The sequence below is a fragment of the Cryptomeria japonica genome, chromosome 11, assembly GCF_030272615.1.
Source record: "Cryptomeria japonica chromosome 11, Sugi_1.0, whole genome shotgun sequence".
In the NCBI taxonomy this organism is placed as follows: Eukaryota; Viridiplantae; Streptophyta; class Pinopsida; order Cupressales; family Cupressaceae; genus Cryptomeria; species Cryptomeria japonica.
In genome coordinates, this window is record NC_081415.1 from 676216919 (window position 1) to 676361097 (window position 144179).

Genomic DNA, 144179 nt, shown 5'->3' on the forward strand with positions numbered 1-144179 from the left:
TCCGTAACGAACCTTTCAGAAATCTCATCAATCTCATACTGAGCTAATCAGTTAATGTGTGTTTATCATTTTTTGTTGTCTATCTAATGGTGATCTTCTATATGCATCCTGTTAGGTACAAATATTGTATCTCATGGTATAAATCTATCGACCAACCATAGAAGTCTATAATCTCAATCTCTAGATTATGAAACTCTACATCCAAACCTATTTTGACATAAGATTCATATTGAAATTTTAAAAATAGTGCATAACTGTCAAACTTATTCCTTTGATCCTCATTCCACCCTGGGTAACTTTTTTGACCATTCTATCTCTGATCCAATAGCGTGCGCTTAATTATTCTATATGAAGAAGGACATTGACTGGAAGGCATGGATGATATTTTGATAACCATTTGGACACCCATGATGCACGCACATAATCAGACATATTCCTGACATGCATAAACATTTTTATTAGCTTCACAGTATGTTAAAATTGAAAAGTTTAATTATCTTGTAAAAATAATTAGAAAAATACATGTAAATGATAGTAAACATTCAACAAATGCACGTTATCAAAGTAACTCAAAAGGGAGCATTTCAACATATTTTTAGACATTAATTTTATCTTAACTATAAAAAATTATTATAATTTTTAGTTATATAAACTTTATTAGTTTTCACAATACCATTAAAATTGAAATTATTATTTATTTTCTACATCAAATATAAATTCCCATAAATGATAGTAAACATTTTTGAAAAGTGAAAGTTAACAGAGTAACTCAAAATGAAGCATAACAACACTTATCTAGGCATTCAATTGTGTTCAAAGAAACTAAAAAATAAATTTGAAAGGGTTACATCAAGTTTCTTCTAAAACTTTGAGCATGTATTCTTCAGCTCTGCGCTTATCAAGTTGTCTACCATTTTTTATTTTCTCGTAACAGTCATATGTGAATGGGGGCATTATTCTTAGACTCTCTAGAGATTTTACACAAGAAATTGCCACAAATGTCAACCATGTTCTTTCTCTAGGTCCTATATCAATTGTTGCCTTTGGAAGAGTTAATCCTTGATATTTATGTATGGTTTAATGCCCATGCCAATCTCAATGGTAGTTGAAGCGTTATGCCTTTCTGAATAGGTGTTACTGGAATTATACTTGGATGATGATCTTCAAAAGGTAATCCAGAATAGTTATCAAACTCAACCATCACATAAGTGGGTGGTTCAGGTGGAGCACTTCCTGGTTTGTAGACAATCTTTCGAATATATCCTAGTGCTCCATTTACAAGACCAGCTTGAATCCAAAGATTTGAAGTGAGCATTACCCTTGAATTCTTACTGATCAATAATTATAGTTCAAGTTCATCACTTGAACAATCTTCTACTATATTAACACTCCCTTCTTTTGTGGCAACACTACGTGCAATAGGTTGCTTCAACAAATGTAACAATTTTTTATTATGGTTATGAACGTTGTCATTTGTAGAGAACAAATGGACTGTATTATCAAACTCGACATTGTTTGTAGTATCCATGTTGGCAAGGATCCTTGTCATCAACAACTTCCAATCTTCTATTTGTGGGTTCGCATCTCGTAGATTGGTCAACAATTGATGAAATCTCTGTTGTTCGATATTTTCCCCATCTTGTCTAAATATCTTATCTAAAGTTACTACAGTCTTGAATTCCTCCCATAGTAACTTTGCTTGTTTGTTGCTATCATATGCTAGTCTATCATTGACTGGAGGCAATTGGTCCAAATCTCCTACCAAAATAATAGATATACCTGAAAAACAATTAACAACAATTATTTTAATAAACTTACAATAATAATCTTATAATTTAGTATAAATGATTCATGTAGTTGAAACTATTTTTTTGTTAGGAATTCTAATTATTAAAATCTATACCTGCAAAACTTATTTGTGCATTTTGTGGGAATGCTTGTCGGAGTCGTGAATCTATATTTTCCAACATGTTTTGTCCAATGAAACTCATTTCATCAATCAAAATGTATTTGATATGTGTCATCTCCTCTTCAAAGCTTGAGAGTCTTGTTCCTTATAGTTGAGAAAAATCTAGTATCGGAATTCTCAATTTTGAATGTACTGTAGAGGCTCCTATATTGAATTCGGCTACTCCTGTTGGCTCAAGTAATAGAAGGGGAGAAGGGGACGACATTGGTGCATTCTCAAGAGCCTGACTAATGGCACCAATCAAATACAACTTTCCCGTCCCTGCTATTCCTTGAATTATCATGAATAATGGCACTCCAATTTGATTCCTCTGGTAGTGTGTCATAATTATGTCAATTGCTTATTGTTGTTTATTACTCAGGGTTGTGTAATTGATACATTGGGGTATATCATCATATATTAGGCAACCTTTATTTTTCATGTTAATTATAAAATTGGTTGCCCCTGTCGTGTACTCTTCACCTTGGTAATCGACAGACCAATCTGTATGCCTACCAATGTCTCTTCTACCCAACATATCTATTTCTAAAAACTGTATATTTTGTCCTCGATGCAACCTAGCTATAACTTCCCATTCATGCTCTATGGTATTTCCTCAGATAGTCTCGTCATCATCAATTTCAGAATCAATTGTACTTTCAACATTTTCTTTAGTTGTTATTTGTTCCACATGCCAAGGATTATAATTGAATGACTCCCACTTTGCAATTATACCTTCATCATCATTACCGATATCTCTTTCTATTTCACAGAATGGTTTGTAGAGAATTAACTCTAATAAACAAAAGTCAATCCATTTGCTTGATCCATGTTCAAGAACGCAAATAAACCTAAGAAAAACTCTCACAATTGTTGCTCTTTGTCTTCGCTCCCATTTGTTGTCTCTTCTTCTTTTAGGATTATATATCCATGATCTAGCTGCATCAATTAAGGAGACACCTTCCATACACAATGGCCTTGTTCTGTATCTGGCTATGAAAGACTTTGTCTGTTCTTCATTGTTTTCTTCATCGGTTATAGTCACTGGCTTGAACACTTCATGTAGGACATTTAGGTTAATAAATTTTCTACTGCTTTCTACCAATGGAAGTTCTAATAGCATGTGACACGTTTCTTGCGCTCTGCTATCCCTTTCTATCACCGTCTCAGTTAGAAGTCTTCTATATGCTCAGGCAGCTAAATCATCAGGATTTTCCATGTTGGAGAGACGCATCAACATTTGATGGTATGTTTCTGATCTTTTCTCTACTTCTATAGCATACTTTGGAATATATTTGATCACTGCATGTTTTGAGAGAACAAGTTGCCAATCTATGTTTTCTCTCCATAACTGCAATATGTGATAATTATGTGTATTCACTTTGTCATCATTTCTAGCTGGTTTAAATTTTCTTTCACCCGTTTCTATGTCTTCATATAATTTGGATCCTCTCAGACTTAATGGCCAGGGAGCATTATACCTATATTTAACATGAATAAGATATATAATTAGTTTACTTACTGTTATACAAAAAAATAATTTTAATGTTAAAAAAATTCACATTTAAATGATCACCTACAAACCATCGTTCCTCTTTTCTTTCGTAGACATGCACCTTCCTTGCAAACTGTGTGTCGTTCTACACAGTTCAGGATTTCCTCATAGTCCTGGTCAATATCCATCTCTGCAAGTTGTCTCGTGTTTTTGAGACATGGATGTTGTTGAAATTTTATGAATGGCTACAATTGTAAAACATAAAAATTGAGCATTTAAGCTATACAATGATCTTTTAGTAGTTTCAAAAATATAATATTTTGATACAAATGTGCAATACTTTGTTAACATGCCTATATATTTCATTGATGTGGATCTTCTCTAGGATTCCATGCATGAACAATTGAATGAAAAAAGCGTTCAACACTTTTTCGTTCCTCTTCATTTGACCAGTTGATGGTGTCCATATTGGGTACTCCAATTATCCATATGAATCCATGCACATGTGGGGACCCCTGTGTTGCCACTCATATCTGAACCAGTAGTCTTTGACATTCACTCTTTTTTTCTAAAATCTCTTTTCTAAATACAGAATGCCTTAAATGCATGTAATGTGCCACTATATGAGGGTGGTTAGCAACATTTTGTTTTCGCCAATTTTGTGCTTCTCGTGGAGTAGTTGGCATCGTTCCCGGCATCAGTGCATGCAAATCAGACCAATACATATATGTTGCACTCAAAGTAAAAAATATTGTAGGAGAACCAATCTGATGAAGCATATATGTCAATTCTGTACGACATTTAGCCCAATATGACCTTGTACCCCTTAATGATGTTCCAAATCGCATTAATTTATCAGCCAAATTTGAGTGAGGCATGTTTTCCATATGTTGATGCAACTCGTTTATGGTTATTGCATGTCTCTAAAGCTTCTCTTTACAAATACAGAAGATGAACGTTGTGCACAGTGTCTCATTATCATGTTCATCATAAAATACCTAAATCTTGGATGCTGGCCAAAATGATGATCTCTATAGCTTAACAAATGCTTCACAAACTCATGGAGGTGGACATACCTCATTCTTGGTTCTAACCAATCACATCGGCCATTTGGAAACAATGTGGGAAATGCCATATCAAGTAATCTTGATGTGACGTATTCATTTATTGGAGATGAACCAATGCTCGGCCAGTCAATTAATGCAGTAGGATTTGAATCAGGGTTATTAATCCATGCATGGATTAATTCCATTTCTCTCTGGGCATTAGGTCATCTCGAAGCCATTGATGTTGTGTGCTCTATTATATTACCTTCATCTGTCTCCATGATTGGACCCACAAATATGATCTCATTTGTATCTAAATCAAATTCCATATGCACGGTCTTCAATCTATTAAAAATATTCTCATCAGAATTTGTTGATAGATGATTGAGAGCATTTTCATCAATTGTAACATCAGAGTAAAATTTGTCATTCTCTATTTTGTATTTGAGTGCCCTGTATACACGATCCCTATTAACTGTAAAGTTATAGTTTGTTCCATGTTGATCCCTCCTTCGAACAATGATGATTGGTAAGTTTTCTGTCAAATGTGGCAATTTTTTTGACACATGTTCTACATTTTGGGGGAAACTTATCATGTGCCCTTTATATTTATATTGATCACTTGTTGCATGTGTAACTTGTAGTATGGGGTTGACACGTGCAATCAACATTTCTTCTACTTGAGTCAAATTTGCAAGCTCTTCTGGTTGTGGTCCACGGTCCATATTATTTGAAGTTGAAAATCTATGATTTCCTCTTTCTTGTCGACATTTGTTACATACTGGACCTTTTGAGTTGCGTGATACTTTCATTCCTAGATAACATTCTTGACAAATGTAGTACATGTTCAGCACTCTAAAGCTATATAATTGATTTTGAAACTGCAAATGGAATCTTTTGAAATCATTGTGAAGAACAGTATTTATGTTTTGTATATTTTCTGCATTGTCTTGTGTGGTTAAATTGACATCAATCTGACTTGCATGATAAGGTGTTTCGGGCGCATGTGCTACTGTCCTTGAATTTTCATTTAGAAGATTCAATTCCATATTTGTCGTTATTGGTTGACTATACCTCCCATTTGATTCAAAATCAATTTGATTCCTTCCTTCTGTTTCAGAATGAGAGACTTCCTCAAATGTTCTTTGACGGATATTTTTGCTCATATTTCCTTGTTCTCTATTTTCAAATTCCAATTCTCATATTGTCAATTATGACCTTCATCTTGCATATCTGTCTTTGAGCTTCATTGTGTCTTCTTCTCTCCTCTTCTCTTTGAGAATCTGTGATTTGTTCTCGTTGTCGTCTTCGATATTCCCTTTGATATTGTCTTGTTTCCTCTTCCATATCAAAGTTTATTCTTGTTGGATTCATATCTAAAAAAATTTATTTTTTAATGCATGCTCTCTATATAATTGACTAAAAGAAATTATTATTTTAAAAATTATTATAATCTCATATGCGTGTTTATATAGCTATATACTTCTTATAGTACACAGTTCGAATATAGGTTATTCCTCCTTTTTATAGAGGTCTAATGTTCTAAAAGAATATGAAGATGAAGATGAAATCCTAATTTTAAATCAAATAAGCTTTCATTAATTTCTAACACTAACCCTATTGAAACCCTATTGATGTTAGAGATATTCTTTCATCCATGATCCAATGGTTCCATTTCTTAGGCTAAAATTTTAATTTTGAATCCCATCATATCTACGGTTTACGAAAAATGACCCTAATTACATTTTTTTTTGTTGGCACTTCAGAATATTCTAAGAGATGTCAACTATATCGATTATCTTCCAAGTCTCTTAAAAAATATTTGTATGGTCATCCACCATGTATTTTATCCAAGCACCTAATTGAAAAGACTATAACTATACAAAAACCCACCATGTATTTTATCCAAGCACCTAATTGAAAAAGACTATAACTATACGGAAAAATTTATTTCCAATCCCATCATATCTACGGTTTATGGAAAAAGACTCTAACTACATATGTTTTTACGGTTTATGGAAAAAGATTCTAACTACATATGTTTTTGTTAGATGGATCCTTTATTATTCATGTAAATTGAACTTGCTTTATTACTTAGTGGTAAATTGGCAGAGGTTTAATATCGTTAGAGCTACTAAGTGTAGGCTAAAAGAAATAGTAGTAGTAAAATTCTCAACTCTCAATGCCAGCCAACAGAATTTATGCCAGGTTGATAACTTAATAATATTAATTTATAACTTCTGGCTTGCATTGAAGTATGATAATCATATACTTTATTCCTATATTTCTCATTTTAAGAAATTTTCCTTTTTGGTCGTTGGGCTTTTCCGCACGAAGAAGTTGTGAAAAAATCTGGGCAAGTATTGCATTTAACCAATTGTTTTATTAACAATACGGCACCTTTGTTTTCACAAAATAATAAGTTAACAAATGACATAGTTAAAACAATATTTTTTCCGGATGTTAAGGGTGGCAAAAAAGGGTCCCACGCAGCCAACTTCCCTCAGTTATTTCAGCTGATTTTATTTTGCTTTGTGTTGGATTACTTTATTTTCATCTGATGTCAAATTATTCGGTTTCTGCGGGAGCTTTTCAAGAATTTTCAGCAGTATAGTGGCATTTGCATAAAATATTGAATTAATAGTTGGCACGAATGGAATGGATTTGTACTGTGCATTATCTTTAGTGCCGAAATCACAATTAAAGGTTTTGTTGTGGCTGTGGTTGTGAAATTGTTGGGACGAGGGAAGATAATAAAGGAGAGGGTAACAGAAAGAGCGGTGGGAAACTTGGAGAAAAATAGAGGTGATTTGGTTTTTGAAAAAATATAGATACAGTTTACAGATTTTATGATTTTTTGAATTAGGAGATCAGTTTTAGAGTCTATGAACGTAACAAATTTACACTTAAATATAGTAGAAAAATTAATAATATTAATTTATAACCTTTGGTGTAATGCCCCACCAGGAACCCTAAAGGAAAACAACACAAGTAGGCAACTAAAGGGTGAAATATTTTTTTTAAAAGATTAAGTGCATTAATTATAACAATTGCACGTTTAATAACACAATGGACGTTTAATAACACAACGGAAGTCTAACACATGATTTCCTAAGGATTACCAACGAAGATTAATTCGCAAATTATATTAACACCACGGTTAATCCAATTGTTCATTTAATTAGGTAAATTAAATGCTTAAGATTAAAACTACACATACATCTAAAATTCCATAATGAAAGACTTAAAGTATTCCAATGCATTTATTTATCCATAAACCATCTATACAAAAGATCAAAGCAACTGAATTAACATACATTCTACTGAAATAATATTACAATATCCATAAATACATGGCTTCCAATAATACCATGGAATCCAAAGTTACAATATCAAGGTTACATAAAAGTCTGATACAATGACCACAAGGTCTCGACTGAACAATGATCCCAAACATGAGCTGGTACATGAACCACGAACCAAGAAACACCAGCGAAGCCTTTCCTCGCCTGAAGATACAATCCAGAACATCTGATGGGAAGTGTTACTACCACCCGACCATGTGATCCTGAAATGGAACCACCCCACCATGCTAGGAGATAGTAGAAAACCCTCAAGCAAGCAAAGTAAGACAAGTACGGAAGAACTACAAGACTCCACAAACATCCATGTGACTCAACTCACAAAACACTAGTGACTCTAAGGAGAGAGTGTCATTGCATAGCTTAAGATGGATACCATGGTATAGCCTCCATAGGTCCCGACTCACTGTCCTGGTGACCTCTCCCGAACCTCCGGTTCCAACTAAGTCTCATGCGGACCCTACCAATCCTTTCGTGAAGACAAGGTTGTAAGTTTGCCATTCCAGGCCTTCTCGCAACATTATGAGCCCTTACTAGCACTCACCTATGCACGAGGTACATTATCTTAATTAATATTTATTCCACCCACCCCCAAATCAATTATTAGGTTATCACTTTTTAACTGACTTTCGATGGGTTATCCTGTCATCCACTTCAGGAATGGCCCCTGCTCAAAAGCCACTCTCTCATAGGACACTAACAGGAAAGGTCTCTCTATGAGAACTCTATGGCAAAACAGACAACCATAACTAATCCTAACAAACCACAGGTGAAGGATACACAATCACTAGCCCAAGATTGACCATTTGGACAAAACACACAATGGCTCACATCAATAAGGTTTTATACAACAACACCTGACCAAGGAGATATAATGACATATGACATAATGAATATTCAACCATAATTGCAACGGAATTAAGCTTGACTACAAACACCATTTACACAAGATCCTAATACAAGCAATCTTTTCTTACAACAGCCAAAAGCATAAATAATTTGCAAATAAAGATTTTCTAGATAATAAGAAATTACAACTATTTCAATACAAAGAAATCAATCTTGTCATTTGTCCAATAAAGTTAAATAAATTCACATATGAATTAATCTCCTAATGTGTTTCCAAGCATAAATATAAAATCTTAAAATTACAAGTTTTTTTTTCTGAAAACACCCAAACTCTAATATATATATATATATATATATAATTATATTATAAAATATATATATGTCAACTCATAAATTAATTTTCACAGTATTAAAAATAATGCCAAAATAATATAATGCCCATAATAAAAAAACAACTTATATATAAATATATATGTATAAATACATATATATTATGTATAATAAATTAATTAATAAATAATCAAAATACACAACCCCGAGCACGAAACCCGAAAGTGCCATGTCAAAGTACGCACAGGGGAATACGGTAGCACATGCTATGCACAGTAGCCCATGCTACCGCTGGCAGCACTGCTACCGTAGGTAGAAGATGCTACCAGAGGTAGCATACTACCGTCGGTAGTACTGCTACCGTACATTAGTCGTACTACCATCGGTAGTGCTACCAAGGTTTAATTTATTTTTATTTTATTTTTTTATTTTTTTAAATTAATTTCTTTTCAATAAATACAATAACATAAATAAAACAATAAATTTCCAATTCCAATAAAATTCACTTTCACAGAATTTTATCTAATACAATTTTTTTATAATTAAATAAACTATTTTTCTCAAAATTAAATAACCCAATAAATTTAATTAATAATTAAATTTATTTCTAAAGTAAATAAACAATTTCACAGAGATACAAAAAAGACTGCCATAGCCAAATATCAGAACAAAATCAAACAAGAGGGAATGATTTCTCTAATAAACCCCATTCCTCCCAAATCTTGCAATTTCCATGCACAACAAAAATCTTGGCAAAATTTGCCATAATAACTTTTCCCAATTTTTTTCTCAAAATTTAATCTACAAACACCCAGGAAACAACTTCTTTCCATAAACCAGAAATTCACTTCAGAAATGGACTTTAGCCAAGAACAAGAATAATCAGACAGGATATGACAAACATCAAAACACACACATTATTCAGAAGATAGAAGAAAAATAAATATTTTCTTTAAAAAAAACAATCAACAGAAGCCACCCAACCTGGTATAGCTTTCCTGGAAGAAATTTGTAGAAGAGAACCAATCCTTCAACAAGCTTCCAAATAAATTTCTTCACCTAAATTCCTGACCTGTTTCCTGTGTCTCTCTAAAATAAAGACCTATTCCCCTTTTAAACTAAAATTCTAGGTTGAATATCTTTTTCCCCAAAAACCTAAATTTAGTAATAAAAGCAATTTTATTTTATTTTCTAATTTTCTAACAAATGGATAAGTTACCATGCAATAATTAAAAATTATTTTTCTTTCTTTTATTTTCTCATGCAACTCTAATTAATTTTCTAAATAAAGAAATTAAAGCAATGCTATAATTTTAATGAATTCTTTTATTCATTTTTTTATTCTTTTAGTTATTTGAAATACTAGGAACGATAAATGAAATTAATCTAATTTATTTTTCACTAAAATTTAAATAAAATATATTTCTAATATCATGCAGCTTGCAACTTAATTTAATAACTTATTTTAATTACTTAAATTTATAATCTCAATGCATACATAATTCAACTATGAGATAACTCCATAAACTTAATTAATTAATTAAATCCACTAAAACACACCAATTGTACAAATCTCAAGCAAATACTCATAAAAAGATCAAACAACAAAACACGAAGGCCAAACAAACTGACAGGACGACCAACTGACGATACTCACACAAGTGTAACTGAGTAAAATTAGGGTCAACTACTATCTCCTCCACTTCCATCAGCAAATATAAGGCATGCTCAGACCTGTGAAGCTAGGTGGAGATGATACCCCGTACCTACCCGGTACTTGTACCTGCAATATCTTGCATCACCAAACCACACATGCATATATACAATATAGAAAACACGACATGCACACCGATGGAGGAGAATCGCGGCGTTCCCTGTCTCACCGAAATGAGTGAAGGAAAATCGTCCCCTTACATCCAATACACTCACAGACACACAACATATAATTACACATCGCATAGATAAAGTAAAATGTCAGTACATAGCAATAATCCATAAAATGCCATAAATCACAAGTACTGAAATACTGCAAATAAATTATGCATCTCATATCCAGATAAAGCATGAAATAATGTCATATAAGTCTGAATAACACATCATGGTAATGTATCCACTAAAAGTAAACAATAATAAAATATGAGTCTAATGAGCTCAAACGAGTAGGGGTACTACATTTGGCTTGCATTGAAGTATGATAATCATATACTTTATTGCTATATTTCTCACTTCACTGCTTTTCAGATGAATGGCAAGTTCGAAATGGAATACTTTATTTCTCGTTTGGGAGTAGTGTTGAAGCCCTAAAACTATTTCATGAAAATTCAAACGAATGGAATTTTCAAAATGGAATGCTCTATTTCTCGTTTGGGAGCAGTGTTGAAGCCCTAAAACTATTTCATGGCAACTTTGGGAAAATGAATTGCAAACCTCTAGAATTCATCCAAATTTTGAATTATATGCATGTATGTAGAGGCTTATTCTATATATATTATAAAATATGTGTAAACCTTTGGCTTGCATTTAAGTATGATAATCATATACTTTATTGCTATATTTCTCACTTCACTACTTTTCAAACGAATGGCAGGTTCAAAATGGAATACTCTATTTCTCGTTTAGGAGCAGTGTTGAAGCCCTAAAACTATTTCATGGCAACTCTGGGAAAATGAATCGCAAACCTCTAGAATTCATCCAAAATTTGAATTATATGCATGTATGTACAGGCTTATTCTATATATATTATAAAATATATATAAACCTTTGGCTTGCATTGAAGTATGATAAACATATACTTTATTGCTATATTTCTCACTTCACTGCTTTTCAAACGAATGGCAAGTTCAAAATGGAATACTCTATTTCTCGTTTGGGAGCAGTGTTGAAGCCCTAAAACTATTTCATTGCAACTCTGGGAAAATGAATCGCAAACCTCTAGAATTCATCCAAAATCTGAATTATATGCATGTATGTACAAGCTTATTCTATATATATTATAAAATATATATAAACCTTTGGCTTGCATTGAAGTATGATAATCATATACTTTATTGCTATATTTCTCACTTCACTTCTTTTCAGACGAATGGCAAGTTCAAAATGGAATACTCTATTTCTCGTTTGGGAGCAATGTTGAAGCCCTAAAACTATTTTATGGCAACTCTGGGAAAATAAATCACAAACCTCTAGAAGTCATCCAAAATCTGAATTATATGCATGTATGTACATGCAGAGAATCAAATTGTTTGGAGATCATCTGAAATGGTGATTTGATAGAGAGAATGGTCACATGGAAGAATTGAAATTTGTTTATTTAAGATATAGTTTGTATCTCTCTCCTTTTTATTAATTTAAAATTGCAAGACGTTATTTTTGCAGGCAATAATCCACAACTTTTCGATTTTTTTGGAAAAGTAAAAAGAAATATTGGAGACTTTGCATATCAACAAATAGTGAAATGCATCAATGTCTACAGTAAAAAAAATAATCAATTTTGAAAAGCATTTGCAAAATCTGTTATGTTACACAAACATGCATTCTCTTGGTTTTTTCATTAATCCACAACATTTCGATTTTTTTGAAAAAGTAAAAAGAAATATTGGAGACTTTGCATATCAACAAATAGTGAAATGCAATCAATGTCTACAATAAAAAAAATAATCAATTTTGAAAAGCATTTGCAAAATCTATTATGTTACACAGACATGCATTCTCTTGGTTTTTTCATTAATATAGCTTGTATTAACTGCTTTTTGTTATTGATGAAAAATAAGTTTATGGCAATCTGTTTGAAAATTATGTATGGATTTTGCATTCTTAGGAAATGTCCAGAAGTTGTGGACGAGTTCAATGAAATTATTTCTCAAAGTTCAAATGAGATAGCTGGTAAGCATTTCAAATGTTTCAATTTTTTCCTAAGGTCTTCGTACTGTTTTCATATTTAGATTTATTTAAGATTGCAAATATGATTTAATAAGTATATTTAATTGCAGAATCATCCACATATTAATTTTCAACGTTTGGAACATTACCTGGATCAATTCTTCATTGCATGTACACCATCTTTGAAACTTCATTTTGTTTTCTATACGATTGTTTTTTAAAATGTCATTATTGATTTCCTCCTTCCGAAATAGCTTTGTCCAAATCTGTCATTGATTGGTTAAATGTTGTTTGCTCTTTCATTTTAAATAAACTATTTTTAAACTATGAGTAAATTTTAAGAACCAATTAAAACTTATTTGCGTTTAAGTAAGAAACATAACTCTTTCACACTTTAGAAAAAATGATTTCCATTGCACGTAACCCTAACTGAGTTTTCCCTCAAACTCAAATCTAACTTTAATTTCAAACTTGGGAATATATCAATAGCTTCTCAAATATACCACTGCATTTTACATTTCTATCAAATTGGTCCCTACCTCCTATATACCACTAGATTTTACATTACTATATACCAAAGCAATTACAATTTTGTATTATAATAAAATTCCTTAATCTGCATATGTGAAGAATGCCTTGGAAATTTCGTTAGTTATGTAGTTTTATAATAGAATGCCCAAGAAAACTCATGGTATGAACTCAATTATAAATACATAGGTAGCATCAGAGCATTTGTTAAATACTGCATACTTCATGTACAATCTTTTGTGTTGTGGATGGCTTTAACCAATTTCTAAATATATTACTTTCTGCATTGTTTTTCTTAAAAATTAAAGTTTCACTTTTCAAATTTATACAAATCTATTGTTGCCAATTTCGTCAAGTTTTTTGGAATTTCTTTTATTGAGTTCTAGATTAAAGTATTTAGAAAGGATAAAAAAAATGATAGGTATAGCCTGAGGAAAAATCACATACCTCTATCTGAAAAGGATATTGAAGTTGTTTAAGCCACCCAATAGACTCTCTCTATTATTGGAATAGAGTCCAGTAACAATAAAAAAAAAGAGTTAGTTTCTGAGAAAACTAGGAGTCGGAAAACTAAAATCTATTAAAACAAAGACACATACATATTTTTGTTGTGTAATTGATCCCTTCTCTAAAATTCACAAGATTTCAATTTGAAGAGTGGAACAATATGGTTTATGCAATTTTTAATCACTCAATCCCGTGAAACCATCTCAATAACGGTTTCATTATATAGTATATTAATCTTATATTATATAATATATTAATCTTAATCAGTAATAATGTAAACTCCCGAGTGATCGTCAAATTAATTGAAAACCTCCAAATGTTGATGCATAAATTTGCTGCCATTGTAGAAGCCTCTCGGTTTAATAAAATTTAATCTATTAAAATTTTGTTAATATTTTTATTTTATTTAAAATTTGTTATAAACAAAATTAATCTATAACTTGTTATTAAGAAAATTAATCTATAATTTGTTATTAAAAAAATTAATCTATAATTTGTTATTAAAAAAATTAATCTATAATTTGTTATTAACAAAATTAATCTAGAATTTGAGTTTATTTATATTATTAAAATTAATTTCTAAATAAATTTATTTTAAATAGTTGGAATTTATTTATATTTTAAGTTTGATTAAATAATTACAAATAAACATATTTAATGTTTTTTATTAATTATTAAGTAATGAAGGGATTTATGTAATCTTTTTTTTTATTTTCTTGGTGTACAATGAATTTGATTATTTAAATATTTTAAAAAAAAGTTATAATTAATTATTTTAGGGAGAAGTATATTAAGAATAAATTCTTTTCAATAAATCTTATGAAATAGGAATTTAACTTACAAATTTGGACTTTCCCTTCAACAAATATCTTTCCTAAGAGCTCATTATGTCTTCAATGATGGGAAATGAATCCTAATGGTTTAAAATGAGATAAACATTACAAGGGGAAAAATGGCCAATTAGCACTTATGGTTCAAATAGATAAGACAACAATTAATAATTATCTCATTAAGAGATCCATTACCTTGAGTTAATTATTCTTAGGATGTTGATATAATAGTTAAATCTCCTTATAAAATAAATTAGATTGATTTAAGAAAATGAAAGAATGAGAATTTTTTATGTGCATCTATGATATACCTTAGAAAACACATTCTTTTGCACAAGCTAAACTAGTTGAACTTGCACCAAGTATTGGCGCATTTTCAATAAGTAATACTCTAAGACATTCTCACATTTCAATATTTAAGTTCTTTATTCGTTGGACATCAAAATACCATTTAGTATACTTCACCTAGCTCAAGTTTGTTTTTAGCTTCCAAGTAAAAATGTTTAGGTTCATAGTTTCCTTGTTAAAACAATTTGTGCATCTCAAGCAATATGAAACTTATGCTTAGTTAAATCTTCATCAAAGTAAAAGGAAATATTGGAGACTTTGTATATCAACAAATAGTGAAATGCATCAATGTCTACAATACAAAAATAATTAATTCAAACCATTTGCAACATCTGGTATGTTACACAGACATGCATTCTCTTGGTTTTTTCATTAATATAGCTTGTATTAACTGTTTTTGGTTATTGATGAAAAATAAGTTTATGGCAATCCATTTGAAAATTATGTACGGATTTTGCATTCTTAGGAAATGTCCAGAAGTTGTGGACGAGTTCAATGAAATTATTTCTCAAAGTCCAAATGAGATAGCTGGTAAGAATTTCAAATGTTTCAATTTTTTCCCAGGGTCTTCGTATTGTTTTCATATTTAGATTTATTTAAGATTGCAAATATGATTTAATAAGTATATTTAATTGCAGAATCATCCACATATTAATTTTCAACATTTGGAACATTACCTGGATCAATTCTTCATTGCATGCACACCATCTTTGAAACTTCATTTTGTTTTCTATACGATTGTTTTTTAAAATGTCATTATTGATTTCCTCCTTCCAAAATAGCTTTGTCCAAATCTGTTATTGATTGGTTTGTTGTTTGCTCTTTCATTTTAAATGAACTATTTTTAAATTGTCACTAAATTTTAAGAACCAATTAAAACTTATTTACGTTTAAGTAAGAAACATAACTCTTTCACACTTTAGAAAAAAATATTTCCATTACATGCAACCTTAACTGAGATTTCCCTCAAACTCAAATCTAACTTTAATTTCAAACTTGGGAATATATCAATAGCTTCTCAAATATACCACTACATTTTACATTTCTATCAAACTGCTCCCTACCTTCTATATACCTCTGGATTTTACATTACTATATACCAAAGCAATTACAATTTTGTATTATAATAAAATTCCTTAATCTGCATATGCGAAGAATGCCCTAGAAAATTCGTTAGTTATGTAGTTTTATAATAGAATGTCCAAGAAAACTTACTGTATGTACTCAATTATAAATACATAGTTAGCATCAGAGCATTTCTTAAATACTACATACTTCTTGTACAATCTTTTGTGTTGTGGATGGCTTTAACATATTTCTAAATGTATTACTTTCTTCATTGTTTTTCTTAAATTTTGAAGTTTCAATTTTTGAATTTATACAAGTCTGTTGCTACCAATTTCGTCAAGATTTTTGGAATTCTGGTTATTGAGTTCTAGATTAAAGTATTTAGAAAGGATCAAAAAAATGATAGGTATAGCCTGAGGAAAAATCACATACCTCTATCTGAAAATGATATTGAAGTTGTTTAAGCCACCTAATAAACTCTCTCTGTTATTGGAATAGAGTCTAGTAACAATAAAAAAACACTAGTTTTTGAGAAAACTGGGAGTTGGAAAACTGAAATCTATTAAAGCAAAGACGCATACTTGTTTTTGCTGTGTAATTGATCCCTTCTCTGAAATTCACAAGATTTCAATTCGAAGAGTGGAACAATGCGGTTTCTACAATTTTTAATCACTCAATCCCATGAAATCGTCTCAATAACGATTTCATTATATAGTATATTAATCTTATATTATATAATATATTAATCTTAATCAGTAACAATGTAAACTCTCGAGTTTTCAATTAATCTTATATTAATTGAAAAACTCTCGAGTGACCGTCAAATTAATTGAAAACCTCCAAATGTTGATGCATAAATTTGCTGCCATTGTAGAAGCCTCTTGGCTTAATAAAATTTAATCTATTAAAATTTTGTTAATATTTTTATTTTATTTAAAATTTGATATAAACAAAATTAATCTATAACTTGTTATTAAGAAAATTAATCTATAATTTGTTATTAAAAACATTAATCTATAATTTGTTATTAACAAAATTAATCTATAATTTGAGTTTATTAATATTTATTTATATTATTAAAATTAATTTCTACATAAATTTATTTTAAATAGTTGGAATTTATTTATATTTTAAGTTTGATTAAATAATTACAAATAAACATATTTAATATTTTTTTATTAATTATTAAGTAATGAAGGGATTTATATAATCTTTTTTTTTATTTTCTTGGTGTACAATGAATTTGATTATTTAAATATTTAAAAAAAAGTTATAATTAATTATTTTAGGGAGAAGTATATTAAGAATACATTATTTTCAATGGATCTTATGAAATAGGAATTTAACTTACAAATTTGGACTTTCCCTTCAACAAATATTTTTCCTAAGAGCTCATTATGTCTTCAATGATGAGAAATGAATCCTAATGGTTTAAAATGAGATAACCATTACAAGGGGCAAAATGGCCAATTAACACTTATGGTTTAAATAGATAAGACAACAATTAATAATTGTCTCATTAAGAGATCCATTACCTTGAGTTAATTATTCTTAGGATGTTGATATAATAGTTAAATCTCCTTATAAAATAAATTAGATTGATTTAGAAAATTGAAAGAAAGAGAATTTTTTATGTACATCTATGATATACCTTGGAAAACACATTCTTTTGCACAAGCTAAACTTGTTGAACTTGCACCAAGTATTGGCGCATTTTCAATAAGTAATACTCTAAGACATTCTCACATTTCAATATTTAAGTTCTTTATTCGTTGGACATCAAAATACCTTTTAGTATACTTCACCTAGCTCAAGTTTGTTTTTAGCTTCCAAGTAAAAATGTTTAGGTTCATAGTTTCCTTGTTAAAACAATTTATGCATTTCAAGCAATATGAAACTTATGCTTAGTTAAATCTTCATCAATTCAAAAGTTGAATATTTGTTTGTTTATCATGCAAGTTACCCTTCAAGAAGTTAGATTTAAATTGTCTTTCCTTTTCAAGAAATGACAACTTCCAAGTAGTTGATTTGTTTATTTTCATTCTCAACAATTGTTCCTTTCAATTATGTAAAATTTATATCTTAGTTTTAATTTTCAAGCAATAATTCCTTGCATGTAATAATTTCATTGTCATAGTTGTTGTATAATGCTTTACTCAAGCTTTCATAAATTTATGGTAGCATTCCTAGTTTGACAACTAAACAAAAGGAATTGAAACCAAAAACCTTAGAAGTGTTCGGTATCTATGGTGCCTCTGGGTCACGCTTACGAGTAATGTTGTCGTGTTGAACTACTGCACTTAACGCCTAATAAAGCTGCAACAATGACATCTGTGGCATCATCCCTATAAATCGCCAAGGAGAAATAAGGGTCATTTGGAAGTTAAAATCCAAGGGGCGGGTAATCCAGGCCCTTGGATTGATAATCTAAAAAGATAAATTTAAAATGAACCATCATCCATTTAGTTAAAACTTAGAAAACCCCAATAGGATTTGGTTGGGTGTGATGTGTCATGTCCCCTCCTTGATCGTTATATATAACCTAAACGAAGCTATTATTATTAATTAATATAATATCTATTAACAAATGATTATTTGAAAATTATTTATTTATTAAATAATATTATTTATTTATTAAATAATATTATTTAATTAATAATAATAATATTCTTGAAATATTCAAATAAAAATAAATTAATATTATAAACATAATTTACGTATTCTTGATTGTAAATACAATTTATATATTAAAAATACTAAATATATAATTTATATATTTAATATTGCTTTTTCTTTATGTGTTAAACTACTCTATTCTCTCTTTATTCTAATTGCCAAAATTTTGTTTTTAAAATACAATACCAGTTTGTGGTTCCTACAATAGATCACAGGGAATGAAGACTTTTGTTTATCAAACTACTTGAATGTTTAGACATATCGTTCCTCTACCTTTGAGGACAACGATCACAAACTTAGTAAAAATGATTTGTTAATTAATATTAATAAAGAACCACGGGTTGGCATAAGACAAACGATATTGGGTCATCAAGGTTAAGGCAATTAAAAGACAAACGATTAGTTATGAAGGGCAACAGTTAAACAAGGAGGATCGTACCTCCCACAAACAGATTGGAGCCACAATTTCTCATCAGCAAGAGAGAGATACAAATAGCTATTCCAACAATCAAGAAGAGGAGGTCAAGAGAACATAACAGGAACACATGGTTAACTAACAGAGAAGACAATCAGAATATGACAGTCACCTTTCATATATGTTTATTCACACAATCACTGAGATTACATTTTGAAACAGCGGCTGTGTATATATAACCCAGTCACTCTTTCATAAACAAATTATATTTTTGGTCTACTCCATTATAGTTGTACTAAAAGACGATAGGTTCGTAGCAACACCTGGTAGATTTATATCATACCATCAGTATTTATATCAAACTTCTTAATTGTCAAGTTCCTAATAATCTTATAAGGGTTAGAAGGTTTAGAGGTAGTACTCATAAACTTCTTTGCTAAACAATCAAAGAAAGAAAATAATATATATTTTATAGATCAATACATTTTAGATCAGATCATAACCATTATTATTAGGTTATTATTAAGTTACAGGCAGTAACATCTTTGTCCTTAGAGGTAAGCTTAGGGACGTGCTTAGATGGTATGCATGGGATGTCTTTAATAAGAATGCTTATTAAATGAAGGTTGATAATGTTTACATGCAGAATTTAATAGTAATATTAATTTAGACTGCAATATGTATGACAGTCATATTCAATATCTAGTGGCAGACCAATCAGATTTGTTTGTCTTCACAACCACTAATATGTCTATCTTTATAACCACTAATATGTCTGTCTTTACAACCACTAATATACTAAGTACTAACAACCTATGTGTTTAGGTAATGGTGGTATTAGCGATTTATACAAAAAGGTAATTAACAAATGTATTTATAATTAGTAATTCATAGATATGTCACACACACACACACACACACACACACATATGTTTGAGAGAGAGAGAGAGAGAGAGAGAGAGAGAGAGAGAGAGAGAGAGAGAGAGAGAGAGAGAGAGAGAGAGAGAGAGAGAGAGAGAGAGAGAGAGAATGTTTGGATATAATCCTCGCTACCGCTGTCAGTACTCAAGAAGTTGGGAATTAAGATGTTCCAAAGAGGGGTGATCTAAATCCAATTAATAGGATGAGCCCAAGACAAGGTAGGGATCAAAGACCCAAAAACCTAAGGGCATGGTCCCAAGATAGGTAAGGGCTTGAATCTGTAAACTTATTATGGATGTATGATAGATGAACAATTTATTTATTAATAAATTAATTGATTGAACTATGGAATATCAATCGGATTGGATTCATGTCAAGGTGGAAATGTCTCCTAATATATTTAGTTTGAGTCATGAGTATATTGAAATAGATTAATAATGGTTGAAACATGTCTAAACCTAGTAGGGGACATTACAAGTGGTATTAGAGCAACTTTCCTGCCATCCTGTAGGAGTCGTATCAAAATATATATTTGATATTGATAACTAGTAGTTCATATATATATATAAACTTATTAGTCTGCACAGAATATTATCCAGGGAAGTAAAAGGCATCTGTAGTGGGGAGACACTACCCACCCAAGTGAGTCACCTACTGAATGTTAATGAAGCAGTAGGCCAAAAGGGCACGTGACTACTCCGGGGCTTGGGTTTGGCAGAATTCAGCCACCACTACCATCCACTGACTCTCTAGCATAAGGCAATTGTAATTATGAAACAGGTATGAGCTAGGGGACAAGACCCACGCCATAGGGGCCCAGAAGGGCATGTGACTGCTTTTGGTTCAATATGGGAGGGTTGGGAAAACCTGGTCATACTTTGGCTCCCTAACTTAAATGATAAAACCACCTCTATCGTCTATTGGCTCTCTAGCCAAGATAATGATTAACTAAGGACCAAGGTATGAGCTAGGCATTAAGACCCATGCCATAGGGGGCCAAAAGGGCATGTGAACGCTTTTGGGCTCAATATGGGATGGTTGGACAAACTTTATTGTATTCTTGTTTCAAATTCTTATAATAGAATGAATTACCTTTATGATCTTGTAAACAATAATTATTGCATATGTAAATGATTTATGATTACATGTTTACTAATGTTTCCAGATTTGCACTATGCTACATATGTTGTATTCTCTTGCATGAGCTATGTTGTACACACACTAAAATAAAGTGTCACGCCTCTTTGTATACTGTTTTTCGATGACATATTTGATGGTCTCTCTTCTTCTCTCTTATTGGGGGGACTTTTTCCTCACATGAGGTTTTGTTCTTCTCATTCCTATTTGAGAGTTATATTGTATTTTCATCTCTCTTATCCATGGGGGGACTTTTTCCTCACATGAGGTTTTGTTCTTCTCATTCCTCTTTGAGAGTTATATTGTATTTTCATCTCTCTTTTGGGGGGGAGTTTTTTCCCACTGGGTTTTATCCTTTTCTCCATTTGTGAGAGATCGCATCACATTTGTACATGGGTACTTAACATGGCCTAGTTGTCGAGACCCATCTTGCATTGTTAGTTTGAGTTTACATTCCCCTAAGTTGCACTTAAGGGGAGGTGTTGGTGTAATTAATTTATTTTATTTATCTCTAGGATACAATTACACTTTACTTAAGCTTAGTCAGGGAATTGCATAGGATTAGCTAGAGCATTTCCACTTTAGGTGGATTTGTCATTTCCTAGGATGCATTGTTACTTGTGTCAGGTGGTTGAGTTCTAACTAGGTCCTACCCACCCTTGCATCTCATTGGGACACATGTCATTATTGTGTAGTCTCATTCTTGCTTTGCCTATATAAGTAGGCTATGTTGATCCAACTATTTGCATCTTGATTAGAATACAATTTATTCTAGTCACATATTATTCCTCTCTTGTTTTTTTGCTTCCCATTGCCTCTAGATCTTGGGTGGCTACCTTCATAGCCAATTCTTACAAAAGCCAACTATTGTTCATGGGTTATCAAAGAAAAAATTGCTTCCATCCTCTGCACATCACTGCCACCCATCACCTTCCTCTATCATAGTTCACTCAATCTCTTTTTGCAAACTAAAAGATGCTCCATCTTGGCCATAAATAATATTTCTTGGCTATGCACAATTATTACACATAACTTGCCATAATTGTCATCAAATTTTGACAATGTATGATCTCCATCACTCATTGGACCACCCACCTTAACAACCCTTAAAAAATGAGCTTTATTCCTCGAAGATCTTCCCATATCTCCCTTGACTATCCCTCATTAATTGCCACTCACCTTAGACAACCTATTTGCCATGTCATTCCCCCTCTCAATTTTAAAAATTTATCAGATAATTTCTAATATTTTTAATAAAATTATTATTTTTCCATGACTCACTTTTGATAATGTCAGTTACAATTATCTAAGAGTTGCCTTTCAAATGAAAATTTGGAAGTACTAATTTGTTTGCCATTTTAATTGCCAATAGAGCTTCTGCTTCATATAATATTATATTATTATTAATTTATATTATTTTATTAGATTATTATTAATTGATGACTGGGTTGGAGACGTCCTAATGCCAACATGTGGTTTATACAGATTTCCTGCCAAGCGGCACCTTAAACGGATTGCTGTGGAATTATTTAAAATAAAAATAAAATTTTAATATTTATTCCAACTTTTATTTCTATAGTGCTAAATTTGACAGGGAGCCGTCATTGCAAAGTAATCAATTATCCCTTACCACCCAAAGGTAGACGTTTGATGAAGGATACGTACAATACGCTTTAGGGCATCAAGACAACCTTTCTTGGTACAGCGGAGATACCCAAAATATATCTGTCTGCAAGGAAAAGAGTAGATTTACAATCTATATCTGCATCTGTATCTGCAGCAGAAAGATAAGTGTAATTACTGTCAGAGTCGAAAGATTTAAGATTGATGCGTGGCATGGGGAATCTGTACGTGCAGGCGGTGCCACCACCAGATTTGAACAAGAACACATCGTGGTTCATGTATCCGGGCGTGTGGACGACTTACATTCTCATCCTCTTCTTTGCTTGGCTCATCGTCCTTTCTGTATTTGGATGCACTCCTGGGACAGCTTGGACCGTCGTTAATCTGTGCCATTTTGCGGTCAGTAAACTCATTTAAACCCTCCAATATTAATATGATTATTGTGATTAATTTCCTTTTCAAACCCTCCATTATTAATACTATTAATATGATCATTAATGGTCTATTTTTTAAATTAATGTTTGGCTAATTCTCGTTTGAGGGATGGCTTTGGGGATTATGGCCGTCATCGTCCGTTGGGATGGGCTGTACCTTGTGAGTTGGATGTGGTATTTTATTCAATTATGCTTTATTTTTAGGTTTTGAATCTGCTCTGCTATGGGAGCCCTAATGCTTTCCCATGCTCCCCACCTAGTCTAAGTGAATTGATTTTTTTTCATTGCCACGAGACTTGAGCGTTGGTTGCATCAGAGTCAGAAAGGAAATATGTTTCTGTGTAGATGAAATAGTAAAGCTCTGTTGACTCTTGAACATGATTATCATATGGAAATTTAGAGGGTACATAATTTAAACAATATATGCTGAAGGTAAAGTGAGGTTGTCTCTTGTGTTTTCAGAGCATATCATATGAGGCGTAAAGACACACTGGCTTGGCGGCTAGGATCTAAAATATCACCTACACCCTTTTTATATATGTTGAAAGGGAACCTTGTGGTTTTCAACAATATGCAGTCTTTTCCTCTAACTTTGCATTTATCTCTTTCTGTTGTTTGATCCTTGATAATAGTTTTTTTTTTCGGACTAAAACATTATGGAAGGATGTTAAACATCTATGTAAAATCTATTAATTCCAAGGTTTGCTAGAATTGAAAGAGTATTCGAACTGAACAAGTAGTATCATTAGGTACATTGTCCCATAGACAACTGTTGGATGTGGACGAGTTATTATTAAAGAAGATCTAGAGTCCTATTCTGCTACTATCCCCCAAATACATATATATGTTGTTTATAAACTGGACATTGTGTTTTGCATCCAGCTTATCCTTAAGTCTTCATTGCCCCATTTGTTGTAAATTGTAATCATAGTTTTTCTTATTGCTTATGCTTTTCTGTTACAATATATTCATTCAAAGGTAACTGGAAGAACTGTTGAACTTCATTTCCATGATAAGTTCATGATCATATGAGATAGATGGATCCTAAAGATGATTTTAAGATTTTGTCTTATTGGTTTTTCAATTGTTAATTTGGTTACCATTTATAGCAATCAGAGTTTTTCATACTGCTTATGCTGTTTATTCAAAGGTAAGTGGAAGAACTGTTGAACTTCTTTTCCATGATAAGTTAATAAGAATATGAGAGAGATGGATCCCAAAGATGATTTTAATATTATGTTTTTTTGGTTAAATATGGAATGTTAAATATTTAACTGCTCTACAAAGTAAATTTCAAACAGTGAATTATTAACTGGATTAAGTTTTTTAAAATTTTTTGTTTGCCAAGAAATAAAAATGTGTCTGGTATGTTTGCATGGGCATGGGGAATTAGGGTACTGAAATTGTTAAATGTGGTTGTCTATTGAATTGCATGGAAGATTTTTCGGTCAAAGTCAAAGAAAATATCTATATATCTATCTAGGAAGGATCTGGTTGAACTTCCATTGGCTACAGAGGTACTGTAAAACAAACATGCCTGCTGCAATACCTATTAACCGATATTTGTAAATTGAACATTTTTTTAATAGTATAATATATGTTAAAAGACATAAAAGACAGGGTTTAACAAGGTTTCCATAACCATCTAAGTATTCTTATAACTGGTGATAAGCAAGAAAAATATCATAGATATAGTAAGCTATCTGTCCAGGCCTGTTTGCATCCTATAACAATGTTACTGCATTGAATAGCATGTTCCTCTATATTCAATTTATTCAACAGGGAGCTCAACCAGATTGGTGTCCAATATCTTGAGTCTATCATAGACTATCTTCAATCTGCCTTTTGATTGATTGGAATCGCATGGAGAATTATTAGTAGTAAGGTTCCTGTCTATTAGATATCTTGTAATTGATTATTGATATTTAGTATTTACCTGTCTACCTTCCGAGAAATGATAATTTGCTTATGTTACCTTCCCAGTAATGATTAATATGCCATCAGGGCTGCTGAAATATGCAAAATTTTGGTGATTTCACTAATATAATTATATATTAGCTATCAAATGGTAATTCAGTAGTATCATCACTTATATATAACTCCATGCATGGAGGGACTCTCACTTCAAATTAAAATTATGGAACCTCCCGTGATACTATTTCATAATAGCTTTACAAACTCTTGCTTTGGTAAGTTGGAGGCAATTGAGGTCAACAAGATCATTTAAATGAAATGATCCATTAGGGGTAGTAGTTGATGCACTCCTTATGCGTGAACCACCCCTTTTTAATGTTTTTTCTTCAGTGAAGTTTGGGTTCTACTCTGTTAAGAAAAACTTATATGAAAATCCTGAGGGTGCACAAAAGAAGCAAGCAACAACTTACTGCTGCCCAAAAAAAACAAGATAATACCTACACTGCTAGCCATGAAAAACTTAACACAAAAAACCATAGTAAGAGCTCAGATTAGACACTAAATTGGGGTCAAATTTATAACTGGCTTAAAAAAGGAGTAGCATTTATCTCTTAATATGCCATTGATGGACAGAAATGGGTGTCAATGCAGTTGATATTTCCATCCTCCTATCCCATAAAGGAATCCTCAAATCATCAACATTTAAAGTTAAGCCCTAACAAATTAGGGCCATAATTAAATGCTTCTTTACCAACCACTTGGAAAGCCAGCTGAGTTTGGCGATCTCTTCATTGTGTTGCAGGAGGAAGGGGCTATAATCCCCAACAGAAGAGCTATTGGAAAGCCAGCTGAGTTTGTTTTTTAGGGAGCTATTATGATTGGATTGACATTCTGCTTTATTTATCTAGAATCTGTTTTTTTAGTTTAATTTCCTGTTGGAAAATTTCATGTAAGGCAAATTGTCCTAGGATTGTTTTAAACTTTTAATTGTTTTTTTGTCAATTTTTTTTTAGAGATTAAATTCTATATTAGATGCATTGTTTTAGTTTGTTTGTATGAAGTTTTGGAAGGGAAAATCAGATTTTAAATCAAGACTCAAGGAATTCAATTTTCAGATTAAATAATTTTTTTTGGGTGTGTTAATTTTTTAGCAGCTTCTGCCCCATACAAAATTCACCAACAAATGATACATGCCAATTTTTGACATGCTGCGTTGTCCACCACTCTTCCTGCTCATTCATAACATAACTTTCCTTTCTTACCTTTTCCCATGTCTCCACAAGGCAGAGTTACCAGTTAGTTGCAATCAACAAAGGTCTATAATGTATCATGTAATGAGCCTATAGACCCATCAATTTTTTAAAGGTTTTCTTGGATGGCTTCATTGGGATGATTGAGGAGGAGGGTGACACCATCAAGGAAAAGAATGATATTTACATATAGGCTTTTATTTTTGAATCCATATTGTTCTTTTGTTCCAAAGTATTTCTTTATTCTGGCTGATTTAGATCATAAATGCAAACTGTTTTATAGAATGACCAAAGATTTGAAAAGAGTTTGCTATTTTTATAAAGCTTCAATGTATACAAAGTTGCAAACCATTTGACACAATGATCAAAGTTTTTTTATTTTAATATTTTTTGATAGTCTACAAATATATAGCTCAAACATGCATTTGAGCTGACTGATGCAAACACCGTAGCTCCTTATTAGCAATACAATACTTATCTTCTTAAGAGCAATAGCCTATAAACTTCTATTAGAAGCCAAATAGTGGAAGACCAAGAGTCGCCACTTAGAATTCCTCCTTATATGTCACCTTGGGGAATTGAACTTAGGTCTTCACAATGAGAACCCAATGCTTTAACCACTTGATTTCAACCCTTGGACATAGTGACCAAAGTTTTTGGAAAGAGATTTTTTTCTCTATAAATTTAGTAAGTATGCAAAACTTTTTAATAGGATGACCATTGATTTGAAAAATTCTTTGTTGTTTCTTATAAAGATAATGTCTGCAAACCAAGCCTAGGTTTCAGCACTAGGCATATGGTCTTGTTACATTGTAATGGATGATTTCTCTTTATTGTAACTAAGTGGTAACTTAGTCTTGTGCACAATGGGAAGAGATTGGTGAGGTAGGAGAGAAAAGTCAGAGAGTAGAAGACTAACCTTTAAGGACACACCTTAGTCTACCATTACTCTCTAGTCAATCCATGATGAGGATGGAATTTGGCTCTCAAAATGGATACATTAAGTGTAATCTTGACTCGGCTCAAGCCAAGAAAAGCAAACAACTTGAGTTGCCCAAGATGAAGATGGAAAAGCTAAAAGAGATTGAGAAACCACCAATGATTCTAAGACATCTTCTGTGTGTGACTTCCATTCACGCTGTGGGTGATATGCCTTCCCTATTGCTTGGGCAACACTTGAACAAATTTGTAAAACTCTTTCATGCTTTAACATTGTAGGAGGCGAAGATAGAGAGAAACCCATAGAAGAAGAGGATACAAAATGAGGATAATAAATTGAATGAATTGGAGGAGCATTTGTTTCTAATATCTGAGTGAAATTATTTTGCACGATTCTATGCAATGAATGGATAAATGAGAATGATTGATTACATCTCCATAAGCTCTAGTTGTTGAAGATATAGCAGCGATATAGATCATTTATGCAGTGTTCCTGATTTATTTCGTCTAAGTATCGATTCTTTAGCTTTTGTTCTCTTCTTGCCTTGGTTGCTGTCGGTGACCCTTCATGTTGCTACGACTATCGGTGGAGGTGATGTGGCTGTCGGTGAAGGTGATGAGGCTGTTGGTGCAGGTGTAACTGTCTGTGCCTTTCCCTCTCCCTTTGTGTGACTCTTCACTAGGAATTCCGATGTGCTATATTGATTATTCTTCCTTGTCTCGTTTTTCTTTTTCGGCAGTTTCAATATCGGCTTCTCTTTCATTAAAATCGTGTGATTGTGTCTGATAGATCAAAGATTTTTAGGTTTTCCTTCTGCATACAGAGTTTTTCAGATTTATGAAGGTCTTGGATTGTATGCAAGATGTATCATCTAAGTTCATTCTTACTATTGATTTGTAGAGAATCAAACTCATTTTATTGTAATTGATAGTAATCTGAGACTATCATCAGTTGTACTCTTTTCTGAGATATAATAAAGTTCACTTTGAGTGGGCTGGGTTTTTTACCCTCAAGTGGAGGGTTTTCCCAGGATAAGGGCTTGTGTATTTGTGTTTCGTCCTTTATATTCTGTTCTCAGTTTTCTATATTCTGGTTCAAGTTTTAACATGGTATCAGAGCGGGTCTAGAAGATCGATCCAGAACTAGAATTTTTTTAAGTTCTTTATTTCTTTCAGTTGTTTGCCTTAGTCATTCATTATGGTGAACGTATTGAAAGTAGAAGATAGACTAGATGGTTCATCAAATTTCTTTTCTTGGAAATTTAGAATTCTGATCACTCTAGAAGAGAATGATCTCCTTGACTATGTCTCGTAATATGTAGAAGAACCTTCTGCTAATGTAGGCTGATGCAGAGAAAGTTCAATGGAGAAAGAATAAGACCATGGCTAAGAAAATTCTGATTGATTCTGTTAAGGATCATCTGGTGCCTATCATCTTTAAGTTGGATTCAGCTAAGGAAATGTTTCAGACTCTAAAGGATCTTTATGAATTCAACAATACCAGCAGAGCTTTAGCCCTTAGGCATCAACTGCTGCATGTGAAAATGTCTAGAGGAGATTCTGTTACTTCTTATTTCATGAAGATTTCTTAGTTAATAGATCAACTTAGTACAATTGGAGATACTTTTGCTGATAAATACTTGGTTATGTTACTATGAATGGACTTCCCATCTCGTGGGAATCCTTCATTCAAGGCATTAGTGGAAGAGATGATCTTCCTAAATTTGATAGGTTGAGGGTAGATTGCATTTAGGAAGAATGCAGACAAGAAGCAAGAGGTTATGGTCGGAAATCTCATCATGAAGATGATCATGTGCTTGCTGCCCGTGCATCTAAGGGGAAAGGAAAGAAAGGTAACTTCAAAAGAGTCAGAGACAAGAATGATGAGTCAGCCCCTGTTGCCAAGAAAAAGTGGAAGGACCTTTCTAGAATTCAGTGTTTTAGGTGTGACAAATTTGGTCACTTTGCCAAAGATTGTCTTTCAAAATCTAAGCCTCAAGCAGTTGCTGCAAATGTTGAGAATCCTTCTCCTCAAAGAGAGTCAAGTGAAAATTCTGAAGGATTCTTATTTATTTCTGCACTTTCGAGTAATGTTCCTACTAATTGTGATACATGGTTGATAGATAGCGGAGCATCTTGTCATATCATTGGTTTTCGTGAGCACCTTTCAAACTTGAAAGAAAAAACTCCCATCTTCAAGTTATCATTGGTGATGATGCTTGCTATTTTGTGAAGGGTGCTGGTTATACTTCTTTTCAGTGGGACTCTGGTATTCCTCTTCATTTAAGTGATGTCCTATTTGTTCCTGGTATTAAGAGGAATCTGATTTCCATTTCTGCATTAGAAGACAAAGGTTATCATGTTGCTTTTGTTGATAGAAAAGTACTTGCATGGAAGAAGAACTCTAGTATTCAATCATCTCATATTATTGGTTTTCGTCATGATAGTCTTTACAAGCTTTCAACTCATCCTATTCAAGTCTTAGCTCATGAGTCTTCAAGTTCAAGTGAGTTGTGGCATAAAAGATTTGGTCATTTGAATTTTCAAACTGTCTTCAATGGAGAAGGTTGCCATTGGTCTTCCTAAGCTGAATCAAAACCATGAAGGTGTTTGCAAGGGGTGTGCTCTAGGTAAAAACATTAAGAGCACCTTTCATAGTAGTGAAAGTAGGTCAAAAAATGCTCTAGAATTAATTCATTCTGATTTATGTGGACCTATGTCAATTGCTTCTCTTAGTGGTTTTTGGTATTATGTTACCTTTATTGATGATTTTTCTTGTAAGTACTTGGATTTACTTTCTTAAGTCTAAAGAGTCTGATGAATTGCTGTCCAGATTTAAAGAGTTCAAAGCTCTAGTTGAAAATCTATCTAGCAAGAAAATAAAAATTCTTAGATCTGATAATGGAGGAGAATATTTTTTTGGTGTTTTTCATAACTTTTGTGTTGAAGTTGGGATTAAGAGTGAGTTCTGTGTCCCATATAATCCTCAACAAAATGGTGTGGCTGAAAGAAAGAATAGGACAATTGATGAAGCAACAAAGGCTATGATTCATGACCAAAGTCTTCAAACATTTCTTTGGGCCGAGGCTTGCAGGACAAGAGTTCACATTCAGAATCGTAGTCCTCATCAAATTCTAAACAACTTGACTCCAAAAGCTTTTACAGGTGTCAAACCAGATGTAAGTTATTTCAAAATCTTTGGATGCCCTGTTTATATTCATGTTCCTAAAGAGAAAAGATCTAAAGTCGAACCTTCAGGCAAGAAAGGCATCTTTGTTGGTTACAGTGAATCTTCAAAAGCATATAGAATCTACATTCTAGGACAAAAACAGATTGAGATCAGCAGGGATGTTTCTTTTGACGAAAATGTAGCTTGCATGAAATTCAAAGAATCTAGCTTAGAATCCAATAAAGAAGATTTTGACCATTCTCAAGATTTAGATACAGCTGATCCGAATCCATCTTCAGACATTTAGAGGGAGTTTATAGATTTAGAAGATCCTGTTGATTCAGCTGATCCAATTGATCCAGTTGACTCTATAGTTACATCAACAGGTCCCAGTATTAGTTCAACTAACAAGAAAAGACCTTTGTGGGCTAGACATACTATGGAAGATGCTGAAAAATATGCAGCCCCTCGTGGTACTTTCAAAGAAAGAAAAGGACCTCACAAGTTTGTTGGCTATGTATCTTTGATGAGTCATATCTTAGCATCTGAGCCTTAAGATGTTGAAGAGGCTTTAAATCAACAAGTGTGGAAGGATGTCATGATAGAGGAATATCAATCTATTATGAAAAATGATGTATGGGACATTGTTCCAAGGCCTAAAAACAAATCAGTGGTTTCTTCTAAGTGGTTGTTCAAAATCAAACATGCAGTTGATGGGAGTATAGAAAAGTGCAAGGCTAGATTTGTAGCTAGAGGTTTTTCCCAAAAGGAAGGTATAGATTTCGAAGAAGCCTTTGCACCTGTAGCACGTTACACTTCTATCAGGACTATCATAGCTGTTGCAGCTGTTAAGGGTTGGAAACTTCATCAAATGGATGTCAAAACAACTTTCTTGAATGGTAAAATTGAAGAGGAGCTTTACATTGAGCAGCCAAAGGGCTTTATTATTCACAATAGAAACTCTCATGTATGCAGGTTGAAAAACGCCTTATATGGTCTTAAACAAGTCCCTCGTGCTTGGTATGAAAGGATAGACTACTATCTTTTGAGCTTGGGTTTTCTAAAGAATGATGCTGATCTAAACTTATACTTCAAGGTATGTGATGATAAGGTGCTGATTTTAGTACTATATGTTGATGATTTATTTCTCACTGGTAATGATGATCTCGCTGTCAAATGTAAGAAGGATTTAGCTTCAGAATTTGAAATGAAGGATCTTGGTTTGTTACATTATTTCCTTGGACTTGAGGTATGGCAAAGACCAAATGAAATCATATTGAGTCAAGGTAAATATGCAGTTGATATTTTGAAAAGATTTGACATGTTAGAGTGTAAGTCTATGGTGACTCCTATGGAAGTAAATTTGAAGAAATTACATGATGATGCAGCTACTTCAGATTTAGTTGAACCTACTATGTATAGACAATTAATTGGCTCTTTAATGTACTTGGTTAACACAAGGCCTGATATATGCTATGCAGTTAATACCTTGAGTCAGTTCATGTGTGAACCAAAGCATATTCACCAGTGAACCACGGGGACGCGTCCCCCCCCTTTTTGGGCGCGTCCCCCCGTCAGAGACGTCTCGGGGACGGGTGGACGGGGACGTGACGTCCCCCGCCGTCCCGCCACCACCACCCAAACGCCGCCGGGACGTGGAGACATCCCCGCGTCCCCGCGTCTCCCAGGGAGACGTGGAGACGTGGAGACGTCTCCTTGGGAGACGTTTGGGCGTCTCCCAAAGAGACATGGAGACGCCTCCACGTCTCCTTGGGAGACGTTTGGGCGTCTCCCCGTCCTTCAAGAGACGTGCAGACGTCTCTCCAAGGACGGGGAGACGCCCAGACGTCTCTTGTCGCCCCCACTTATATGCAATGTTTAAAATTAAAATTTTTTAAAAAAGTGAGTTTTTAAGTTTTTTGAGGGTTAAGGGGTAACTCTAATTGGACGTTGGCCAATGGAAAAATAACACCCGACGCCTTTAGAAAATAATAAAAGTATTTTTGGCCTCGCGGGGCGCTGCCCCTCGACCCCGCCCTGTATCGCAACAGGGAACGCGCAAAGGGCGCTGCCCCCTTGACCCCAACTTGGGGGCGCTGCCCCCAAACCCCCGTTGAAAAATATAGGGGGAAACCGCGCCGATAGAAGTAGGGAAAATCTAACCTCCGAGTTTGATCAGGCTCCATATAACAACACAACTTAGAAATCTTGGTATTTAGATTTAGTATTTCAAATTTCCTATAGTCTCATTTGAAATGTAATTCTTACACTGTAATACTGTCATACATCTTTTCAAAACTAGTTTTTCAAGTACTATATGTATATGTACAAGTATATGAGCACCACCACCCTGCCACCCCCCGGCCGCCGTCCCCCCGCCGTCCCCAAATTTAGGCCCTTGGTCCCCCCGTCCCGGAAACGCGTCCCCCTCGTCCCCCCGTCCCCCCGTCCCCAACGCCCGTGGAACACTGATATTCACCTTGTGGCAGCCAAACATATATTGAGATATGTACGTGGTACAATTGGACTTGGTTTAAATTTTTTTTCATGTGTAGAGTTGAACTTGTAGGGGTTTTCCGATTCAAACTGGGCAGGTAGTGTGCATGACAGAAAAAGCACTTCAGGTTGTTGTTTTAGTCTAGGTTCAGCTATGATTTCCTGGTGCAGCAGGAAACAATCTTGTGTTGCACAAAGTACAGCTGAAGCAGAATATGTTGTAGCATGTGTGGCTTCAAGAGATGCTGTGTGGCTTCGAAAATTACTTGCAGGCTTGTTTGGACAGCCTTTGGAACTGTTGTGACCATTTCACACATCGCCCCATTGCAAATGGGGACCCCTGCTTTTTTGCTTTCTAGGGTTTGTTTTCTAGGTCTTTTAGGGTTTTGTTAGTTGGCCTTTGAATTTTGAGTGTCGCCAAGGGGATCACCTGGATAGCAGGTTCTGCTTGAGTTAAGTCAAGTTGTTGAGTGATGAAGTTTGTGATGTCCTGATCCTGAAATTTGTCTAAGTCTGGAATGTCCTGAAATTTGGCTAAGTCCTGATCCTGAAAATTGGCTAAGTTTGAAAGTCCTGATCCTGAAATTTGGCTAAGTCTGGAATGTCCTGATCCTGAAATTTGGCTAAGTCTGGAAACTGAAAAAACCTCAAAAAACTAGATTTTGCAATATAACTCCTGGAGGTCTGAAACCACTCTCAAACATCCTGAAAGTATATATGGAATATAACTTAAATGTTATATTCCATAAAATTATCTTGTTGGAGAGTTCAAAAAAGTCGGATTTCGCTCTTGACCCTCTCAGGAGGTCCAAAGCGAATCTCGCCCCTGACCCTTCCAGAGTGTCCAAGGCGAAAATCAACCTAGGACTCATTCCTGGCCTTATTCGACCAAATTTTGATTTGCCAAGCATTTTGTTTGGACTTTGGAATTGATTGAACACCTTGAAGAAAATTATGAATTTTGGCCAAGGAAGGCAATTTCGCTCCTGATCCTTGCTGAGGGTCCAGAGCAAAATTCATTGTAGACATCATATGCAACACGCTTGAATTTGAAACCTTGTTCCTGGCCTTGAAAATGATCTTACCTTGCCCTGTGAAGTGGTTTGAAACTAAAAGATTGAGCAATTTAGCCTAAATTGTAAATTTCGCTCCTGACCCTTGCTGAGGGTCCAAGATGAAAATGTTGTTCAAGTTTATTTCTCGCTAATTTTGGCTAACTTGTTTTGTGCAGGGTTTCCCGGAGAGAAGATTGGACGTTACTGGATGCATTTGAAAGTTTGAAAGTTTGAAAAATGGTGAATTTTGGGCAACAAAGAGAAATTCGCTCCTGACCCTCTCTGAAGGTCCAGAGCGAAATTCTCAAAAGTACATTTTTCCTGCAAAGTCAAAGCAATTTTTATGGTTGGAATGGATGCGTAGAGGTATGTTTTACCCATTGAAGAAAATTTGGAGGGCCAACAAGAGGTAGATAAGCTTGAAATTGAAAAAGCGCTCCTGACCCTCTCTGAGGGTCCAGGGCGAAATTCTCCATGAAGGTCATTTTTAGCATTGTTGTGATCAAGATGAGGTATTAAAGGCAAGATGAGCGGTGAAATGAGCATGATGAAGCCCCCAAACTCGTTTAAAGATCAAGAGATGATGTTTTATACCTTAGAAGCGATTGGGAGTCTAAAGAATAAGGAAATATACCAAGAAGCAAAAAAGCGCTCCTGACCCTCACTGAAGGTCAGGAGCTAGATTCTAAAAGTACAATTTTCTTGCAAGGACAAAACAAGTTTTGTGATTAAAATAAATGGAAGAGGGTGTGTTCTATCAGTTGAAGATAATCTGGAGAAACAACAAGGCATAGACAAGCTTAAATTTGCAAAAGCGCTCCTGACCCTCACTGAAGGCCCAGAGCGATTTTTGCAAAAAAAAAAACAACAACTTTTCTTCAAAATTGTGCTAAGGCAAGGATGAGATAAGGCAAAAGGACCCCAAGAAACTTGATGAATATTATATTGCCTTTGAAAATTGAGGATTTTAGTCACAAAATAAAAAATCGCTCCTGACCCTCTCTGAGGGTCTAGGGCGAAAAAGTCCTATTAGCACTTTCCTCCTAGAGATCAAATGAAATCAAACTCAAAACTTCAGTTAAAAATGCCATTTAAATGCCTAGATGAAGTTGTGGATGGAAAAAAGGAGGTATGCAAGGTCTAGATTGAAAAATCGCTCCTGGCCTTCACCAGGGGTCCAGGGTGAAATTGGTAATATCCTTCATTTTTTGCATTAATTGAACGTTGACATTCCTTGAAATTCACCAAAATTTGCTAACTTTGGGGCATTTGGAAAAATTAAAATTAAATTGGCATTAAATTAAGGCATTTTGAATTTAATAAATTAATTTTTAAGCCTTGAAATTAATAAAAAATTCCCTTGGAGGCATCTAAAATTAATTTTGGAATTAAAAAAAAAATTTAAAGTTGAGCGCACAAGGCATTATTTTGCCTTTATTTGACAAGTCAGCCTACTCCTTTTGAGGTTTTATTTATTATTTCACCTCTTTTTTGCCAAGTCGGCCTAGAGGGAGCAAAGGGGTGAGCGCTCTATATATTGGAAGTGTTTTTTCACATTTCAAATCATTCAATCATTCCTTTAAGTGCGAAATTGGAGAGCAAATTGGAGGTGTGAAATATAGCTTGTTTGGAGCAAATTTCTACTAAGTTTTGAAGACTAAGGAGAGCGAAATTCTTTTGAAGACTAATGGAGGCGTAATTCATCCATTGTTTTCAAGGTTTTGTAGTTAAGCACTCAAAGGAGGAGGTATGAAGAATCATTTTTGAAGTTCTTATTCAAGACTTATTGTGATCCCATTTGCAATTTTGTAAAGTCTAAGTCTTGAAGATCCAAATTCCATTCATTATTAATTTGAAAATGTGTAATTCTTGATTTATCATGACTTTTTTCAAATTAATATCTTAAGTTTTACCTTTGAGAGGTCTTAAATTTCATGCTTTGAGGTTTGATGCTCAAAAGACTAACTTTAATATTTTGTGTAGGCATCAAATGGAGATCCCGGAGTTGGAAAATCAAGCCAGATCAAGGACGGTCTCCTCCAAGAAGATCAAGCAAGGATAAGGGCGACCTCCTCCAGTCAAGCATCGACAAGGACAACCTTCTTCGATCTGGCATCATCATGACTAACTTCTTCCAATCCAGTATTCCAAGGCGAGGTACATCATCATCCTGCAAATCAAGGACACAAGAAGTCAGAGCAAAGGGTTCGTTGAAGAAGTAGATAGTTCCAGAAGAGTTAATTAAAGCTAGCTTCTCAACATCATCGAATTGGATATCAACCAAGTGTCAGACGAGGTGGCATCCCAGTCATCACTCCTCCAATTAGATTGGTCCACCTCAGCGTGTCTAGATTCAATGTACCTAACTCATGGGAGGTGGCACAAACTTCGATGTACCTACCCCAGCTATCCATTGGCCAAATTTTCTAGAGAGGACATGTGTCCAATTAATACAATTTTATCATTGGTCAAGCATTAAATGTTATGTAATGGTTGTAACAAACCCTAATTAGGGTTTTCATTGTTGAATCTTGACCATTGATCTCAAATTGATCTTAGCCATCGAATTGTATTATGGGCACTATATAAGCCCCAACTCTTTATTTTGTAAAGCAGTTGGATATAGTTAGAAAGAAGAGAGATAGAGAGTAGTTAGAAGGTGATTAGCTAGTTGATAGAATAGCGAGTAGAGTAGAGTAGAGAGAGAAGGCAAAGACTGTTGCCAAGATGTTGTTGTAAAAGACTTGTAAAACTTCATTGAAGAAATGGTGAAATTTATGGGTCGATTCGACAATTTACATGGTCTCTATACTTCTCATATTTGATTTCATGTTATTAGATTAGTGGAAGAAATGTGCTTGATTGATGGTGAAATTCGTATATCCATACTACTAGCAGTTTGTTGATTGCAGACTTGCCTTGTGTAGTCAATTGGAATCATTCAGCTTAAGCTTAACTTCAATTGTCGCTTCTTCATTGATATGCATCGGCCTGAATCATCTATGCCTGCAGTGATGATTTGAACATCATAAAGCTTTCCTTCGAAGATCGCACTAACCTTGTGGAGATGGTCCTGGGATGTCAAGACAAGACTTAGTTAGAATCTCATCAAAGATCATTCATTGCTCTTACATTCTTAGTGTTAGGATTAGATCCTTTCCTCGCCCTCATCTTTTTTCCTTTTTTCAAATCTAAGGCAGTAAAATCCAGTTCTCCAGCAATATTCAAAGCAAATCAGACGTTCAGGTTATTGAGTGTAAGTCCCCTTGTGATTCCAGCAAATCACATCATACCACAGAGAGCTTATCCACACGTAGAGATCCTATAGCGAAGAACCTTGAAGTCACCCTGATTGATCCTTTTTGCGATATCTTCAGCATTCAGAGGCTTTACTCAAGAGAGGATAAGGTACCCTTGGGTATTTTATTTTGTGTTTGATTGTGTACAAAATACACGTCAACAGGAACCTATTGTGATTATGTGTGATAATCAAAGCTGTGTGAAACTTTCAATTAATCTAGTATTTCATGATAGAAGCAAACATGTGGAAATTAAATTTCATTACTTGAGAGACATGGTTCAGCGAAAAGCAGTTGAACTCAAGTACATTTCTACAGAGGAGCAGACTGTAGACATTCTCACCAAGCCACTTCCGAGAGTGAAGTTCTGTTACTTCCGAGAAAAGATTGGTATGATGGAGAATGATGCACTTGCTGAGAGAGAGTCTCAGCTTCAGTGATACATTGCCTGTGTTTAATGAGTTCTTCTCTGTGAGAGAAGTTCGAGGTGAAATCCCTTGTTTAATGAGTTCTTCTCTGTGAGAGAAGTTCGAGGTGAAATCCCTTGTTTAATGAGTTCTTCTCTGTGAGAGAAGTTCGAGGTGAAATCCCTTGGTTAATGAGTTCTTCTCTGCGAGGGAAGTTCGAGCTGAAATCCCTTGATTAATGAGTTCTCCTCTGCGAGAGAAGTTCGAGCTGAAATCCCTCGATCCACCCTTTGGGAGTAGCTATGGTGGAAGTCATGTGTATGACTTTATGATTTTTATTTTTTGGTTTTATTCATCCTCTAGGAGTAGCTATGATGAATATTGTTATACTAAGATAACAACTTTATTGAATAAAAACTGTGATGTTTTTTTTTTGTTGACATCTTCTGAGTTGTAGGTATGTGTACTTGTCATATGTTGACATACTAAAGATCTCTCTCTGGCTAAGAGGGAGTGTTGAAGATATAGCAACGATAGAGATCATCTATGCTCGTCTAAGTATCGACTCTTTAGCTTCCGTTCTCTTCTTGCCTTGGTTGTTGTCGGTGACCCTTCATGTTGCTACGACTGTTGGTGGAGGTGATGTGGCTGTCGGTGAAGGTGATGAGGCTGTCGGTGTGTTGTGACCATTTCACACATCGCCCCATTAAAATGGGGACCCCCTCTTTTTTGCTCGGTTTTGCCTGTTTCTCTCTCTGCTTTTAGGGTTTTGGGTTAGTGAGTCAGTTGTCTGGACTGGGGTTAAGACTTAGGGTTTCCGTTTTGATGTTTTCAAGCCGGTGTCTAGTCCAAATTTTGAAGATTGTTGAGCTTCCTCTCGTAGGATGCAATTTTGAAATAGGGTGAATCTGTCAGGAGGTCAAAAGAGTTTGTCTAGGTTCAGTCAGTTTTTTGGATGCAAGTCTAAATTTTGCCTAAGTGTTGATGATGGAATTGTGAATTTTGTCCAGGTGATTTTTTGGCCAAATTTTGGAAATTTTGATAATTGATCCCAGGCATTGGAAATGGCCTAATTTTGCCTTGTGAAGTGACTGAAGTCTTAAAATCTTGGTATTTTGGCCTATGGAAGCAAGTTCGCTCCTGTCCCTCAGCCAGGAACCAGGGCGAAAATGATATTTTATGCATCCTGGTTATTAATTTGTTTCATTTGTCTTGTGCAGGGTCGCCAAGAGATGCGGTCGAACGTAAATTGAAAGCTTTGAGGATTTTGAGATTCGAAAATGGCAAATTTTTGAAGTTTAAAGTTGAATCGCTCCTGTCCCTCAGTCAGGGACCAGGGCGAAATGACTTACCTAGACCATTTTGACCTCATTTTGATCAAATTGAAGCGTCAAGGACGTAGTGGAAGGTGAAATCAACATGATAGAGCGCCAGGATTGAGTCGTTTGCAATAAAAAGTTGAACTTTTGCCCTCAAGGACAAAAATCGCTCCTGTCCCTCACTGAAGGACCGGAGCTTGTTTCTCAAAATTTCACTGTCCTTGCAGGACCAAGACGATTTTTGGATTAGAAGAGATAAAGGAGGACATGTTCTGTCCATTGAATATAATTTGAAGAAATTTGCAAATAAGGAAACATGCTATGAAGACAAATCGCTCCTGTCCCTCACTGAAGGACCGGAGCTTGAAATCCAAAATTGCCTTGTCCTTGAAAGATTTGAATGATTTCGCGATTTGAGAAGAACAAAGGAAGTACATCTTATCAGTTGAATATAACTTGAAAGTACCATAATGAGGAAAATTGGCCCTAGAAGCAAAATCGCTCCTGTCCCTCTACCAGGGACCAGGGCGAATTTTAGTGATAGCTCCCGTCCCTCTCCCAGGGACTAGAGCGATTTTACTTATAAAACAAGTTTTGGGCAAAGATCGAGTGAGTGTTAAGTTTGAGGCAAGCAAAGGTGGCGTAACGAACCCATTGAAGATAATTTGAAGATTGTAAAACGCCAAGTGAAGCCCATATTGTCCTAGGCGCTCCTGTCCCTCTCCAAGGGACCAGAGCGATTTCTTCCTTAGACAAATTTCTTGCCAAGTTGAAACGAATTCCATGTCAAAGGTGAACGAAGGGGAGCATAGCGGATCCATTGAAGATAGTTTTAAACGTTGGCAAAGCACGAATGAGCTTACAAGTGAAAGTTCGCTCCTGTCCTTCAGTCAAGGACCAGGGCGAAATCAAGGCTATTTAATATTCTCCTCCAAGTTTAAACCACTCCAAGCCAAGGTACAAGGTGGCAATAATGTTTGGAACGCCTCGAAGAAGAACAAAGTTGCAAGGGCCATGGAAATTGATGAAATTACCCAAGTTCGCTCCTGTCCCTCACTAAGGGACCAGAGCGAAATAGTCAAATGTGCTTAAATGTTGAATGTCACTCCCATTTCATACGTTCAAGAAGGAATAAAGGACATCATTTTATGCCTTGAAGACAATTTGATATCAATATGATGGAGGATTTGCGCCATAGACTAAAGTTCGCTCCTGTCCTTCAGTCAAGGACCAGGGCGATATTCACTAGATTGGTCATTTCTTTCAAAAACCACGTCAAGGCGAGGTCGCACAAGGTCGAAAATGTTTTTGAGAAGATGATAAGCAAGGAACCAAACATCAAAAGGTGACCAACTTGAGCAAAGAGACAAGTTCGCTCCTGTCCTTCAGTCAAGGACCAGGGCGATATTCATAAAATCAATCATTTTCTTCCAAAGATCACATCAAAGCAAAGTTACACAAGGTTGAAAATGTCATTTGAAAGGTGATGAACAAGGAGTTAAGGTTAAAAGATGACAAATTTGAGCTAGAATGTCAAGTTCGCTCCTGTCCCTCACCAAGGGACCAGGGCGATATTCACTCAAATATCAAATTTGCTTTGTAAAGGACAAGTAAGCATGCGTGGAATGAAAGAATAAAGTTGTTACTTGCCTTGTGATATAAATTAGTGATTAAGGAGGCAAAGACCAAGGAGTAAATGCAAGATCGCTCCTGTCCTTAGTCAGGGACCAAGGCGATAATGATCTTAAGAGGCATTCATCTACAAAATTGAATAGATCAAGCTCGAGATTCCCAATGTAGATGCCAGTTTCAACGTGGAGGAAGTGATTTTGAACGTAAAAGGCGAGAAATTCAAGAGCAAAATGCTAGATCGCTCCTGTCCCTCTCCCAGGGACCAGAGCGATGTGGTTTGTACCCCTTACATCTCCCATGTTTTGGCGCTAACATCATTTTCAAATTATTTCAAATGCTAAATTTCGATAAAATGGGCATTTAATAAGTGCGCACAAGACATTTAATTAATTAATTTTGTCTTTTAAATCGAAACTATTAAATACGAAGGCATTAAATTAATTAATTATTATTTTAAATAAATAAATTGGGGCGCTTGGGTTTTATTTTCCATATTTTAAAAAAGTCGGCCTTGATTTTTATTTAAAATTTGTTTTTATTTTGCCTTATTTCCAAAAGTCGGCCTAGAGGTAATTAAGGAGGTAAGCACTTATATAAAGGGGGTGTGAGATGGCATTTTAAAACATCATTCAATCATCCTTTGCATGCGATTTGGAGAAGACAATTACAAGGTGCGAATTTCATCAAAGAGAGGTGCGAAATTTCCATTCAAAGGGGAGTGCGAACTTGGTTTGTGTTCAAGTGGAGCGAATTTGCCATCAAGACGTTGAAGACCCCACAAGTTGGCGAAGTTAACAAGGAAGGTGCCTTTGCTAGAGGAGGATCGCATTGATACTTCAAATTTCGATTTTTTTTGCCTAGGCGATTTCCTTATTTTGCATTTTTAGAGTTAGCTCTCAAGTGAGGTATGGCGAAGTCTTCCCTTGTCTTGAATTTTGAATATTGATCTAAATTTTGAATTTTGAAATTTTGAATTTCCAGTAGCTCAATCGTATTTAGGAAATGATAACTCAAGGACTTATCATGAAGTTTCCTAAATTCAATCTTTAATCTAATTTATGTTTATACATTGCAAAATCTATTTCTTATTATGAAATGTTGTGTAGGTATGGCGACCCCAAAGGTGGGAGCATCCACCAGTCGTCCAGCTCTCATGAAGGAAGATCAAAGAACTTGAACCTGGATGGGACGCTGCTCTTCTCAAGGCTTTCGATCAGGTCATCCACTTGGAGGAACGAATGAAGAATCTTCCCGAGATTCCAATTGCTGAGATCGAAGGAATCGTGTCTAGATTCATTGCATATGCTAAAAAGGAGCATTGGAAAGGGAATAAGATTCTAGATGAGAGGTTGTTATAGATGATGTGGCACCTTAATTGTCATTGGTCTATGTCTCCTAGATTTTCGTGCCAAATTTAATATTTGGCTATGCATTTAATATTGTTCAGTAAAAAGGGGGCTATTTGTAATAAACCCTAATTAGGGTTTAGGTGTCATAATCTTGGCCATTGATCTTCTTTTTGATCTGGACCGTTCATTGTAATTGAGGATGCTATATATACCCTCATTTCTTTTCATTTTGTAACTAGAAACTAGAGATTAGATATCAGCATTAGTGATTAGAGATTAGCAATTTGATAGAAGCAAGTATTTTGTAGCAAGATTGAGCTTTGAAGAAGGAATTTCAAACAATTGTTGTTCATGATGGCTTTGAGATCAATAAAATATTGAAGTTATGGTGTTTTATTGCAATTCTTGTGGTTATCTTCACGATTGTTCGTTTTCTTGAATCATTCTCAATCAAAATAGTGTTTTAATTTGAAGGACAAAGTGTTGGACTTGATCGTCGGTGAGGTTCACTTTCCAAACCACTAGCTTCTTGCTGATTGTAGGAACGCCTTGCGTGGTCAACTGGATCAACTTGAATCACTTAAACTTTCAATCATTGTTGTATCTTGGACATGTGCCTTTGTGGTAGTGTTTATGATCCTTGATGAATTGAAAAATCATTTGTTACCTTAGAAGATCGCATCAATTTCAATTGAGTTGTTACTTTATGGCAATATTGAAGTTGGTAGAATCTTGCCAAGTCTCGTCCACATTGAGTCATTCTCAGGATTAGATTAGACTTTATCTCTTGCAAGCCCTACTCTTTTGATCTTTTTTGAGAGCTTGTTAGTATTAGGAAACCCTGTTCCTGCAGTTCGGATTTGGCGTAAGACCCCTTGATGAAACAACAATCACAACGACCACTGGTGCTTATCCACACGTAGAGACCCTACTTAAAAGAACATTGAAGTCACCCTAACTGATCCTTCTTGCGATATCTTCAGCAGTTAGAGATTTTATTCAAGAGAGGATAAGGTACCCTTGGGTATTTTATTCTGTGTATGATTGTGTACAAAATACACGTCAACACGGTGTAGTTGTAACTGTCTGTGCCTTTCCCTCTCCCTTCGTGTGACTCTTCACTGGGAATTCCAATGTGCTATATTGATTATTCTTCCTTGTCTCGTTTTTCTTTTTCGGTAGTTTCAATATCGGCTTCTCTCTTTCATTAAAATCGTGTGATTGTGTTTGACAGATCAGAGATTTTTAGGTGTTCCTTCTGCATACAGAGTTTTCAGATTTATGAAGGTTTTGGATTTTATGCAAGTTGTATCATCTAAGTTCATTCTTACGATTGATTTGTAGAGAATCAAACTCATTTTATTGTAATTGATAGTAATCTGAGACTATCATTAGTTGTACTCTTTTCTGAGATATAATAAAGTTCACTTTGAGTGGGCTGGGTTTTTCACCCTCAGGTGGAGGGTTTTCCCAGGATAAGGGCTTGTGTATTTGTGTTTCGTCCTTAATATTTTGTTCTCAGTTTTCTATATTTTGGTTCAAATTTTAACACTAGTAATCTAACTTTTTAACCTATTTCAGGGAATTAACAATGCAACCTAGAAGATAGATTCAAATTAGCCAATTAGGTGAGAATCCTCTAGTTATCATGATTGGAGGAGGACCATCTAACAAGAGTCAATTTAACTCACCATTGAATTAGTGACCAAAAATGCAAGCTGGATGCAATCATGGCCTTGCTTATTGATCAATGTGAAAAGATGAAGATGAACACCGTAGAATAGAACCTTGCTGAAATGCTATTGAACTAGGAGCCTATCCTCGAGGAAAAGGATATGTAGAATGATCCTGAACGTAAGACATTGATAATCTATATATAGAAAACCCTAGCAAGAAGGCAAAGTACAATGATGAAGAGTATGGAACTTTAGCTACTATCTCACAAACCTACAAACATCGCCCTTTTTGAATCAAAAGTATCCTAAAGGGGCACAAGGTAATCACCCTCATGGATAGTGGGTCATCCCACAACTTTATTGATGAGAAAATTGTTGCAAAAAGGAAATTGGAAACCAAGAACTTTTAGGGTTTTACAGTAGCCCTAGCTAATGGAGCTATGGCTCAATGTACCAATATAATTCCCCAACGTGAAATCACCTTGGGAAAGCACACCATCAAGGAGGATTTTATGTGGTAACACTAGATGCTGATGTGATTTTGGGGACTCCTTGGATACACTCCTTGGTATGCGTCATTATGGACCTCACAAAATTGGAAATTTGCTTCCAGCATAATAGACAAGAAGTCACGTTAAGAGGGTTACCCAACGGATCCCGTAGAATGGTGTCATCCAAAAGAATGGAGAGATTCCTTAGACATGGACAAGGAGAGTAGGTTGCACAATGTATTATTCTCAACAAAACTACCCCCCAAGGCAAGGCAATCCACATCGATATCCAACCCATTTTAAATAAAAACAAGTATTTGGTGATGCTTCCCCATGACTACCCCCAAAGGAAGGGTTTGAACATACAATAGAATTGGAACAAGGGTACAAACCTGTGATCACTACCCCCTATCGACACCCTCGGAAGTTTAAAGAGGAGATTGAGAAAACCATCAAAGAACTACTAGAAAAGGGTCACATCTATTAGACAGTTCAAATAACCGGAAGACAACTGAGAGGGGGGGGGGGGGTGAATCAGTTGTCACAATTACCGAAACCTTAAACAATTATAACTTCAATACCTGAACCCAAAACATTAATACCAGAATGCTTAAACCAAATACCGGAATAGCAGTTAAACCAATTAAGCATAAACAATAATCACAATAAATACCATCCACGTGACACCAAGATTTATACGTGGAAAACCCGGTAAAAGGAAAAACCACGGTGGGAAGCCTACCCACAGTCAGATAATACTTCTGCAGTAAGTATGTGAATTACAATTGAGGGGCTTGCACTTGCAGGAAGGCCAACAGCCTAGAGCACACTGCTCATCACAAAAGGAGTCTCACTGACTACATAGGAATCTAGACTACAATCCGGAGAAGTGTTTGAACTGCAAAGATAGCATCTCCTATGCCTGAGTACAGTTTCGGTTAAGCTCATTATCGGAGGACTAAATCCTCTTACATAAACCCAATTCGATCTCCAATGATCGACCAAATCCTCTGCCTGAATGATATTACATTATTCGCACATTACATCCCTTGACCATAACCATGATGATCTACAATGAGATCTTACATCTATATATACAAACCCTCAACCATAAACAATCAGGTAGGCCAACAGATAATAAACCAACTACATATTTACAAAACATGTCGGCCTTAGACCAAACAAATAATATCCAACACATAAGACATCCCGGAAACACATCGAGAGGTCCAATCCACACGTTACATTAAACCGGTCCATAACTTAGATCAACCAGGACCCAATGTAGGTCCACATGCTAAAGCAATGATCTCCATCTGCCAAGTCTTGAACATGATCACCAACAACATCTTGTAACTCCACCAGAAGCTGTACCAACACCACTTATGCATATCATCAAAGATCTTCAACAAAAGCTCTGTCGGTGAAACCCTCGCTGGAACCACAAGCCAAGCTTCCAAGCAAACAGGATAGCATCTGATCACCAGACTAAAACCAATTGACTGAATATGAACATGAGTATTATGAATAAGTCAATTCCATAACCAAACCATACCGGAGCCTACCGGATCATGCCAGATCCAAACCAACTAGAAACTACTCAACCTACCGGGACCAGAAGGGTGTCGGTAAAGCATCCAAACAGCTAGTGTTGACATCAATGACAAAACATCAATGCAACACATAATCAATTCCTCCAAATGGCCAACAATCTCCCCCTTTGGCATTGATGGCAACACTAGATGTGAAAAACATCTAAGTACCAAGAAATGCCAAACGAGTCTCCCCTAATGGAAGACAACCAACAATCTCCTGCTCAAAGATATAGCAATTAAGTTCTGAAACAAAGACCAAACTCCCCCTGTGAATGGTATCTCTGTAAAGCTCTAAATTATACATATAACTCTCCCCCTAATGTATACAACTCTTTAAGTTTTTCTTTTCCACATCAATATCTATCCCCCTTTTACATCAATGCTAGAAATCTAACAAAAATATCAAAGCAAAAACATAAACCACTGAATCACAAAGCTGACTACTCCCCCTGAGCAGTAGCATCCCCACATCAGTGCCAGAAAGAAAAATATCTCTGATAATGCATACTGGACTGATGCCAATCCGCATCAATCAAGTCTCTACTAGAGGGGCAAAAACTCCCAGTCTGTCTCTGAAGTACTCAAATGATTCCTTAGGCAAAGGTTTAGTGAATATATCTGCAATCCGTTCTTTAGTGTTAACATAAACCAGTCTAACTTCATTTGCTTCCACCTTTTCCTTCAAAAAGTTGTACTTGATAGATATGTGCTTTGTCTTAGAATGAAATACCAGATTCTTTGATATGTCAATAGCAGCAGAGTTATCACAGTGAATAACTACCGGTCCATCACAATCCACCTTTATATCCTTCAACATTTGCTTCATCCATAGAACCTGTGTACAGTTAGTAGCAGCAACAACATACTCAGCATCAGCAGTAGATAAAGAAGTACATGATTGTTTCTTGCTGATCCATGAAACAAGTTTCTTTCCAAGAAAGAAAGCTCCACCGGAAGTACTTTTCCGGTCATCAACATCTCCAGCCCAATCTGCATCTGTGTATGCACATAATGTAAAGTCATCTGTATATGCACATATGTAGTAGCAACAACAACATACTCAGCTTCAGCAATAGATAAAGAAGTACATGATTGTTTCTTGTTGATCCATGAAACAAGTTTCTTTCCAAGAAAGAAAGCTCCACCGGAAGTACTTTTCCGGTCATCAACATCTCCAGCCCAATTTGCATTTGTATATGCACATAATGTAAAGTCATCATTTTTAGGGTACCATAAACCATATTCTGATGTACCTTGTAAGTATCTAAAAATCCTTTTTCATCATACTCATGATTCTCTAGGATCACTTTGAAATCTTGATACAATACAAACATCATTCATTATGTCAGGCCTAGTCTGAGTCAAATAAAATAGACCTCCAATCATAGATTTGTATCGTGTAGGATTTACCAGTGCAGAAACATCTTTTCTTGTCAATTTCTCACTTGTAACCATAGGAGTACTTATCGGTTTAGAATCTCCCATACCAAATTTCTTCAACAATTCCTTAGCATATTTAGTTTGACAGATGAAAATACCTTTATCAGTTTGAGTAATTTGCAAATTTAAGAAATTTTTTATTTCACCATTCATAGACATCTCAAATTCATTCTCCATATTCTTAGAAAATACCATGCATAACTTATCTTCACCTCCAAAAATAATGTCATCAACAAATACGTCAATAATCAGTATATCAACATTAGTGATCTTATAATATAAATTACTGTCAGCATTACCCTTAGTCAAACCAAGCTTCAAAACATATTTATCCAACCTTGCATACCAAGCTCTAGGTGCTTGTTTCAATCCATATAAAGCTTTCCTTAACCTGCAAACCATGTTTGTATCATCTGATAGTGAAAAACCATCAGGTTGTGCAATGTAAACTTCCTCATCAAGATCCCCATTCAAAAATGCACACTTAACATCCATCTGATAAACCTTGTAGTTTTTATGGGCAGCATAGGCAAGAAATAATCTTACAGCTTCAATCCTAGCTATAGGTGCAAAAGTCTCTCTATAATCAATTCCTTCCTTCTGAGAATATCGTTTACAAAGCAATCTAGCTTTATTCCTTACAACTTGACCATGCTCATTCAATTTATTCCTATAAACCCATTTAGTTCCAATAACATTCTTATTTTTAGGTCGAGGAACCAAAGTCCATGTATTATTTTTCTCAATCTGGTCTAATTCTTCTTCCATAGCTTTCGACCAATATTCATTTTTACATGCCTCAATTATTGATGCCGGTTCAACTTGTGAAATTAAACATACCTCATTAGTAGTCAGTCATCTTCTTGTCATTACTCCATTGTTCTTATCCCCAATGATTTGATCTTTTGAATGATTCAATCTCACATACCTAGGAGTCTTCTGACTTTCTATTCCTCTTCCCGGTTCTTCAGTTACTGTAGAATTTTTTGATACTGCTGGAGTAACTGGTTCAAAACCCTGTTCCGGTAAAGGTGCTACCGGTTCAGATATAATCATTTCCACTGCCAGTTCCTTCTCATAAACTTTGATTTGACCTCTATTTAGCTCATCCACCTTGACATTAGCACTCTCCACAATTCTCTGCAATCTCTTTGTTACCTTTGTTATGCTGCATTGTCCTTGATGACAAAAAGGTTTTGGTGACTATATAGCTTTATCTCTATGAATAGTGGACAGGTGTAAGCAGATTAATTTTTGGTATTCATTGATAGTGAAACTTTTTGTGGAAGAGAAGAAGGTAGGTTCAGTGACCAGTGGTTCTTCAAATTCGCATTGTGGTATTTTTTGATTTAATAATCTACAGGTATGAATGCTTCAGATGGTAATATTTTATGGCTAATTTTGTGGGGATTTCTCGCAATTGTTTTAGCATCAAATTGTCAAATTGTTATTTTTGCAGTATGTTTTGTGAAACCGTGAGGGGTAAAAAGTAAAAAAGGAAGTGAAAGAAAAAAGAAAGAAAGATAAAAGTGTTTTCTCTTGTCAAACCATGAAGGGTAAAAAGTAAAATGGAAGTGAAAGAAGAAAAAAAATAGAAAGATAAAAGTGTTTACTCTTCTATTTTTAAAAAAAATGAAAAAGATGGTCCCGAGTATTTTTCCAGTTATCAAAAATGCAAAGATTAAAAAAATCTTTCTTGCTACTATATTCTTCCAAAGAAATAATCACAAGTAATTTTTTTTGAAACAAAAATTGGGAAAAGGAAAGAAGTATTTCTAAAGAGATCCTATGTAGTACATTTATTTTGGTGATAAATTTTTATTAACTCCAACCTAAGTTAGGGTTTGGTAACCCTACTCAAGGATGAACACACAAAACAGTTTTATTCCGGTTGTGATTCAGTTCTATAAAACCCGTATTACAGTTTGGGAACCTGATTTTGGAGCGTGGTCAAGGAAGAAGTTTTGTTAGTTGGTTTTGCTTGATGAAGGATAGATCTCTTGAATATAACAGGGTGTAACAAAAAAAATAAAAAAAATAGAGATGGCGGTGATAGACCATCTTTTGTATTAATCTTGTTCAGTGGTTGACAAGTTGAGAGTTGCATAATATGATGCACTTCTGAATTTATCAGTGCTCGTAATTGGAGATATTTTCTTGATATCATTTGTGACATAGGGGTCGGTGCTCCTTGAAGTTTGAGACTTCTAAATAAAGTGTAAGGAGTGGGTGCTTCTTGAGATAATAAAATATTCTTTTATCGAGTGGTTTTTCTACCCCAAGAGGGTTTTCCACTCATGAAAATCTGTGTTGTGTGCTAATCCACTTTATGTGTTCCATTAGATGAATGCTCTGATATATTTATTTATGCTTCATTGTTGTTCTACAAAATTTTAATTCTTTATGTTGGTCACTTTGTTTTTTAATTAATTCTACCTGTCATAATTTGATGCTTTGACAAGTTCAATAAGAAGCATATCAAGATTACTCAATTATATATATTGTTTAATCAGAAATGCATGCTTCGATACAAGTTAGGGTGTCATATGTGTGTTAAAAGAGTTTTCCAAAGTAAGAAAAAATTAAAGAGAGTTAAATTGATTATTGACTCTGATTCACCCCCCCCTCTCAGAGTCAATCCACTTCCAACAAGTGGTATCAGAGCGTAGGGTCCCATCTTTTAGGTCTATCCTAGGGATTGTTCCTGGTCTTTTGGAAGTCTTGTCATGGCTTATTCACAAGAAGGTGCCTCTCTTTCAAGAGCTCCCCTCTTTGATGGCACAGATTATGTGTTTTGGAAGATCAGAATGGAAACGTACTTGATCTCTGTTGATGTAAATGTGTGGAACATTGTTATCACAAAATATGTTGTTCCTAATGCTATTCCTTCAGATCCTGATGCTAAATCTCAGTATGAGTTAAATGCTAGAGCAAAACATGCTCTCTTGTGTGGTCTTACCAAGGATGTGTTTGTTAAAGTTATGCATTGTGCATCTGCTCATGAAATATGGAGCAAGCTTGAAACTATTTATCAAGGTGATGCAAAGGTCAAAGAATCTAAAATTCTCACACTCAAGAATCAGTTTGAGTCATTGAGAATGAAAGAAGATGAGACTATTGCAAATTATTTTCTTAGAATTGATGAAGTTGTGAATTCAAGAAGGGGTCTTGGTGAAAATGTTGATGAAAAAGATGTTGTCAGAAAGGTTATTAGAACTTTACTTCCTAAACTTGAAACTAAGGTGTCAACTTTAGAAGAAAAGAAAAGCTTTTCAACTATGTCTCTTGACAGCCTACAAAGCATACTCACAGCCTATGAAATGAGGATAGGTAGTAATCCTTCTAGTTCTAAAGAAATTGCATTTAAAGTAGAAAAGAAGGAGGAACTAGATAGTGAGTCAGAACTTTCAGATGCTATAGAAGCTTTGCTAGTTAGAAAGTTAAAAAAAAAGTATAAGGGAAAATTACCCTTCAAATGTTTTAATTGCGGCAAAGCTGGGCACTTTGCTGCTCAATGTCCCCTGAGTGATCAAAATAATGAAGAAGAAAAACCAGAAAAAGTATTCAAAATGAAAAAATGGAACTCTAAAAAGAAATTCAATCCTTTTCAGAAAAAGAAGAGTCTTTTTATTAAAGAAGATTCTGAAAATGATTCAGATGACTCACCTTGTGAAGGTGATGAAACCTTGTTTATGGCTGCAATAGAAACTTCCTCAAAGAAAGATTTAAATAACATATCAGTAGATCAATCTGATGATTTAGATCAAGGTGAAATTGATCTTGAAGGAGAGTTACTATGTGCTCTCAAAGAAATCAAAAGGTTTAAGAAACTTGTAGCTTCTCATGAAAGTGAAAAACAGATTTTACAAATTGAATTAAAAGATTCAAAGCAAACAATTGAGGATCTGAAAGTCTTACTTGCTGATAGTGAATTGAAAGTTAACATTTTGGAACAGCAAAGTAGTTCTTTACATAAGCAGATTGAGCAGTATGAAAGTACCTTGCATTTGAATGAAATCTTAAGCAAACAAAAACAATGCAAGAATTTGACAGGTATAGGTTTTGATAGTGCTGAATCATCAAAACAAATTACTAAACTTGCAAACAAAAAACAATTTCAGGCCTACAACAGAATGACTCCTTTTAGGTTTGGGTTCTTTCATGGTTACTGTTTTTACTGTAACAAGTTTGGCCATAAGGTTAACACTTGCAGATTTTTGCAACATAGAACTTCTATGTTTGGACATAATCAAGCCTCTGGTTTTCCAAATACTGTGAAGTGCATTAAGTGTAACTTCTTTGGACATACTTCTTCTCAATGCAAGTCAAAGGAAAAAATTCATAAGGTGTGGAAACCAAAGTTTGTCCCTAGTTCTGAACAGTCTATGATAGTGCAAACTGCATTTCTTTCAAGTAAAAAGTCATTGTGGGTGTTGGACAGTGGCTGTTCACACCATATGACAGGAGACAGAAATAAATTCCTTCATTTTGAAAACTTTGATGGAGGTTTTGTAAGATTTGGTGATAATTCAAGAGCCTTTGTCAGAGGTAAAGGCACATTACTGCTAAATGATGACACTCCTATTCATGATGTTTATTTTGTTGAAGGATTAAAACACAATTTGTTGAGTGTTAGTCAAATTTGTGACAGTGGTTATAATGTATCTTTTAGTTCTCAAGGTTGTGCTATCAAAAATAAATCTGGTAAAATTGTTGCTACTGGTTTGAGGACTATTGGGAATGTTTACAATTTACTTGACTCCACAGATTATGAAAATAATGTAGGTATGTGTCTTATGGGTCAAGTAGAAGAAAACTGGTTATGGCACAAGCGCTTGGGACATGTAAACTTTGATAATCTAGTTCGAATCAGCAAGAACCAGAATGTCAGAGGTTTACCCATCTTGAGCAAACCATTAAATATTGTGTGCAAAGAGTGTTTGAAAGGTAAACAGACAAAAGTATCTTTTAAATCTAAAGAACACTCTTCTACTAGTCCTTTACAACTTGTTCATACAGATTTATGTGGTCCAACAAGGACACAATCCATCAATGGTGAAAAATACTTCATGCTTTTTGTGGATGATTATACAAGAATGGTATGGGTCACTTTTCTAATCTGAAGCATTTGACAGATTTAAATTTTTTAGGAAAATGGTTGAACGTGAAACTAATTTAAAACTTAAATGTTTAAGATCAGACAAGGGTGGTGAATTTACATCACAGGAATTTGTTGATTATTGTGAAAAACATGGCATTAAAAGACAGTATGCTGCTGCTCGAACACCTCAACAAAATGGGGTGGTTGAGAGGAAAAACAGAACAGTCAAAGAGATGGCTCGCACAATGCTTAATGAGGCAAATCTGCCAGACAGATATTGGAAAGAAGTTGTTCACACAGCTGTTTATATTCTGAATCGTGTGCAAATTAGGGTAAAATCTACTTTTACTCCTTATGAACTCTGGTATGGTAAAGCTGCTTCAATTAAGTATTTCAAGATTTTTGGGTGCAAGTGTTATATAAAAAGAGATGAAGAGAATCTAGGAAGCTTTGATGCTAAGACTGATGAGGGTATATTTCTTGGATATTCTACTCATAGCAAAGCTTATAGGTGTTTCAATAATAGATTGAACAAAATTGTTGAAACTATTAATGTAAGATTTGATGAGCAATTCTTTCTAAGTGATGGTATGCAGGATGTTGAAGAGGATATACCAATAAGACTGGAACAAGTTTCTAAATCTGCTGAAGCAGAAATTACAAATGAGAAGAGTCCTCCATCAAGTCCTAAAGCAGAAAATCTTTTACATACACCCTCTAGAATCATTACTAAAAGACATCCTCAAAGTCAAATTATTGGTGAAATAGATGCAGGAATCTTGACTAGGAGAAGAGCAAGAATTGGTGAACAAGCTCAAATGGCTGAGCATTACTGTCTGGTAACTGATTTTGAACCTAAGTCTGTTTCTGAAGCTCTTATTAATGATTGTTGGCTGAATGCAATGCAAGATGAAATCAATCAAATAGAAAAGAATAAAACCTGGGAACTAGTGCCTAGACCAGATGATAAAAATGTTATAGGGGGTAAATGGATTTTCAGAAATAAACTTGATGAATCTGGTAAAGTTGTTAGGAATAAAGCACGCTTTGTGTGTAAAGGCTATGCACAGCAAGAAGGTGTAGATTTTGGTGAAACATTTGCACCTGTTGCTAGGCTAGAGTCAATACGAATATTTCTGGCATACTCCTGTTATAAAATTTTTAAAATTTATCAAATGGATGTTAAAACAGCATTCCTAAATGGTTATCTTGATGAAGAGGTATATATGGAATAGCCAGAAGGGTTTGTCTCTGCAGATAAACCTGATTATGTATACAGGTTGAAAAAGGCTCTATATGGTCTTAAACAAGCTCCAAGAGCTTGGTACTCCAGGTTAGATGCTCACCTTACAGCAAATGGATTTACTAGAGGTGGAGTTGACAGTAACTTATATGTCAAAGTTGAAGGTAATGATATTTTACTTGTTGAGGTCTATGTGGATGATATCATTTTTGGCTGCAATAATGATTCTTTATCCAAAAAATTTTCAAAACTCATGGAATTTGAATTTGAAATGTCCATGTTGGGTGAATTAACCTTCTTTCTTGGTCTTCAAGTAATGCAGCTTGAACAAGGCATTTTTTTTTCACAAACCAAATATGCAAAAGAAATGCTAAAGAAGTTTAATATGATAGATTGCAAACCTGTTAGTACTCCAATGGAGACTAGCTGTAAATTAACCAAGGCAGATGACTCACCTGAAGTCAATCAATCTGAGTACAGATCAATGATAGGCAGCTTACTTTATTTAACTGCATCTAGGCCTGATTTAATGCATGCAGTCTGTTTGGTTTCACGATTTCAATCTGCCCCTAAACAATCTCATTTGATAGCTGTGAAAAGAATTTTAAAGTACATTCAAGGTACTTTAGACTATGGTTTATGGTATCCACGAAATAATGATTTTACTCTTGTTGGTTTTACGGATGCTGACTGGGCTGGCTGTGTAGATGATAGAAAAAACACCAGTGGTGCAGCTTTCTTCCTAGGAGATCGTCTTGTTGCCTGGCATAGCAAAAAGCAAGAATGTGTCACTTTATCAACTGCAGAATCTGAGTATATTGCCGCAACAGCTTGTTGTACCCAATTAATCTGGATGTCTTATCAACTTGCTGATATGGGTATTATAGTAAACAAGCCAATCTCTATTTTTTGTGATAACACTAGTGTCATAAATCTTTCTAAAAATCCTATTATGCACTCACGCACTAAACATGTTGCAATAAAGTTACATTTTCTACGTGAACAGGTGTTAGCTAATGAATTTCAACTTTTATATGTGCCTTCCCAGGCACAAGTGGCTGACATTTTCACAAAGGCTCTATCTAAAGAAGTATTTGAACATTTCAGAGACAGGTTGGGAGTTATCTCTCAATCTATTCTTGCTTAATATCTTGCATTCTATGAGGGGGAGCATCACTCTCCCCAAGTTTTTCCCTTTGTCCTTGAGACAAAAAGGGGGAGAAGACAGTTGTTCTTACAGGTTATTCTAAAGTTTCACAGTTGGAATTACAGATTATTCTGAGTTTCACAGATAGTTGGAATTACAGGTTGTTCTAAGGTTTCACAAATTAATTGGCAGTTTACTCAGGTGGTATTTATGGTATCATGATGTTGTTTCTAGCAGTTAATGATGGTTCAGTTTTATGATGGTTCAGTTTTTGGTATTTATGGTATCATGATGTTGTTTCTAGCAGTTAATGATGGTTCAGTTTTTGCCATCAAGGACAAAGGGGGAGTTTGTTACCTTTGTTATGCTGCATTGTCCTTGATGACAAAAAGGTTTTGGTGACTATATAGCTTTATCTCTATGAATAGTGGACAGGTGTAAGCAGATTAATTTTTGGTATTCATTGATAGTGAAACTTTTTGTGGAAGAGAAGAAGGTAGGTTCAGTGACCAGTGGTTCTTCAAATTCGCATTGTGGTATTTTTTGATTTAATAATCTACAGGTATGAATGCTTCAGATGGTAATATTTTATGGCTAATTTTGTGGGGATTTCTCGCAATTGTTTTAGCATCAAATTGTCAAATTGTTATTTTTGTAGTATGTTTTGTGAAACCGTGAGGGGTAAAAAGTAAAAAAGGAAGTGAAAGAAAAAAGAAAGAAAGATAAAAGTGTTTTCTCTTGTCAAACCATGAAGGGTAAAAAGTAAAATGGAAGTGAAAGAAGAAAAAAAATAGAAAGATAAAAGTGTTTACTCTTCTATTTTTAAAAAAATGAAAAAGATGGTCCCGAGTATTTTTCCAGTTATCAAAAATGCAAAGATTAAAAAAATCTTTCTTGCTACTATATTCTTCCAAAGAAATAATCACAAGTAATTTTTTTTGAAACAAAAATTGGGAAAAGGAAAGAAGTATTTCTAAAGAGATCCTATGCAGTACATTTATTTTGGTGATAAATTTTTATTAACTCCAACCTAAGTTAGGGTTTGGTAACCCTACTCAAGGATGAACACACAAAACAGTTTTATTCCGGTTGTGATTTAGTTCTATAAAACCCGTATTACAGTTTGGGAACCTGATTTTGGAGCGTGGTCAAGGAAGAAGTTTTGTTAGTTGGTTTTGCTTGATGAAGGATAGATCTCTTGAATATAACAGGGTGTAACAAAAAAAAAATAAAAAATAGAGATGGCGGTGATAGACCATCTTTTGTATTAATCTTGTTCAGTGATTGACAAGTTGAGAGTTGCATAATATGATGCACTTCTGAATTTATCAGTGCTCGTAATTGGAGATATTTTCTTGATATCATTTGTGACATAGGGGTCGGTGCTCCTTGAAGTTTGAGACTTCTAAATAAAGTGTAAGGAGTGGGTGCTTCTTGAGATAATAAAATATTCTTTTATCGAGTGGTTTTTCTACCCCAAGAGGGTTTTCCACTCATGAAAATCTGTGTTGTGTGCTAATCCACTTTATGTGTTCCATTAGATGAATGCTCTGATATATTTATTTATGCTTCATTGTTGTTCTACAAAATTTTAATTCTTTATGCTGGTCACTTTGTTTTTTAATTAATTCTACCTGTCATAATTTGATGCTTTGACAAGTTCAATAAGAAGCATATCAAGATTACTCAATTATATATATTGTTTAATCAGAAATGCATGCTTCGATACAAGTTAGGGTGTCATATGTGTGTTAAAAGAGTTTTCCAAAGTAAGAAAAAATTAAAGAGAGTTAAATTGATTATTGACTCTGATTCACCCCCCCCTCTCAGAGTCAATCCACTTCCAACACTCTTGTTATAACATCTATATGCCTTGCTTTCATTAAAATAACCAAGAAATATGCCTTCATCACATCTAGGATCAAATTTGCCAATGATGTCATGATATAACATTTACTACCAAAGATTCTTATAAGGTGCCTTACCGGTTTCTCCTTTGATATGTACTCTGTTGAATGTATAAACCGCTATGCTCATTGCTTCTCTCCAGTAGATATGAGGTAGACTAGCTTCCATCATCATTGTTCTAGCAGCATCCAAGATAGTTATGTTCTTTCTTTCCACAACTCCATTCTGCTGAGGTGTTCGGGGAGTAGAAAATTGTCTTCTTATACCATGCTTCTCACAAAAGTTATTAAACTCACTGGATGTGAATTCTCCACCATGATCTGACCTCAAACATTTAATCTTCAATCCTGTCTCAGTTTGTACTTTAGCCTTAAAGATTTTAAACTTTTCAAATGCTTCAGATTTTTCCTTTAGAAAAGTAACCCACATCATTCTAGAATAATCATCAATGATTAGTATGAAATATCTATCACCGTGAAAACTTTTAACTCTAGCAGGGCCACACAAATCAGTATGAATAAGATCAAGAACATCATTAGATTTATCTTGTATACTCCTAAAAGAGGTTCTGATCTGTTTCCCCATTTGACATTCTTTACATACCGGATTATAGGGCTTCATAATCTTAGGTATATCTGTAACTGCCTTAGTTGAACCGATCTTTACAATGCAATCAAAATTCACATGACATGGCCTTTTATACCATAGCCAACTCTCATCAATCTGTGTACTCAAACATGTCTTCTCACTGGAGTTCAAATGAAATATATTACCTTTTGTCGGTGTACTGATTGCAATCTCCAAAGATTTGTTAATGATTTTGCATTTTCTATCCTTGAACTGTAATTGAAACCCCATATCCACCAATTGTCCTACACTCAAAAGATTATGCCTTAACCTTCAACATAATAAACATTGTCAGTATTGTTCTTACCATTCAATGATATAGTTCCTTTTCCTTTGATCATACATGCTTTGTCATCTCCAAATCTAACTAGACCGCCATCAAATTCTTGCAAAGATAGAAACTTCCCTTTATCTCCAGTCATATGATGTGAACATCCACTGTCAATTACCCATTCATCCTTGTCTTCAATTTTAGCAACAAGTGCCTTCTCATCAGGTACATTCGCTTCCAGTGCCGGAACATCTTCCTTGATAGCCAGAAACACCCATTCCTTCCCATTGCTGGAACCACTAGCAGAGTCTTCTGCCGGTTCATCATCAGAATCAGTAATGCCTTCCTCATCCGCTATGTAGCATGATTTGTCTTTGTTTTTCCTGTACTTATACTAGTTTTGATATCCAGGGTTAGGCTTAAAAGATCTTCTAACTCTTTCTTCAAATCTTGAATTCCTTTTAGGACATCTAGATGCAAAATGACCAATCTTATTACATGCAAAACATTTAAAAGGTGCTTTTCCTTCATACTTACTTCCTACCGGTCCTTTAGGTACTTTTCTAGCAAATAGTGCTTCTAGTTGCTCAAACTCATCATCTTCTCTCTTCATATCATCCAATTCCTTTGCATATAAAGCTTTCCAATCTTGCTTACCGGTTGCTGATGCAGATGCATGAAAAGAAGGTTCAGTCTTCACAGCTCCAGAAGGTCCAAATTCTTCAAGCTCAAAAGCAGATGATTTCCCAACCAAGCTGTCTTTGTTGACAAATGTATTAGCCATTGTTCTCAACTCATTAATAGCAGTAGCCTTCATCTTGTAAGCCGATGGTAGGGCTCTCAAAACTTTAGAAACAATTTCATCTTCACTCAGAGTTCCACCACAACATTGAATTCCTATAACAATCTCATTTACCCTTTCCATGAATGCAATAATCCTTTCATCTTCTTCCATCTTCAGGTTTTCATATCTCACCCTGTAACCATCAAGTTTAGCAATCTTCACTGTAGGGTCACCTTCATTAAGAGTTTCCAACTTATCCCATATAGCCTTTCCAGATGATTTGTTAGTCAATCCCATTATTTGCTGATCAGAAAGTGCACACAAGAGGGCTTCTCTTGCTCTACAATCATTCTCAAGCTCCTTATCCAAGACATCTCAGATGAGTCTCCATCTGTATCTTCCATACTGTGTAATTTGTTCCATCAAGCCTAGGAATATCTCTTCGAAAGATAGCTCCAGATGAACTGGATGAACTTGAACTGTTAGTAGCCATAGGATCTTCCTCAAGCAGTTAAGCTTTCTGCAGAGAGGACCAGAGCTCTGATACCAATTGTTAGACAGTTCAAATAACCGGAAGACAACTGAGAGGGGGGGTGAATCAGTTGTCACAGATTACAGGAACCTTAAACAATTAAAACTTTAATACCTGAACCCAAAACATTAATACCGGAATGCTTAAACCAAATACCTGAATAGCAGTTAAACCAATTTAGCATAAACAATAATCACAGAATAAATACCATCGACATGACACAAAGATTTATACGTGGAAAACCTGGTGAAGGGAAAAACCACGGTGGGAAGCCTACCCACAGTCAGATAATACTTTTGCAGTAAGTATGTGAATTACAATTGAGGGGCCTACACTTGTAGGAAGGACAATAGCCTAGAGCGCATTGCTCATCACAAAAGGAGTTTCACTGACTACATAGAAATCCACATTACAATCCGGAGAAGTGTTTGAACTGCAAAGATAGCATCTCCTATGCTTGAGTACAGTTTCGGTTAAGCTCATTACCGGAGGACTAAATCCTCTTACATAAACCCAATTCGATCTCCAATGATCAACCAAATCCTCTGCCTAAATGATATTACATTTTTCGTACATTACATCCCTTGACCATAACCATGATGATCTACAATGAGATATTACATCTATATATACAAACCCTCGACCATAAACAATCAGGTCGGCCACCAAACAATAAACCAATTACATAATTACAAAACATGTCGGCCTTAGACCAAACAAATAATATCCAACACATAAGACATCCTGGAAACACATCGAGAGGTCCAATCCACACGTTACATTAAACCGGTCCATAACCTAGATCAACTGAGACCCAATGTAGGTCCACACGCTAAAGCAATGATCTCCATCCGTCAAGTCTCGAACATGATCACCAACAACATCCTGAAACTCCGCCAGAAGCTGCACCAACACCAGTTATGCATATCATCAAAGATCTTCAACAAAAGCTGTGCCAGTGAAACCCTTGCCGGAACCACAAGCCAAGCTTCCAAACAAACATGATAGCATTCGATCACCAGACCAAAACCAACTGACTGAATATGAACATGAGTATTTTGAATAAGCTAATTCCATAACCAAACCATACTGGAGCTTACTGGATCATGCTGGATCCAAACCAACCAGGAACTACTAAACCTACCGACACTAGAAGGGTGCCGGTAAAGCATCTAAACAGCTAGTGTTGACATCAATGACAAAACATCAATGCAACACATAATCAATTCCTTCAAATGGCCAACAACATCAACGTAGCTCTAATCCCTTTGCATCCTTCATAGTACTAGTCAAGAAAATGGATGACACTATGAGAATGTGTACATATTATAGGTCTTTGAACAAAAAAAAAAAAATTTTTGTTACCCTATCCCAAGAATTGATGAATTAATTGATGAACTCCATGGAACAAGATGCTTCTCTAAGATTGATCTACGGTTCGACTACCATCAAATAAGAATGAGGAAATAAGATATTCCTAAGATAGCTTTTAGGTGTCACTATGGTCACTTTGAGTTTTTGGTCTTACATTTTGGCTTGACAAATTCTCGTGCAACATTTCAATCATGCACGAACCATATATTCAAAAAATAACTAAGGAGGTTCCTGCTCATATTCTTTGATGATGTCCTTATTTACAACATGACATGGGAAGAACATCTTAAACATATTGAGGAAGTCCTAAACATTTTGGAACAAGAATCGTTATATGCCAAAGCCTCCAAATGTGAATTTAGGGAAGAAGAGATTCTATACCTTGGCTATAAGATCAATGCACAAGGGGCAAGTGTGAAGGAAGAAAAAATTAAAGCCTTTAAGGAATGGCCTCAACCAAGAACTCTGATACAACTAAGGGGCTTTGTGGGTCTATGTAGTTACTACTGACAGTTTGTCAAAGGATTTTCTTAGCTTGCCACCCCACTCACAAACTTACCAAAAAGGGAGTCTTTGCATGGGGTGAAGAAGCTCAACAAGCCTTAGAGAAAATAAAAGAGATAATAAGCTCATGCCCCACCCTAGCCATTCTCGACTTCACATTATCATTCGAATTAGAGTGTGATTCTTCTAGAGAAGGCATTGGAGCAATCCTTATGCAAAACAAACATCCAATAGCATTTGAAAGCTGCAAGCTCAATGAAGCCAAAAGTCATTACTCTATCTATGATAAGGAGATGCTAGCCATCATGCATGCCCTAGCCAAGTTCAAACAATATTCGGTATGTGGAAGAGTCAATGTGAAAACCGATCATAATAGTTTGAGATTCTTTATGAATCAAAAGGATCTAAACGATAGGCAACAAAAATGGGTGAGTAAGATGCAAGCCTACAACTTTGATATTGAATGTATGAAAGGGACAAACAATGTCGTAGCAGATGCCTTGTCGTGACGACCGCACTTGAACTCCATGACTAGCATCACAATAGACTGGAAGCATGGCATTATTGCCTAATACGTCAAGGATCGACAAGCTAATGGAATCCTACAGGGAAACATACCCAATGAAGAATGCAAGGTAGTAGAAGAGCTTATACCCAACTCAAAAATGAAAGTCAAGGTTCTCCATGAATACCATAACAATCCTTTAGCTGATCACTAGGGGTATCAAAACCTATAAACAGATAAGCGAAAGATACTCTTAGAAGGGACTCAAGAAGGATGTCCTTAGACACGTACAAGAATGTATAACTTGTCAAAGAAAAAAAACCGAGCAAAACCACCCAACTGGACTCCTACAACCTTTACCCATTCCAAATCAAAAGTTGGAAAATATTTCTATGACCTAATGACCGGGTTATCTAAAGTTCAAGGAAAGGATTGCATATATGTAATAGCGGATCGCCTCACCAAGTATGCCCATTTCGTGGCAATATCTTCCAACTATCGAGCTCCAGAAGTAGCCGAGGTCCTTCTTCAAGGAAATCTTTAGAGTCCATGGTCTCCTGAGAAACATTTTTAGTAATAGAGATAGGCGGTTCCTTTGCTTATTTTGGCAAGAATTTTTTCGTCTAGCGGGGATTGAACTCACACCTAGTACAAGTTATCATCCACAGACAAATGGACAAAGATCGTAAACAAGTGGGTAGAGGATACTTGAGAAATTATGTTACAAGACAATAGAACACATGGGTAAAATGGTTGCACCTGTGAGTATTGTTATAATATTACCCACCACATGTCAATTGGGATGAGCCCATTCAAGGCTTTATATGGATACAAGGCGACCTCTTTTGGAAGTTTTCTTTTCCAAGAAAGCCGAGTACCAAGGGCCAGGGATTTTGTACAACAAAGAATGGATATCATGAACACACTCAAGGACAATCTCTACCATGCCCAAAATCAGCAAAAGATCTATGCCGATCAAAACTGCATCGAAAAAACATTTGAAGTCGGAGACTTGGTCTTCTTATGGCTACGGCCATACAAGTAGTCTTCAATCAAGGTCAGTGTAATGTCCCCACTTTGAAATAGAATTTAGTAATAAACTATAATAATAAAATTTAAATATTAAAAATTAAATTAAAATATAAAAGTATAACTAATTAAAATTGGATTAAGTTAATGAATGGTCAAAAGACATGGAAGGAAAAGTTGTGACTCCCTCAACAATGAGATATATAAGGGAGAAGAGAACCTCATTTGAGAGGGGGATAATTTCGAAATCAGAAGTGCACATCTGATTTAAATAAGAAGTGTAGATCTGATTAGGAAAGGTGAAAGGGTGTTTCTCTTGCCAAAGGGCATGCATGATGAAGAGGTGTGACCTCTCCTTCACATTGAGAGATATAAAGGGAAGGAATCAAAGCATCTAGTGTCATCACCATGGATTGGATCAGATCAGAACTGTTATTAAGTTACGGGCTATAACATCTTTGTTCTTGGTGGTATGCATGAGAATGTGCTTAATAAGTATACTTAATATATGAAGCCTGATAATGTTCTTATGCAGAATTAATAGTAATATTAATATGGACTGATATCTATGACAATGAAACTTAATTTCATATACATTCATAATACATAAGAAATTAGTATACTTATAGTCTAAATCATGTTATTATTGTCAGTATTTAAGAAGATGGGAATGAGATGTTCCAAAGAGGGGCAGTCTAAATCCAAGCAATAGGTTAAGTCCCAAGATAGGGTGGGGATCAGTGACCCATAAGCCTTAAGGGTATAGACCCAAGATAGGTAAGGGCTTGGATTTGTAATCTTTGAGGGAACCTATTGTATTTGGTCTCTAAGTGCTTTGGTAACATACATAGACCCTTCTCCCTTAAAACTGTGTTAATGTTTGTAGCTTCAGTTGAATGATCATTTAGAATACATATAATATATGTTGATTAATAATAATATATTATTATGTTATATTATTATATTATTATTAATCATATAAAATTTAATATTCAATATTAATCTATTATATTATTCTAAATTAATAATTGATTGATGAAACATTATAATATTGATTAAATTATTATAATTAAAGGAGAGACATGTTCGTTTAAGGACATGCCTCTCCAAAGGAATATATATAGTATAATGTTATTCAATTTGAGAATATATAGAATTCCAAGAATGCAAGTATCAGATTGAATTAGATATATACATTAAAATACATCCAATAAAAACTGGGAAAATCAACATGGTATCAGAGCTCAGGCCTGTGAAGTTTAATTTGGAGGTTGGAGAGGGTTGGAGAATTCAGTTTTTTTAGAATTTTCAGTTTGAAATATGCCATTGTATGGCCCTTGGTTGGCCACAAAATGAGGACTATAATATATGGATGGAAAGATCTGTGTTTCTAGTTTTCAAATATGTTTATCTCATCAAATTTGATTCAGTTTTGTGCAAGATATGACGACTTTGGTGAAGGTCACTTGAAACCCTACCTAGGGTTAGCAGTTTTGGGAAAAATGTCATAACTTTTGTTTTAACCGTTGGATCTTGCTATAACTTGGAAGAAATGTTTGTAATTAGCTTTTCTAACATCTCATCGAAGAGATTGGATAAATGTGGTAAATTGCAAAAGTCATTAACGACTATGTGTGGCAGATCATAATGAAAGTGTTGATCAAAATTATGAAAATGTTCTACATCATTCAAAGGGAATTATGATGAGAGATGATTCATGCGTGATATTTCTTATATGGGCTCACCTTATGAAAGAAAATGTTTTAAACTTAAGGACGAAAGCACAAAAAAGTGAATTAAAGGGAGAAATAAATTGATGCTTATAAACGAATTGATGATTGAGACCAGATGCAGAGGGAGTCTGACATTTCAAAAGAGGACAAGAGGTTGATACAAGAACTTGAGCTTCAGAGGGAGAAGATGGTTCAGTCAACTTGTGACAATTTCGATCATAGTGATTGAGAGGGATTTTCACTATTGAAGGTGAAACACTTATGAGGTAAATAATGCTAAAACACATGTATGCAAGTTAGAGAAAGCACTGTATGGATTAAAACAAGCTCCCAGAGCATGGTACGAAAGAATTGATAGTTACTTATTAGAGATAGGTTTCTCTAAGAACATTGCTGATCCAAATTTGTATTTCAAAATAATCAAAGGTGAAATGTTGATACTCATATTATATGTAGATGACTTATTAATTACAGGCGAAGATCATCTCATTGCAAAATGCAAACAAGAACTAGCTTCAGAGTTTGAGATGAAGGATTTAGGTCTACTCCATTATTTCCTTGGATTAGAAGTATGGCAAAAACCAGATGGTATTTATCTAAATCGAGGTAAATACACCATTGACATTCTGAAGAGATTTGGAATGATGAATTGTAAGCCAATGTCATCTCCTATGGAAACAAACCTACATAAACTAAAAGAAGCTATAGAAGATTCCAAATTTGCAGATCCAACATTATACAGACAGATTATTGGATCATTAATGTACCTAGTCAATACCAGACTTGATATATGTTATGCAGTAAATGCACTCAGCCAACACATGGTTGAACCCAAAGAAATACATTTGGTTGCAGTAAAGCATATATTGAGATATCTTCAAGGTACCTTGGACTATGGACTGCATTATGAACACACTGCATTGAACCTACATGGATACTCTGATTCAGACTGGGTTGGAAGCGTGATAGACAGGAAGAGCACTTCAGGATGCTGTTTCAGCTTGGGATCAGCTATGGTATCTTGGATTTGCAGAAAACAATCATCCGTAGCTCAGAGCTCCACAGAAGCTGAATATATAGCTACATCCATGGTAGCTAAGGAAGTTGTATGGTTGAGGAAATTGATAGTAGGACTGTTTGGTGAAAGTCTGAAGCCTACTATCATTCATTGTGACAATCAAAGCTGCATTAAACTTTCAGTGAATCCAGTTTTCCATGATAGATCCAAGCACATTGAGATCCCATATCACTATGTAAGAGACATGATAGAGAGAAAGGTAATAAGACTAGAATATGTCAATACAGGAGATTAGACAGCTGACATTCTCACCAAACCCCTAGCAAGAGTGAAAATTGATCATTTCAGGAGGTATCTTGGTATTGTTAAAATGTAATTGATGTCTAAAATTATGTAAACTTCTTGGTCATATACTTGAGTATATGAATTATGTAACCTTTCCCTGTGTTCATTCCTAAAGGATGATGATTCTTTAGTTAATGAACACTTGTATTTTAACATTGTAAGGTGACGATCTTATAAATGTTTGGAAGATCATATAAACTGAAAATCAGACAATTTGAATATCAGTAATATGATACGTTATAGTAGACATTATGTAAGTGGATTAATGTCAGTGCACATACTATAACAGGGATATCAAAGTGAGTATATCCTTAGTATCACAGGCTAATACTTAAAACATGGATATCAAAGTGAGTATATCCTTAGAATCACAGGCTGATTCTTCACACCTAGGTGATGTAATTATCATGAGATTAGTGTTGAGCTAAATTAAGTTTTAGGTCTATACTCCTAAGACTAAGAGGGAGTGTTAAATTTAGTCTCAGTCATAATTCTAAAATCGTAATCTGTTTTAGCGCCGAGAAAATTCGATTTTATACTTGCGATTTAATTTAGTATTAAACTAATATACTAGTTTGTTATTGTTATGTTTGGTTTAAGTAATCCCGCCAGTGTAGAAGGATCGTGGCTCCACACAGGGGTCACGACCCTATGTGGAACCACGTGGTTCCACATAGGATCGCGACCCCCTGTGGAGGCACGATCCAATGAAGACAAATGATATATATCCGCCACCCTTGTTGAATAAAATTACATACGATACATGTGGTGAATGTAGAAGATATAATTGCTTGGTTTTCGCATCTGCAGAGGCAAACTGATAAGAGCTTGTGGATAGAATCGCCGACTGAGGCAATCCACGTGAGAGCTCATGGATAGAATCGCCGATTGAGGCAATTCACGTGAGAGCTCATGGATAGAATCACCGAGGCAATCCACACAAGAGCTTATGGATAGAATTGCCGACAGAGGCAATCCACGCAAGATCTTGTGAATAGAATCGCCGACGGAGGCAAATTCACACCTTGAGACTATGGTCCCCTGTGATGAGCATCATATGGTTGATGCAAATACTCCCAATATCATGAGATGATATTTTTGAGTTATGGTGAATATCATGTGCCTTGATATTCTTGTTTATACCATACTTCTTGATATCATAGTGAGATAATATTTTCTCTATTCCATAATTAATCTAGACTTAATGCATTTGCATTGATTTTATCTTCCCTAGCTAAGAGGGAGTGTTAGTTATGTTTTGTGTAGCTATGGTGAGGGCCATAAGTGTTGACATGGGAGATCACTACACATTATGTCTGATCATCCTCCCTAGCTAAGAGGGAGTGTTAATGTTTGTAGCTTCAGTTGAATGATCATTTAGAATACACATAATATATGTTGATTAATAATAATATATTATTATGTTATATTATTATATTATTATTAATCATATAAAATTTAATATTCAATATTAATCTATTATATTATTCTAAATTAATAATTGATTGATGAAACATTATAATATTGATTAAATTATTATAATTAAAGGAGAGACATGTCCGTTCAAGGACATGCCTCTCCAAAGGAATATATATAGTATAATGTTATTCAATTTGAGAATATATAGAATTCCAAGAATGCAAGTATCAGATTGAATCAGATATATACATTAAAATACATCCAATAAAACCTAGGAAAATCAACAAATTGAAGTAGTAGCAGGGTTTGATATCTATATTAAGAACTATGAATAATGAAATTAATCATCTGATGAGGAAAATAAATAAGTACTTATTAATAACCTAATAAATTGAAGAATATCAATGACTGGCTTCACGATTAGTCTCTCAATCAATTTTAGTATATTGAAATAGATTAATCATGTTAATCAGGTAGGGGACATTATAGTCAGCGGAGCAAAAAAGATAAAACCCTGGTTTTATGGGCCATATAAGACCCTAAGAAGGATAGGTGAAGTATCCTACAAATTGGAATTGCCCGAAAATAGCAGAATTCACAATGTCTTTCACGTATCCAGACTCAAAAGAGTGCTAGGGCAACATGTTACCTCTTGTGTGGAATTACCCCCACTTGATGTCGAAGGCAAATTAATCTTGGAACTTGAAATTGTCCTCAATGTGTGGGAGAAGATGTTGAGGAATAAGACTATTTTCAAATTCTTGGGTAAGTGGAAAGGCGTACCCATAGAAGATGCTATGTGGGAAGGAGAAGAAATCTTCAATCATCCCTACTTGAAATTGTTTGAGGACAAGCAATCTCAAGAAGGGTGGACTGTCATGACCCAACCATAGAAGAGTAGACACAGCACAAGGGAAAATTGTCTTGGTCCAAGACTTCTCGATTTTTTGAACAAAAATCTACACCCGCAACCAATAACGGTCTATCATATGACAAGTGAAGGAAGATTTAACCAAATCGATGGAGAATTCGTTAAGGCAAGGATTAACCCCAAGAAGGTACAATTGATGAAGGGTCGAGGGACACAAAGGCAAGGGACAACCCTTATGCAAACCTTTGCCCATAAGAAGAGACAGGCCTCTTCACTCGGTGGGAGGATATAAATAGAAAGATCTATCTCCAAGGAAGGGCATCGAAGAAAACCATTTTACAACCATCAGTCAAGAAGATCACATTCAGATCAGACGTGAGAGTAGCAAAATTTTAACCATTTCAGATCTGTATATGAAACATCTAACATTCCTAATAACTGCTCTTATATATACATGTATGTATGTATATATATGTATATGTATATATGTATATATATGCAAGGGACAACCCTTGTGCAAACCGTTGCCCATAAGAAAAGACACGCCTCTTCACTTGGTGGGAGGATATAAATAGCAAGATCAATCTCCAAGGAAGGGCATTGAAGAAAAACATTTTACAACCATCGGTTAAGAAGATCACATTCAGATCAGATGTGAGAATAGCAAAATTCTAACCATTTCAGATCTGTTATTATATGTAAAAGAGAAGTTAAATATAAAAATGCATGTCTGTTAATAATTTGTTTGTAAAGAAGGAGGTGTAAGGTGGGAAATTATTAGATTGCCATCTAAGTAGGTCACCTCGAGTGGATGTCCATGTTGCTTGACACTAGGCCAAGAGGGCAAAGATCTGCTCTTGGGCCTAGATAGGACGATCAAGATACCCTTATTATGATCTTCTCTCTCCTATCCAATAAAAAGGATGATAAAAAAGTATACAAAATGTCCTCCTAATGTCCTTATTTGCAGGAAGAGCACATGGACTTAGTATCCGCTCTTGGGCTTAGTGTGAGATGGCTTCTTTCTCCAAACCCTAATGTGTTTGAATAGTAGGGAGTAATATAGATATTGCATATATATTGATTTAAAGATTATTGTGTTATTATCTAACCCTAATAGTTGAAAGTATATATATCTATATGTTTCCTTGGTTGTGGTTGCAGGATCTAAATTCTGAAGTTCTGAACTCGTATTGTTTGAGGAGATATTTTACTTGGTAAAGATATAACCCTAACCCTAACTGGTTGCAATTGTGATCCTAGGGCAATTTAATATAATGTTAGCTTGAAATGAATTCAACTATAATGTTTGTGAATTTAAGTCGCTTGTGTAAATTTGTTTGGTCTCATAGGTACTGATGTTTTCACACATTGCTTCATTGCAAATGGGGACCCCCACTCTTTTGCCTGTTAGCATAGCTGTTTTTCTTAGGTTAGTTAGTCATGCATAGTTTGGCAGTAGTTTCGTCCCCTAGCTCTTAAAGAGGGTAATGTCTTGTCAGTTAGGAATTGGTAAATTGAGTCAAGAATTAATTTGTTTCAAGTCTGGAATCCTTGATTGGGTGTTGAAGTTCAACATTGCAAGAGTTGTCAAAATGGTGAAAGTTGTCAAAATTATCAAATGCAACAAATGTTGTCAAGGATGTTGTCAAAGGGAGAATTGAAAATGTAGGGAATGGATTTAAGTCCATGGGATCAAATTACAACAAATTCCCTCTCCATGCTTAGTTTGTGCTCTATTAAGGTGGAAATATGACTAAGTGTTCGTATGAGTGAAATTGCATATCATGCTTGCAATTCCACCCTAAGGAGAAAGAAACTGTTCCTAAGTATTGAAAAGGGGACATTATTCTTTGACGAACTTACAACCCCACCTTTTAACCTTGCAATTTCCAAGTCCACAATGAAATTCAATCAAGGAATGTTCAAGATATGCAAATTTTCAACAAAATTGCATAAGAATATATGGGCACAATTGCACACCCAGCTTGCAATCCCCCCCTCCTAGCATGGGAATTTCCTCCCCATGTAAGAAATGCGCTCAAAGAATTTTACTAAAAATTGTCTAAGTTTTAATCAAAAGGGTTGGGATTCCTTGATTGTTTTGCAGAACCCCAAAAAAAGAAAACCTAAAAAACATCTAAAGTCTGTTCGCTCAGGAGTTGCGCATGTGTTGCAGCCGCGTCTGACTCACTGGGCTGCGGCAGACTTGCTGGTGAATGTTTGTTGACCCTTTATTCGCACATATTAAAAGTCAAACCGCTCTCTGCTCGTGCCTACGACGTCACATCTGCGGACTAATGTCGTATTTCATTGAGCTGTATATAAGAAAACCCTATCGAAAATCCTAGCAAAAAATGCCTAATGAAAATAAAATTAATAAAAATTAACAGGTTTTTTAATGCAAATATGTTTAGCAAATTTTAACGAATTTTTTTCTGATTGCTGAATATTTGATGGATTTCGAACTTCATGTTTGAAGTTCAGTGAATGCTGTGACTTAGGTTACATGCAAGAGCCTTATATCATTGTAAAGGCATTGTGTTGATTTTGAGATATTGAGATGGCAGGTAGGTAGTTTAACTCTCGTAGTAGATCTTGTGGAATAATTTTCTCCTTAGGACCTTAAGGAGTATAGTCTGCTGCAACCCACTTAAGGATATTCTTTCTAGAGTCATTGAGTATATAATTACATAGGTACTTTCTATACATCTTTTGTGTTGTACATTGCTGTTATATTTTGGCATATAAATACCCACTTGGCCAAATTGCCACGTTTGCACTTGTAAAGAGCAAAGATTCAACATATAAAAATGTGTCAAACAATAACAAAAATATGCAACACAATATGCATGTTGTGTATCAGTGTATCCAAAATTACCAAAAGCAAACAATTTGATCACTGGATTTCAAATATTCATTAAACCCTAGAAAATGCCATTGTGTTTATATGAGACCATATACTGTTCCTTGAGGAATGAATTAGTCCAACAAGTCCCTTAATATGACAACTGAGTCAGCTACCCAACCATGATACTCACCATCTCAAAATTCCTTGCTCAACATGATGCCTTTACAATTAAATAAGCCTTCTTATTTATGATCAGTTATCCAATAATATTATAATAGTGGGGGATGGTAAATCCTTAATTCACATTGACATATTACCAAGTATAACAAAATCTACAAGTCACCCATTAGATCTGATGATTCAAACCAGGGGTTTTGTGTGCTGGAAATTGGCTACTTTCTAACCACTAATGCATGATAATATATTAGTTGTTGGTGTTGAACGTTCTCCTCTCCATTACCTTATTACATAAATAATAACAACTTTAGATGTAATGTTTTATGCTTGTGGAACTTATGGATTTCTACATCAATATTGATATTCAAAAGATGTTGTTCAGTTTCTGTAAACAGTTTACATTGACTTTTTTTATTGTTTCTAATAATTTTATCAGTGGTATGGCAACATAGGAGATGGTAAAGACATTGGTGAGAACAGTTGATCTCTAAATTTGGTTGGGGGAATACTGTGGATTTCAGTATCAATTTGAATTTGTTGGCAACATCTCTTGTCATATATAACCCCAAAAGTTTTAGCATTGAAGTTTTATTTATTCAAGATATTGAAGTAGTCATGATTACAGATCCAATAAAATATAAAAATGTTGTTAGGTGTAATAACCTGTATTGTTGCACATATAGGAGAAGCTGTTACATCAGTTTTGGCCTTGTGAGTTGTGGATATGAAAGGTGTACTCGATGTGCAATATGTATATTAGAGAAAATTATTGCGTAGTTTCAAATTTGTGAGTTTGTAATCTGGAGCTGGCGTAATATTTTTTAAAGATTTGTAGTTATCTTACCTTTGACTAGTTTGAAATTTGAGCTGATGCATATATTTTTAGTTCATTGTTCAATAAAATATTTAGATTACAATGTTCAAATTGTTTGACTTTTGGTAATTGGCATATTTCTCTTTTTGCAAATTTGCAGGTCACTTACCATTTCTTTCACTGGAAGAAGGGTACCCCTTTTTCAGAAGATCAGGGAATATATAATAAGCTGACATGGTGGGAACAGATGGACAATGGAAAGCAGCTGACGCGTAACAGAAAGTTTTTGACTGTAGTTCCTGTAGTCCTGTGAGTAGGATCTTCTCCTTGAATATTTTATGCTCTGTATTTCCCAACTTCAAACATACATCAGATTAAAGGTCTTTCTCTGTTCAGAGAGAAGAAATAGGACATAGAGACAATAACATAAGTCATTGCTTAGCCTAGACACCTGTTCAGTAATTATGGTAGTGTTTGTAGTATGTACCTACATTCCTTTGTAAGAACTTTTAATTGAAGAAATTAATATCCAATTGATAGTTCTTAACATTCCCAGTTTGGTACAACAATGTTGAGACCTTTGATAAAATATGAAATTTATATCTAAGAAAATAATGTACATACAACTTTAAACCATACTTACATCTAAAATAAAATTACTACAATTTATGGATGGAATTTGCATTTATTGATAGGGGCTCCATATAGATCAAATGCACGTAAACTAAAATTGTTGCAAGGCGAACATTTGCAGCTGAAGTCATTATGTATGGTCATTGTATGGTAGAAGTGGCTAATACTGCTTGCGGCTAAGGACCTCTAAATACAAGCATCATGATCCTATTTTTTAAGAAAACAAATAGCCAGATTAGTAGCAGTTGGGTTTTGGATTCATTTCCTGCTGATAGTCCTTTTAAGTTCCTGCTTTTACGACTACCTGAATCCTGTATTATGTCATCCACAATTTATCAAAACTCTTCTGTTTTGCGGCTTTGCAAGCTTGGAATGAAAATCTAACTTCAAATCCAAACAATATAATCCAGTGTCTGTAATGTCCCTACTTTGAAATTTAATTTAATAATAAATAATAATAATACTAAAATTAAAATACATAAGAATAAATATAAAAATTAAAACTAAAATATAAAAGAATATAATTAAATATAATTAAAATTTGATTAAAGTTAATGAATGGTCAAAAGGCATGAAATGATAAGTTGTGACTCACTCAAGCGTGAGATGTAAAAGGGAGAAGAGGACCTCATTTGAGGGGGGGAGAATTTGGAAATGAGAAATGCAGATCTGATTTAAATAAGAAGTGCAGATCTGATTGTGGAAGGTTGTGTCCCTTTCAAAGGGCAGAAAGAATGAAGAGTTGCACTCCTTCAACGGGTGCTAATGGTGAAAGGGTGTGTCTCTTGCCAAAGGACATACATGATGAAGAGGTGTGACCTCTCCCTCACATTGAGAGATATAAAGGGTAGGAATCAAAAGCATCTAGTGACATCACCATCGATCGGATCAGATCAGAACTGTTATTAAGTTACAAGCAGTAACATCCTTGTTCTTGGTGGTATGCATGGGGATGTGCTGAATATGTATGCTTAATATATGAAGCCTGATAATGTTGCTATGCAGAATTTAGTAGTAATATTAATATAGACTGCAATATGTATGACAGTCATACTTAATTTCATATATATTCATAATACATGAGAAGTTAGTATACTTATAGTCTGAATCATGTTATTACTGTCAGTATTTAAGAAGATGGGATTGAGTTGTTCCAAAGAGGGGCAGTCTAAATCCAAGCAATAGGTTGAGTCCCAAGATAGGGTGGGGATCAGCGACCCATAAGCCTTGAGGGTATGGACCCAAGATAGGTAAGGGCTTGGATTTGTAAACTTTGAGGGAACCTATTGTGTTTGGTCTCTAAGCGCTTTGGTAACATACATAAACCCTTCTCCCTTAAAACTGAAGTAGTAGCAGGGTTTGATATCTATATTAAGAACTATGAATAATGAAATTAATCATCTAATGAGGAAAATAAATAAGCACTTGTTAATAACTAATTAATTGAAGAATATTAATGACTGGCTTCACGATTAGTCTCTCAATCAATTTTAGTATATTGAAATAGATTAATTATGTTAATCAGGTAGGGGACATTACATTGTCCATCAATGAATCTTGGGGTCACAACTCTTCTGCTTTAGTGAGAATTAAATTTATTCCTCTTGTATAGATGCTACCTGCCTTTGATATTTAAAGGCAAAGCTCCGACTTCACTCTCAGCTTTGCATGCTTCCACAAATTCTTTAGAATAAGATTTTCACGTATTGTTAGGAATTCTCACTTACAATTTTGTTGTTTTCTTTTAGCCTAAGTATCCTATTTGGAAACACAGCCATGCCTAGCATTTCTTTTGATCCTTCTGTGTCACCAAGCTTTGTACTGTTAGAGCTGAATCGCTACCCACAAACATTTCAGCACCACAGGTTGTTATGTAGCAAGGAATAGCACATTCCTGGGTATCAGAATTCTTACCTCTGGGGCTACTTCCATGAAGATATGGATTAATCATTTCATGAGCATAGAATTGAAGCTCAACATATACTAAGTGCTCCCCTTATGACAAATTTAGATTGTCACTTCGTTTATAAATTTTACTTCTCTTTGTGGCTCGCTAACTTCCAAAGCTTTTGGGTGTAATTTATTCTTGTTTCTTGCTTGATCTATAAATGTAATTACTCTTTGTAGCTCACCAACCTCCAAAGCGTTTGGGTGTAATTTACTCTTCTTTCTTGCTTGATCTTCAAATGTAACTATGCTTGGTAGTCACTAACTTTAATTCATTCTAGTATAATTTATTCATAGATTACTAAGATTAGGGATCTCTAAGTTATGTTAGTGCTTATCAGAGCTTCAATGTTGATTATCTAAAAAATGTTTGATTATATATGTTAATAGATTCCTGTTACAGCAAAAAAGGCAGGGAATTATTAACTTTTGAAAGATTTACAGTTTACACCATGATATCATTCTGATCCAGCCTGATGTCTTTACTGGTCATGAAGGCCAATATCGCAAAATATAAAGCTTAAATCCAGAGAGGCTATAAAAGCCCACCCATCAAGGCCACAATAATAATCTATGGATTATATACCAGTTATGCTAAAGCCAGTAGTGACTAGAGTATCTGCAGGGTAATTACATCCACACTCATTAAAATATGATTTAGAATAGCAATACATAAAATAAAAAAGCAAAGTGATTTATTCCTCCTCTGCATGGCACTATTCAAAATGTCCAGCAGCAACATACAAACCACAACCATCCTTTACCCTGTAGGGAAACCAAACATGAATTTATTGGGCAATTTTTGAAGAAGGCAAAATCTCTGTAATATTCATCCTACTTAATTTAGGGGTCTGCCAACTGCAAGAACCATGCAATTGGCAGTTTTAGCCCCGAGCTCCCCAAATTTCACATGGTCAAGGCCATCTGTAACCATCTGCTTGATAACATTAAAGGTGCCAGGGATAGGTGGTTCCAGGTGTTCAGTTACTCCTTTTAAGAAATGCCATATAGTTCTCCAAAACATGGATGCCTTTATCTTTGGCAAGGATATTACTTCCTAACTCCATAATCATTTTCTTTGTGTATCGTCTTAGTTTCAGGGAGGTCCTTATGCATTTGTTGGAAATTATCTCTTTCATGGTTTAGTTTAAACCTTATCCATCAGAACCCAACTGAAGTATCATCTGCTCTCTCAGGATTTTAACTTTTTTGCATGACTTTCAAAGGTCTGCCAAACTTGGCAAATTCTGAAAAACCAGCAACGGCAGCAGTAATTGCATGGGAAGAAGTCACAAAAAAGGCACACCTTTAGAATTAGTACAAATCAATGCCAAATGAACATGGGACTACTGAAATTGCAATCATGATGTCTAATTACCTGATGCTTTGAAAACATTGAAATAATCCGATAAATCATTCAAATTCAAACTGCAGAAATGAACACAAGTATGCAAACAATTTACACTTTGAAATCTGCTTTGCTTTCTTTTGAAAGCTTACAGGGAAACCTCCACAACTGTCAACAGCTGCATGTAACGTTTACACTGTACTCAGGCGTTAAACTTCTATCTTGCATCTATCTTTATAATATTCAGCTAAAAATCTTATCTTCCAAGAAAAGCATTCTTATCTCATGCAGGAGATGACTTGGAAGATAAGTCCAAATCATTAGTGCTTATTTGCATTTCATTAGACTTAATTATCTAAATTAAAAATTCACTTTTTCACCAGTGATTTACAAAATAAAAATAACTCAAACTACTTGCATGTTCATACTGTACCTATACAGAAGTTCCAAATTGAGATATATCTGATACAACTTACAGCTGCACAGAAATCAACTATATCTTACATTCAATTTTCTAGTCCTTCAGAAAACTTAGTCTTTCGTTTCTTTGAAAGATAATCTGAATGAATTGCTTAGAATCTTCTATCTTGCTCCTATCTTTATAATAATTCAGCTAAAAATCCAATTTTTCAAAAATCAGCTTTAATTGCAAAAGCATCCTTAGCACTTATAAGGATGAGATGGAAAATAAGTCTAAATATTTATCTACACTTTATTTAGACTTATTCAGCTAAATAAAAGACTCACTTTAATCACGAAAGTGAAATACAAGATGGACTAACTCGAACCACTTGAACTTTTCCCTGCAAGTTCACACTGAACCTATGTGGAAGTGTTCCTATATGAGTGAAAAATTAACAGGGGCTGATTCTCTCATTTCCTCAAGAATCACCTCAGGAACCATTATGCTGAGAGCGTCAGCCATGTCTTTCTCCCAAACATTCAAGTTGCTCTACAACTCCACGGTTTTTATGGTAATATTGTGGTGGGTTTCAATATTATATCTCAGAAACTTGTTGGTTCCTAAAGAAATAAATTTAGCAGTCTCATTTATAATGGTGGCCCCAGTAAACACATTATCTGGGGCAGTGCCATCATTGGACGAGTCTTTCATTTTCATGCACTTAAATTCAATGTCACTGTTGGCCCCTTCCATAGCTTTACTTTTTTCCTCCAGTTGCTTAAGCAGTTCAAGTTCAGATTTGTCAAATTTGAGCTTGTGCTTGTCCTCCTACTCAGCCATATGCTTATTAGCAGAAGAGCGGGTGCATTATTAACTCTAATATTCCATGCCTTGAGGAAAGTATGGCATAAAATGGGGCAAGGCATGGAAGAAAGCAAAGAAGGGAAGATCCAAAAATGACGGAAGAGATTAGCACAGAAAATACAGAGAGGAAGAAAGAGATTGTGGTAGGAGTAAGTGTGGAGCAATTCAAAATGAATGCATTGAGAAGACAGAGGAGAATTAAGGGACAACTCCACTTGACACATGGGAGGAAGAATGGGAGAGATCTGTCCGTCTCATAAGGTGAAACAAATCCCATCCAAGGGGCTGAAATGATATGCAAAAATTATCAAATGAAGAGGTGTAAATGTTGAACTTTGGCGAAGATGATTGGGGTTAGCATCATGTAAATGGAAATGGATAAAGTCGTTATGTGAGGGGGTGTGAAGAAAAGAAGTGTGTGCAGTAGGCCATCCATTCATAGGATAAATATAGATGATCCCTAATTATCCCCAATAAAAGTATAGGAATATGATTTTGATTACCAAAATGATCTTTACCTTTTTGACTTATAAACATCTTATTAACCACTGATTCTTTCCTTCAGTAGAAGCTCCTTTAAGAGTCATGAAAGCCTGTAGCATTAGGTTGATTATCTTTACTAGTTCTTTCCTTGCTAGTTAGTAAATTTAAGTCTTGCTTTGTGTTGATGTGTTTTTTATGCACATGCGAATGCAGAATAAAATACAAAGGTATCTTATCCTCTCTTGAACAAAGTTTCCTCAAATGTTGAAGATTTCGCCTAAAGATCAATCGAGGCAACTCCAAGGTTCTTGTATGTAGGGTCTCTACGTGTGGATAAGCTCTTGTGGTGTGTTGTGATTTTGCTGGAATCACAAGGGGACTTACATTCGACTACCTGAGCGTTTAATCTGCTAGAACTTGAATCCTATCTACTGGTTGGAAGATAAAGAAGTATCAAAAGATATAGGGTTTGGAGAATCTAATCTAAGGTCTAGAATGCAAGAAGATGGATGAATGACTAGATGGAGTCCTACTGGGCTGGGTCTCACCATTAGATTGAACAATCCAAGACCAACTCAGTGCGATCTTCTAAGGGAATTTTGAAGATGTTCAAATTGTTACACCATCAGACACTGATCACCATTTAAGTTAATGCATGAGCAATAGATGTGTAACGACTCGAGATTAAGCTTATTTTATGCCAGTTGACCACGTAGGGTGCCCTTACAATCAGCAAGAGGCTAGTGGTTTGGACTATGCGGATTCCACGTGAGTGCATTTAGTAACTTCCTTCATTCAATCTAATTAACCATCATCTAAAATGAAGATTCAACAAGAGACCATGCATATTGCAAAGAAACAACACATTTCACCATAACTTCAATGAAAATGGAGTTCATTTACAATCAAGGCAACAATTCCTTGCCTTCTCTTCCTAATCTACTCTAATTGCTATTCTATTTTTACTGACTATTCACTATTGATTAATCTCTAACCATTCACTATTCTCTATTATCTAACTATTAACCTTTACAAATGAAGAGCCAGAGCTTTATATAGGGAGCTCTTTACAATTCAATGCCTCTGATTGATTTATAATCAATGGCTAGGATTACAAGATGAAAAACCCTAATTAGGGTTTGTTACAACAAACTCCTTTAGCCAATGAGAAAATGAATGAAAATGAAATATCAACACTTTGTTATGTCCCCATTTTTCGGTTTTTTTGTAGTGCATTTAGTGTTGGCTTTCTGGGCTGGTATCGACAGGATCGAAGGGGTGTTTTGATGTCATCAATGTGTTCAAACTTCAGACAGATTAATGAAGATGAACGACACTTTGCAGAGTGATTTCAAACGTCTTGTTTGAGACTTGCTATTTTTAGTATGTGTCATTTTGGACACCGATTGGTCAGTTGGGAGTTTTGGCTGACTTACTATTTTTAGCACTTGGTCATGGTCTCAATTTTGCTCTCAGTTCAATACAATGGGTTTCAATTGGACTTGGTGAGTTATATTGCTTTTAGAAGAGATTTATTTTATTCTATTCACTAAGTCTTTATAAAGTGCTTTTTAAAAATATCCCCCCTTGGCCTAGTAACATGAAGAAGTTTCTAAAAGAGGGACCATTTGACATCCAAAATGGATGGCTAATGAAGAGGAGAAATATTTATTTTATTGAGCTTATATTATGCTTCCAATGGGGATGTTGAGGAGGAATAATAAAACAAAGTAAATTTTAAATGTTTTATTTGAGAACTCAAAAAGGTTCAAACTTCTATGAGAATTTTAAGTTGCTTTCAATTTTGGTTTGGAGGGAAAAGGTTTCAAATTGAAGGATGGTTGCCTATTTTCCTTTTTACTCTATATATTCATGTTTTGAGCCCTCATTTGACACGCTTGATTTGACAACTTAGTGAATTGTTGCTGGAATGAGCTCAAGGAGTTCTTCTTTGCTAGTTGAGGACGAAAACCTTTTTCTTATTTGCTGGTTCGGTGGTGAGAGACACATCCTAGCTGGCTGGTGTACTTGTTTTGAGACTTGCAGTGATTTTGGCTTTGTGGGTGATTTTGGATTTGAGGAAGATGAACACATTCTTAGTTTTCTGATGTGGGTTTCTTGGTTTTGATGTGGTGAGTCATTTTGGACTGCTGTTCAAGTTTGGTGGTGATTAGATGCTTTTTCTGAGTGTTGGTGTGCTTTTCCTGAGTAGCTGAGAATCGAAGTTTGGTTCATATTACAGTGATCAGATCTGCTATCATTCCAGGTATTATTTCTAAGTATTCCTCTTTGTTGGGCGATGCATTTTGAGTGATCATTTATCATCTTTGGTGAAGAGTTGAATTAATTATGCCGAATCACCCCTAGAAGTGGGTGACACCTTGCTAGCACGTGGGTTTGTTAATGAAAGGTTAAGGGGAGTTTTCTGAGCATTGGAAAGTGATCTTCAAATGAGTGTAATACTGCTGGTCACAAATAGAGAGTGCTGGAGCAGACTCGGAGCAGCTAGTGACATTCTATTATTCCAAGAAATCGCCTAAGGCCATATTATGCCTTTTTTGGGTGCTGGAAACATTCTGAGCAGTCCTTTTCAGTGTGGGGGTTATATCAGGCTGGCAAATTAAATGTCAAGTCTGATTTTGATAAAACTTGTAATGTTTGATGATGTTCTATGAAGTTTGAAATGAAGTCTAGTTGTAATCAGCACTTGTCATTCTATGTTACATGGATTGAGGACTCTTCCAAAACTTGCCAAAACTTGCCAAAACTTGCCAAACTTGCGAGTCCGAGAGCTCGTCAAGTCCCATAGCCACGGAGTTGCGAGTCGTGTCCTAGCAAGTCCAGGTATGGACTTGGTGAGTCCTAGGGAGGGACTCGTGCGAGTCCCGACTGAGGAATATACATGCCCAACAAACATAAAAATTGTTTTTTTTCACTTCTTTTTGCACTTTCTTGTCAGTTTATTCATGTTTTGGCTCGAACTTGTCTGTTCCTTCACATGTTGGCTCAAATTCGTCTATTTTTAATTATCCAAATTTTTTTAATTTTTTTTCTATCGTTGGGTTTTTATCATATCTAACACTTTGCGCAGCTTATCATTGCTGTCCCTCAAACCCATTAGGGTGTCCACTCCCAAACCCCTAACAGAATTGGATGCAATGGAAGAGGACAAGGAATATTTTGAAGATCAAGAAACAATTCATCATCATTTAGATAGCATAGCAGTAGCACCTTCTAGATTGAGGTCTGAAAAATTGATTTGCATTAGGAGAGGAAAGAGAAAGATGTAGATTTTGTATTTGATTGTTTTTCACATTTTGACATTCATTATATGTAAACATTTATAAAGTTATGATGTTGTTATAATGCTTGAATTATGACAGATTGATAATCAAATTAGGCTCCTATGTTGTCTAAATCATTTAATTTCTTTTTTTTTTTTTTGTAAACCTACGTTTTTCTTCTTTGCCAAGTCCTAGTGGAGTCCCGAGTGCGAGTCCTATTTTTGGCTGCCGAGTCAGCGTCGAGTTTGAGTCCTCAAACTATGTTTTGTTATGTTGCCGAGTTTGATGTTATATGTTTGTTACTCATCTTGATTATAATCTGAAAGTAAACGAACAACAAACTACTTCACTGGAAACAAAATTGCAAACAAACACATTTAAAAAAAACAAAAACATCAGGGGTGGACATTGCATGCTTGGCCAAACGGTCAGTGATGGTCAAATAGCCATTTTGTGGTGGTAAAATTGCTTGACTTACAAAAAGCCCACCAAGGATCAATTCTTGCTGAGGGCAAAGCCATGATACTACAAGGGATGAGGTTCGGTTAGGTCATGGCTGATTTTTGCGGAATCAATGCCTCATTCCTTGGCCTTAAAGCTGAATGAGGTTGATTATTTCTGCACTGGAAATGTGTTTATTCTCCAAAAACAAATAAATGGCTGACAACAATTTTTTGCTTCTGCAGAATGCAGGAAACTTTGAAACTCAAAAGTAATTTTCTAAGGCTGTGTATTTCCTCAACCAATTCTGAAGCTGCTGACTGGGGCCAATTGGGTCTTAGGTTCTCGATAGAATGCAAAGAGCTGGAGTTGGTTTCAAACCTTACCAATTGTAGATTGTAGTGTTTGGTCCAACAGATGGCTTGGGAAATTCCAATAGCTTCAGTGGTATTTTTTGACCATTTAGTTTAGGGTTAAAATGAGGCCCCCACTTGTAAAAATAATTTAATGTTACAAGTAGCCAAAATCTGGGCCCTGATGGTCCTTAAATGATTGAAAAATTCTTGAAAGAAATTTACATTTTCCTAGAGATTGAGAAGGAGAGCTAAGACATTCTTACCAAAAATCTGGTAAAAACTGTTAAATCTTCTATGACTCAAACAAGCAGCTCCTGCAGAAAAACAAAAAACAATAATTTCCATGATCCACTGTGTATCCCCAAGAACATCATCTCACCCAACTGGCTTTGTACCCAACGTATGACTTCTGGAAGAAGCTTTATTAATTCTACTAGCATCCTGAACATGTGACATCCGATCACCTACCATTTTCTGGTTATTCTTTTTTTCTTGCTCCTTGTAGCCACATATTTTCACTCGCAGCTCGAAGAAAGGACACTTGGAGCAGACTAGTTCTTTACAAGGTATGGCTGATAGCATGAAAAGACTACAAAAACCCAAGTTGTCTACATTGTGGATGACCCTAAGACTTTCCACATAAGACCAAGATCCTTGCAGTATGGAATTGACTCTTCTTTTTGCTCTTAGGCAGTCTCGATTTTACTTTGAAGGGTTCGTCAAATCATTAACCAGGCCGTACTCATCTGAATTACCACAAAAGGTATTAGACTAAAAATGTATTACCCTTTAACAAAGCCAAGTTGAGAAGAGGATATAAATTGAGGGAGTACCTTTTTAGTCTAATAGCAAGAATCTCTACAAGAATTTTGTAGGACATATTGAACAAGTTATTGTCCTCTGGTTTTTGATTTATGTGGAATCTCTTTCGTTAGGTCACAACTTGTTTACACTTGTATTGATTTTCTTGCCCAAAGAACCAGAAAAATAGCTTCATTGTACACATGAAGGATTATAGGAGATATCCAATCATTATTGGCTTTGTAGAATTCTTCAGGGAATCCATCCATATGAGGAGCTTTTTCATATTTGAAGGGGAGAATAACTTTTCTAATTTCCTCAACACTAATCTCAAAGTCCAATACAAGAGCCAAGTTGGAGTCAATTTCTTGGGAGCAACTTTAGACACTATATTTCTAGCATCAAGGGTTTGTGCAGTCACTTTATCAGAAGTAAAAAGGTCTTTACATTAAGATTGTAAAACATTTTTAGTCTTCCATCCTTTATTAACTGAAACATTGCTGATCTCAATAGCCCCAATTTTATTTCCAGAGTGTTTGACTTTCAGAAAGCTGAAAAAGAATCTTGAACTTTCATTCTTGACCTAAGCTTGGCTCCCCTATCTAAGTAATTTTGTACACATCTGACTGTATGTTTCTGGGTCATGGCCTTTTTTTGAAAAGCAGGGTCATTGGGAAGCTCAAAAGCTTCTCCTGATTCCTTTCATAAGATTCCATTCTTTGCTTGGCTTTATTCCTACCATAAAGCCTCATGAACTTTTGGTTGGCTTCAATGGCACAGTTTCCATAAAGAAACCGGCCCATCAAAACAAACTTGATACTTGAGGTGAGAGGCACTATGTTTATGTACTCTTTTGAATTCGGGAGGGTTGAAAGAGTAAGAATTTATATGGAACTTCGTCTCAACAGGGTAATGATCAGGGAGAGTAACAGGAATAATTTTGGCCATTTTTGAATTAATACTTGGATAAAACTCAAAAAATGCTGTCTAGGTGGAATCTGTCAAGGTTTGAGTAGACTCTTTTGTTGCCTCCCTGAAAGTTGCTCCAAGTGAACCAATGTCTTTGTTGTCAGATTTACCTTTTGACAAGGGATCCGCAATGTTTCTTTTCCTTTTAAACTTAACATCAAATTGAAAATTTCATTTCTTTTCCAAACAAATCTGTTTCCACCCAGTTTATCTTCTCTGTTGTCAACTATATTAACTTATCCCCTAGTAATCCAAGGTATATTTTTAAAGTTCCCAACTAACCAATTCGAAAGATCCACCCTTTCTCAATAATCATTTGGGGTGTAAACAGAACAAAGGCCAAATTTCTTGCCATCAAGGGTCAATAGGTTCTGAATGGCTCTATTATATGGAGAATATCCTATTTCAGAAATAGAAGAAGACCTCTTTGAATTGATGAGGATGGAAGCACCCCCTGTACCTTTAGAATGGTTAGTGGAGAAGCAAGAATCACCAGGCCAGATTGTGTGCAAAGCACGTTCAAGCCCCAACCAACTGCTTTTACCTTTTGAAGAAAACAGAAGTCCTGTTCTTTCCTAGACAGTAGACTAATATAAAGACCTAACAATGAATCTTCTATCAGGGCTTCGACTCCCTTCACATTCTAGTTGATAATCTTCATAACTACTAGCCTGGAGAAGATTTAAGAGGAGCTGGGTTCTACTTTTCCCACCTTTGCACAACTTTGCAAAGCAAGGTGGCATTTTTTAGTTGGATTGCTATTGACAGTATCGTCACAATCTTTAAGAGACTTATCTTTTAACTCTTCCAATTTGACTAGCTCCTTGGGAAGCCTGGAGACTGGGAGTCCAAAATCGAATCCCAAGGACAGGCTATTCGGGAGGAATCAAACCATTATCAAATACCCTTCAATTCAGCACCAAAAGTACTAGCATCAATCGAGCTAGGGCTTACCTCTTGGGGGCTCAAGACAGGCAGAATTATACAATTCATATGGTCATTTCGTGCATAGACCACTTCAAAATCCTTTGTTCAAAAAGGGCCAATAGTTTCCTTTTCTTACCCATTTCCACATTTCTTGAAGTCAAATTTTTGGTGTCAGATTTCTTTTCAGGTATATCGACTAGAGTTATCAGGATTATTGAGAGACCTATTCTTATTATCCAACAATGGGCAATCCTTTTGGACATGTCAATTCTTATTCGAAAGAAACATGAATTTAATCCACTAGGTCCATGATAACATTATAACCATGAAGATGAAAACAGTTCATCCATGCCAGTTCCAGATTGAGTGGCAATGATAGATTGCGGAAGAGGTAGGAGTTTCATTAGTAGCGGAGACTCTGTTCCAGGATTCATCGGGAAGAGCAGAGCCTTTTCCGGATGGGGAATCGGTATCGCAGCAGCTAGGGTAGAGAGATATCACTGTTAAGATTAGAACCATGAAGAGGAAAACAGAGTCTTTCAGGAAAACAAGATGCAGGTTTTAATGAGATTAAAGCTTTGGTTTTCATGTAAGGAGGAAAAGATCTGGTCTCTTCCACCATTATTACTTCTCTGAAAGGCTTAAGAACATGAGGGAGAAGAAACCAAGTTTGTGGGGGCACTACACAGATTTCTAACCCTTGAGGTGCAGCATGGAGAATGATATGATCAGAATTAGATGAAGGATCCCATGGAAAAGCATGAAATATAGACCTTTCAACATTCCAAAACCTTTTAGTAACAACCCTTTTTAGCATATTATTTGATTTAGAAAGCAGAAAAAACAAACCCTTATGCTTCATACAGCAAGAAGAAACATATAATCTTAATTCCTTCTTCCAAACAACAGCAATCCAATTATCAGAAACCTTCCTCGAAGGCAATGCTTCTTGATTTGGACAAAAAAAATTACTCCCAAATTTTTCAGTCTATTCTCTTCCTTTTCCAAAACATAATTCATAGCATCGTTGGGGCAAAGGCAAAGAACATAAGGGACCTCACCCTGTTCAGCTCCTCCTTTGCCTGTCTCTCACGAGGGTTCTCCATGGCTTCCTGCAACCAAAAACCCAGCTTTGCAGAAACTTGTATAGCTTGTACTGGTAAGGACTTGTTATAATGATTTATTTCTACCTTCAAAAAATATACTTGTTTTTGGCTCAGCATAATTTTTTCCATCTTTTCTGTTATTTGCTTCTTTCCACCTTGCCTGGACATTTCCAACCAGTTAGCATCTGAAAACAGCACAGTAAAAGTGGGTTCTGTTTCACTGTCCTAGACTAAAAGACAGGCAAACAAAATTCGATCAATAAAATAAAAGAACACAATTATTATATTATGATATATAATATTAAATTATTATTGAGATGTGATTATATTATTTTGTTTTAATATATTATTATTGTTATTATATTTTTATTCTATATTCCTTCTTATTTGGATACTTGGAACAAAGTAAACAAGGAAGGAGTGAGTTCCAATGGAGAATGACTTTTCATCTTTCCCTTTCAGAGCTCCTCCTTCATTCAACCACAAAAATATTTGCAAAAATCAATTGAAGAAGAAGCTTAAATACAAACATTTGTCAAAGATAATTAGGCATAACATGATGTGAGTGGAAGGGTATAAAGTGATCATTTGAAGGGATGGGAAGAAGAGAAGCACAATCAGTTGGCCACCCGTTCATAAGATGTATATTGGTGATCCCTTATGACAGCTAGAAGTATGACTTGAATTTAATAAAGAACATTAACTCTCGTGAGTCATTAGCTTCTTGTTAATTGTGAATTCTTTACCTAAGAGCAGCCTCTCTAAGTCGGTATATAACCCTGCAGCATAAGGTTGATGATCTTTACTAGTGCGTTCCTTTTCAGCTAGTAAATTGGAGTTTTTCTTGGCTTATGCTCCTACTGAATGTGGGAAACATTAATACTCAAAAATATCATGAGGGTGCATATTTCCTTGACCAAACTTGAAAGCTGCTATTTGTTTGGTGCAGATTGGGGTTTAAGATAGGACACAAGGAACATGGAGTCAGGGTACACCCATATTTATTGCAGATTGTCGTGTTTGGTCCATGAGAGGCCTTGGAAAATTCTGATAGCCTCAGCAAGATTATTAGATCGGATACTGAATCCAATCACATACCACATTATCAACTGTTGATATTGATCTCTAAGAATGCCTTTTGCCTTCCAGAGCCCTTTTTTGGAACTCAATAACATTCATTCACTCTCCAGTTGGGACCAATGACCTTCTCTATTGATATTTTTAGCAACCTCCTTCGTAGGTATTCATGGACCTCTGTAATCAACAACACCAGTGCCTTTAATTTCGAATGGACCTGCAAGAGAATTGTCCCTGAAGCCAAATTGAGTTCAAAATCTGGGAGAACCACATTTCTGCTTTCCTTCAGCAAGTAGCAAAGAGCTTCCTGCCTAAATTAATCCCTTAAACGACTTTTATCCACTGGTCCTTTAAGTGGGTAGGGTTAGGTCACTTGTTATATATTATATATAGTATGAAATTAGTATTTAGAGAGATGGAGTTTCCTTTAAAAAACCATTAAAATATTGTGAGGTTGAAGTCTAATCTGAGGGAATTCCATTATAAACGACAGATGAATATTCTGTTGTTTTGCGTCGATTTTTCCATCCTGACAGGATGTTAATCCTCCTGTTCATGTCTTTTGTAAAACAATATCACTACTGATGCTAATACAATTCTTTTCTTTTCTAATGTGGTCTTTGTACTGTAGATTTTGTCATCTGAGAGTTTTGGAGTTGTGCTCTGGCTTTTTATATGATAATTATTTTAGCATGTTTCTCTGAACAAGCTCTTTGTCTTTTTATGCAACAGATACTTGATTGCATCTCATACCACTGACTATCAAAATCCGTGGCTCTTTCTGAACACAATTGCTGTATTGGTGCTGGTTATTGCTAAATTTCCCAACATGCACAAAGTAAGAATTTTCGGAATTAATGCAGATTATCCAACGTGATTATACTGATGTTATTAATACGATATATCTGCTGTCTATTTTTTAAATTTGTTTAATTGCAAAATAGTTAGCTTCACCTCAATGTACAAAACGAAAAAAAATCACACTATTAAAAATACTTGAAGGCACTGTAGAAATTTGTGTAGCATATAATACAGGGACTGAAATGTATTGCTTTTCTTCCTGAGCAACTACACTTGTACAGGTCTTCTTTGTAACTTTGTAAGAAACTTTCTCAGCGTGCAGATTATGCTGTAATATAATTATCTTCTTGTTTGTAGATTCCTACACGCAGATTATTGCATTTATGCATTAGTGATTAGTGAAATCTGTCATTCTTGTTTAATGTAAGGTTTATTTGCACGTGTAAAGATAACTTGGACAGTGTTTAATAGTACTTGCAAGTTACTTATTTTAGTTTTATCACTAAAATTGGAGGAAATGAGAAATGACTGGCTTCACTGTTTGTTGTGGATTTATCACTTCACCCAATGAAATTTAAGAATTGCTCTTGTTTAGTGCATTTAACAACAATGGAAAGCAACAAGGATATCAGGTTGTTAGTTGATTCAAAGTGATCGACAAACTTAGCAAATAAACATAAGAAATTTGATACCCAAGGGCAGCCCTTGGGATGCCCCGAAATAGGCTCATTTGATTTGGTTAGACTCAGCAGTGGCCCTAGATTCAGATTTGGTTGGATGGTGTTGTTGAAGAGTGATCTATATGAAAAATGTAGGGATTATTTTGCTTGCATTTCTTGATGATAATCTAATTTTGTTTTTAAAGCTGTATATAGCAATATCAGGTTTCTTTTGTCCTTTCGTGGATATTCAAACTTAAAGTTCACTTTAAATCTGACACTTTATTCAGTGTATTTATATGACAAAAAAACTGAGAGTTTTGTTTGTTTTTATTTCCTGAGGACTCTTTTAGTAGTATCAGAGAGCAGTTATCTTTTCTGACCATTGCATGGGGATTTAAAAGCTTTTAGGTTAACTGCAAAACTTAAGATGAAGCTTTATAAGATTATATTTGAAGGGATATTTTTTAGAAGTTTCAACATTACATCATGTTCATTTTAGCTACTTCTAAAGTTGTCAAGAATTTGTCTTCATTTGCTCAAGTTCGTATCCAAGTTTTGAAGGAATCTTCCCTATCGTCTTATCCTTCTTCCCATTCTGAATTCACCAAACTTGTGGTATGATTTATTTGTTTGGTCATTAAGAGGGCATAATAGAGTTATCACAAAACCTAAATATGCCAATTAAGTTGGTTGAATTTTCCAAATCTAAAGACATTTTGGTTTCCTTGCAAAAGGCATTAGGATTAATATTTTTCATATGTTCAAAATTCTTCCATTTGACCTCCTGGAACATATGGACTTGGGAATCATAAGGGACTAAACCATTTTTGATTCTTAAGATAGCCTTACAGTGCTAGAGAACAATATACTCAATCATACAAACAAACACAAACAAAACATTTTAATTGAAATCTTAGTTTGATTTTCTTGACTAGAGTCTAGTGTGATTACGTTAGTAGTATTATTGAAATGAAAATCTGATACAATATTCAATTGATAAAAACTAATATTGTATAAATATTATATTTAAAACACATAATTTTAAAAATTGCTTGAACGGTATATATGTTGTATTTTTTTTTACACAATGCAAAAATTAAATAATGGTCAGTCGAAACTTTTTAACTGTAACTATTAGTTTCAATTGAAAGGGTTTAAGCTAAACTTACTTTTGATTGAAATAGTTTTAGCTGAAATTGTTTATGTGGTGTCCCATGTGGAAACCTACCTTTTTATGACAAATTCAATCCCCAAAAAATTAACCAACCCTAGATTTCTCTAATCAATTGTACTTATTTTTAATATTTTTATCAATTAAAATTATATCTAATAAAAATAAAAAACATAAATTGACATTTCATTAGTTTATATAATTTTAAAATTCAAACATACACATCACTTTTAAATAGTCTAACAAGACAAATTATGTGTTGCCATTTTTTTATATAAGTGACACAATTATGAATTTCCATCTTAAATATGATTGTTTTGTTAAGTGTTTTCTAATATTGTATTCAAAATCTATTTTAATCACAAATGTTTTGGATTAAGGTAAGCAAAGATTTTGAAAGGGTCCAAACCCTTTACAAAAAGAGACCAAATAAAAAAATGAAGCAAGTGAGAATCTAGGATCTCAACCCTTTATAAAGTTACCATAAGGCAAGGTAAAACAGGCTCAAGTTGGCTAGACACAATAGAAAAACAACAAACCAAAAGAGAGGAACAATTGCAACCAAGTTGCTAAAAACAATAAGCAAATGAAAGAGTTGGGACCCTTGTGGTCCCATGGTCCCACTTAGACAATTCTAGGCCTAGAATGGGCTGGCCTCTCACACAACACTCGAACATAAGTTTAGGGAAGTGATAAAGGAAGACATTTCTTCCTCACAATAGTCCAAGAGATAGTAGCGTCTACATTCCAAAACTAGGGGAAGTAGGGGGGATTCCCTCTTGGAGACCTAGTCAACACGTGAAAGTGTTGTGTAAGTGGCTCAAATTAGTTGTGAATAAATAATGAAGATAATTAAAGAAAAGACCAAATACAACACAAGCTTATAGGGCAATACCTTGACAATATGCTAAGTAAACATCCATGGGGCAATGTATTGATATTCTTATTGCTCAGAGAAAATAATTACAATCTTCACAAGTATTCGTTATTACAATTAACGTTGTCTTTAAGGCAATAGAGATATATAGTATATCTTCAAGGTGACAACCACCCTCAAACTTAGAAAAACTAGTTTTTTCCTTTAAAGAAATTATGAATCATCTATAAAGGAAAAATTGTTTTTCTAAAATAGATAAGATAACATTTGTTTTATTCTTTAATTGTTGTCATTATTCAAAAATCTCCACCTTGACAACAATTTACCTAATACGTGTCTATGCCCATTCATCACCTTTTCTACAAGACGGGAGAAGCCAAACTACACTTCAACTTCTCTATAACTGCTAAGTTTATTAAACATATATGCATAATTTTTTGGTCTATGAACTTTCTCAAGAGTTACTCTGCCTCCATCAATAACCCATCTTACAAAATGGTATTTGATTGCAATATGCTTGGTCTTACTATGATAGCCAGGCTTTTAGCCAAATGAATAACACTCTAACTATCACAAAATACAATCACTTTGCTTGCAGTTTTTCAAACTCACCCAAAAATGTCTTCAACCAATTCACCTCTTTACATGCATGTGAGACAACTATATACTACGCCTTAATTGCAGATAAATCAATTCTTTCTTGAAGCTTTGGCATCCAACAAATAGGTCCTCCTATAAGAGTAAAGACATAACATGAAGCAAATATCCTTTTGTCCAAATTGCCTGCAAAATTTGAATCTACATAACCACACTGAATCACTGCAACTAGTATAGGTGATACAATAATCACTTGTACCTCTATGGAAGCACCCATTTCATTAGTGCGCAATGCACTTTACCTCAATTGCACGTGAAATATTTGATCTTGTACATACCATCACATACATCAAACTTCTTATTGCATTAGCATATGATACGCAAGACATAATCTTTTTCTTTTTTATTTCTAGGACATAAATTGAAAACTTAAAATGGGAAGCTAAAGGGATATCTAATGTTTTCACATTTTGTATACCAAATCTTATGAGGATCTTCTCGACATATTTTTTGTTGAGATAAGTAAAACTTACCATGTTCTTTGTCTTTGTGTATTTCTATGCCTAAGATTTGTTTTGTTGCTCCTAGATCGTTCATATCAAATGTCCTAGCCACCCGAGCCTTTAACTTGGTAATTTCAGCCATGCTTTACTTGCTACAAGCATATCATGAATATATAACACCAAAGTAATGAATAAATTATTTTTCAAAATTTTAAATACAATGGTAATACTCACTTTTTGTAAAGTTGTAGCTCACCATGAAGGAATCAAATTTCTTGTACCACTATTTCAGGCCATACAATTGTTTCTTGAGCTTGCAAACAAATTTTCTATTGCAATCTTGAGCAAAGCCTTCTAACTATTCCATATATATCTCTTCATCCAAATCTTCATGTAAAAATGTTGTTTAACATCTAGCTGCTTCTTTTGTGAATATCCTTTTGTTACCTTTCTTGCCTTGTACCTTTCAACTTTATCATCAACACTCTTCTTTAGTTTGTAGACACATTTGCAACCGACAACTTTCCTACCCTTTGGAAGTTCTTCCAAGTCCCATGTTTATTTGTCTGCAAGGCATCCATTTCTTCTTTCATTACTATTTTCCATTTAGCATTTTTAGTGTCATCCATTGCTTCTTGATAAAAAATTGGTTTCCCATCACTAGAAATCAAAGCAATAGATGAAAAAAAATCATCATACCTTTAAGGAGGATTTTTGACCCATGTAGATCTCCTTAGAAATGTATATTTTCACCCATGAAACAGAATCATTATACCCATGTGGTATTTCCACATTTTCTTGCATATTTTCTGCATCCACATCTTCATTTTTAAAAGCTTCTTCTTGCGTTTTATTTTCTATAGATGGACGAGTTTCCAACATAAGTTGTTGATATTGTGGTACTTGTTAATGTTGCATATCAACTTCTACTATGCCTAATTTTATGAGAGAAGACTCAATAAATACTACATCTCTGCTAATGATGATTTTGTGAGTAGTAGAATCCTACAATTTGTATCCCTTAACTCCATCACCATAACCAACAAAAATGTATTTCTTGGATTTGGGGTCAATTTAGAACATAGATCCTTAGAAATAAGAGCATACACATCACATCCAAAAAATTTCAAATGAATAATAACAAGAATGACTTGTCCATACATCTTTAGGAATATCATAATTATTGCAATCGATGGTGACCAATTTACCAGATAACATGTTATATTTACTATTGCACACAACTCTTGCTCCAACTTGGCATTACTGTGCATGCTCTTTTCTCTCTAGAAGAGTCTTGTTCCTGTGCTCAACAACACCATTTCGTAGAGGAGTGTAAACTGTGGTTTTATGCCTTTCAATCTGAACTTCCTTACAATAAATTACAAATCCAAAAGATGTGAACTCACCTCCATTATTTGTGTTGGTGTAAATAATTATTCATCATGGATATTATGACACCTTACTTAAGTTTACTTAGGTACATGCATTTCATAGTAGTTTGGGTATGAGACACTTGGGTGTTTGTGCCACGTTGGGATAGTGTGTGTAGGAGAATTTTCACCTTTTATGGTGTGATCTTGTTACTACTCTATCATATCCATTTATTGTGGAGTGATAATTCCACCTTCGGTGGGTGATCTACCTCATGTGAAATATTTTATTGTTTCTCCTACCTACCTCATCTATTTCCTACCTACCCTTGTTTCTTATTGAGCCACATGTCATGTTTGTGTGCTCACATATCCATATAGCTTTGCCTATATAAGCAGGCTCATATTCATTGTATGAACATTCATTTTTATCTATTGATGTGAATACAATTTATTCTTGTCTAGGTGGCCATTTCCATGAATTTTGAGTATAAATTCGGCCTATTTTGGTGAAAGTCAAATTTTGGGTTTGGAGGAAACATTTTGCTCGATTTGGGCGGTAGGGTGCGGATTTCAAATTTAAAAAAAATCTGCAAAAAAAAATTCATTATTCACAGAAAATTAATTTTCGAAAATTAAAAAAAAAAAAAAAAAATTTGAAAAAGGCGTAGGGTTTTTTTGAAAAAAATAAAAAATAAAATAAAAATTGTGGGGTAGTTCCCTTGCCAACCTCTGTACTCTGCAGGTACCTGTCGCTACCGTACCTTGCAACCCCCGCCGTGCTCTGTGATTTTGCGCCTCGCAGACTGTCTTCGGACCCCCTTGCCGTGCAACTGGCCCCACGCGGCTTCTCTACCCAACAACTTCTCTGCTCCGGCAGTCCCTGCATTGTGGTCTCCCGGACTCTACTGTCGTGACCGACCCCTCCACCGCTGGCACCAACCTCAATGGCCACCGGCCCAGCTCCTCCCGACACTGACACCGGCCATCGACCTGGCTCCTCCCAGCATCGACACCTCCACCACCGACCGACTCCTTTCCGACGGCTCTCCTCCACACAGCCACGTGGATAGCGCCACGCTGCCCCGCAGTCCCTGCCAAATGGACAGTGCCATGTCGTCACCTTCTAGACCCACCACGTGTCACCTGGACATCTACCACATGGCACATCCAGTCAGCAGCACATGTCAGCATGCCACCTCGGTCGACATGTCATCCTGGTGGGCAAATCAGACTGTGCCACGTCATCCATCTGTACAGTACGGGCGCCATGCAAGCAGGAGGCAAAGTTTTTGCGATGGTCATATGACCGTCAAATTTAGGTTCGCAGTTTGCTGACATCATCATTTTTAATTATTTTTTTGCAGGCCCCCTTCATTGAGTTTTTTGATTTTGCAGTTCAACTTTAAATGGCCATATCTTGCTCATTTTTGCTCCTTTTTGGTGCAATTTTTTTGAAATGGGCTAGAATTTCGTGTACTTTCTTGTGGTGGAATTATTTTCTGATTTTGATGGACAAATTTTTCAAAAATCTCCGTTTTTGATAACTGTACCTGTCCAATTCTCATTTTTGCAACTTCCAGGACTCCGTTTGGGCTCATACGAACTCCTTTTCAGGTGTCGTTTTTTTTGAAAGTGCATATTTTTTGTCTACTCTCATAATATGCTATCATTTTGCAGCAATTTTGGGTAGAAATTGTACTTTCAGCATATGGTCTTTTTTGGCCAATTTGACACTTGTATTGCATATATCTATCTTGCTGGTCTTTTGCATTGTAGTTCTCAACTTGTTGGGGCAGTTGTAAAAACAAAATCAGAAGTCCACCTTGCCATTGTTTGCAAGTGGCCTATTGTACACGCACTACATATAAAATACCAAAATCATCATTTTTTGGGGGGTACTTTGATTGAGTGAATTTGGGGGGGTGTCTCTTGTGCTTTTGTTCTCTTGTGTTATTTTGATTTTGCTACTATGGGTTCTCCTAAGTTTCCTCTCTTAACTCCTCATAATTATGCTACTTGGAAAATTGATGCATGGAGTAAACTTATGGAAAAAGGACTAACTCATTGCATTGATGGAACTATTGTTGCTCCCACTGATCCTATTGGTCACTTGGATTGGCTCACTAAAAAATATCATGGAAAGTATGTATCAAAGGATCTCATTTTCCATATTGAGAAATGTACTCTAATCAAGGATGCTTGGCAAAAGTTTCAAGACTTGTATGGTCAAGTTGATGAGATTAGGGGATATAAGATTGATAGTGATCTCACCATCTTAGATCCCAAGAACTTTGATACTATACAAGATTATGTCATTAAGGCAAAAGAGTTGAAGGCACAACTCAAGGATTGTGCAATTGATAAGAAGGATACTCAATTGACCTTCAATTTGATGGGCAAACTTCCACAAGAATATGCAGCATTTGTTTCTAGTTTCCAGACCCATAGAATGACAATGGGTTCAAACTATACAATGCCTACATTTGATGCTTTCGCCGAAATGTTGATGATGGAACAAACTAAGTTGATAAGCATGAGCATTCTTAAGGCTTCTAAGTCTCAAGCATTAGTGGCAAATCAAGGGAACAAAGGAAATCAATGAAAGGACAACTCAAACAAGAAGAAATGGCAATCAAATCCTAAGGACAAAGCACCACCTTCTCCACAACAAGGAGATTCATCCTCTTCCAAGAGGGACAATTCACCAAATAGGGAGAGACCTACTTGTGCCTATTGTAAAAAGTTTGGTCATGAGGAGTGTCGTTGCCATTCTAAGAAGATTGATGAGCTCACACACATCCTCAAAAAGCATAACATTGATTTGCCTAATGCCTACAAGAAGGATGATTCATCAACTTCCACTTCCACACATTCAAAAGGGAAAGGGCAAGCATTCATGGCTTCAACAAGTGGGAGGACTCACTCTTTTGGGACAAGAAAAGGAAAAGTTCTTTGTGCTACTACAACTCATGATTCAGGGAGATGGCTTCTAGATTCAGGGGCTTCTCATCATATGACATCTTCGCAGTCTATGTTCTCATCATTTGAGCCTTGCACCATGCTGCAGATTTTGATGGGCAATCATACATACATGGATGTGATTGGGAAAGGATCTATTGCCATTGGGGATAACTCCTTCAATGATGTGTTTTGTGTACCCCATTTGACAAACAATCTCCTTTCCATCTATCAAATCACACATGGGGCAACTAAGAGAATTGTGGAGTTCACACCTAAGTCGGTTTTCATTAGAGACTTGGAGACTAGAGCTATCATTGCGACTGGGGTGGTTGATCACGCATCTCGGTTGTACTCCTTTTCAGATTTTGTTGATGATAATGATTTCACATATGATGATTCTACACATGATGATCACACTTCTTGTGACGATTCATATTTTGAGGATAACTTTGGGTACTTGAACTTGGGGATTCTCACATGTGACCCCATTCTTGAGCCTTGTGTTTCATCTCCTCCTATTGATATCACATCACCTATTGCACCTGATGATGCGGATAGTGTGACAGTTTTGCCTTCATGTAATTCAGTGCAACAGGTTATATCTTGTCTTCCAACTTTAGATTCTTGGGATGATTACTTGACAAACATTGCGGGTTTGTTTGTGGAATCCTACATTGCAGATTTGGGAGACATCATTGATGAATATATGATATTCATCTTCTCTTTGATGAAGATGATCCTTCTTTGATTGATGCGAGGGAACACTTTGACCCTCTTGTTCATTCTCTACATGATCATTCTTTCGAGGTTGACATGATTGTGGATACTTATGTACAATAGTTGGAGGAGGTCTCTTTATGTTTAGAGGAGACATGTGAGTCTTTGGGACTTGTTCTACTTTCTTCTCCACTAGATCTTGGAGTGCCTTTTTCAGCAGCGTGGGATAGTTTACCACCTTTGGAGGGGGTATCTTTTAGCATCGACATGGGGACACTTGAGCAGTTTTTCAGAGATTCCATTCATCATGAATTTTTTTCGTACATCTTCCCTTTATGATTGGGGAGACTTCATGGATACACCCTTGGTTTTGTTTCTTCCTAAGGGGAGGAATGTTGTTCGATGTTCATGGAGCAGTTTCTTCATACATCATCAAGCTTCTATCATTGGTGCAGATTCTAAATTGGGGGGGGGCTTCCTAGCTTCTCTTCTTATCTCATATGGGGGGGACTTTTTCCTCACATGGGGTTTTGTTCCTCACATACTTCTATGAGAGTTCTTTGTATCTAGTTTCCATCTCTCTTTTTGGGGAGGGTTTTTTCCCATTGGTTTTTTCTCTCTTTCCCCGCTTTATGAGAGATTTCATTGCATTGGTTTGCATGCATTTGCATTTGTACATGGGTACCTAACATGGCCTTGTAGTCGGGACCCATCTTGCATTGCTTAGTTGCATTGTAGACTTAAGTGCATTCCCCTAAGTTGCACTTAAGGGGGGGTGTTGGTGTAACTAATTATTCATCATGGATATTATTACACCTTACTTAAGTTTACTTAGGTACATGCATTTCATAGTAGCTTGGGTATGAGACACTTGGGTGTTTGTTCCACGTTGGGATAGTGTGTGTAGGAGAATTTCCACCTTTTATGGTGTGATCTTGTTACTACTCTATCATATCCACTTATTGTGGAGTGATAATTCCACCTTCGGTGGGTGATCCACCTCATGTGGAATATTTTATTGTTTCTCCTACCTACCTCACCTATTTCCTACCTACCCTTGTTTCTTATTGAGCCACATGTTATGTTTGTGTGCTCACATATCCATATAGCCTTGCCTATATAAGCAGGCTCATATTCATTGTATGAACATTCATTTTTATCTATTGATGAGAATACAGTTTATTCTTGTCCTATATTTTGCCTCTCTATTGTACTTTTCATTGAGCTCTTGATCTTGGCAAAATCTCACAATTTGTTCTAAAACACTTAATTGATTTGCTAGTACTATTTTCAACTAAAACTCTAAGATGTTTGTATACACTAAATGTACTAGTTTAACTTCTAATAATATAGACCCATATTTCTAGAGTAACCATTTATAAAGATCTAAAAATATGATGCTCCTCCAAAAAAAACTTTAGAGGATGGTCCACAAGCATTTGAATGAATAGTCTAGAAGACCCTTACTTATACGTCTTCTTGATTTAAACTTTTGTCTACACTACATCCCAAAGACAATGTTTGCAAAAATTCAAATTCAAAGGTTTTACATCTAGAAGTAACTTACGGTTTACCAATACCTTTAGCTCTTTCTCGTTCATATGACCCAATTGTTCATGACATAAATGGGTAGATTCATTTTCTTCCTTTGGTACTAGCGCTGCTTCACATATTTTAGTACTCCTTTCTAGCTTCTAAAGGTTTCCAATCTTTATAGCCTTCATGACCACCAAAATGGCTTTTGACACTTTTAGTACTCCACCTTGACAAGACAAAATATAACCACCAAAATCCAAAAATCCTAAGGAAATTAAATTCTTTTTGAGTTTGTTAATGTCTTTAGAACACCATCGAACATTTTAATCTTAATGCTCCCGATCCCAATAGTCTTTTAAGAAACATTGTTTCCCATGAGAACAACACCACCATTAATAGCCCAGTAAGTAGAAAACCAACTCCTATGTGGATACATGTGATTAGAAGCACCAAAATCTTAACCACCTCATGATATTGTAAGATATTGCAAAAAGATAATACTTAATCAACCATACTTGAACTTGTCTCAATTGAATTTGCTTCCTTTTTGGAGTCATCATTATCTTCTTTCCTCTTCCAATAATCTTTCTTGAGATACCTCAATTTATTTAAGTACCAACATTTTCCGTTATCCTTTCTGCCTTTTGACTTAGATCTGGATTTACCTCTCAAATCCTCCCCCTTTTTGTGGATCGACTTATAACCACCATTGCTTTTGGTGTGTAGGTTTTTGTATTAGATTTCCTTTGCACCTCTTTAGACAATAAAGCTCCCACAACATAATCAAATTCAAGGGTGTCAGTTGTGCTAAAGCTAATGGAGGTGACTGAGTGATTCTAGGATTTAGGCAATGAACACAACAATGTGATTTCCTTGTCTTCATCTTCGAGTTTTACACCCATACTAGCTAATTGAAAAGTAAATGTATTGAAAACATTTAAATGAACAACAATTTTGTACCTTCATTTACAAACTATACAACTACCTCTTCAAGTAGATTTGGTTTGTCAAGTATGTTGTCATGTAAAGACTCTCCATTTTGCTCCATAAGCTTGTTGTTTCCTCTCCAACAATATTGAACCAAATCTCATATGCCAATAACAATTGAATTGTGCTAAGAACTCTCTAAATCTTCCTGATTCTCATTAGTCATATTTGTAGGTTTCTTTGACTTTCCTACCAATGCATTTGCACAATACTTGTTGCACTAACAAATCACACATCTTGAGCTTCCATAGCTCAAAATTATTCCTTCCATAAAATTTATCTATCATGAACCTTGCATTCAAAACCTTCACCATTTGATGCTACAAAACCAACACGAAATCCTAACATAGTCATTGCAAAAATAATTTCTCTGATACCACTTGTTGTGTAAGAAGAATTACCCCCCCAAAATAAATATTGTACAAATTAGTTGTGAAAAAATAATGAAGAAAATAAAATAGAAGAACAAAATAACCGACAAGACACATTTACGTGGTAAAATCTTGACAATATGCTAAGGAATTATCCATGAGGTAAGGTATCCATATTCTTACTGCTTAGAGAAAATAATCACAATCTTCATAGCTACTACTATTACAATTAAATTTTCCTTTAAGGCAACATAGATATATAGAATATCTTCAAAATAACAACCATTATCAAAGTTAAAGAAAAAACTATCTCTTAAAGAAAAAGTTTTTTTTTTTTAAAAGATGATTTTTTTAATTCTTTAATTGTTGTTATTACCCAACAAAGAGAGCCATAGAATGATGAGGTGAAAGGTGGACATCCACCACATGAGGAATTTGGAGTTGATTTGAAGTGTAGGGCAAATTAAGCTTTGAGAATAGGATTAGAGGTTTCTCAATAGGTCCAAGGAACATGTTAGAGCCACACTAGAAACAATAGACTTGCCATTATTTTGAGAGGAGTCACATGACAAAGAATTAGGAGCATGAATATTTAAATGTTTTTCATTAGCATCCTTACATCATGTAGCAGAGCCCTTACGATGTAAGAGAGGATAATTCATAGCTAGGTGATTGATGGAGAGGTATCGACAACATCTAAAGGGGAGCTATCATAATCAAGAGCTTGAGTCCAAGGCCTATCACCAACCATCAAAAATACATCCCCATGAAGAGGCTTGGATATGTCAATATCCACTAGAATGCGGGCAAAGTAGAGTGCTCTATGTAGGAAGTGGAATATAGTCAACCTTCAAGAAGTGACCAATAGATTTTTCTATGACCTTATAAGATGAAACCTCCCAAAAATGTATAGGGATGTTCAAAAGTCTAACCCAGATGGGAAAGACATATAGTGGCTTAGTAAGAGGGTTAAAGAAGGTTGATCAATGCTTAATGGAGAGAGAGTGTTTCCATAAGCCCATAGCTTACCCAACACCAATTTTTTTTCAAAAAAGGCAGATGAGGCAAATATGCCACTTGAAAGGCAACACTCGTTTGTGAAGATCAGGAAGAGAAGGCTAAAGATTTAAGAACTTGCACACTAGACCCCTAAATTGGTAGAAGTCCTCATTTTCCACCACATCCTGGCCGCAAAGCACCATTAGGAAAAATTTGGCACATTAGGATGAAATTTATCCCTTAATGGATTAAAAACACTAGTACCAACCACATGAGCAATGATTCAACCACCAATAACAATAGTAGGCCTTAAAAGGGGGGTGTCACCCACATTCACAACCCTAAAAGAAGAAGGTGAGCTAATGTGGACACTGTTAACCTTAGCAAAAGCCGTAGGCGAGGATGGATGTATGATAACCACTATGACACCCAAAACATTTTTTGGAGGTGGAATGCCTCCTAGTAGTGCATCATGGTGGCCAGGAGAACATGCAAGAGATGACAATTTGAATTGCTAGGCTCGAAGGACGGGATTTGCACAAGGGATGAGAGAAACATGAGCGACATCATAAAAATTATAATGCATTTTTAATCACAAATATAGTATAATAACTGATCAATTTTTATCAAGATTGAGATTATAATTTCTACATTTTTTCTCTATTGACCACCTACCATGACAACCTTTCATCTTTCCAATGATAACAATTGATGACACACAATTGTAAAATGTATGAATATGTCCACATGAAATGTAACTTAGTGGAAAGTGTAACATTTGCATCTTTGCATGTTTGATATTCTTATAAAATCAATTGATGCCAAAAGCTCTTATTCTCATGCACTTTTTTCATCATCATGTTTAGACTTAACAAATTTACCGTCATGCATTTCCCATGTCATTTTGTTAGATCTAACGACCTCGTTAATTACATTATTGAAGAAGTTCAAACAATAAATAATTCATTGGATCAACTTAGTTTATAATGCCTACTCCTACAAGAATTGGTAATAAATAGGTGTGATTAACTATACAATTTTATAATCTTAACTCGAAAACCTAAACCCTACATCATCCTAGACCATAAACTTCACATCCTAAACCTTGAATTACACACCCGCACCCTAAATCTTGAACCCACACCTTAAATCCTACATGCTCCAACCAAAACCTAGGACATTAAATTTCCTAACCCCTTGTAGACACCTAAATTTGATTAATTACATTAATTTAATTTAGTCATCTTAGTCACATTCATTGATTAAATAATTACGTATTATTTAATTAGCTAATTTCACCCCCTTGCTAAATTAATTTAATTAATTAAGCTACAATCCTATTAATTAAATTAATGGGTCCCCTTGATCATTTAATTAATTGATTTCCCCTTCTTCTATTAAATAAAATAAATAAATCAATTTGTCTTATTTAATTCATTTTGTCCTTTTCCTCTTTGTCCTCCAATTCAAATTAAATAATTCCATTTAATTCTAATTTGAGCAAATGGCTCCTAACCTTAGACACCCTCTAACCATTCCTCTAACCTCAACCCATTAACTAACCCTTGGTTCCAACCAACCTTATCCCCTTTAACCAATCTTACCCCCTTAATGAATTCTAAACCAACCTTATCCTAAATATGTGCACATTCATATTTTCAATAAATAAGGACAAGAATCTAAATTTGGGTGTCCTTTCTCCGAAATTGACACTCCGCTTCCCTTCGACATGTCATCCTTTGCATTTCAACTAAGGACAAGTGTTGTATTTTCAAGTACCCTTACTTCCCCTCCATTTTCTATTTAATGCATCAATTTTCCTTCACAAATCATCACTCTCATTTCATAGCAAAATTATCATGCCATTTTGAATCCACAACTCGCATCCATTTTAGCTTAAATCTTGCATTTCAATATCAACCATCTTGCATTTGCATCATCATGGAGCTATATTGAGCACTCTTGGAAGTATCAAAGTGAGCACACATTAAATTGAATCAAACCAAAAGACAAATCCTCATCAAAAGAGGCTTGAAGTTTGCATTTTGTTGCTTATTTCTTGTTTATTTAGCTTCTTTTTAAGCGCCCTTATATTGAGTGTTTGCTTGATATTTGTGTTGTTTAGGTTGCTAATATTGCATTTCAATCTTTTTTATTTACTCACATTTATCTGCACACACCCCTCAACCTTAAAACTTACATCCCTAACCTTGAACCCTACACACCATACCAAACATAGAACCAAAACTTAAATTTCCTAAACCTTCAATCCTAAGCCCCAGACTTGGTCAAATCACAAATGTGTGTGCCCCAAATTATTTGCACATATAAATAATTAAATAAACTTCCACTAACATTTCTTAGAAAGAAAAGAGTAAATAAAAATTATTATTTTTACAAAGCAAAGTGAAGGGAAAATGAAAGAGGCAAAAGTTGATAAAAATCCTTGGAGAAAATTCAGTGTCATGTCCTATTGTAAGAGCTACTCATATGTTTAGTAGTGAAAGTTACTATGAATAACAAAAGAAATAGGAGGAAGGTAAATAGGTTGAGGTCAACTACAAGAGAAGAGTCATAAAATATATTAAATAACTTTAGGGAAGAATGTTTATGGTAGTTATTGTAGGAGTTGATTGGTGACTCTGAAAACCCTTAGGAACCTTGCAAGACCAAAATAACCTCCACAAGAGAGAAAAAAACAAGAATATCTTGCTTAATTATGAATGCAAGAATGAACATTGGTTGAATATGAAATATACAATGAGATGGCCTTGCTAATAAAGGCAAGGTGAGAGGTTGGATTAGACAATATGTTGACATGTGTCATAATCCTATGCAATAATACAAAGTTATAGGTAACCTAGGTAACTAAAAGTAGTTTTCATGAGATAATATAAGACTATATGACAACTAATCAATCTTCTAAGAAATCTAGGACCTAATTAAACTTATGTCATGTGAAAAGTCCCTCATGAGGAACTAGTGAAGACACTAGGTACAAGACCTTTACAAGGTCCCAAACCTTATTCACACCAACAACCCCCCTTAAGTGCAACTTAGGGAGTAGATTATTATGCAAAATTTCAAGATTATTATGATAATTATGGGTCTCGGCTAGAATCTTTTTTTAGGTAGTCATGTACAATACAAATGTAATCTCTTACAAATGGAGAAAAGAAGAAAATGAGAAAATTGAATAGGACAAAATCCTCTCCAGAAGAGAGAAAACAAGAAGACAAGGGATGATATATGGAGGACTCAATGATACCTCCCAAGGACTACATCCGTCATGAATATATAATCAATAGGGAGAAAAAAGAGAGACAAGATACTTTTCCCCACAATTAAGAAGCTAATATGCCAATAAAGTATGCTTGAAAGCAAAAGATGATCTCATGCTTGCAAGCAACACATCTTCCCTTAGGAAGAAACAAGTCCATAGGATGATGAATAATCCACTCCATGTCCAATTGAAAGGAGGAAGCAAGTCTCCAAATGTGTGTCTATGAAAATTGAGTGGGAGTCTCCAAGGTGGAATAAGTCCGAACAAAATCATGGTCAATCTCAACTAAGAAATATGAAAAATCAGGAGGAAACTCTTGGATGACAATCTCCAAGGACAATGAAGGCGTGATAACATTTTTGCTGAAACTCTCATCAAAGAGGAGTGAAATCTCCTCAAGTGTGTCTCCTAAATCGTAATATTAGACTCTACAAAAGTATGAAATCCCTATCAACTACTCATCTCGTAAAGAATAATCTTATAAACTATTTTCAAAATGTTGGAGAGAAGAACTCAAATCTAAAGAAATAGGAGGTGGAGTGGGAAGCTCAACACTGGTCTCTAAAATGCCAAGATTCGAATGATCAATATCATCCTCACAAACACGATTCACACTTGATGGAGGGGTGTGTACATTAGTCAAAGGAATATTATCATCATCAAGATAAAAATGAGAAAAGGAATACAAGGAGGATGAATGATCAACCATCCCAATAGTAATGATCTATCTAGTCAATATGTCCCTAATGTATACATAATCATGAGTAAATTCAACTAATTTACCTTGTCCACTATGAGCAATTTGATAAACACAAAGAAGATTAGATGACAAGTGGGTATATAAATTAAATCATTAAAAGTTCCTTCTCTCATGTCAATAGAACCTTTCCCACAAACCTTCAAGTATGTGTTGTTATCCATCAATATATTAGGCAAATAAAACACTTAAAAGAAGAGAACATATTCATAGAAAATGCCATATGATGAGAAGCTCCCAAATCAAGAAGCCATCTCCCATGCTCATGAAATGTAGAATCCAAGAGATCTTTGCCTTTCATTTTATCAAACCCATGTGAAGCTATTGTGGTTCTTGATTGGGTTGTTGAAGACGCTACTGATTGTGATGCTAAAGAAGAAGATGAAGACAAATGAAGGCAATGCGATGTTTTTTTGAAGAAATTGTAAAAGTTCATCAATCTTATTATCATAACACCTATGCTCATCATGTCCTAAACTTGTATGATAAACACATTTCAACTTGTTTTAAAATGATTCCTCTTTGGAAGAGGGATTGGACTCAAGAGTATGCTCATGAGTCTTAGGATCCTTATTTTCCTTCTTACATTTTCTAGTTGAAGCCTTTGGATTTGGATATTTTGCAAGAAGAGCCTGAAATTTTGAAGCCTTCAATGTGCCCATGTATGCCAACTTGGTTTGTTCCCTTGGGAGATGAGTTGCAAATCTATCAAGAGAATGTATTTTGTGTGCATTGCCTAGGGAATCCATAGTAGCACAAATTGTAGAAATAAACACTGAATAATTAGGACTTAGCTTAGCAAGAATAAAAATAATCAATTGTTCATCTTCTTTAGTGACCCTTCAATCAGTCAAATACAGTCTAATAGAATTGATATTTGTAAAGAAATCCTAGATATTATCAAAATATGAAGGATTAAGACTCGTTAGTTTATTCTCCAACTTAAACTTCCTCATCTTATTTGGGTTACCAAAGAGACTCTCTAAGGTAGTCCAAATTTATTTAGTATTTTTACAAGATACAACATAATATCTATGATCGGGAGAAAATGAGATAATGTGAGTCCCAAGAGCTTCATCTATTCTATCAAACTATTCCCTCTTTTTTATAGAACCTTGGGGTTCTAGAATTATGCCAAATGTGATTCTTTGCAACTTTAATTTCAACAAAAAAACCTCCATTTGTGATTTCCACTCATGACAGTTATATGGAGTTAGAAGCACAAATTTTTAAAAATCCATGATAAAATCAAAGAATACAATAGACGAACAACAAATTACTCCTCACAATACAAGCAATTAACACCCTTTGTTAAAGATAAATTGACACTTCGTAATTTTTTTTATAACATATCCAAAAGTAGGTCAAATTAGATTCAAATCGAAATCTTGGGAATAAATCTACAAAAAGTGCATGTATAGAACTATAGTTCTCTTGCATACCTTCTCGATGTATCAAGAGTTACAAAAATTGGAGTCCGAAGAAAAATGTTATGAGCTTAGAGGTGAGAAAAAAATAAGGCTTCAACTTGGAAAAAATAGCACAAAACAACAAGTTTTTTGAAAAATACCTATACCATTGAAGAATTGAGAGATTTAGACTTTCAAAATTATTTTGTTTGAAAAAAGTTGCATCCACATGAGAAAGTTATGTCAAAAGTAAAAAAGCCTCTAAAGGAACTTCTAAAGGTTGAGCGATAGGAGAAGATCTAGATGATGCCAAGTGTTTCCCTCATTCTCTTTTATCAGATGGTGGAGGTGTAACCACAACATACACACTGAATTTCTAGGAAGGGGAAGGATACTTGGTCTAGGATGTGATTCACTCATTACCTATAGGGTAGGAAGAGTTAGTGTCATATCCATAGACATTGTAGGATCCTTAGGGAAGCAATCAAAGTGAGACCCAAGGAAATACATAAGGATTTCTGAATTATTCTATTGGCCTTAAAATTTTGATAAGAAAGGAATAAAGTATCCTCATGATGTTGATTAGGTTGAGGTGGTTGTGGCCAAAAGTAGTCAAGTGTAAAGTTTCCACATTTGGAAAATGGCTAAATCCTACTATAATATGGAGTACAACACATGTCCTTCAAATGGAAATTTTAAACACTTATGGACTATGAAAGGGGTTTCTTTCATGGAGGTGAGCCAAGGATGATCTAACTTCCCACAAAATTGGTCCAAGGTAGGAAGAAATTCTGGTAAAGGACCAGAGTCATATCTAGTGTGGCTCTTGTTTCTCATTCTATCTTTCCAAGGGTCCTCAAGCTTGCCACGATTGATGTGAAGATCTTGCATCGACTGTCTAAGCTCAAGTTTGAGTATGGCCATATTCCTAAATTCCACATAAGAAGTTTACTTTTTCTTCTTCACCATTTGCTAGCTTATGTTCTTTTGTTCTTGTGGTCAAGGAGGTTCCTCCTTCACTAGAGTTTGTCATTGCTCCTCTCCTAGAGGTTGAGAGTGACCCTTATGTTGTTTAGCATCCTTCAATTGAGTCACCTCACTCATCCTCTAAGTAGTGTATGTTTGACTCTCTGGAGGATTTTCTAGTATTGTCAAAGTTATCTTCACAAGATCATTGACACTTGCTTTAGGAGCCACTGGGTGAAGATGTTGAGGAAACTTCATCCTTGGCTCTTGCGGTTGTTGAGATGCCTAGTACTTCCATAGCCATCATGCTTATACAAGCTCGACCTTCTTCCCTTTGATGATCTATATTGTGAGACAAAAGACTTGTTATATATAATTGATTATAATATACTTCATATCTTTTGGTTAGATTTTGCATGATTGCTTGTGTAACACTCATAGGTACTTGGACACAAGTGACAAAATCTATTGTCAATTATTCTATTTATCTCATAATTCTTCTTTATGTTGTGAATTGATGTGTTTTTGACTTTGGGGATGATGAAAAGCATTGGGGCATTTAGGCTTTTTCCATGTTGACTTGAATTTTTATTATTTTCATGTGATCCTTTTTACTTTGTGCTTGTTTTTCCAATGTATTTGGGATATGATATTAGTTCATATAGAGTTATATATAGATACTTACTGATTATGAATCATACTAACCTTGAATACTTGGATCACCCATTGTTTCTTATCTACACTTTCTTGATTTTTTGGGTTTTATATGTTATCTGCTGTAGCCACCCAGCTTCGACCGGCTGCCTTAAGGCCGTCTGCTGCAGCCGCCCAGCTTCGATCAGCTGCTGCTGCCATCCCGCCTCCGAATGTTGCACCCCCTGGCATGGCTGCTGTGTGTGCTACGATTGGGGCCTTTGTGGAGGTTTCTGTCCGTGCCTTGGCGGGGGGTCCGGGGGGTTCTACACCTCTTGCCTCTGTTGCTGTTGGTAATATGGGGGATGACAACCTGGTGCATCCGATGCCATCTGATACTGATCGGGCTACCCATGGCTGTTACTGTGAGCAAACCCTTGGCTTTCAAGATGTCTGCTGATACTGAAAAGGAGATCATCCGCAACTCCTCTGTGTTTGAATCTCATGGTCTGATTTGTTGGTTTTGGGGCTTTTGGCCAAGCCTTCCTCAGTTGCACACTTGGATTTCCCAAAGCTAGGAACTGATCTTAAAAGGTTTAGTTAACATTTTTCCTTCAGCCAAGGGTTTTTTCATTGCCAAATTTGAATATGCAGAGGATAGATCAAAATTTTTATGTATTAATCATTTCAGCTGGGAGGATAAATTTGTTTTGATGGTTAAACCCTAGTTCTCGGGTTTTAACCCATCTACTGATTCATTTAATGAGATTCCTATTTGGGTTAGGCTCCCTAACCTTCCCCTTCATCTATGGACGAACTTTCTACTAGAGGAAGTGGGGGAGGCTTTAGGCGATTTCCTAATGATTGATAAGGATTCTTTCCAAATTTATCATTCTACTTATGCTCGGATTTTGGTTAACATTGATGTTTCTAAAGAGCTTCTAGCTAAGATAGAGATTGAATCTTCCTTGGGATCTTGGGTCCAACCGCTTGACTTTGAGGGTATCCCCTTTAGATGTCAAAAGTGCCTTCCAGACTGGACATGTTGCTACATAGTGTGAAATCAATAAAAAGAAAAAAAAATCTACTTCTTGGTGGAAGGGTGCCTCCTCTGAACACTATTTTGTTAAAAAGAAAAGCTTCTCCTAGGTGGTTGCGCAGGTTCCTCAGGCTGATGGTATTGTGCCTCCGGTTGCTGCCTCTATTTTTGGTGTAGCTTTGCCTCAAGAGTGTGTGGATGCTTGCGGTGGCATCCCAACTGAGAAAAATGCTGGATCTTCCTCTTCGGTGGATGGCCTTCCCACTTCCCAGATTGCTACTGGATCTTTGTCTGATTCTCCAATTTCTGTTGTCCCTGCCTCTCTGGATGTTGGCTCTGTTCCTCCTGGTGATGGGAGGTCCTCTATTCTGGACCCATCCTCTTGGCAAAACGCTGCTGCTAGGGTTGAGGAGGGATGGATTATTGTTAAAAGTAAAAAATCTAAATTGTCCCAGTCCTCTTTTGATATGACCCTTCAATCCCACAAGGGTAGGTCAAATTCTTGATCCATCCTGGTTGGGTTGGGGGTGCTGGTCTTTTGCAGACTGCTGGTTTTTGTTGGGGGTCCTTCTTGTGTTGTTCCCCATTTTTTGTTTGGCTGTGTCGTGTCTCATTTGTGTTCTGTTTCTTTGAGTGGTCTTTCAAGTTTATCTTTCGGTTTGGGTTGCAGGTCCTTCTAAAACCTGTCTTGTATAGGGTTTCTAGTCCCTTAAAAACTTATTTTTCTTAATCAAAAACATTCCATGAATAAATTTTGTTAAATGTGTTTCATGACATGAAATCTCTTCTCCTTAAAATGACTTGCACTTAGAGTCATGCAAATCATTTTAAGGAGGGCTATAACTATCACATTATCACTTTCATACTTATTCTTAAAAAATATGTCTAATTTCAACTATTTTATTGCATATATGTCTTGTGAAGGACGAGGGCACCCTACTCGACCCTTGGTATTCATGTATGTCTTGTATTTTTTTCCATGGTTGTCTTGCAATATTGTTTGTAGCAATCATGGACTGATTAAATTTTTTTTATTGTCTCTAACATAACATAGCTTGCTAGCCATACTTATCATCATCTTTATGCATCTAAAATATTTATGGTGTTTATTTGTTATCCTAACACGTTTGTCGTGAATCGACAACTTAGCATTATGATTTTATGTAGGATTAGTACGAGTCTCTTCCTTGGGGAGAAGTCTACACATATAGACGACTTTTCATCCTCCTTACATCTTGGATAAAATTCTTTAAACCTTCCTTTAATACTTTATCTTACACATCTATCAGATCATATATATGCTCAGTAAAGTTGGGGTAAAATGTAATGTTGTAAATTGCATACCATGCAATTTTACATCACATAAATCTCCCCTTTAGATCAATAAAAGATAATTGTGTAAATTAAACAATAATTTAATTAAACATACTTATGTCTAATAAAGTAAGACCGATTTATGGCTCTTTAGTCTAATTTTCCTTGGATTAATGTGCTACTACAGATGCCATGTGCTAGCGTCCCACAAAAATCTACGTCTCAAGTGACCATTGGAGTGTTACACTTCTTGCATTTTGATAGTGTAATGCTTTTGTCAGCCTTCTGGAGCATAAAAAACAAATCTAGACATGCTATATTTAAGTTTAAACTTCCATTTTGTACTATCTAGCCTCTCTCTAGCATACTTTGGCATTCTTCTCGGTGTTTCACATACACACAACATAATACTATCTTACTGAATCTCTTATCATCACATGGGCAATAACACTAAATATTTAGAGACCACTCTTCCTTTCTTGTGGTATGTGTGTGAAGGAAACTCTACCCTCAAATAGTTTGTCTTCCTCTGCTAGGCAACTTTGAAGCTCATTCTTTGAAGATTACCATTTTTTTATTATTTGAAGCATATTTATCTCCCCTGTGTCTCTTTGTATGTCATTTTTGTCAATATCTATCTTAGTTGTATGCAGAGGTGGAAACACCATAACGTGGGTTTGACTAAGGTAATCCCCTAAACAACCACCCAACCTCTCTCTTTGGTCTTCTATGTGCAAGTTTTAGAGGAAACTTGCCTTGTGAAAGCTCTTGTAACTTTTCCATTCTTGGGTGATCTCTTTCCCTTTTATTTTCTTCTATTTAGTCATTTGAATATATAGTAGTTAATATTTTTATTCTATCACAATCTAGTATTTTTCATCCCCAAAATCTATGTAGAGGTTGTACTATTGTTTTCCATGATAGTTCTATTTTCTATCCATGCATGATAATAATGTGCCATGCTATTTCCTACATGTCGTGTAAATGCCCATGACAAAAAGCTAGTTTGACTATTAGAAAAGCTTTGTCACCTACCATTTATGTTTTTGAAGTTTTTATAATTTAATTCTTCCCTATATAGGTTCATGATATAAACAAAAAACCCACAAAATCCCTTTAGTTAATGTATAATTTTATAATTAATTGGATAAACTAGAAGGTGGTGATTACCTCTAATTTATCTAATGTATAGTTTGAGGTGGAGCTCTTGAGATATCATTATCTTTTCATATTAGTTCGCTTTTCCTACTCTAAAAATTTGTCCTCAGATGGGTAGTGCTTCCATGAGGAGGATGATGAGGAAAAATTACTTTCGTTGTTGTGCATGGAGGAACAGGGGAATGTTCAAAGGAGCTTGGTTCAAAGGAAGCTTTGCACTACATATGCTTCACATAATCTCTTTGGGTCTTGATTATAATCCCTTGGCTAGTCTCTTAGGAGAGGATTTTTGTTTACCCTTCCCAAGAACCCTATGGCACTATTTTCCCATGAACCTATGTAGTGTGAGCCTTCTTCTCCTTAGCATATGACAAGCTTGCAGATCAATAGTATTTGGGATGAAATGATTGGTTCCCTTGTTAAATTTTTTTCGTCTGGCTTCATCTCCTTGTTGGAATTTGTTCTCATGCCTTCTATTGTTACTGGTGCATGCAATGTTGATGTCGAGCCTTCACTTTATCCTAGTGTTGGATTTTGTACGGGGTTCTCTTCGTAGGTAGAGGCCCCTATACCTCCTCTTTTCTAATCAAACTATTATGGAAGGTGTAATGTTATGTCATCCCTTCTATGGATCCCTAGATTCCCTTCTTCTATAACTCTTCTCTTACTGTTCCCTATGTGTGGATGGAGAGAGATGAGTTGTAGGCTTACATTGTGCTCTTATTAGGAAGTTCCTTGGTTGTAGACCAAACATTGGTTTTATTTGTATCCAAGCATTTGATTGTTTCCTTTCTATAGATAGGTTGAGTGTGACAATTTTGATGAATTAATTCCTTTTATTCTCCTTCTAATCCATTGAGGGCTACCCTAGATTTCTTTTGTGAGGTCTTTGGTTTCTTGGTAAGACATTTATTCATTTAAAAAGATGGTCAAATGGTTTTGATGCTACCAAGATTAACATGGTTCCTATTTGGGTTCATCTCCTAGAGCTTCCTTTGGAGTTTTGGGATGAAAGTATCATTCACTATATTGGTGGTGCTATTGGTTAGTTCTTTACCATTGACGATGTCACAAAATCTAGAATGAGGTTTCTTTTTGCTATAATTTTTGTTTGTGTTAAATTGGTTTAGAGTTTCCCAAAAATGTTAAGCTATGCTCCAAGCTTAGTGTTCATTATATTAAAATGATGCCAGAAAATACTGGGAGTGGCCTGATGGGTAAGGTTTTAGGTTCATCTTGTACAAAACAAGCTATGTTTGAAAGCTTGTGTTTTGAGAGCAATTCTTGTTTAAAGGTTGACAGGACAACTCTTAGCTATCATCTTCAAACTTCTTTGGTGGATAGGAAGGTGCTAGAAACCATACAAAATAACCAGATTGATGTGGACAAAGGATCCCCATGCAAAGCTAAAAGAAACTTGATGCCGAGAGTTCTTTGACTAGGTTTTCTCCCTCAAATAATGGAAAGAGATTCCATCCCCATCTTGTTCCTCTTATAAGGACTTTGGTGAAGCTTGGTTTCAAATATCCTTGATGGTTTGCTAGGATTTTTAGTTGACTTTGGATAATTTTCAAAACAAGCCCCCGCTTCTTTGCTTCAGTCAAAAGCATTTGCTTCTCCTTGCTATTCCTATTGATTTTATTGGTATAAATGTCTTCTTTTGTGGGACAAGTTTTGATCACCTTTTGGGTCATTCTATGTTTGTCTATGGGCCTTATTCCATTTACTTGTTGATGTAAAAGGTATTTGGTTCCTTTCAAAACCCATCTCCCACTCATAGATCCAGTCAAAAGCATTTGTACCTTAATCAGAACATTTGGATTTCAAACCCTATTACAAATATTTTTTTAGTTATACCAATTTGGGTTTGACTACCATATTTTTGGCTATAGTTTTGAGTTGATTCACATTTTTGAAACTTGTTGAAATTCCTTAGGTAGATTTATGTCTATTAACCCAGTGCAATATGGATTCATTCATTTTAGGGCCACTTGAACACAAGTGGAAAATACATTTTGAAAGGTTTTCTTAATGAGGCATGGTTGTAGGTGGAAAATATGATTTGAAAAAATAGTAAGACTAAAAATATTTTGTTTCATTGCTATAACTAGTTTTAGATGGGTCACATAGTTGCGGCATTTAATGCTATTAAATATTCTTCTTTAAGGGTGCAACTTAGTGGAAAGGAGATTGCATGGGATATTTATCTAGTAATAGTTAGAATCATAATCTTTTGATGTTTTAGTTTTCTCCTTTTTTGAATTTTCATCTAGAAAAGATCACATACAATTCCACTAATGCTCAGACTTGGGTGGAACACACTTTTGTGAGTTTACTTTCTAAAGCTCATTAATAGAATCTATCTATAAAAAAAAAGTAGATATAAAATTTCTAATAGAATCTAAAGATCAAAAAATTCATTTATATATTTTACCACAAATTACATTAAAATTAATAATATCATGGTAGAATCCTTTTCCCTCTCTAATTCTCCTTTTTCTAAGAAAAATCTAGTGAATATGTCTTCATCTATTTCTTAGAGGGTTTTAACCAAAGCTATTGATTCATCATCTATTCAATTTGGACAAGAATTATTGGCAAGTTAAAGTTGATTTATGTTGAACAATCGGTCTTGATAAATCACTTTTAGATCAAATAAGTTAGTCTGTCTAGCCTCTTTAGAATTTGAAGAGGAGGAAATTGGTTGGATCAGAGTGTTATCTAAGAAAGTGTAGTCTAAAAAACTTGAGAAAGGTAATAAGGTTCTTAAGTCTTATAAGAAAAAAATGATGGCACGGTCTGGGTTGACTTTAGTTTTTCTTTTATAAGCATGTCATATTTGTATGAGTTTGCACAAGAGTTTATAGGATGCATACTTTGGAGGATGGCGATTCATAATTAATCTCCATTATTTAAATTGAAAACAAATAATTTAATTTTATTGTATTTATTTTTCATACAAATATAAATATATTGTCAAATAAAAAATAAAATAAAAAAACAAAACTATTTATAACATCTAAATTTTTTTAATAATATAATTTATTTGTTTTGTAAATATATTTTTATTTTAATGCATCTATAAAATCAGTGGAATAAAACTATTTGTTATGAACATGTATACCTCATGATACATGATCACAAATTGTTAGTTTGAGTTCTTCCATTTAGATTTGCTAATATTAAATAACTAGTTTTGTTTTCATCTACAAAGTCATTGTAGCCTTCTGATACGAGAGCATGAGCCATAGGCTGAATCTTCTTCGGCTAAGAGCCAAGGATCGAGCCTTAGGCTGAAACCTCTTCGTCTAATAGCTAAGGACTAAGTGGTATCCATTCCACATCTACAAAGTCGTTGTAACTATCTGAGTCAAGAGCATGAGCCTTATACTGAAACCTCTTCAGCTAAGAGCCAAGGACTTAGTGGTATCCATTCCACCAAATTTGTCTAGGGCACGATCATGGCCTTGTGGCCTCATCCCTTATGATGTGAGAGCCTTGCATTCAGCAAGATTTGATCTCTGTGGGCTCATTAAGAGCCTATTGAAATTAAATAACTATTTCAAAAATTCAATTATAATAAAAAATAATTGAATGAAAAAATAATATTTATTTGAATTGAAACCTAGGTTGTATATTTGTAAAGGCGTTTGTTTAATCCAGACCATGTTAAAAGTTATTGATATCTCCGTCATAACAGGGACAAATGATTTACACTTTCTTTCTCATACAAAATAAAAAATCATACGTCGTATAACGATGTAGATCTCCCAGACCTAAAGTCACTGTTATGACTGTTTTCAACTTCACATCAGCAAAATTTTATGCTCACTACCCAGAGATACGCAGCTTAAAAAACAGATACTTGATGTAACACTTCCCACTGGAGTCATCTAAAAAATATATCTGATGACTACCTTGAAAGAATAATCCCCACATTGGTTCTTATCCCGAATTGACACAGTGCAGAGAATCTGAATGAATCACTTGTCACTTGGGTAATGGAGAATTCATTTGAAAACTGATGCCCAAACAATCATTACGCTGCTCTCTAGTATTTCAAAACAAAGCGTAAAGAACAGCCAGGCTACAATTCATTTTTTAAGCTGTCCTGGATCTGATATCACCAACAAAATAATTGGTACAGATAAGAAAGAACAAGGCAGGTCATGCTCAAACTGGTACAACTAATGTTCCTTCAGAATGATTGCTGTAATGGCTATCTTCTTGTTCTGTAAGGAATCTGTGACGTATGCAATTGGATGGCTCATTTACGTTCTATCGAATAGAATACGAAGAATCCTTTGCCATCTTGGATTTTATGCAGAGTGCAGACAATTTGAAGAGTACAGCATTACAAACGAGATGGGCGGCAGTGGCAACTCAATATAGTTACTGAAATTGTTCTGACAAGTCATCAGCTGTTGTAAACAAACCAACATCTTTGTTCTGTTCGGGTCCAGACAACCGGACAGTGGAATTTAAAAGAAAAATAAAATGTAGGAGATTATTTAAAGAAAAATATGTCGGATGATTTGGTTTTACATATCAATGGACGATCGAATTCTGGATTATTGATCATAAAAAATGGAAAAATGTTGTATTAAACCAATCATCCAATATAAAGGGCTGTATAGTTCAGTTCAATGGTGAAAGGTAGATTCTAGACTAATAAAAATAGAATAAAGATTTATCATTTTATTTTGAAGTAGATAAAGTTACAGTCTCAGATTTTTATCATTAAATGAAAAGATAATTAAGTATAATATATTAACATTTATTTTTATGTTCTACAATCTAATTTAGTAGGTGGTTAAGATGTATACTATAACATTGATGATGATAGAAGAATTCAATTATAGTGTCAAAGTAAAAGTTTACTTATTTATTAAAGTTAAATTGAAATAAGCGTGTAATAATAAAACTTTGAAAAATCTTTGCTTTCTAATGGGTAGTATAGGGTTAATCTTAGGGGGAATAGGGAGGATGGGGAGTGGATCAAATTGGAACAAGGCTGGGTGAAAGTCAATTTTGATGATGTGCATTGAAGGGAATCTTAGGTCTTTGGGGGTGGGGTGTGTTGCTCAAGATTCTGATTGTAACATCCTTGCCATAGATTCAAAGAAATTGGAGTATGAGACTAACAATGAGGCATAAATACAAGCAGAAACATTGGCAATTGATTTGGCAAAAAGGATCAAGGTGGATAAATTGCATCTTGAAGGGGATTCTCGAATAGTAATAAACATAATTGCCAACGGGGGCGCTCATGTTTGGAAAATTGACAAGTGGGTCAAAATTATTTGGAGAAAATTAGAAGGTTTCAAAACTTTCACACTCTCGCATGTGTATAGAGAAGGCAATGCTTTGGTTGACTTGTTGTCCAAGTTGGCAGTTGAGTTGGTAGGGTGATCTCAGTGGTAATGAATTGGCGATGAATTTGGCGATGTGTGGGATTGGTATGGGTCTTTCTTTCATTCCATTTAACTTTTCGTAACTTTGAATGCTGGGAAGGACGATATTTTTTAGGGTGACAGAGTGTAGGGGCTCAGACATTTATTGCCCGCATGCTTTGAAGCTCTAGGTTTTTATCGCTTTTACCTCTGCATTTGTGTGCACTTTCTGCTATTTGGAGTTGGACTGGAAACTTCCGGAAGAAGTGGAGTGTTGGCAAACAAATTCCATGGAGACCAATTTCAGCCTGAAAGTGGCCAAACAACAAATGGCTTTCTGGGGGAAGATTACAATTGACCGCTTGAAGAATGTTTTTACTATGGATGACCCCTTCTTTCTCATCCAGGCCAGGTAAGTTTTGGGGTAAGAATTTCTGCTGGCAAACATGAAGTACTGGGTGAATACAAATATTTCTTCCATGTTTTGTGCATGGGGTTTGGAGTGCAGTACTATTTAAGAGATGAAAAGAATAATGGAAGGTTGTGTGAAACCGGAATGGAGGGTGGGATTGGATGCTCTACTTGCACTAGTGGAGCCAGGTGGAGGGTTTGTCACGACTCTCGGTGATTGGGTGGCAGTTCCTGGCTACCCACCAAATGTGTATCCTTGCATTTTGTGAAAAGCCATGGAGGATAGAAACACACACCTACTTTTTGTTGTGGAGGGGTGGCGTACTATCAAAGACTATGTGGTCGATTGGGAGATAGTGTTGGCACCTGGACTGTCAAGGGATTTGATGGACCGTTCATAGCTCAAATACAAGCGGGTGGATTATTGGAGGGGAGGTCATTCACATGGTAGAGGTAGGGGTTGCGGTGCATGTGGTCAAGGTGCTGGGGGCAGTCTAAGGACAAGGAGTGTTGACAATATTGCATTATAACAGACAATGAAAGATTGTTGGCATTTCATAAGGATATTGAGAAGGTTGTTGATGATTATGGATAAAACTGATTAAAGATGTTTACTGTCTTGATATTATTATTTTGTCATTGATGTCAAGAAATTGATTTTCTAATTCAGTATGATGTTGCCATATCTTGAGAAGTATGATATAAAAGAGTATAAAGATGTCGATAAAAGACAGAGGAAAGAATAAGATGAATAAGGGGATGAATAAGGTATTCAATGGGCAACTACTACCGAGTCAGACAATGATGAGATCATGATGTTTAGATTGTTTTAACATCATACATATGTTGTAAATTGTGAAGGTTAATACTATACTATGTTACCAAGCAAATAACCTAGTCAGTAAACCCTAAGGAACCTAGTCAGTAAACCCTAAGGTTATCGCTATCAATTAATGAAGGCGGAATGTCTACTGAGTGAAGTTTAGTATTCACTGAGTTATAACCGAGTTGCTACTGAGTTGTAACCGAGATATAACAGATTGCATTAAATGTTTGCATGCGTTATTTAATGAAGGAAGTTGATGAGCTGGAACTGATTAAATGATTGGTGAGCCATGGATGAAGTTTGTTAATGAATCTAAGGCAATGGAAAGTCGGCATGAAGATCTACAATGCAGATTGAACCGCAATACCTTGGCACAAGTTCCAAGAAATGTATGCAAGTTCCAAGGCGGGGTAAAACATTTTCAGATTGAAAGATGCATTGAACCTAGACAAGATTGAAGATCTGATGGCTATGATTGATCATGGGAAATGTGATCAAGGAGATTAAGCGGTTACCTAATTGTTTATAAATAGGAAACTATTGATAAACAATGTATGCGGGCAAGTGTATGCACAGGGATGCTACATAGTGATTACCGAGCACAGAAGCTTGAAGACCTGTTTGAATAAATAGAAGCCCAACAAATAGACAAGATTAGTTCTATGTCTAGATTGTATTGAACAAATAGGAATCTGCTTTCGCATTTTAGATGTGAAGTTGCAGATAGATTTTATTACTGTTATTTTGTGAAAGTGACAGAAAATCTCTTAACCGAGTGGACTTAACAGTCTTATTTGTAAAACCCTCTAGCAAGGTGACATTTTGATTGAGTGTTTGAAATCCTTTAACAAGGTCACTTCTAACAAGGTGAAGATCTTAACAGATCTGAGGGAAATCCCTTAACCGGGTCACATCTAGCAATGTGTTTGTAATCTTTAACAGGATTTGCTTTTAATCGAGCATACTCTTGAAGAATATATTTCTTAGTGGGTCCGAAATCCCACAGTGGTTTTTCTCTATTTGGGTTTCCATGTTAAATCTGGTGTTATGAGGTTTATGATGTTTATATTCTTTTGAGTTTGCATGTTTGACAGTTTTGGTTATATTACTGATATATATGTTACTGAGGTTGAATCTGATGTTTTTATGGAAGATTAAGTTTGTATAATTCGCCCCCCCCTCTCATCTTATTGGCTATTGGATCTGTACTTATATTAAGTATCAGAACTATCAATTGGTATGAGAGCTTTGGACTCCAGAAGGAAAAGTTTAAAGGCACTTGAGTTAAAGATCTAAAGATATATAAGAGGGATGCATCGAAACTGAACAAGTCAAGTTTCTCTACATGGTAGAAAAGGATGAAGCTACATCTATTAGGAGTTGGAGAATATGTTGTATACTATCTGGAGAATGATTTTGTTACACCAAGCACCTATCCATTGACTATGGAAGAGATAAAGGCAAAGGAAGAACATATTCAAGCAATGATTAAAATAACATCTGCATTGACTGACTCAGAGTTTAATGACCTAGAAGGCTGCAATGATGCAAAGGTAACGTGGGATAAGCTCATATCAGACTAAGAGGACAACTTGAATCTATGAGGATGAATGAAGGTGAGAACATAACTCAGTACAGTACAAGACTAAAGGAGATTGTCAATCAAATCAAAGGAGCAGGTGGAACTATTGAAGAAAGGTACTTTGAAGACACCATATGAAATCTGGTATGATAAGAAACCTAATGTAAGTTATTTTAAAATCTTTGGAAGTAGATGCTATGTTCACAAAGATGATAGAAATGGCAAGTTTGATCAGAAAAGTGAAGAAGGAACATTTCTAGGTTATTCTTCTAGAAGCAAAGCATTTAAATGTCTGATCAAATCATCTAACAAAATAGTAGAAAGTGCAAATGTGAAAATTGATGAATTTGCAGAAAGAAATGATGAAGGAAATTCCAAGGAACCAAAAGACTATGATGAATTTGTATATGTTCAATCGAGAAGTCTTACCGAGAAGACTGTTGAAGAAAATGAAGAGAATATCCAGTTACCGAGTGATGAAGAAGATCATACAGAGCCTACCGAGCATGTATTAGCCAAGTATGTCAGAAGACACCATGCACCAAGTCAGATTATAGGAGATAAGGATGATCTAGTGATGACAAGGAACAAACTGAGACAGAACACATGTTTGATATCTGAATTTGAACCGAGAATAGCGAAAGAGGCATTTAACAATGAAGATTGGATAAATGCTATGACAGAAGAGATTGATCAAATCAAGAAGAATGGCACATGGACACTAATTCCAAGACCAAAGGACAAAAATGTAATCAGTACAAAGTGGATTTTTAGAAACAAGCTAAATGAAAAAGGAGAGGTCATTCAAAACAAAGCAAGACTAGTTTGCAAAGGTTATGCTCAAGAAGAAGGAATTGATTATGGTGAAACTTTTGCACCTGTTGCTAGATTGGAAGGAGTAAGAACATTGTTGGCCTATGCTGCTTTCAAAAATTTCAAGGTATATCAAATGGATGTCAAATCTACATTTTTGAATGGAATATTAGAAGAAGTTTTTAGTGAACAACCTGAAGGATTTGTTGAAGACAATAATAAAGATCAGGTATGTAAATTGAACAAAGCTTTATATGGTTTGAAAGAAGCACCTAGAGCATGGTATGAAAGATTGCACTCTTATTTGATTAAGATTGGTTTTATAAGGACAAGTGAGAACAACATGTACATGAAGAATGATGAAAATGGAATACTGATCTCAGCTATATTTATTGATGATATTATATTTTGTGGAAATGACTCTTTATGCAAGAACTTTGGAAATGAAATGAGCAAAGAATTTGAGATGTCATTAATCGGTGAGATAAAGTATTTTATAGGTTTACAGATACTGCAAATGAAAAATGAGATTTTCATTACTCAATCCAAGTACATAAAGGAAATCTTAAAGAAATTTGGAATGGAAGATTCAAAACCAATAAGTACTCCTATGACTACCAACTGTAAATTATCAAAGAATGATGAATCTGCATCTGTTGATGAGACACTTTACCAATCCATGATTGGAAAGCTACACTATGTTGTTCACAATAGACCAAACATAGCACATGCAGTAGGTATAGTTGCAAGATTCTCTGCAGATCCTAAGGAAACACACATGACAACAATCAAAAGAATTTTTAGATACTTGAAAGGAACTGAGGATTATGGCTTAGTATATCAGAAAGGAAATGATTTTGATTTAAAAGTTCATACTGATGCTGATTGGGTAGACAACATTGATGATAGAAAAAGCACAAGTGGAGGAGCTTTCTTTTTAGGAGAAAGACTAGTGAGTTGGCTTAGCAAGAAACAAGGATGTGTTTCAATGTCAATAGCAGAAGTTGAATATGTTGCTGTAGCACTGAATTGTACCAACATTGCATGGATCAAACAACTGTTGGAAGGTATAAATGAGAAATTTACCGAGCCAGTAACTATATTCTGTGACAATACTAGTGCCATTAATATTTCAAAAACCCTGTTATGCACTCTAAGACAAAGCACATCTCTATCAAATATCATTATCTTAGAGAAGAAGCTCAAGAGAAGAAAGTGGTGTTGGAGTATGTTAGCACAAAGGAACAAATAACATATATCTTCACCAAGCCACTACCAAGGGACACTTTTGAATATCTCAGAAGTAAGTTAGGGGTCCTACCCCTATCTTCTACTCACTGACCGAGTTCGGTGAAAGCATCAATCCGATGACTCTATTGAATATCTTTTAGGAGTTGATGCTGCATTACACACTTTAGGATGTTTGTAAAGGTGTACGGGAATTATTATAGGAAATAATACAGGGAGCATGAATTAAAGGCAAAATGCTCTGACTGAGACTCAGTTGATACACAACAGCAGGAAATCACTTCATATAGAAAGAAATTATGTTTTAGTTCTTTACTTTTTGGCATTGTTGTCAAAGGGGGAGAATACTAATATCAGAGGAGAAGACTGACTGAAGATTGGAAAGAAGATTGAAGAAAGAGGAGAAGTCTAATGCATGGGGGAGAACATTTTAGCATTTCAGAATCACAGTTATCCGAATCTTTTAAAAGTCAAATCAATTGGTTTTGCCATCAATGCCAAAGGGGGAGATTGTTGGCAATATTGCATTATAACAGACAATGAAAGATTGTTGGCATTTCATAAGGATATTGAGAAGGTTGTTGATGATTATGGATAAAACTGATTAAACCGCAATACCCTGGCACAAGTTCCAAGAAATGTATGCAAGTTCTAAGGCGGGGTAAAACATTTTCAGATCGAAAGATGCATTGAACCTAGACAAGATTGAATATCTGATGGCTATGATTGATCATGGGAAATGTGATCAAGGAGATTAAGTGGCTACCTAATTGTTTATAAATAGGAAACTGTTGATAAACAATGTATGCGGGCAAGTGTATGCACATGGATGCTACATAGTGATTATCAAGCACAGAAGCTTGAAGACCTGTCTGAATAACAGAGTATAGAAGCCCAACAGATAGACAAGATTAGTTCTATGTCTAGATTGTATTGAACAAATAGGAATCTACTTTAGCATTTTAGATGTGAAGTTGCAGATAGATTTTATTACTGTTATTTTGTGAAAGTGATAGAAAATCTCTTAACTGAGTGGACTTAACAGTCTTATTTGTAAAACCCTCTAGCAAGGTGACATTTTGATTGAGTGTTTGAAATCCTTTAACAAGGTCACTTCTAACAAGGTGAAGATCCTAACAGATCCGAGGGAAATCCCTTAACCAAGTCACATCTAGCAATGTGTTTGTAATCTTTAACATGATTTGCTTTTAACCGAGCATACTCTAGAAGAGTATATTTCTTAGTGGGTCTGAAATCCCACAATGGTTTTTCCCTATTTGGGTTTCCACGTTAAATCTGGTATTATGAGTTTTATGATGTTTATATGCTTTTGAGTTTGCATGTTTGACAGTTTTTGGTTATATTACTGATATATATGTTACCGAGGTTGAATATGATGTTTTTATGGAAGATTAAGTTTGTATGATTCACCCCCCCCCCCCTCTCATCTTATTGGCTATTGGATCTGTACTTATATTAAGTATCATAACTATCAAGGAGGTCTTGTAGGCAAAGAAACATAGAGGTACTGTGAATTGATGGGGGTGGTGAAAATATGTAATTGGGAATGTGGGTGAATTTTTTTGTTTCTATGAAATTTTTTTGTTACATCTTTGGATAGTTTTTTTTTTTGGGTTCATGGGTAGAATAGACAGGTGCATTTTTTTAAAATGCCCGTTTGATGGTAGGCTGGTGTGGTAGGGTTTGGACTGGTTTTTGAAACTACTAGTGGAAAAATCTTTTGTATTTCAGACTTTTACAATATATCAATAAAAATAAATATTTTACTGACCAAAATAAAACTTTGAAAAATCCAATTATATAAGTAGAAAGAGACTATAATTAGGACACAATATGAAAAATATAATTAGCATGAATACTAACATCAAATTTAAATTATAACTAGCCTTTGTAATCATGGATAGAGTATATGATGTAAAAACTATAAAAAAATAATATTTGTTTTATATTCATCATTATTGCGCCTCTTTTATTATTGACCCTTTGATGGGCTTGAATCATATTTAAATCGACTTGAGGATGTTTCTCTTCCTCTCTACCAACACTCTCCCACCATTATTAAAAGGGTGTTATTTCACATGGCTACATGAAATTGAACAAATGTCATCGTCTTTCAAAGATCTAATTTTTATCAATGGGACTTAGGATTTTAAATAGAGTAGACCCATGAGAACTTCATCACACCTCAGATGTTTATGATTACTATTGTCACAAAATTTTGTACCCTTAGTGACCAAACTTGATCACTAACATTGTGAAACATGAAAACAACCTCCCAAGTGTGGGACTTGCAAAAGTGAGGTTGAGTCTCCGAAGAAGGCCGACTTCCTATTCAATCTTAGTGTAGGTGTTAGACCAACCCAACATTGGTAAAACTAATCTATGATTTGAAAGGGAAAAGGGATAGAGAAAAGGGTTGCATGAAAGAAGGGAAATAAGGTTTGCACCTAAACTGAAAGTTGATCTACCCCCACGTATAATTTCATACAACATCAATAAAACTGCCCAAAAGATATGCTAATTTCTATCTAAATCTAGCTTTCTAAGATTGAATCAAGGTTTGAATTCTTAACAATGGCAGATGTTCTTAGATGCCACTCTAAGAGGAGTCAACACTATCAGAGATGCTAAGAAAAAAAGAAAAAGATGCATTCACATAAAGAGATAAGAAAAATACACACATTTGCATAAACTGAAACTAGGTAAGGCAAGCAAATTTTATTAATGTAGAGGCAAGGTAATTTTATAGTTATAGAAATCATAGACTACTGTAAGAGAAAAAAAAGGAGAAGATCCTTTAGAAAACATATAAAGTTTGCCTTTATAGTTGAGGCTTAACTCAAAATCGAAGTACTGATGGAAACCCTATCCCTCCTAGGGTTAGGTTACAAAATGTCTACAGAAGAGGAGGAGATTAGATCCAAGATTTAATGGCGTCCTGGATCCTTCTGTTGGAGATGTCCTCTGCCTTGGAAAGAGAAAAACAACCTATTAGTGAAGCAATCCCTAACAACAAGCATGTCCGAGCACACTTGCAGGGACAAAAAGTCTCTGGTCTGTATTGAAGAGGGCATGGTGGCATAAAAATTCGGCCTGCTGGGTCCAATCTGGAGTAAATGCAAGTGAATTTGGTGGTTGGATGAGAATCTAACCAAGAATGAGGCACCGACTGATCTGGAAAAACATCTCGACCATCGGGTTGACAACAACTAATGGCTCAGAGGAAGTTCAAATGCTAGCCATCGATTTGGAGATCTTGCATGAAGATGGACGCATGACATCTCTCCAAGAGAGCGCTAAGGGGGCCAACAAAAGAAGAAGTTGTGGTTGTCAAATCGGGCTTCAAGTGATCATCGATGGTCATGACTGTGCCTCGAGGTAACTAGCCCCACTCCAAGAATTTTGGAGTAACATGGACTTTCGACCAAACAAAATTGCCCTTTACCGCCATGAGAAGTCTTAGCGAAAAGGCCCTTTATATGAAAATTGGGCCCATCGACCCCACAAAAGCATCTACCACCACTGATGTGGCCTCTGAGTCATCAGGCCCATCATCCATCCTTCAAACCTCTTATCCTGCATGGCCATCCTGGACCTCCACTTTCCCCTACGGGATAACGGGGAAAGTCTTGCCCATTGTCATTTCTTATCCCACATGAGATTTTGCCTTGTATTCTTCTTAATGCGAGATAGGAGGGTCCACATACTTGCCTTTGGAACTGCTTACCCTGTGCGACCTTTTTCTTTTATCACCTTGCCTTGCGGGATAAGCAAAAATGCTTATGGTTTTCTTACCCCACATGACCTTCGTTTGCTAAAGTAGTTTACCCCTGTGGGATAAAACAAGAACACTTTCTTTGTTATTCCTTATCCCGCACGATGCTGCACCACCTGTGTTGCTCTCTTATCCCGCATGGCCCCTTATTTGCCTTTCTATGCCTTGCGGGATAACCAAAATTCTTATCATTTTTATCCCGCACGATGTTGCTTTGCACCTTTATCTTGATGTGGGGTAAAGAGGGAGAGAATTATCTTTGCTCTATTCTCTTATCCCGCACAACCCTTTTGATCTCTTCTTTCACCCTGCGAGATAACAAAAGGACTTATTGCCAGCCAAATAACATGCTACTGTAAATAGCTTGATGCAGTCAATAACACACGACGATCAGTAACACGCGATGTCGATACAAGATGGTGAATAACACAACGTGTTATTTGCATGAGATGTTGGTGTTACTACAAGGCACGGGTCAATAACATATCATGTTATTGACACCCACATAGCCTTCATGTTATGTGCTCTAAAAAATATAAGGAAGCAACTAACTCTACTAGTGCGATAACACGACATGTTAGCCGCACTAACTAACATGACGTGTTATATGACACTGAACTTTCTGAACCAATATTTGCAAGCGTTGGCACAAAAATTGCCAACATTTCTGGTGACTTACAGGGGGACCTAAGCCTTCTTAGGGAAAGATCAAAATTCTTAGATATCCATTGGGCGTAGAGTCAAGGCTTGAAACAAAAACTAGAATATCTACCCCTGCAACTTGAAACAATAAATAAAAATTTGGCCATTCTCGAAGAGATGACCTGTGCACGTGCACTTCTTGAAAAGTATGGAGAAAAAATAACTAATATTTACATTATTACAATAAGAGGCAAATGAAAGCTTCTTCCTTTATAAAAAATGATCCCTTTGAAGGAGTTGGGTAAGTGCACCAAAATGGTGTGCAAAAAGGGGGGTATAAGTGGAAACTTTTTTCCTAAAATCAGGTAAACCTGAACTTGGAGGAGAAAGTTGAGAGTCATCCACTCAATATGTGAAGATACTCAAAGAACAAAGATTGTAGTACTGAATCTAGTTTCCAAACTACTATTTTTTTTTCAAAATTGGATAAGATTAAGGGGGTCAAATCCTTCGCGCACAAAAAATAGACGCTGATTTTTTCTGAAAAACGTAACATAATATCTGACATGCGCATCAAAAAATTCATAGTTAGATTTATTATTTTGACAAATCCTTTAGCCTATAGATAGTTAAGAGTGAGCACTAGATGTTGTATATTTTTTTGTAATTTTTTGTTGAGTATTTTTTTTTTAATGGTTTTTCCAATCTAGCACATCCTGAAAATAAGGTACCTGTTCATGTGGGAAGCATAACTTGCACCAAAACAATCAAAAAATGCAAATTTTAAATTTTTTTTTTAAAGAATCAAGTGCACTACAATAATATATAAATTTTTTTAAAATTTGGATAAGTATATCAAAAGTTATTAAAAAAATGGCACACATGTCTCTGATAACTATGGAGACATTGGTAAAAAGAAATTCAATAATAATATGTTATTGTTGTTCAAATTTTTAAAAAATTATATGGTTAGAAAGCTCAAAAGATGGGTGAAAATATGGTTGAAATTTTAGAAATACCCACTTGATGAAGTGTAAACCTGATGATGACAAAGTCGATAAACCAAGTTCATAAAACAAAACACATCAAAAAGGAGGGAAATGGAGGGATATCAAACTTCCAAACCACAACTTAGTCATCCAAGCCTATTCACAAGCCTAAACAGACAAGAGCATGTACGTGATTTCTTTTGAATAAGAACCACATATGGGGTTCCTTTTGAATAAGAACTGCGTATGGGGTTTCTTTTGAATAAGCACCGCATATGCGGTTCTAAGGAGAAAATACCACGTACACAGTTATTCTTGTGATACTCTAACATGAAGAAATTAATTTGTATGTTTAAAATGTGTGTGTGTGCATACATATATGTATATGTATAATATGTATATATGTAGATATTGTATGTATATATGTGTATATAATATGTGTATATATACACACACATATGTATGTATGTAATATGTATATAATAAGTGTATGGTGTATATATATATATATATCTATGTGTGTATGTACTATCTTTTGATATTTTATGTGTATTATGTGTATATGTGTATGTACATGTATATTTTTATATATTGTCTTTTGATATATTATTGTACATTATATTCCTACCTTTCTCTCTCTCTCTCTGTCACACACACACACATAACACGTAATGACATCATGTAAGGTCCCTTAGCACACATATGACCCCTTAAGACCATATGATGTCCTAAGGGGTCATATGATGTTCTAACACGTGCGGCCCCATTATGACCCTACATGACCCCCAATGATGACATATGACCCCTTCGGACCATGTATGATATCTTAAGGGGTCATATGGTGTTGTAACACATGCATGGCTCAATTAGGACCCTACATGGCTCCTAACAACATCATGTGACATCTCTTCCTCTTCCCCCTTCTCCCTCCCTCCCTTTTTTATTCCTCTCTCTCTCTCTCTCTCTCTCTCTCTCTCTCTCTCTCTCTCTCTCTCTCTCTCCCCCCCCCCCTTTAGGAGCATATGATGTCCTTAGGGGTCATACGATGTCCCGAGGTGGCGAGATGAACCATTATTACAATATGAAAAATAGTGCCAATACTGCTTATAAAATTCGACACCTAAGGGGTCATAGGACACATGACCCCTTAGAACACCATACGACCCATAACGACACCATATGGTGTTGTAAGGGGTCATATGGGGTCTTAAGGGGTCATAGGACACAATATGACCCCTAAGGACACATTATGACCCATAACAACACCTAAGGGGCCATATGGTGTCCTAAGGGGTCATAGGACACTGTATGACCCCTTAGGATACAATATGACCTCTAATGGCACCTAAGGGTTCATATGGTGTCCTAAGGGTTCATAGAACACAATATGACCCCTTAGAACATAGTATGACCCATAACAACACCTAAGGGGTCATATGGTATCCTAAGGGCTCACAAGATACCATATGACCCCTAAGGACAACATATGTCCCATAACGACACCTTATGGTGTCATAAGGGGTCATATGGTGTCCTAAGGGATCATAGGACACAATATGACCCCCAACGACACCTAAGGGGTCACAAGATACCATATGAACCCTAAAGACACCATATGACCCATAATGACACCATATGGTGTCCTAAAGGGTCATAGGACATAATATGACCCCTCAAGACATAATATGACCCCTAACGACACCATATAACCCTAATGCGGTACTCTAAGGGGCCATGTGGTGTCCTAAAATGTCTCTCCCTGTCTCTCTCTATCTCTCCCTCCCTTAGGACTCCACATAACATCACATGACCCTTTAGGAGAATATGATGTCCTAAGGGGTCAAGATGGCAAGATGACATTACACCGTCGTAAGGTGACAAGATGAACCATTATTACAATATAAAAAGAAGTACCAATACTTCTTACAAGAATAAAAAACCAGCATGCTCCCCCTCTCTCCCTTCCTCCATACCCCATCCTTCTCTCTCTCTCTTCTTCTCTCCCTCCCCACTCTTTCTCTCTCCCTACCCCATTTATCTCCCTCACTTTCCCATCCCCCCGTCTCTCTCTCCCTCTCTCCCTTAGGACCCCACATAACACCTAATGACATCATGTGACCCCTTAGCACACCACATGACCCTTTAGGAGCATATGATGTCCTAAGGGGTCATATGGTGTCCTAACGTGGCAAGATGAACCATTATTACAATATAAAAAGCAGTACCAATACTGCTTACAAAAATAGAAAACCAACATTCCCCCCCTCTCTCCCTTCCTCCATACCCCATCCATACACAAATTCCACTTGGTAAACAACTTATTTATCTGAAAATTGGCTGCAAGCCTCGCAAGTTGTTTATAATTGGCAAAAAAGTCATTATCACCCAGTTTTCTTGTGTAGAGAAAATTCAGAAACACTTTCAAGCTTTCTCCTCCTACCTCCTCCACTATCACTTCTACTATTCCATTCTCCAAGAAACTTGCAACCTAAAACACAATACTTTCTCCTCCCACCTCTTTCATCACAATATTCTATTTACCCATCTCGTTATATACCACTTGGAACATAATAATCTTCTCTCCCACCTCCTTTATCACAATCACTCCTTTCTTTTGAACCATTAGATCCCCTTCAAACATGACCCGAAAAACATCTGACCTGTTTACCTGCAAATATATTATAAAACAAAAGACAATGAAATATCCTTAATTTGAGCTCCTCTCTCTCTCTGATGCAGAAGCATCCCCGATTCATAGCAATCTTGCATCAACCAAAAACATTTTCCTTTCTATTTGCCTTCTGTTTGCAGTTTCATCTTTTCTTTCTATGTGTCTCGATTTTGGCTCACTAGATCTCATGGAGTTGGATTCTACTTGAAGACTTGATCATCTTTCTTATTTCCAGACCGCATCGCATTTGGATAATTTTTCGGTAAGTTATCGCTATCGGTTTTCATGACAGTTTCTTGAAACCGGTTGACAGTTTCTTGTTACCGGTTGCTTGGACCTATTTTGGTGATCTACTGGAACCCCTTCCAAAGCTTGCGGTTCCTTGGGCATTGATTCCAATGTTCCTTGGCATGTGGCCGACCTGTTTCTATGATCTACACTTCATCATTTGGATTTTCTAGAGGAATCTCTTGGCGAAGGCCGACCTTGTTGATTTTACACGTTAGGTCTTGTTCTTTGGGTTTTAATCCCTTTTTGGGCTGAGTGAAGAATCAAGTAACGATACTAAGCATAGAATACAGATATTAAGATTAAAGGTCCCGGTTGTGACCTATTCTATATTTTGTGCATGTTCTAGCAGGCCCGTGAGTCGAATTCTGTAAATCGGTTGTTACCAGTTGGTTGTAATCAATTTTCATGCTATAATATAATTCGTTCTACATTTCCTCCATCATATCTTTGTGTTTCCATTGTGTTTACTCTTGCTGACTGGTCTAGATTGATCTCTTTGAGGTCCCTCGTCACCAGTGACTGTTTCACTCTCCCTCTCTCTCCCTCCCTTTTCCATCCTCTCTCTCTCTCTCTCTCTCTCTCTCTCTCTCTCTCTCTCCCTCTCCATCCTTCTCCCTCTCCCTCTCTCCCCCACTCCCCCTTTCTCTCCCTCTCCCTCCCTCTCCCTATCCATCCTCTCTCCCACCCCTCTCTCTCCCTCTATCTCCCTCTCCCTCTCTCCCCCCTTCTATCTCTCTCTCCATCCCTCTCCCTCTCCCTCTCCCTCTCCCTCTCACAAAGTTCCTCATCGAACATATCAACACGTTACATATGTTACCAATGCCGAACCCAAAATTAAAAGCATCGTTACACATCCTCGACTTCTAGATCAAATTGAACCCAAACATAGAATTGAGTAACATAATAAACACACCTTCCAAGAAGCCATTGAGAAGCCAAGTCTTCAAATGGTCATCAATATTACATACATACCTATCTTCCATTGCTGCTCAATATACCACATCTGGACCTAATTGGACCACATGATTTTGCATCAATGGCAAAATATAACATAATGCTAAAAATCTCCCCCTTTGTTATTGATGGCAAAATCTATCAAGATGATCAACCCACATCATACTCTCTCTCTCTCTCTCTCTTTGACAACAATGATAAAGGCGAGCAAAACTCCCCCTATGAAACTCACTCCTTCTCCCCTAATACGAAGAACTCAAGCATCAGTTCAGAAAAGAATATGCAAGCTACTCACTGGACCAATGCACATCCAAATGCACATTAGTTCAAATTGGAAAGGGGTAATACCACTAACTTCTATCAGAGATACTCAAAAGTATCTTTACACAATGCCTTAGTGAAGATATCTGCAATTTGCTCCTTTGTACGTACATATTCAAATCTTACTTCATTATCCAACACCTTTTCTCTTAAGAAATGGTACCAAATAGATATATGCGTTGTTCTGGAATGTTGTACTAGATTCTTTGAAATGTTAATTGCACTGGTGTTGTCACACATGATTGAGATAGGGTTATCGAACTTTACACCAATGTCCCTAAAAGTTTGCTTCATCCATAAAATTTGTGTGCAACATGAAGATGCTGCAATATATTTTGCTTCAGCTGTAGATAAAGAAACAAAATATTACTTCTTAATCAACCAAGAAACTAACCAAGAGCCAAGAAAGAATGCTCCTCCACTTTTACTTTTCCAATCATCAACACTTCTAGCCCAATCTGCATTCGTATAAGCTGTCAAGGTAAAATCTGAATTCCTAGGATACCACAAACCAAACACTTGTGTGCCTTTCAAATATATGTAAAAATCCTATTTATAACCACAACAAGAACGTCATATTTTATACATGGAAAAACCAAATGAGAAAAGCCACAGAGAGTGTTAACTCTCAAGTTAATATAACTAGTTATATAATGTTTACAAAATGAGTGGCTCACTGCCAAAATACAAGGATGACTCACTGCAAGATTACAAAAGTGGCTAATAGCCAGAATGCTCATTGCAATAGAAAAAGATGAACCGAAGAAAGGTGCATCTTCAAATGCATAGAATCAATTCCAATATAAGCTCAAATAACAAAATAGTAACTCACAAAAGATCTGATAAAGAATATTTGTGCTAACATAGATCACTGTAAAGCAACAGATCTGGTTAAAGGATTACCACAACACTGTCTTCACTCCAACTTTGCTTCACTATTTGCAACTCACACTTCACACTCTATGCTCATTTTATTTCACTATTTCTTCATGCGCTCAAACACTCTATATCTCTACACACACTCTTATATATATACACACCAATAAGAACAATCACCAAAATGATATGTTAGCCAAGCACAAATGATGTATTCATTAATATAATTACTCAGATCAACACCTTACCAAAAATGCCTCAATCAAAGATATGATAACCAAACCGGCCTTTATTGATCTTCTACACACTTTACATACCGGGAGAAATCATCTACCAGACCCATAGGAATGAATCTATAAGCATAATTTACAAGCATCATAAAAATTGATTTAATAATACGAATGCCACTGATTCTGAAATATAGAATTTGGAGCACATAATACAAGTGATATAACCATGATAAAAAAAACTTAACATGATCAAGATATAAGATTTCCGGTCATGTCTATAAATGACTCTAGAGAGTTACACAATCCTTATAGCTCCATAACACATATAGACCTATTCTCCATCAATGCACAACATCATAACCTATACCAGCCTCATATGCTTTGCTATCAAACTTTCCAAGATTATCCTCATCTCTCTGGATATAGCACTTGCTTCCAAATACTTTGAAATATTTCACTGTCAGAGTTCTACCATAGAAAAGTTCATAGGATGTATTTCCATATTTCTTCCAGTCTAGAATTTTATTAAGAGTGTATGATATTGTGTGAATTGCCTCTCTCCAGTAGATTTCCATTAGTTCTTCTCCTTTCATCATAGTTCTAGTTGCCTCTTGTATAGTTTTGTTCATTCTTTCCACTACGCCATTCTGTTGTGGTGTCTGGGGGGTAGATAAATATCTTCTAATTCCATGTTTCTCACATAAATCATTAAAATCATCATAAATAGATTCTCCTCCTCTATCAAACCTTAAACACTTAAATTTACTATCAACCTCATTCTCAACCTTTACTTTGAATATCTTGAATTTCTCTAATGCTTCTGACTTCTCTCTTAAAAATGCAACCCAGGTCATTCTAGAATAATAATCAATCAATAACATGAAATACCTTTCACCTTGCAAGCTCCTTATTTTGGTTGGACCACATAGATCTGTGTGTACCAAATCCAGTAATCTGGTGGATGAATACTCCTTTCCTTTGAATGTACTCTTTGTCTGCTTTCCTACTTGACATTCCTAACAGATGTTATTCAGTTTGGTCAACCTTGGTAAATCTCTCACTACACTCCTTGAATTGATCTTCACTAGATTATCAAAGTTGATATGATACATCCTTCGATGCCATAGTCAGCTATCATCAAGCTGAGATAACAAATAGTGTCTTGTAGCTTCTTCCAACTAGTACAGATATTTCCATTTGTCAGGTTCTTCCAACCACAATAGTCATTCCAGATTTCTTCTGGATCTCATATCCATTATCTTGAAAAATAATATTATATCCATTTTTGCACGTCTATCCAATATTCAAAATATTACGATGTAAACCCTTCACATATTATACACTGTTAGTGTTATGCTTACCATCAAAAGTAATTGAACCAATTCTAACAATTTGTGCCATTTGGTCATCTCTGAACCTAATAGAACCTCCATCATATTTTTCAAGCTTTATGAACTTACTCTTATCATTAGTCATATTATTTGAGCATCCACTATCAACTAACCATTCATTCTTATCTCTTCTAGCATGAAATACAGTAGCAACAATCTTAAAAATATTAAATCTAGGTGCATCCTTTTCTACCAAAAACAAATAATCACCTTCTTCATAATCTGATTCATCATCTAAAATGCCAACATCATCCTTAACATAATAGGCTTTCTTATTGAACTTTCCTTTGTTTTCCCTAAACTTTTATCTTGTTCCCTTTTCCATACATCTATTAGCTATGTGACCAATCTTCACATCTAAAACATTTAAAGGGTAACATACCTTTGTACTTGTCGGTGCCTTTCTTCAATTTCCTCAAAAAATTTGTTCCATCTCATCTAGGCTGCCGTCATCATCCAGACCATCTTTAGATGCTTTGAATGCTATCTCTGATTTGTCTTTGTCCTTTCCAAATTTTCTCACTTCAAATGTAGTCAAGGTACCAAATAGATTCTCTCTAGTGAACCTATTTGGATCATAGGTTTCTTCAATGGCTAAGATCTAATCATTGAAACTCACTGGTAGATTCATCAAGATTTTGTCAATTACATCTTCATCATTCAAAGTACCTCTAAGTTTTCCGATTTCATTCACTACACTATCAACATTCTCAAATTATCTTACTATATCTTATCCTTCTTCTATCTTCAAGTTTTCATACCTTCGCTTAGCTATTAGCCTCTTCGTCAACTTAACTCTCTCATTTCCTTCATAGATATCTTTTAGCTTCTGCCAAACCTCATAAGATGTATTCAAGGAAATAACTTTTGTCAATTCAGTTTTTGATAATGCACTAAAGATAGCATACCTTGCCTTTTAATTTTCTTCATAGGCTTGAATCTCATCCAGAGTAGTAAGACCATTTGTCAATTGAACATACTTAGTCTCCATTGCCTTCCAAGTGTTGTAACCTAGAGAAACCAGATAATCTCTCATATTTACTTTCCATAAATTATAATCAGATCCTTCAAAGATAGGGATAGATAATTTGTGTGCCATCGGATTAGGATCCACCTCAAGCGGTTAAGCTCTATATCAAGGAACCAAGGCTCTGATAATAATTGTTGAATATCCAAGCAACTGAGAGGGGGGGCTGAATCAATTGACAATTTAAAATCTTCCTTAAGACTTTATTCACAAATCCAAAATAATTAGCAGAATCAATCAAGACATATATAACATGAAAGCACATGCACAAAACAGATGAAACACAAAGAACACCAAATTTGTGTGGAAAACCTAAGAAGGGAAAAACCACAAAGAATGCTAATTCTCAATATGAAAACACCAGTTATGGTGACTCCGTTTAAGGTAGATTTTACAAGGATGGCTCATTGCAAAGAATGCTCACTATAGGAGGGTTCACTGCCCAAAAAGGCTCACTGCTAGAGGGCTCATTGCCTAGAAAGGCTCACTACCAAAGAAAGAAAGATTAAAAAAAATCCACCACTGAAATATAGTCTGCACAGCCAAAAATTCTTCTAGTAACAATCCACAACATTCTTCACAACAACAATTGGATTCTTTCAATATTGCATATCTTCTGCACAATTAGCCATTCACAAAAAATGACACACTAACCCATTAAGATCAATCACATACATATCATGTCTCTGAAAAAACATAATCTTCCAATTCGGCCAAGACAAAGATCTAAAATAGGTCAGTACTAAACATTCTGGTGGTGGGAAGGAATGAGAAGTAGACCACATCACAACGTTTCTCATTGAACATATCAACACATTACATATATTACCAATGTCAGACCCAAAACAAAAAGCGTGGTTACACAACCTTGACTTCTGGATCAAACTGGACCCAAACATAGCACTGATTAACATAAAAAACACAGCTTCCAAGAAGCCACTGAGAAGCCATGTCTTCAAACAATCATCAATATCACATACATACCTATCTTTCACTACTGTTCAATATACCACATCCAGACCTAATCAGACCACATGATTTGACATCAATGACAACATATAACATAATGCTAACAAGATTCATTATCATTTTTTGTCAATACACTTTTTTATCGACTAATATTTATATATTTATATTAATAATTTTAAGAAATATTACAAAAGGAACTTCTCAACAGTGGCTCAACTCACATATCATCTTGTAAATCCAATCAAAAGACATAGAACTAGTCTCTTGAATGAAGTTGAAACATACAACATCTAGGTTTTCAACACAAATTTCCACATACTATCAAACTATACATATATCGCTACCACAATTCCATAAAACATTTATCCAAAGCATACATAACTAGCAATAATGATAGAAATACACATTCTAAAAATCCTAGCCTGCTAAAATTCAAACACAAAGCAAAGGAGTTACTGTTGCAAGGTGTGTGACCTTGGTCTCCTTGTGTTGTGCAACACAATGCTCAGGTTTGTGACATGGCTTAACTGCCTCTTGTGGATTTTATAAGTCTAGTGGTTGTATCAGGCATTAATAGGTCGATCTTTTGGTGCAACAACAATTGTACTTGTAACAAGTGGTATCAGAGCTTGGTCACAAGTTCAAACCCCTTGCTTGTGCTGGGGGGGATTGTTGCAAGGTCTGCACCCTTGGTCTCCTTGTGTTGTGCAACACAATGCTCAGGTTTGTGACATGGATTAACCACATCCTATTTTTTCTATAAGTCTAGTTGTTGTATCGAGCATTAACAGGTTGATATTTTGGTGCAATGACAACCACACTTGTAACAGTTACTGGTCATAAGCTTATTCTTTTGCCTTCCCATGAGTGAACCTATAATCCTCCTTAACAATGATCTACCTCCTGACTTTCTTGATGTTCTCTGGATCCTTGGCTTAGGGCTCCTGCTCCTGACTTCTCAAATAATTCGTAATGTGCTCCCAACCCCTCTATGCCTTTGCTTGCCTCACTTCCCTATCCATATCTACACCCCACGAGAGAAATAATCAAAGTGGTGGAATAAAACAAACATAATACATCCACTCATCGCTCTTTTTCACAAAACCTTCTCCAAGTCTAGCCATGACCATCAAAACATCCATCCTATTCTTCCATTCTTCTTTCACACATTCCTCATGACCTAATTGATGTCTTCCTTCATACTCATAGCCAACGCCCAAGCCAAAAATATCATTTCCAAATCGACATTGGTTCAATACTTGAACTTTGGATCCATGTACTCCTTACCAATAAATAAATCTACCATCTGAAGGAAGTGCAGATCCTCTATCTTGAACACATTTTACATCTATTATTCTAATATAGTACCCAATAAAGCTAACTACTATTGGGATGCAACCAAGGAAAAAATTTGGTCCAGTAAAACCATTCAAGACCACCTACACTTGCTACTTTGAAAAAAGGAAAATGAAAGACCACCTACATCAACTGCTTTGAAAAAAAAGAAAATGTGAGTATGAAAAATTGTCAACAAAGTTAAATCCGCCCTATCACTTCCCGCATCATTATCGCCTGCCTCTACTTAAACACTCACATGTAGGAACAACCTCAATAAACATGAAAATATACTCCTCAATCTTATGCAAGGTAGCGATGGCGTACCTTCTACAAAAAAGGATGCTAAGGGTGATGATATGATGACCCTGAGGTCAAGGTCATCTCAAACAATTTTGAAAATTTTAAATCAACACCAACTCACCACAAGGAATTATATATTTGATGCCACGTGAGAGTCCACTCTGCCATCCACATCAGCCACTAACCACCATGTTATCAACCACTTGCAAGCCATAAAGATCCTCCCACCAATCCTCCTCTTGATCTTCATTCAGGGTACAACCCAAATTTGAGAGTAAATCTACCTCTTGATTGCCTTCTCTCCATATATGAGAGACCTTGAAATTTTGAAATGAATTTAAACTTTGGCTAGTTAATTTGATAAACTTCTTTATCTTCCAACTCTACACCTCACTCTTCAAAATCACATCCACTATAATCTGAGAATCACCTTCTAGATGCAAATTTGACACTATACTTGTCTGTTGGCCAAGTTAATTGCAAGGAGTGCTTCTTGTACTTCTACTTCATTATTTTTCCCTATAGAGAGTTTATTTACCCCCAATGCTAAAACATTACCAAATTCATCTCTCACAATGCAACCAACCCTTGAGAGCCTTGGGCTTCCTTTCGAGGCACCATCAAAATTAACTTTTATCCATCCTGAATCTAGGCTTTGCCATTTCACTTTTTTTTGTCAATACACTTAATTATGTTGAAAGGTGTAATTATAATGGCACAAGAGATGGAATGTAATAGATTGTATGTTTTAACAAACATTATTAAAAAGCCAACATATATTTTTTTTAAACTAAAATTAAAAGTATAAAATAATTCTTCATAAATAAAATAAAATATTCTCAAGTAAATAAAATAACTTTAAGATAACTCTTGAGTATATAAAATAAAATAAAATAAAAAATAAATAGTCTTAAATAAGTTAAACTTTTTGAAATAGAATAAACAATATAAATAATTTTAAAAATAAATCTCTTATAAAAATAGGAGCAACTTAAACCACACACACTAATCTTACACTTCTAGGCTTAAAAGTGTTAAACACTCAGAGTTGACTGACATTTTCTATGCTTAATATGTTGTTTAATGTGTGTTGTTACACTAAGAATACACTTCTAAAATTAAAAGTGTTAAACACTCAGAGTTGACTAACATTGTCTAGGCTTAATATGTTGCTTAGTGTGTGCGGTTTAAGACTATATACATATACATACATATATACACACAAGAGTATATAAATACTATATTTTTTGTTTACATAATCATACTTAAAACCTTAATGCTTCGCTATTTTCAACTATTTATCTAATTATTCAATACCCAAAATTATATTTTTTAAAAAATATTAAATCTAAAACTTTTTTTTTCCAAAATACAGTGAAAGGTAACATTATCTAATGCTTGTATTTAGTCATTTTTCTCAAAGCAGAGAAATCTTGAAGATAAAAAAATCATGGCCAAATCTTAACCTCTTTGGAGTTTTCAGCAAATCTTCAAAAGCTTTGTTCCAAAAAAAAATATTTTTCTTTTGTTAAAATATTTAAATGAAAATGATACCACTTATTTATAATCTAACCTAGGTTTGTATGATAAATTAAAAATATGCCAGCTTTGGTTAGTGACACACGCTATTTTTCTATATTTAGAAGCTTGGTATTCGTTATCGAATACAAGGTTCAAAGCAAAAAATCAACTTAAATTTATGTTGTTTCTAAATTATCTATCAATATAGGTTAATAGGTATATCTGCAAACATTACAAGATCATATAATTTTGTGAGGCTAGAATTGGATAGTAGTTCCAAGTATTCATTTCATTGTGGTTTTCTCCCAAAAGAGGTTTCGTATTGATATGCAAGAAACAAGATCTTCGGCCTATGGGAATAAACTAAGATCTCAAATCTCTATGACATATCATTAGAACCACAAGTAGGTTTAGCTAGATTCCTAATAGGAGATTTGGATGCTTGTGGGTTTATGATTCTTTTGTTGCAATGGATTTGAGATTATGAAGTGTGTTTAAATGAACTAGTTTTAATGATTAAAAAATGATAAACTTTAACATATAAATAATGAAATACAAAATCAAGAATCAACATAGTAAGATAGATCTATAAATGAGATATAGAGAGGAACTTTCAGCTACAACCTAGAGCAAAATATGCCAGATATGAGAGTAGGAAAATCTAGTCTAAGAGTGTCTACATCAATAGAAGGTTCCAGATTCTAGATTAGAAGGATACATAGAGAAAATAATCTAAAAAGTGTTGGACATGATATTAGGGTGCTTAGTCAAGGGGTTTCTAATTGTTCAAAGTCTAATACTATCTATCACTATATGCTCTATGCTCCATTAACCCTGTCTACTGTTGGATATACACCCGTAGACAAAAAACTAGATAAAATTAGTTGTGTTTTAGAGAGGCTCTCCTAAGTAAAACCTTGTGTTGGTGTTACCACCTCCACAACAACTATGATTGATGAAAAATAGATCTTATCCTCAGGAGAAAAGAGAGTATATCATAATTTAAATACTAAATTGTTAAGATTATAACTTCATAATGGTTATGATGCAATGCTCTTTTGGCAATTCCTCTAATTGTTAATGCAATAATACGATAAAACATAATATAATCCATCATGAAATCATACTTGAAGATAGGTTGTTGTAGCTTGTTGCTCCTTATACTCAATTTTTCTCTTGATGATGTAGGATTAGCTCTTGAATTGTCATAATAGAATTTGTGAATGATTAAATTCTACTTTAAATAGGGTTCTCAAGGTATTTATAATTTAGGTTAACATCCAACTGTCAAATAAAAATATCGAGATTGAATCACACATGATGGAGGCCAACACTTGCACATGTTTGAATTTGGGTCCATTATGGAGGGATTAGGGTATTGGGTGCCTTATTCAACTCATGTTATGGTGCTTGGAACCCTAGTCCTCTTAATTAGGGATTAGAGAAGGTGGTGGAAGAGTATCGAAACTTTGGACATAGGATCTAGTCTCAACATAAGCATATGAAAATAGTAGGATAGGATAAGGCCCCAAAAGGCTTGAAATGACCCAAAAGAAGGCACACTAATGTAGGGGCCCAAATAGACTATGAAATTTTGAAGGGATAAAATTTACTACACTACACATGTAAATATAGTGTTATCTCTTGTGTGGATACTTGGGTAAGTGCATAAAAATAGGAGACAAAAAAGAGGTCTTAAGTGGCCACTTTTTTTTTTAAAATCAAGAAATTTTAATCTTGGATTAGAAATTGAAGATATTTACACTCAAAATTTGAAGATGTAATTGTTGGGATTATGTGAACCTGTATGAGGCCAGAATGACATTGTATGTTGTCATTGATATCAGAGCGTCCTCTAGGTCCTCTGTGCTATAAGCTTAACCACTTGAGGTAAAGATCCCAGTCTAATGATGAAGAGGGAAGGTCCAAAGTTTAACAGAGAAAATTTCAGTATATGGAAAGATAGAATGAAGATATACATCAGAAGCATGGGTGCTCAACACTGGAGCTATGTTGAGACTGCCTATGTTGCTCCTACCAGTACCCTTACCGATGACCAAAAGAGAGAGATGCAGGAGAATGGGCAAGTCATGGAAACCCTAATTAGTAGTTTATCTGACATTGAGTTTATTGATGTTCAGGATAAGGTAAATCCCAAAGAGGTATGGGATACTCTTGAAAATATCTATGGCGGTGATGAGCATGTAAAATAGGCTAAGGAAGAAAGCCTTAGAAGGAAGTTTGAAGATATGCAGATGGTTGAAGGTGAGACCATTCAACAGTATGGAATAAGAATCAAAATAGTTGTTGGAGATATCAAGAGTGCAGGTGGTAAAATAGAAGATTCCACTATGGTAAGCAAAGTCTTGAGATCCTTATTGCTGGTCTATGCAATAAGGGTTGCTGCTATTCAAGAGCTAAGATCAATAGACAAGACTAAGGTATCCTAAACTCCATCATTGCAAAGTTGACAACCTATGAGCTAAATAGTTTCGATGGCAGTGTTCAAAAGACTGAATCAACTTTTAAAGCTTCTGCAGTACCATCTAGAAAAGGAAAAGAAGCTAGCACTAGTGGTGAGCCAAGAGAGGGTAGAGAAATGGATGATGAGGAGATTCTGATGGCATTTGAAGCTCTCCTTTCCAGGAAACTTCCTAAAGGAACCGACAAATACAGAGGTAAGCTACCTTTGAAATGCTTTTCTTGTAACTGGATAGGACATATTGCTGTAAAATGTCCTAATGGTGACAACAAGGACAAACTAGAAAGGTTCAAGAAATTCAAAGGAGGAAACTAGAGAAACTGTTTTGTGGCAGTTGATGAAGGTGTCACAGATGAAGAATCAGAGGATGAAGAAAATGAAGATATTGTGTTTGTTGCTGTCAAGGAAGATGTATCAGACAAGAAGGCTCTTGTCTCCTGGTTTGATAATTCCAATGAGTGGATCATTGACAGTGGCTGTTCTCACCATATGACTGGTGACCGGAGCAAGTTTCTATCCTTAGAGGAGTATGATGGTGGTGTGGTTCACTTTGGCAATGATGCACCATGCATGGTCAAAGGTAGAGGGTCCATCTCTCTGAATGGAAAGAGTAATGGTGACAATGTGTATTGGGTTGATGGTCTTAGACACAACCTTCTGAGTGTTGCCCAACTGAATGACAGTGGCCTCACTTTGGAATTCAAAAATGGAGTTTGCAGAATCAAAGGAAAGAATGGTGAATTGGTGGCCACCGACATGTAGACCAAAGGTAACCTATTTCATCTGAATGCATATATAAGTACATGTCTTATGGCTAAATTTGATGATAGCTGGAGATGGCATAAGAGACTCTGCCATGTAAACTTTGATATCATTGTGAAGGCTAGTAAGATCAAGGCAGTTAGAGGGTTGTCGGTGCTAAGCAAACTGGATAATACCTTGTGCAGAGAGTGTCAATTGGGGAAAATGTCTTCCTCAACCTTTAAAGGTAAATCTTTCACTGCTGACAACTTGCTTGATCTTGTGCATACTGATTTGTGTGGTCCTATGAAAACTAGAAGTGTGTAGGGTGATAGGTACTTCATGATTCTCACTGATGACTGCTCAAGAATGATGTGGGTCACATTCTTGAAAGACAAGTCTAAATCCTTTGTAAAGTTCAAAGCTTTCAGAGCATTAGTGGAGAAGGAAAGCGGTAAAAGGATCAAGTGCCCGAGAATTGATCAAGGAGGGGAATTAACTTCCGATGAATTCAACAAGTACTGTGAAGAACATGGAATCAAGAGGCAATTGTCTGTCCCCCAAACTCCACAACAGAATGGCCTAGCAGAGAGGAATAACCAGACTATGGTTGAAGCAGCTAGAACCATGTTGATTCAAGGAAAGGTAGCTCACACCTTTTGGATAGAAGCGGTGAGCACTGCAGTCTACACAAGGGTGAACTCACAAAGCTGGTTCCCACTTTTGCCAACGAAGGAAATCGATGAAAGTGGAAAAAAAAATTTACAGGGGGTTCGAGCGAAGTGGGGGTGTTCGAACGGAATACCCTTTGGGGTTCGAGTGAAGACCCCACTTCGCTCGAACCCCATCTTTCGAGCGAAGCACCTTTAATGCCCTTTTATGTCATTTTTTAGTTATAGCACGGGGGTTCGATTGAACCCCCCTTCAGTCGAACCCCCCTTCATTCGAACCCCTTTTTTAACACTTCTCTGAAGATTTCTACATTTTTTTGCAGATTTTTGGCCTTGAAACCTCTGGTTGAAGGCTCAAATGGAATGATCTTGACAACCCAAAATATAGTATTATAGTCCTCAAAGCAAGCTTTCCAATGAATATAATTTTATTACATATTGAGTTAATTATGAACTTGTTTTTTTAATTTTACCAAATATAGGTTTTTCACCGAACATGAACTTCTCTGTTCAACGCATTGGAAAAAATAGGAAACTAATTCAAAAAAATTCTGAAAAATATCTAAGCCCTGGGTATTGATGTCTTCTTTCTAACAAAAAAAATAAAATTGAATTTTGATATATATAGAATAAGTTATGTGTTCAAATGTAAACCTATGTCTGAATTATGACTAGTAGGACTTCAAAAACTTAATAAAATGAAAAATATTGAACATATCACTATCAAACCAACTACAAGCCTTGGATATTGATGTTACAAACCAAAATTCGAAATAATTGAGTTTTTATCATTTATAGAAAAAAAGTTATGCGTTTCGGGAGGCACATCACTCTTAAAAAATGTAGTTTGTTGTAAAAAACTACTTTTCGAGGGAGATGGAAAAATTAAAAAAAAATCCTTCAAAAAATTTTGAAAAAAATATATACAGAATCTATAGACAAAATGCTACAAATCACTAATTTACATCATCTTCAAATTCTTAATATTTTAAAATTTATAGTTGTCGGAAGTTGAAGATTATTTTAAAATTGTTCATCTCAGTGTCAAAAGTGGCAAAAAAGTGGGAACCATTATTGTGAGTTCAACCACAATGAACCAGACACTCATCAAGAAAGGCAAGGATAAAACTCCTTATGAATATTGGACCGGTAAGACACCTGTGGTTAGCTATTTTAGAGTGTTTGGTAGCAAATGTTACATCAAGAGGAGTGAACACCAGAGAAAATTTGATGCGAAATGCGATGAGGGAATATTCCTAGGATATTCCACCAAGAGCAAAGCTCTCAAGTGTTTCAACAATAGGACTCAGAGAATTATGGAAAGCATCAATGTAAGAGTTGATGAAACCTCTGAGAAAACTGGCAGTGAGCAAGTGGTAAACGAACCGGTTGCAACCTTCTGGGAACCGGTTGACAGCCAACCGAGTACCAGTAACAATGTTCCTACACTTACAAAAGTAGATGCTGATACTGATGGAGATGAGGATGAAGAAGAAAATCAAGAGGAATCTATCAAGACCATTCCTCGGTATGTCAAGGTGAATCATGATCCTAAGCAAATCATAGGAGATAAGGATGCAGGAATCCTTACAAGAAGAGGTCAGAGAAAACTCTTGTATGATCTCTGAATTTGAACTTAAATCATTCAAAGAGGCACAAAAGGATGAAGACTGGATCAAGGCAATGGAAGAGGAACTTGACCAGATAGAGAAAAATGGTACATGGTCTTTGGTACCCAGACCGAAGCACAAAAATGTCATTGGTACTAAATGGGTTTTTAGAATTAAGCTGAATGAGGATGACATAGTGATTAGGAACAAAGCCAGATTAGTGTGCAAAGGATATGCTCAAGAAGAAGGAGAAGACTATGGAGAAACCTTTGCTCCTGTAGCCAGATTGGAAGGAGTCCCTATGCTTCTTACATATGCAGCTTTTAAAGGTTTCAAAGTATATCAAATGGATGTAAAATCTGTATTCCTAAATGGTGTGCTTGAAGAGGAGGTGTGTATTGAGTAACCAGATGGTTTTGCCCTATCTGAAGATAGTAACATGGTATGTAGGCTACATAAAGCCTTATATGGAATAAAGTAGGCACCTAGAGCATGGTATGAACGTCTACATTCCCATCTTGTGAAGATTGGATTTGAGAGAACAAGTGAAGATAGTAATATCTACTTGAAGTCTGAAGGAGATTAGATCCTGATCTGTGAGGTATTTGTTGATGACATTATCTTTGGTGGAGATGACAAGATGAGTCATGAGT

The 144179-nt window shown here is 35.4% G+C and overlaps 1 protein-coding gene across 2 annotated transcripts; it reads left to right on the top strand.

Annotated features, from left to right (window-relative positions):
• Positions 1-22965: 22965 nt before the first annotated feature.
• LOC131038110 (uncharacterized) lies at positions 22966-87476 on the top strand. 2 transcript variants are annotated; one of them, XM_057970425.2, is made up of 3 exons: positions 22966-23361; positions 71841-71989; positions 87052-87476. In XM_057970425.2, exons 1-3 carry the CDS (start codon positions 23167-23169, stop codon positions 87194-87196), a joined length of 489 nt encoding a protein of 162 aa, XP_057826408.1. In that variant the 5' UTR covers positions 22966-23166; the 3' UTR covers positions 87197-87476. The 2 variants fall into 2 exon arrangements, with proteins under 2 accessions (XP_057826408.1, XP_059070035.1); XM_059214052.1 differs by lacking the exon at positions 22966-23361 and adding an exon at positions 23471-23556.
• Positions 87477-144179: the final 56703 nt, after the last annotated feature.

Excerpts from the sequence above, each read along its gene's own strand:
- LOC131038110 (XM_057970425.2), top strand. The coding sequence starts at position 23,167 with ATGCGTGGCATGGGGAATCTGTACGTGCAGGCGGTGCCACCACCAGAT. Across the intron at positions 23,362-71,840 it reads TTAATCTGTGCCATTTTGCG|GTCACTTACCATTTCTTTCA; the intron begins GTCAGTAAACTC and ends GCAAATTTGCAG. Across the intron at positions 71,990-87,051 it reads ACTGTAGTTCCTGTAGTCCT|ATACTTGATTGCATCTCATA; the intron begins GTGAGTAGGATC and ends TTTATGCAACAG.